General features: G+C 35.9%; 1 protein-coding gene and 1 non-coding gene across 3 annotated transcripts; both read right to left on the bottom strand.

Moving 5' to 3' along the window:
* Positions 1-37,346: 37,346 nt before the first annotated feature.
* On the bottom strand, positions 37,347-127,684 carry LOC149076766 (glutamate receptor ionotropic, kainate 3-like). 2 transcript variants are annotated; one of them, XM_089244427.1, is made up of 16 exons: positions 127,308-127,684; positions 97,397-97,555; positions 91,861-92,130; positions 91,090-91,274; positions 88,759-88,812; positions 88,491-88,655; positions 81,562-81,708; positions 77,477-77,581; positions 76,228-76,341; positions 64,512-64,727; positions 61,815-62,176; positions 59,669-59,867; positions 52,317-52,542; positions 49,308-49,564; positions 45,610-45,656; positions 37,347-44,839 (listed from the first exon to the last, which is right to left on the bottom strand). In XM_089244427.1, the coding sequence occupies exons 1-15, from the start codon at positions 127,408-127,410 to the stop codon at positions 45,639-45,641; spliced, it is 2,580 nt and encodes an 859-aa protein (XP_089100553.1). In that variant the 5' UTR covers positions 127,411-127,684; the 3' UTR covers positions 37,347-44,839; positions 45,610-45,638. The 2 variants fall into 2 exon arrangements, with proteins under 2 accessions (XP_089100553.1, XP_089100554.1); XM_089244428.1 differs by having other exon boundaries at positions 64,533-64,727.
* A 15,375-nt stretch (positions 127,685-143,059) lies between these two features.
* On the bottom strand, positions 143,060-143,131 carry TRNAT-GGU (transfer RNA threonine (anticodon GGU)). The gene has a single exon. It is a non-coding gene; the product is annotated as a tRNA-Thr (tRNA).
* Between the last annotated feature and the right edge of the window lie 1,048 nt (positions 143,132-144,179).

Here is a 144,179-nt window from a genome sequence, read left to right as displayed (position 1 = left end):
TCTAATGATATTTAAATTGTTTCTTTATTATTGTGTACACTTTTTTAGGTAAAATTATTGAATGAGATTAGGGCTTTTTTTAATATTAGAGACTCAGGCAGAAATCCATATTGGGGGGGGGGGGGGTTTCGAGAAGAAATTTATCGCATTTAGGTGTATAAGTAATTTGCCTTTTTAAAACACTCTGAAAAACTTTAGAAAGTACAGGTTGGATAGGATAGTTGGGATATGTACTTATAAAAATATATGATAAGGATAGTTGGTAAATTATCCTATAACCAACTATCTAATTACAGACCCCTTTCAGTACTACCTGTACTTTCTAAAGTTTTTCAGAGTGTTTTGAAATACAAATTACTTATGTACCTAAATGCGATAAATTTCTTCTCCAACCCCCCCCCCCCCGCCCAATATTGATTTCTGCCTGAGTCTATAACACTAAACAAAAGCCCTAATCTCATTCACTAATTTTACCTATAAAATTGTACACAATAATAAAGAAACAATTGAAATATCATTAGACATTTCCAAGGCCTTTGATACAGTTAAAAACAAAATTTTATTGTATAAACTCTATTCCATTGGCCAGAGACAATATATATTCTTTACAATTGTAGAGGAACAGAAATCCAGATGTAAATTTTTAAAAATTTAATCGTGAGATTTTAAAACCTTCGCACACTTTTCGTTAAAAATACAGTGGAGTCTCGGTAATCCGAGGTGAATGGGATCGAGACTACTTCGGATGACTGAAAACTCGGATTATCTGAAGAATAATAGAAAACAACTTTCTATGGGAAGGGGTTCCTATCCCTACCTATTTGGCCCTTAATTAAACATTTAACATTTAAACGTTTAATTCATTACACAACTACCTACCTTATACCAAATGAATCTAGTTAACTCCTTCACATCTCAGAGAGCTATCGAAGCGCTCCCAAAAAGGATGGGTACATCAGTAAATTTATTAACTTACGTGAAAATACAATGTATCGACAATTATTTCTGGGAATTCCGTGATAATTTTTCTTCTAAAAATCGACAACTCAAAAGTTTAAAAGTTTTCTTATTGGCAAAGTAGCTAAAAAAATATTCACCAACGCGTCATAGAAGACATCAGATATAATCACTGTCTTCAATAACAAGTTCATTTACAGTGAATTTTTGTTGTGTTTTCAGTACCAAGCTGAGATTAAATGCTATTAGTAATAATTTCTAAAGAGTTTTAATGTGGAAAGGCTTTCGCGCGAAGAAAAAACAAAAAAACAAAAAAAACTCCTGAAAAAAAATTGTTTGTGATGGAGAATCTCTATAACAATACATTAAATACACACTACGCAAACCTCAGCCTTTAAATGTTTCTTGCAATGGACGAATACCTCGGTGAAACTATATAAGAAAAAAGAGTGAAATGTCTTTAGAGTTCTAGTTTACTCAGATTCTTCTTCTAGTGATGGATTCGGCAAAGTTTTAGTCAATTCTATTTTGCAGTTTGAAGAAACTTATAATTAACTTTTTCTCAACTGATTTCTTCTGATTAAAAGGATACAAAAAAAGTTCCCCTTCTTTGCGTGTGGGTGGGGGGGAATGTATTAAACAGATTCTATCCAATTTCAGGAAATCTATTTTTCAGATAGTCTTTAAATTTTAATTAAAACTGCAGCGTGGAAGGGAGAAAACTTTTCTATCTCAACACTGCGTGAAAAATTTCTATCTAAAACTCATCTAGAATGGAATTGTAACGAACGGAGTTCACGTTGCATTCAAAGTCTCCTATTTGGTTTTTATTTTAATCCAATTTTTTCTCTCCTTTAATATATTTTAGACATGTTAAATTACATTTATGCGAAGTCCTAGATTTCACCGATGTCGTCGCTATACGATCGACATCACTATTTGTTCGGAATTCAAAGAAAAACGATGGGAAACTCACATATGATTCAAATCTCGCAAAAACAGTTATTTCAGAAATGAGTTTAAGTGTGTTAAAAAAAAATTATACAATACTAGCTTACCCGTCACGCGTTGATGCGATCTCAGAGGAAAGGAAATTCAAGGAAATGAAGAAAGGGGGAAAAAATTCAAAAAAAAGAAAAAAAGTGTACTCAGCAACTTCATGAAGTTTCGTGGCGATCGGATGAATGGTGTAGTAATGCATAAAGGACAAACAGACAGACATACATTCGTTTTTACAGATAATCATGAGGAAAAAAAAACACAGATTGTGGTAACTATAGTCGGCCCTGCTTAATCACATATTCCAGCACATAATATCCGAGCAAGCGGAATATCCGATTATTCGAGAACAATTCAATTGCCAATTTACAACGTCAGTGTAGTTTTATACTGATAACTGATAAAGAATCAATATATTAATAAAGCTTCTCGAATAAATCAGACATCAAACATGCAATGAAAAGTATATTTAATTGCAATGATCACACAATACTGTTTTTAATTTTCATTAAGAAAGTTAGCACCCTCTATTGGCTTAACAAAGAACAAAAATAAAATAATTAAATGTACGTATAGGAAACAACCTGAATACTTGGCAGCCAGTAGCTACTCTCAAATGTATTTACTTCAACCTAGTAACATATGCCATTGATTCCAAATGTTTGTGTATAGTGATTGATGTGTATTAATAGTTGGCATGTGAAGCGCAATATTCGATTACGCCAGCATAAGTTGTGTTGCAATTATCATATTAAGCAGGGGATTTCAACATTGTCTCCTTGGGAGAAATTTTGGTGCTAGAGGATTTTATCCGATTAAGCGGGGCTGACTGTATGTCACGTTGTATTGCCACAGCGATTGTATGTATATTGCCACAATGATTGTATGTATATTGTCACAATGATTGTATGTATAACGATTTATACGTTGTATAATGGTTAATGTATCCTACGAAAGGTGCCCCCCCCCCCCAATCCCATCCTTGTCTTTCAGAATTTTCTCCGGCACGATCGCGCCCTCCGGGACAATGGCTAAAATCGCGCAAGCAACAGAGCCTGATCGTACTCGGTCTGTTCTGTATGCCGTGTTCCTGTCGCATATGTTTAATGTCGCGAAATTTAAATTTTCTCAAAGTGATCAGGTTTACAATTCATTTAAAATGAATTCAGATACCAAGGAATTTTTTAATACAGTAGATGCTAAGTCCCGTGTTTTCTCATTTATATCATGTAATTTTCTTATCCCGTATAACGACCTACAAGTATTTCAAAATCCATTACAACATCCGAACTCAGCTGTGCCCCACCTCATTTTTTGCAAAGTAATTAACGAAATCAGTCCAAAGTGTGTTTGACCTTTACATTTTTGACATTGAAGAATCCGATATTCTTGGAAGGGACACAGAAACATAATTATAAACCTGTGTATACAGTTCTTACATGACTGAACCCTCCATTTCTAGAGGTCGGGGCTTCTCGGAATCCGAATCGAGCATGGAGGTGTAGAAGGTGACCGTGATTTAAGGCATGCCGTTCAATGGGCACTCATAATGAATAGCATTTCGTCAGTCAGGTAAGGGATACACAAGCAAGTGGACAGTTTTTCATACTGAAAAGCAACATTTTTCCGTTTTACATTCATCACTGTCTGAAATAAGCAGAACGCGATATCCTTGGAACTTATATTGCATGTTCATTAGTGTGCTTGTGGGGTCACTGTGCGATCGTGTGGGCGTCGCGCTGGACTTTGATCGTGAGGATCCGAGTTCGAACCCCTTTGACAGATTAGTGGTGGTCTGTTGAACTTTGTTTTCCAGTTTCAAGGCGTGAATGCGAGGTGATCTTTCCATTTAAAAAGTCTCTCCACAGAGAGCACACAGTCCAACGAAACGGTATTTACATACCATGAAAATTCAAGTATTTGCCATCTTCGCTTCAAAATGTAGAAGACAGATGGCAGCGCCAGCATAACATGAAGACATGCGTAAATCTGACAACATGAATACATTAGGGGGTTTTCACATACACTCGGAACACACATTCCGGAATGCGCCGAATCGCTGGAAATTTTCGCAGAGGAATGTGTATGGTTAGTTGTGTGTGCGTGTTCATGCAATTAATTTAGGAAGTTGGTGCCCGCAAATTTCCCAAAAAACACATTTTCGAATACTATGGAATTTTCTACATCTAATTTTTGTTCTACCCTGCACTAGAAATGTATTTTTTAATATTTTAATATAAACTGCTGCAGGCATTATATATGCTAATGTTTTCCACTAAAAGTTTTTTGTTAGATAAGAAACATTTTTTCAGACAAACCACTCATTGAAATGTCTCTGGAAGTTTGTGTGTTTTTCAACAATATGGTGTTACATACTTTAGCACGAGGAATTTTTATTAAAATCATTTTTTTAAAAAATATTGCACAAAATATGGGTAAATTTTGTTGATGACTTTTGGAAAAGTTGCATGTTGTTGAAGTTAAAATTCGACAAAAAAAAACCAACAATTAAAATCCTAAATGCTCGCGCTAAAATGTATAAAAATATCCATAGTATTTGAGAAAAAAAAATTGCCCAAAGTGAATAGAATATTTTGAAATGTTCCTTATAAAGAAAAGGAGAATTTTCCCACAGGAAAGCATGGGAAGCCAAAATGCGCAAAGCCCATTAATTATTACAATTGTATTATTATTTTCTAGCTGTGTGGATACATTTTTATTACACCTATTTGCATTATAACAAAAAAGAAAAATAATATATATTTCGCCCAAATAATGGAAGAAGTGTATTTTTGTTTTCCGAACATTCGATATTACGGCTTACCATTATAGCGTGTATTTTAAGTGAAACGATGGGGTCATTATAGCGAGCGTCGACTGTGTTATGGAAAGCACTTTCACTGGAATTGGATTTCTGAATATTCAGATTATTTTGATTCCACATCTAAAATTCAGTGTACCGCAAATGTAGTTAACTCTGCATTTTCTCTTGAGTATCCAAGCTCACAGAACCTCACTCTTATCTCATTACGGCCCATGATACCTACACATGCCACTTTCGAGCATATGCAACCAATGATCTTTGCATATGCTAAAAACGGGTATACTTTCGTGTTACTTAGTAGCATGTGCATCATGGACCTACCTCTCGATATTTTGAATGGAATGAGAAGTCTGAATCATGCGCTATTTCCCTTATTTCCATAACCACAAACTCCCAATCAATTTTATCAACAACACAACTACACAACCGAAAAAACAAAATACGTTTTTTTGTATGCTAGAAACATTTAATTTCAGAGAAAAACTGCCCTTTTATCTGCACGTACAATTCAAGAAACGAACATTTCTGTGACACACGATATCGAGTGGGAAGCCATTCGAGAGCGCAATTCAGAAGTTGTAAGGTATCTATTGAAAATGTTTACTTGATGTATAGAAATCTTAAATTCTACACCAGTTCTTACGAAAACGGTCCAACATTTTACGATACTCGCGGTTCTTTGAATAAACCGCTCGTCCCGCTTCCGTAAGTGCTTTGCAATTCTTCAATATGCAGGGATAAGTGGTACAGTAGAGCAGCAATTTTCGAATTGCATATGTATATTTATGAGCCATTCCGGGACTGACATTTAGACTAATAGCCAAGAAGACGACATTCGTTTGATGGCGAAATAGTAATATTTCTTTTTTTTTATACATTGTAGTTATTTCATATTAAATCCTCATATATATGTTCCCTTCATTTTTTGTTACATTTCAAATAACCCAGTATAGGTCGGTGTCTGAAGGATATAAAACATAATATTTGTATTTCTCTCTATATCACAGATAGAGATCAACGTTTCCTGGATTTTTCCTCACTCCCGCTATATTGGGATTTTAAGTGTTTCATTTTCTTTGGTGAACCAACGAATTTCTTGGAGTTTAGTTCTTTCAAACATAGTAGATAATTATTCAATAAAATAATTATAATATTGTTATGGTAATCATATTTATTGCAATTAAAATATTATCGAACATTATTTAATGTACTACTTACTGCTTTTACTATTTAATCATACATGCACCTGGTACACATCACTTTATGGAATCGCCAATGAGTCAGTACATGCCGAAATATGTGATCTGAGAGTATGCGCAGCCCTATCGTATTTATGTTGTCAGCTGTTTCTGTGTTATGCAGAAAATAGATGCTGCCATCTATTTTTCATATTTATAAGCGAAGAGAGTAAATGCTTTAATTTTCATAGGTCTGCCTGCTCTCTGCAGAGAGAAGTTTTTTCAAAAAGGGGAAGCCGGCTCGCCTTCGCACCTCTACGTTAGAACGTCTATGTGTGCGTCTATGTATGTGTATGAGTGTTTCCAACGTATTTATGCTGTCAGAGTTATGAGTGTTTCGTGTGCTTTTAGTGGTGCTATCTGTCTTTTATATTTTGGACTGAAAACTACACAATGTCTCGAGATCGAGCTGGGGAGCTGAGAGATATTTGAAATTCTACTTCCATTCCGCTTCTAACAACTCATTATTTCTTCAGCTTTTGGCAATGTAAATCATATTATTCACAGTGTTAAATCAAAATACCATAAATTAAATATACAAAAATTGGGGGTTTGGCACTTAAAATTTTTAAATCATATCTCACTACCAGAATTCAAAGTGTCAAAGTAAATTCCGTTTTGTGTTCTAAAAGACAAATTACATCTGTTGTACCTCTAGGATCGGTACTTGGATCGATTTCATTCCTAATATACATAAATGACTTGTGTTACTTTAATTTGAAAGGAAAAATCACTGCTTTTGCTGATGATTTAGCTTTTTGTTACTTCAGAACAATTTTAATTCAATAAATATCTGGTTGAAAAATAATGAATTCAAATTATACATAAATGTAGATAAAACCAAATTCATATTATTTGGTTCTGGTACTTTCAATGAATTTGCTGTCCTGAAATACGACAGATGGTTGTATCCTGGATTGTACGTACACATAGTTGTCAATAGAATAGACACATTTAGTTATTTGGGGACATTATCTAATAACTCATATTAATTATTTGAGTGCAGAATTAAATCACAAAATCAGCAAATTTTATATTATCAGGAATAAGTGTTCCCGCTCCATTTCAAAAGTACTTTATTTCACTACTTTATTATTTATTTTCTACTTTATTTCTAGTTTAAGTAGAATCATGACATTACATATAGGAGGAGAGAAGGCATGCTGTGTCTAAACTTTTCGTTACACGAAAGTCCTTTATTCATGTTATTCTGAGTTAAAATAGACTCGCGCATAAATTTATACTTTTCAATCGATTGAAATACAAATTCACGGCTAATTTCCCTCGGAACAGACAATAGGCTCCATAGTCATAATACAAAAATCACCCCCATTCCGCGGCCACCTCTGTATGCGGTCAGTGGCCAACCTGTCCATGACTACTTCCTTGTAGATAAGAGTTTAAAATAAAACAAAAAAAAAAGTTTTTGTGCCGTTTTTTTTCCTTCATAGTGCATTCACACACAGAGCCGGTAGTTCTTTTTGTATAACCTCGTGACCTTTATTCATCAGCGCAAATACCTTTTCGGATCAATAGGATTTCCTGTTCACGTATGATACTATCAGGATGGAAACATTTGTAAATAGGATGACAAAGAGGCTAATGCTATACAAAGCCGCTTGTAAGTTAACTCTTAATACAGCTTTGATGCTATACGGTTGCTGCTAGCTGGTGAGACAGTTCACAAATTTGCTCCCTGGGCGACAGGGTGAACCAGACAAATATAGTCTATGGTCTTTCCTGAATCGGTAAAGGATGTGGAAGTTTCGGCTGTGAGAATACTTTCTTCAGAGATTCAGTAGAACAACAGTGAGGGAGTAAACGAAATGTGTTCATATTCATCATGAAGTTCAATATTAATGAAAAGTATGAAATTTTCAATACTTTTTTGAAGGATTATTCATTTTATTCATTTTGGATTTCAATAGGTAGGACATTATATTGCTTTGTGGTTAAGTAAATAAAGTTTTTAAGCGTAAAATATTTTTATTCGGTTTTGGATTAACTAAATTTTGATTTGGTCTTCTTAGATTAATAACATTGCGTCTATTGCACTTTTGCACGATTTTTGTGAATGACCAATGTTAGTAATTCTAATAACGTTAAGCTTTATGTAGTAGTAAATTCTTAGTACTTATTTCTTTAATTTATACATACTATATTGCCGCTGTGGTGGTCGAGTGGTTATAGTGCCGGACTCGTGATGCGAGGATCCGGGTTCGAACCCCACAGTGGTGGTCGGCTGAAGTTGGTTTTCTGTGGTTCCCAACTTCAAGGCGCAAATGCGAGCCGATCTCCCCGTTAAAAAGTCTCGCCACAGAGAGCAACAGTCCTACAACGGTAAATCATTCAACCATAACACTTCACTCAAAGTTAAAAAAACTGGGGGCAGATGACAGCACTACACATAACAAGCATTAAACATAAACAAACTTTACGTCAGGTTGCACTACACGTACACGCACATTCCCGCATGTACCGATTCGTTGGGGGGTTCCGCGCGGGGTGGGGGGGTTGCATGTGTGGTGTAGCAGTAGTAGGTAGGGCCTCCAAAAAATGGCTTGGGGATCCATGATGTTCTTAAGTCAGCCACCTCGTTGGGCAATTTGCCTGTTGTGGCGTCGTATTTGTATATGTGGATTTCTTTTTTCCACTCTCATTATTTTTTCTACTGACATACACACAATTAATATTTTTCGTGGCATACAACCTAGCTTAGCCCCGAAATGTTTTGTGTGCGTGTTTTGACAAAATAAATTATCTATCTATCATTCTTGAGGTATCACGAGTGTCAGAATGTTTGGAAAGCTCTGATCTATATCCTGGTAGTCCTGGTGGTAATTTCTAGTACTGTTGAAACTCAATGTCAGGCACTCCACCGATATCTTGACTGGACCAAGATGACTTTGGATTAATGGCATACTATTATTATTTTAAACATCTATAGTTTTAATTAAATTTATAAAACTGACTCTAGTAATGCTTACAATTACCTCAACATTTTTATCAAGCATATTATACATCATTTAGTTATATTTAAAACATCTGTCTTGTTTTTTTTTTTTGTTTTTTTGTTTTGCAGGACCCCGGGAAAAGTGGTAAAGTCTAGCAAGAAATTTCTTTGTGGAGAGAAGCACGCATCATAGATTTCGAAGAATATTTACTTTCTCAATAAAACTTGGTTGATGGCAATGATGGATAAAATTGTATTCTATGGCTTCTCTGAATACACTTTTTTTAAGTCCGTTCCCGTTCTAGATGGAAAGAATGTACGAAGGCATCCTCTCATTAGAACTGAAAAATCCATCTCTCACAAAACGCTTCACATATCTTTCAACAACATATTTATACAGATAATAAAAAACAAAATCGAAGATTAAGGAAAAAGAAAGATATAGGAAATAAATGGGAAAAGAGATGAGGTTTATTCTCTTCGCTGTCTCTCAATTTTATCTACTTTCTACAGAACTTCTTAAAGCAAATTCATTTTTTTCAAGGTTTTTTTAAACATCTTAAGCTGGTCTTTAGAAGAAAAAAATAAGTTCTCAAAATGGTATATATTTCGAATAAATAACAGTGGGGAAAGAATCCTAACACTGGATTCTGTTAATCTGTTAATTCTCTTGCAGCTTATATAAAAGAAAATCCGCTTTAAAAATTTCAATTCTTATTCCTTTTATTCAGAATTCTTATTATGTTTTAGATGCTCTCGGTCTTACCCTCACTTAGCGAAAAAATATGAAGCATCATTGTGCTTTGTTTTCATTGATTTCTCAAAGATGATTTTCCACCTGGAGAGAACGATAGTGTTTGAATTTATATATACTATATCCCTAAAAATAGACAATTTTGGAATTAAAAAAAAAGATATATAGTTTAAATTACAGCATTAATTGAAAAACTTTCTCGTGAGGGCAATTGAAATCCTTTTGTGGTGTGACGATATCAAATGATAACAGACTTAATTAATATAAGTCGATCCCGCTCATAGTGTTCCTGCTGTGTACGACTAATTTTTCTGAATTTAACTTTTTCCTCTATTGCTAAATGTTAATTTTTCCCGGATACAACGTTCAAAAAATTAACATCGGGCTCCCCGATGTTAAAAATAAAAGGTAGAAAAATAATGCTACGGCAAGCTGATAAAATGTATTTCACGGAAAAAATGAACTAGGTAAATAAGTGAGATGGTTATTTAATCATATTCATTACAATAAACTCTGTAAATTATGCAAAATTACCTCCATCCCCTAATTCTAGTAACGATTGTAAATAAAAGCAAGTTTAGTAGAAAAAAACGGGATATTTTATATTGAAAAAATATTCGGGAAGGGCAAAATGCGGAAACTGTTTCGTATAGTGGTCATTTCAATGAGCAAGTCGGAACGTCCGACATGCAATAAATATATTTTTTTCCACTTTAGATATAAATAGAACAACTGACGAACATTCCCTTGATGTAGTCAGCTCTAATCTTGAGATTTTTTTGCAAGAATATCCTTGAAACGGAAACAAAAGTGACGGAATATTTGTAGTTATAGGAGGTTGTTTTTCATCGATTCTATATGCAAGGCTCGTCAACATTATTCTCTATGAGATTCAGTCCGGACCTCCGAGTATTGACGTTATATCGGAAGTGTCGGAACAACCAAGGTCGTTATAATTGAATGAGACTATCTCGGACTTGTGGTGTCCAGAACGATATACTGATTCAAAGGTCTATTCGATAAAAAGAACTAACCTTCCTATCATTCAAAATTTCCAATTTCAGTTGGAAATTTGGAGCATTCCAAATTCATTTCCCGATCAAATAGTATTGTGAATCTCCTGTACAAACTATGTGTGTGAAAAATTGTGTTCCTATATCGATTACAGCAGCGATGTTCAACGCGTGATCTGCACATGTGGCTCTCTAGGATCTTTTTCCTTGAACTCCTCACCATTTTTTAAACATTGTTAGAAACATTGAAGGATGATTTTAAATTAAAAAAGAACATATTCAGTAAAGCGCAATACCAGATGTTTTTCTGAGGCCCTGGCAGTTTTTTTGAATGCCCTAGATATCAAATATATTTCAGGAAAGATATGTCGGCATTTAAAAAGGCAGGCATGATTTCAGAACATTCAGAATTTTTAAAAACGCCTTAATGAAAGAAATGATTTCAGAAAAAGAAAACCACGATCTTATAACTATTATGAATCGATAGAAATTCATAATTAATTAAGAAATGATTTCATAGTTGGAGGAAAGAAACGGTATTTTTCAGAATAAATGTGAAAATAATTCCAGATAGAAAAAAAATTTAAATCACTCAAAATAATTCCAGAGCAAAATAAAATAATTAATTGATCAAAAGCTTTTCCAGAAGTGGTGAAAGAAATATTTAGGGGCGCTGTACGTTACTTTTAGAATCTGAATTCTAGCTTAGAAATCTAAGTTAACCACTTTACGATCAAAGGCGTAATATTGCGTCGAAACGTCAGTAGAATAAATTCAAGCAAGTTGTCTTTGTATTGTTCCTCTCTCCTCATCGTCACGAAACTTTGTTGTAACCGTATGAAAAAAAATAGATATGATATATCCTTCTACTATATGCGTGTAAGAGCGAAAGAAAACAGGTAGGGTGAGAGGTGAAAAAAGAGGGAGAAATATATTTTGTGCGTACTCTCATATCTATAAGTATTATAGACATGGGAGAGTATATTTAATAGATCAAAGTATATTTATTATACTTATCTATAATACTGTTTTACTTTCATTTGTTGTTTTTTCCGTTTCTTCCATGTTCTTTTCCTTTTCCTTCTTTGCATTTTCTAACATGCGGTTAAGTTAGGACAACGTTACCAAATATATATATCGCCGATTCATCAAGTAGATATCATCCGAATTTATTGCAAATAGCTTGTAAGCTAAGGGGTTAATGGCCTTCGAGCTTCGTGAAAAGTTTCAATTTGGCCCCCAAGGTCTCTCTGAAAGGTTGAAGACCCCTAGGGTTATAATATCAAATGCATTGAGAGTTCGTCCCTATACGAATGATTTCTTCTAGAGTTTCGTATAGGAGGGAAAAAAAACCTGGAGAGAGAAAGAAGGATTAAGAAAAGAAATCGAAAGCATTTTAATAAAACCGAAAGGGGAGTTGACAGTCTTCTAGTTACTTGTTTTGAAGAAAATCAACTCCCTTCTTAGGGCTACTATCCCAATGGCATTTCATTGAGGAAAACACAGAACGTAAAGGTGAAGTGAAGGAAAACATGAAAAACGTATTAGTATCTCTAAATAGGAGAATCAAATCTATTTAAAACTGCGCTACATTTTGATGAGTTTTTTCACTGGCACCACTCACACAAGAGTAATTTTTTTACATATAGTCTCACAAAAAGAACTTTTTTTTTTCGCATAATAAAAAGTAAAGCCAAATTTGCATAGATAATGGCAAGAAACTTGAATATGTTTTCTTTCATTGCTTTCAGTACCTTTGAGGGTTGTTAAAAAATTATACAGAAATATTCACTTTTTTTTTACCACTAAGACCTCAAAAAAGTTTCGGAGGGGAAAAAGAAGTATAGGCAAATGAATTGCGCCGTATATATATAGTATACATACATACCTTTTCTTATTCTTTGTGACTCCATTAGAAATTCAAATTCGGTTCACTCAATCAGTTCCGTGAATAAATTTATGCGCAGGATGCACTTTGAAGCAAAATTACGTACATCGTTTAGATACCATCGTTGGAAAATATATATCTCCGTAATATGATATCAACTCGGTAAAATAACTCCTTATGCCAAGAATTTTTCATTCGTTCATTTTAGTAAGCAAAAAATATTATCGAAGAGTGTTATAATTTTAACCTGCTATGGCCCCGTGTATATTTGTATATGCATCGCAAATACATGATCAGAAAAATTCACTATATACCAATTTCATTTCTCAATTTTTTTTTTAGTATTTCGGAAAGTACCTCTTTTAGTGTCATTTCACAACAAAACACAGCTTTATAAATACAATACTTTTTCTTCTACACCGCTTGACAATTGCTAAGGAACAGTGTTATTTTTCGTCATGTATAATGGTAGGCATCCTTTAAAGAAATGAAACTTGGCACATGTTTGATAGCCATCCTGAAGTACCTTTATTATGCAAAATAGAACAGAGATATCACCACATGACAAAAAAATTAAAAAAAAAAGATGCTCCTTATAACGATTGTAAACAGTTACGAGAAGCACTCGTTCTGCTGGGAATAAGGACAGATATGGCTTCTTCAATGTAGATTATGACCTCCTCAGAGACAGACACTGATACACATTTGCAATCTATAGTGCATACTGTCTACTTGATTATTCTGGAGAGCTTCAGGAATTTTGTCAAATTTGTCCTTTAAGGCAGAGCTATGTAGTATGGGCTGTCTCATCCGTTTGAAGTTGCTCTTGCCGCCGTTGCTCGGTGTCGGGATCGCGGATCAGGTGGGTGATGTCACTGCTCTCATACATTTTAACTAAGGCGTCTTGATAAGGATCAGGGCGACCTATTCAAGAGGCTATAATTTTAACGACTTTAGAGGCTATAATTTTAACGACTTTAGAGGCTATAATTTTAACCGTGACCTTGAAATGCCAGGGTAGCCAATGTCAGTTAACTAGTTCTGTCAGAATGACGACGTCAGCTGGTGCCGACTCCGGTTCGTCATAAGACAGCTCTAATTATATTTATGGCCCTGCCTTCAACGCAGTTTCAGTTCCTATATATGGTTGAAGGAAGAAAAATGAAGGTGAAAGTGCTGCTCGAAAGGGACCATTTTCTGAAAATCCCCATATCTCAAGAGGATAGATATGTCAGCCTACTGGCGGAAGGAATCAGAAATACCACTCCTGCCCAGACAGCCAGGTAGCTACTGGCACTTGCGTGTGTGCGAGAACCATTTCTCGGTGATTAAATAATGTTTGCTTTTCAGCATGGAAGCCTGTAAAATGCATTCTGCTACGAGCATCATCGATGAGAAAGATTACGTTGGTATGATGAATGTATTTGTTGGGATCGGCAACAATGTTCAGAGACATCAGCATTGCTGCCTGGAGACCAGCTTCTGGGGGGGGGGAGCAACAAACTCGTTGCCATCAGCAGAATGTGTACGAAAGTGAACGCTATGGCCGAGTAGTAATGGTGTGGGCAGATATCATGCATAATAACAGATCACCGCTTTATATCTTTGATGGAAGTATCGTAAAATTACAGCAGTATTGCACCAATATATTCTTCTGGGTCATGTACGTCTTTTTCTGCGGTGCAGTTGGTGCTGATTTTTTGCTCATGGATGACAATTCCCGTCTTTATAGGTCAGATGAAGTACCCCACTCACTTGCAAGTGAAGATATTGATACCTGCCATGACTTGCATAATCGCCGGATATAAATCCCGTAGAACTCACTCGGGATGCACTCGGCAGACGAGACATAACCTTCGTCTAACCACACGGGAACTCAAAATCACCTTGAAGGACGAATGGGATAAAAATCTCTTAAGTTTTCCTCGACAATTTAGTGGAGAGCATGCGTAACAGATGCCAAATGTGCATCAGTGTTAGAGAAGTCTCCATACCTAGGGAAGTCATATCTGTCCTTTTTTCCAGCAGAATGATTACTTATTGTAACTGCTTACACTTGCTGTAAGAAACTTTTTCTTTTGCCTATCTTGTTTTTCCATATGGCGATATCTGTTCCGTTTTGCATAATAAAGGTACTCCAGGATGCCAATTAAACATGCGCCAAGTTTAATTTCTTTAAAAGATGTCTATGATTAGGTATGACAAAAAATGATACTATTCGTTAGCATTGGTCAACAAGTGTAACAAGAGATGATTCCACGTTGGTGTCATTTTTACAGTTGCCGAACTTTTACGCGTTCAGAGATTAATGAAATCGCACAAAATTGAGAAAATCGAAAATATTAACGTTAAGGTAACAACTATTCAACTTTGCTGAGCAAGATTTGTTCATAGAAAATATTGAAATCAAGGCAAACTGTATATTTTATCCTCATAATTAACCATTTTAGCTCATTAGAAAAATCCACTCCAACTAATTAAATTCCTGTGCTAATGAATTTTTTCAATTAAAAATATACTTAGCTTTTATATAATTTACATGGTTTACATTTTTGTGCTGGTGAACCATGTTAATGTTAATTGATAAAATACGCACCCTACGACACAGCACGTTTGTAATGTTTTATTCAAAGAATATTTAAGATATTAGAGTGATTAAAATTTTCCTATATTTCAAATAATAAATTGAAATTTCACACAATATTGTTATTTTATTGTTGTTATTTAATGCACTTTACACAATTTCCCAGTGAATTTTCAACTCTTTTTTCCCCCATTTTTACAAAACACCAAAACAAATATCAAAATATAGTTTAGAAGAACAAATGAAGCTGACGCGTAATTTAACCAAGATAAGCAAACTGAACTCAAATTGCAATTACGGAGGATTTCCGGAGATTACTTATCAAAATTATATATATATATATATATGAACAAGAAAATAAGTTCTGCTTCATTCTTTTTCCCGAGAAAAATAGCAATTTTAAGATAAGGATCAGGAATTGACTGCGAACTCGAGATCGGAAGTCATAAAAAACAAACCAAAAGAAGTTAAAGATAAAATTTAATGAATAGAATGTGCATTTATAGGAGAAAAACAAAAGATGAAAATAATAATAATGAACGGGGGAAATTATTTCTTGAAAACCTTTCCCGTTATAATGAAACTTTTTTGGGATGAAAATCATTATTTTTGTCCGTGGAAACAGAAACTCGTTGACATACAATACTGAGATATTTTTCTACATTTTTTCATACATACAGATTAAAAAAAAAGAGCGGGGCAGGGCTGAGTTCGGACGTTGTATTGGAGTGAATGTCCTTACCATGCCGTTATATTCGATGGAAAATAACACGGTATGAAATAACATAATTCCATGGTTGATCATGATTAAAATAATTTGGGACTTTTTCCTTTAACGTATTTATAACTTATTGTGTCGGCCGTTTTTATAGAAACGATCGCAATAACACGTGGTCGTTATACCGAGAGTTGACAGTAATAAGACAGAAATTATATAAACCTCTAACTTACAAAATTTCATTCGTACTCTAATATTATACGGTCATCTATCAAATAAAAACAGAATCAGTTATAATTATGGAAGTAAAATGAGTTTGTTGGTTCAACACAAGGAATGCGACATTAAAACGTACAATATATTTCATGATCCCGTAAATTATTCGTTTTTATGCTTCACACCGGTGTAAATTTTATACGCCATAATGACGGTTGATGTTTTTGTGTTTGCTGTAGAACTTCATTCATTATTTCATTATAATACAGTCGATGCTCGTTATTACGAACCTTTGGGAACGTTAAAAATAGTTCATAGAAACGTGAAGTTCGTAAATTGGAGGTTGCTAAAATTGAGAGTCGACTTTAGTATTAAAGGGTGCATAGAAAACAGGAGGGGGGGGGCGTATGTCATTTTACTGCCGAACCGTTTATTCTAGAGGTATACTTCCAATTGAAAAAAGTTTCTAAATGACGTGTAGTACTCAGATATGTCGTTCATGTTTCAAGGGCTTGTACAGTTATTAAAATAAAAAAATTAACTTTTTATACAGTCCCCGTGTACCCTAAAACCCAATCAAAGTTCTTACCCTGTTTCTTTTGATACTAACAAAAACACATTCCATGTTTCTAAGTGCAATATTCACTGAGATATTCGAATCTGAAAAACGAAGAAAATTTGGTGGGTGGGGGGGACACCGTTAAATGCTGGTAAAACGGTTTTCCCGCATTTGATGCCCCCCCAAACTTTCCTCCGTTTTTAGGAGGAAGGGCAACGAAGTTCTTATTGGGTTTTGGGCACACGGGACTGTATAAAAAGGTGGTTTTTTTTTATTTTAATATCTATACAACCACTTGAAACATGAATGGCATGAAACATGTTATTTGAAAACATTTTCTAACTGGAAGTGCTATACAATCAACGGTTCGCGGTAAAATGTCATACTTTTCCCTTTTCCTCTGCACCTTCTATATTATATTGTATATTATTAAATAAAAAAAATTTGGGTAGTTTTGCCGTGAATACGTTTCTTTGGGATTTGAACAGCGTGGTAGGTACTGACATGTCATTATCGTCGGCTTTGTCTTTGGAACATCTAACAAACGATGCCAGTGTCGTCTATTTGTGTTGTGAACTGCTCGAGATAAAGAGGAAAGCAATTTGTTACGAATCAGAGCGGTGGGCCTGGTCAACACCATCTTCTTTTTCTTCTTTTAACCGTACATGCACCTCGTACACATTTTCGTTAGAAATTCCACATTCCTCTGTGGAATTTCTAACGAATCGACGCATCACGGAATGTATGTTCTCAGTGTATGTCTGTCCCCGAACGTATTTATGTGTTGAGTTACGCTTGTTTAGTGTTCATGTTGCTATCCGTCTTCCATTTCTGAAGTAAAGATGGAAATGCTTGTATTTTCATGTTATATCAGTATCGTCTTGTAGGTCTGCCTGCCCTCTGTGGTGAGACTTTTTCAAATGGGAGACCGGCTTGCATTCGCACCTCGAAGTTGGAAATCCGCAGAAAACTAACTTCAGCCGTCCACAACTGTGCCGTCAACGGGGTTCGAACCTGGATCCTCGGAATCCAGGTCAACACCATCTATAGCACAATTCCTCCACGAGAAGCTCGTGATGTCACTGAAGAAGTCATTTCACCTATAGTCAATGGATATACTGCAAAAAAATGTAAAGATATCACGTGCGTCGCAACGCTATATGCAATGGCTGCAGGTGAAATAACTTCTTCAGCGACGTCACAAGCTTCGCACGGGGGCCTTCTGCTATAGATGGTGTTGGCCTAGTGCCCAGACGAGAAAAGATATTAAAACCGGTGTGTTATAATTGAATGCACCTTTGCGATGTGCATCTAACGATACCATTGCTTTTGGTTTGCGTTGCGCACTTCCTGAGATATGAGCGTTTAAGCTATTTCGTGACGATACTTTTTTTTGCGAACGCTCCCCGTAACGACAGATGATTTAAAAGATGTACACGTCAAAAAATATATATATTTATGTTTTTTGGATGCGTCGAATACAAATAAAGGTGAAACTAAAGGACGATAAGATATTCTGCAATAATTTTTTTTTTATTTCTTATAGATGGCAACAGTGATTCTAATGTAACAATAATATGCTCTATTATTATGTTCGAGTGAAAAGTGTTGTATTTCTACCGCCACCTACCAAACAGAAATAAAAACTATCTTAGATAATCCTTAAAGTAAAATTGGTTGCGCATTTAAAACCGATGTGAAGGATAAAACAATATATGCAAAAACGAGAATTGCCTTTTTACCATAAACAACATCGAAGGCCATTTTGGAAATCCTGGTATATAGATAACAAGTGTGTGTGTGCGTGTGTGTGTACATATATACGCATATACACACAATTTTTGAGAGATAGATGAAATACAATTAAGGTAATTGAAAAATTTATATTCCACCGGTCATTGCTTACATATAATAAAATGTTATTACTGTTATTATTGTTATTATTTCCGTTGAGAAATTCAGTTTTCTGGATGTTATGTCGAAACTAATATTTGGGAGGAAAAGTGATTTGTCTCCTCCGGGGAAAAAAAAATTATTAAACGTATATTCAGCGTTGTGTCTGACGTATAAAATTATGTATATCAACTTTCTTCTCTGTTTGGATTTTATTACGGACGCGGGGCTGATTATTTTTGCTAACATTAATATATATATATATATATATATTAATGTTAGAAAAAATAATCAGCCCCGTGTATATATACACTGAAGAGCCAAAAAAACTGGTACACCTGCCTAATATCGTGTAGGGCCCCCGCAAGCACGCAGAAGTGCCGCAACACGACGTGGCATGGACTCGACTAATATCTCTAGTAGTGCTGGAGGTAATTGACACCATGAATCCTGCAGGGCTGTCCATAAATCCGTAGGAGTAAGAGGGGGGTGGGGATCTCTTCTGAACAGCACGTTGCAAAGCATCCCTGATATGTTCAACAATGTTCATGTCTGGGGATTTTGCTGGCCAGCGGAAGTGTCAAAAGTCAGAAGAGTGTTCCTGGAGCCACTTTGTAGCAATTCTGGACGTGTGCGGTGTCGCTTGTCCTGCTGAAATTGTCCAAGTCCGTCGGAATGCACAATGGACATGAATGGACGCAGGTCATCAGACAGGAGGCTTACGTCCTGCCACCTGTCAGAGTCGTATCTAGACGGGGTCTTATCAGGGGTCCCATATCACGCCAACTGCACACGCCCCATACCATCACAGAGCCTCCACCAGCTTGAACAGTCCCCTGTTGACATGTAGGGTCCATGGATTCATGAGGTTGTCTCCATACCCGTACAAGTCCATCAGCTCGAAGCAATTGGAACCGAGACTCGTTGGACCAGGCAACGTGTTTCCAGTCCTCAACAGTCCAATGTCGGTGTTGTCGGGCCCAGGCGAGGCGTAAAGCTTTGTGTCGTGCAGTCATAAAGGGTACACGAGTGGGCCTTCGGCTCCGAAAGCCCATATCGATGATGTTTCGTTGAATGGTTCGCACGCTGACACTCGTTGATGGCCCAGCATTGAAATCTGCAGCAATTTGCGGAAGGGTTGCAAGTCTGTCAAGTTTAATGATTCTCGTCACTCGTCGTTGGTCCCGTTCTTGCATGATCTTTTTCCGGCCGCAGCGATGTCGTCGATTTAATTTTTTACCGGATTCCCGATATTCATGGTACACTCGTGAAATGGTCATACGTGAAAATTCAAATTTTCATCGCTACCTGGGAGATGTCATGTCCCATCTCTCGTGCGCCGACTATAACACCACGTTCGAACTCACTTAAATCTCGATAACCTGCGATCGTAGCAGCAGTAACCGATCTAACAACTATGCCAGACACTTGTTGTGTTATATAGGCGTTGCCGACCGCAGCGCCGTACTCTGATTGGTTCCATATCTCTGTATTTGCATACGCATGCCTAACCAGTTTTTTTTGGCTCTTCAGTATATATATATGTACCTCATTGTGATGGATTTCGCTTATAAAAGAAAGTTATAATAATAAAGGGTTTTTTTTCATCTCATGAGCTTAAATTCGTTTTAAGTATTCAAAAAAAGTCATGCTTTCCCGTTTTGCAGGAGGGCCTAGATTCGAGTCCTGGCATAGACCAGATGAATTTTCTTATTCACCCCGACAAAGCATATATAGAAAATATCTCTTTCCTTGATTTAAAAAAAAAAGTTTAAAAATTAGTAATATGTTGAAAAAGCATGTCCAAGCATGTGATTAAGCACCGATCTTGGTTTTTTTTTTTTTTTTTTTTTTTTTTTTTGCGTAAACATGGACGCACTGCATCACTCATGCCACTTGTCAGCCAATAATAATATAAAAAAAGATTAGTTGAGTGTATACGTATACATCTTATTTTTCTATTCAACCTGTCCTAATAATAAATACTTTTATAGGTAACTACTGTACTTTCATTACTATACATCCTGTTGCATTATACTCCTCGGTTACCATACTTAAACCACCTGTTAATTAACCTTCTCGGGTGGGAAGGATGCTTTTTGTGAAAGTCAGGTTTATAACAAATGATTCTTATAAACCTGACTTTCTATGAAATTACACCCCCTATTAATCCGTTGTAAAGGGGTATAAAGGGGGGTCTAATGTATTTTAAAAGCATCCTTCCTACCCAGCAACAATGCAGCTCCCCGAATGATGTAGTGGCTTTATTAAACTCGGCGGAATGTTTTTCGGACCGGCACCAGTCCACAGACCAGCAGCAGTTGAAAAGCGCTGTTCTACATTCTAAAACAAACGAGACGACAATAAATCCCGCAGTTATACCCAAATGTAATTTGAAGAGTTTAATGTTCGCAGGAAGAGGAAAATACGTCGCCATTCCATACCAAAAAGATGATGCTCTGAAACAAAGCCGTTCGTTTCGAAAGATTAGCGAGAGAAAAACGGAAGATTAAAACTCTATCTCGAAATCCAAACATTTTCGGACTCCTATTCCCTTGTCTCATTTTCTCTTTTTTTCCCCTCCAAATATTAACTGGATAAGCATATAACATTTCTTTATACCCAACACATTCGTGTTTTTTTTTCTTTCCATAGAATATCCCAAGTAATAACATGAATTACAGTTTTTTCTTATCGTCTAGGGATTTCAAAATGTTATAAATCTTAGAAACATTTTATTTTCATCTTAAAAAATGTGATTTTTTTTTCTTTTACACATCATATACCCAAGATCTCATTAATTGCGAGTCAGCTAATTGAAAAACCATAATTTTTTGTTCTTTACGTAGAAAAAAATACCGGATTTCTGAACCTGATATCATAAAAAGAGAAAATAAAAAAAGAATAAAATATAATGAATATAAATAAATAAAACTTGTTATGTAGTTTTTCCCTTATTCCTTTGCTGTTTAAAACTATATCTTATCCATATACAGTAACACCTCTCTTTTGCGGACATCGGCAAATTAAAAAAAAAAATCGTTCGTATAAAGAAGTGACCGTTAATCAGGGGTTTGAAATACATAAAATTTATTATACAACGGGAAATTATTATTTGGCGTAAAAGAAGGGTATCCGTTAACAGTGGTTTTGCTGTATAATTCCTACTTGGAGAAAGAGGAGACTCTTCTAGTTTTTAAACATGTGCCCTCGTAGAATGATAAATGAAACGATGGAAAATATTTGAATATTACGAGTAAGTAATGCTGATCGCTATAATTATGAAAAAAAACAGTTAAATTTTGATTCAACGCTATCAAGATTTTCACACAATTTTTGTGCACGCAGTTACATCCATAAATTATCTCAACATTTTATTCACGGAGCTTTCTTCGTACTATGCGTAAATACTATATTACAAGTTGTTCGAAATGTCGAGAAGTCGTTAGCGAAAGCATATTCAGTAAAAAAAAAATCAATGTTAACTTTTAGCAAGGGCAAGGAATAGTCCCTGTCATAGGCATTGGAACCTCGGAGCTGAGGCTGTTTGACCTCCCCTTCCCCGATAAATATTGGGAGGGGGCAGAGCCCTTTCTCCTCCAATAATTAGTACCAATAATACAACGCAACGCACCAATCTCTCCTGTGTATACGAGACGAGTAGCAACTTCCAGTCCCCCTTAATGTTTTCTTCATAGTCGGCACCTCCGATGCCTGTAAATATGAAGTGTCCTGAATTGTGAGTGCTTCAAGTTACGAGCCAAAAAAAAATATTTGCTAAAGCTGCTTTGACTTCTAAGCAAATAATAGATTGACGAGCACGAAACGTCCGAGCAAAAGCTCATTTGACACTTAAGCTCAGACGCTTTAAACAAAGTCAACACCTGATGGCTATATTACTAAATGTCAGTCACATGTTGCCGCTTTGAAGTAGCATGATTTTTGTTTTGTTAAAAGGGGGATTAGAGTGAGTAAGCTATCTCTCTAAAGAAAAAAATGGTAGTTGGAATATATGGAGTCCTTCCAGGAATATTGTGGATTTGTGTTTTGATAAAGTGAAATGAAGAGAAGTTAATGTTATTTTCTTTCTCGGATCTTGTGAAATAAATACAGTGCACGCACTTCACTCAATGACATCGCAATGGGACTTGGGGTTTTTAATAACAACCGATAATACGCTCTTTTTTTTTACTTCTTTTTATAAAAATGGACAGCTCATTTTTTTACACAAAACTGGTTGCGAGATGTTCAACATGCAACTGCATGCCACTGTCTCTTTTCGCCAACTTATCGTAGGAAGGCCAAGGCTAGTTGGCATAGTTCTCACTATGGGCGAAATGTGGACCAAATGTGTCCGCTCGGGCCATGCGTCGAAAACTTTTGGTCCAAACTCTCTTAATGTCCATGCTTCCGGAATTTAATACAAATGTAAATTCTCTCCAAAATACCTTCATTCTGGAAAAAATGGAATTATTTCCGAAATTTTTTCATCAAAACACTCTCAGAAAAATATTTCCCCACCCTCCCATCCTCTCGGGCTAAAGAGGCTATTTAGAACACGACGAAACGAAAAAGCTTTTTTTTTAATAAAAATGAATCCAGCAAACTAAATAGATTTTGTAAGCTTTTTTTGTGTGAGACAAGACCGCTATTTATCAACTGACTCACTTTTATTTTTAGATTTAAATTTTTTTGTGCCTGGTTTTCGTTGCTTCTTCCCCTACAGTCATGGCCGATTACTCGTACTATACATTTTTTTGTCTCTTCGCTTGTATGTCTAATGCGTGAACTGCTACAATTTCTAGTGACGTTTGATAAACGAGCTAAAGCAACGGAATGCGATTTTGACCCTGTCGACAGTGCGTTGCTGTTGTTGCTTATTTTGTTTTTTGGATAAAGTTTCTGTGAAAAAACTTGACTCCGGCGCGTTAAGAAATCCGGAATAAGACGGAAAACTTATTCCCGAGACCTGCGTATAATTTTATATGCATTCCATCCCCGTCGGTTGCTCTAAATTTTGCCTGGCTCAACGCCAACGAATTTTTCCTTGTTGATGGTTCACTCTCATATCGCCATCTATCCTAAGAGATTCTTAGAATCTGCTCTGTCTTTTTTCCCATAATTCGAAAATAACACTACAAATAGATCCACTTTCCAGAAGAAGCAGCCAACCAGAACCAGATACATAATGGGATTGATAATTTTCTGCGTGTACTGTAAAGTTTGGTGCCCCAGCAGAGGAGGATTTACTGTTTTGCGGCCTGTGGGCTACTCGAATTTTATCGCCCTTTTTCTATTCTAGTCTAATTTTCTTCAGCACTCGAATTCACCGCCCTGTGCTATAACCTATTTGACCCCCAAGTCTTCTAAATGAGCCCGTGTCTCCAACTAACTCTTTTGGTCATTCACATGGTTTCACAAGCTCTAGGTTACTCTTCTGTTCAGTCCCATGCTCACGCACTCTCTAGGTTCAGTCCCATGCTCACGCACGCTCTAGGTTCAGTCCCATGCTCACGCACTCTCTAGGTTCAGTCCCATGCTCACGCACTCTCTAGGTTCAGTCATTGACCTAGTCCCTCTCTTCATAGATCACTCTTTTGGTCATTCACATACTTGCACCCACACGCTCTAGGCCACACTTTTGATCATTCACTATCTTGGTTCCTCGCTCTCTAGGTCACTTGCTTGGTCATCCATACGCTTACAAACTCTCTAGTTACCTAGAGAGTTGGGCTCACCTTGTTTGGTGACTCACCAAGCTAGCCCCTCGATCTCAAGGCAGAGAGGGATCTGTGGGTGGACTGCATACATTTTGACGTCCTTCTCTCATTCTACTAATTTTCTCGGTCACTTACTCCTGAAATTTCCCTCAGTCCGAGCTAGCCGCCATGGACTGTTGCCCGCTAAGCCCCCCCCCCCCATAAATATATGGCACTGCGTGTTAGTATTTCCAGAAGTTCATAATCTGAATGCAATGTCTTAGATATCTTGTGAGCTAGCTATTCCAGAAATACCATGCTAATTCCTTCAAGATCGGCTCGAATTCGCGCCTCGAATTTGGAAAATCACGGAAAACTAACTAAACCGACCACCACTGTGCCGTCAACGGGGTTCGAACCTGGATTTTCAAGGTGAGAGTCCAGCACGATGGCCACACGAACTCTCGTTGTATACTGTAGATAGAGAGCTAGGGAACGAAAAAGTCTGACGAGAACGAAAAGTAGAACTTTCGTCAAAAAAAGAAGTCCACTCAGTTTGTGGAATAAAAGTCAGTATCGCAGCAGTATCTTCGATATGTGGTTACGTAGTTGTGCCATCTTCCGGCGTTATTTTTACATAAAAACCTAAAACATGGCACGATTGTGGAAAATAAAAGGTGGATACCGTGCATTTATTCTACGATCTACGTCTGAAGAAAATTCAACATCTCCCCACACCCACCTAATGGGTCGTTTAAATTCTGATTTATTCTGAATTTTCTGTTGATCATTAACGAGAGTTCTTTTAGGAAATTATATATACACGGGGAAACAGACTTTCTCGTAATTAGTCTTTGACTGTCCCGCGTGGCACAACGTTAATCATTCACGGAATTGAATTTAACGTTCAGCCAATATAGCGAACCAAATAGCAATTCACATTTGGTTTGTAATAAAGCTTGTAAAGCTCCGATACACATAAACTATATGTATGACGTAACTGCTTATGAACGTATTAAACTGTAAACTGACACCAAATAAGTAGATGCTGATAATAATGGTCTTTCTGTCTCTTGAGTGCAATCACTAATTTAGAGCCCAATTAGCTAGTGTTGTTGAAGCACACGCAGCTATATTGTATGAAATCGTTTATTAAAATATCCTTAGCACATATGAGCACACGGTCACATTTACATATATTTGATGTACTAGCATTTATACATATTCAATGTTTCTCGTATTTATGAAGGATGTATACAAGTATCCCTTGTTTAAACAGTTCTAGACTAATCTAATTCGTCGTTGATTGACGTTTCTTGAGATACTAATTCATTCAACGCTGTAGGCATACTATTCGAAATGATCAAATAATTTAATTTAAAACAATATACAATATTCTCTTTCACAATGTACTTCATATTTAATTTTCTTCCCCGCCCCCCCCCCCTTCCAAAAAAAGAAAAGAGAAACGACTTGAAATTTAAAAAAAATACTTAACATCATTATACGTAGGTAAATAAATCGAGTGACACCAAATCTCATTGTTTTACTAAATTATCGATTAGTACAGGTTAAACCCATTGATAAATCATTTATACATAAATTTGGTCGTTTTTTTGAGTAGAAAACAGATAATTTTCTTTCTCACATAATATATCAGCAAATAATTAATATGTATTGCAAAATCATTCTGCTATATTCTTGGTATATGCCATTCTTCAGTATATACCATTGAAAACAGCTTCGGAACGTATGAAATTTCTAGGGCAGATTCGTATGTATGGATCGACTCATTTTGCTTAGAAATTCTTCATACATTGGCGGAAAGGAGGATTGGCTTGTGGGATCCGGAAATTTCGCCCCTGACATTTTGCCTGCCCTGACATACTGACTGACTATGTGAGTGACTAAATGAATGGGTGAGTAAGAGAGTGACTGTATGTAGGCGAAATGTCGGGGCAAAGTTTCCGTAAACCAATCGAGAACTTACCGTGATGTATAGGTTGTTCTTTTTTAAGGAACAAATTTTGCAGGATGGATGGAATCCCTTTGTGTGCCGAATATGCTACACTGGCCAGAGATTTGGCACCCCCTGCTCTACGGGTGTAGGTAAAACACGGGATGAATATTTTCCCCCAAAAAACTCATCAGTATATAAGCTGAGGTTTACAGAAACTTCACCGCCGACATTTCGCCCCTTAGCACGTTTCATAAGGAAATTTGTTCCTTAAAAAAAGATCAATCCAAACATCACGGTAAGTTCGTCAGTTTGTGTTCCGTGAATGGTAAGGTAATCATCGCTTATATTCCATAAAATGTCCAAAGACAATAATAACGGCTCGCGTAGCAAGCGCCCAGCTACCATTTACTGATTCAATAAAAATGCTTCCATTTTTCGTTAATAAACTTTGAAATTCAGTTTCGCCCAAAACTTTGCCTCTCGTGACGTCTTGCTAGCTTTCTGGCTCGCAGTAACCAATCACCGGCGGCTAATGCTTCCTGTGTTACTAAGAAAGTAGATATTGTAATTACGCAACCCGTCCTGGTAGACATATTTCATTGAAAGCTTGGTAAATATGCTATATGGACCATGGGAAAATGTAAAATGCAATGAAAAAAAGCACCACTTTTTCACCTGGTGGTCGAAAATTGAACTTTTTAATTTCATAAATCTCTCCGCATGGTCTCATTAAGATATCCTGAAAATTTGGCTGTATTCGGATAAGCAGTTTTCGAGAGAAAACTATTCAGAGTACGGGAACTTTAACTATAATCACCCTGTATGTAAAAGTTTCAACACACTAAGTTCTATACTATAATTACATAAAATTATTATACGGATGGAAACTACCTTTGTTTTCGTTATGGTCTTATTTAAGACGATTCCCTTTCTTTCGTAAATTTTAATCAACACTACGCTGATTATATAATAGGAATTTTCCGGTATAACGGTATGAATCGAGGGTCTTCTGAGAAATGTTTTTTATTTTATTTTTTAAGTTTTATTACAACACGGAAGAAAAAATTACGTTAGTTTATTCTAGAAATTCACGCAATTGTAATTTCAAAGCAGAATTTTTTACTCCATACGAAAACTGAAAAAGAACTGTCTAGAACTAACTAATAATATAATGGTCTAGGAGCATGCAAGTATTACGTAAAGCAGTACCTTGTGTCACATACTGATTCGCAATCATCCCAAAAATGGAACAGATAATTAAAGTGGCATTTATAGCGGGTATGTGCCATGAGCATTAATGATCTGAAGAAGAAAAAATGCAATCAAAATGAACGAACCATCGTGAAATAAAAAAAAGAGGCGCATATAAACGAGTTCATATGTTTTATACCTGACAACTTCTAAGGCATGAATTTCTTTCTCGTGGAGAATTTTCGACGAAGGGGGAAAAAAAGGGAATTCAATTCTGAAGATGTCCGCACATTTTTTTCCCTGAGACAATAACGTGGAGGCGAGAAAAATTTACGAAGTTATATCTCTATTTTATTTCCCGAGTTAATACTAAAACCGTAATAAATGCCAGCAAAGGTAGTACTGATTCAAATATGTCAACTAAACAGAGGAAAAAGTGTCAGCATCATGCGAGGAGATTAAAAAAAAAGGGTAATATATGATACAATTTTCTGCATAAAAAAAAAGTATACAATTGAAATTCATTAGGCTTTCTTTTTGTGATATTTCTCTTGTGATATATCTGCCCACCAGTCTTGTAAAATGTCAGGAATGCGAATAAAACTATTCAAAATGTCACGAGATGTGAAAACAAATAGTATTAAATAATCCCACACAGGAATTCATTAGCAGAATGTTTCAGAACTTTTGCCATTTTATCCTCTTATTAAAATGTCTTGCATGCTAAGGTTTCTTTATATTAATATTAATGTACATAGTTACGAAAACATTTTTTTTTTTTTTTTTTTCGAATTTCTTACGTCTTAATCATTCCTGATGGAAATCATCGATAAGAAAACTCATTTAAGCAAATAATTGAATACATTACGTGCAGAGTTTAAATTTTTTTCCAGGTACTAACTACTGTAATATCAGTGTAATTTGTCACTTTATTGCAGATTTTATGAAATTATATTCTTTGTGGTATTAACTCAAGTAAGAACAGTATTTCAAAACACGATATGTGAAAAACATTGGAGAGATTGTTTTCGGTTATAAATTGACAAACTGCTCTTGGTTGAAGCTTGAAACTTTCAAATGCAGCTGCTGCGCACACCGACGCAATGTCAACCTCTTCAAGTTTGGAAAAAAAATTCTAATCATCTTTGGATATTTTTGTAATTTCTTTCCATCGAAGTGATTTCCATTAAATGGAAATGCAGCTCACAATCTCTCTCTTTCTCGTCGTTACCACCTGACTATATTTTGTATGTGTAAACACCATCTTCTTCCTCCAAATTTAATTTATTGACAAATTTGAAAAGCTTGTCGATGCTTTTGATGGCGATGATTAATCGTTGTCTGCACTCGGAGTTCTTCGAATTGATTAATAGCGGCAAAATGTTTAATAGCCCGCTTTTGTACATATAAATTGATGAAATTTTCTATTTTGTGTTTGAGATTTATTAACGTCAGTAATAGAATTTCTGGTCCAATCATAAAGAAGATTAATTGAGAAGCTCGGGGGTTCTTTCATGTATGGGACAAGATTTTGAAGATTATCTCGCGCTGAGCTTCAATATACGTATATGCCTTTAATTGCAATTCATCGTACTCGCTAAGGGAACTCTTATCCAAGATACAATATATGCTTTTATTTTAAAACGAGTTCAGCGTATACAACATTCAAAATATTATATTTTCTTTGTATTTCCCGCATTCCAGAAATTCTGGAAGCAATCGGTTTTTCTCATGATGCAATATAAAAACATACCGTAAAACGGGGTAACTTGGGTGAGATTTTGCACATTTTTTGTATATTTTTTACTTTACTAAAATGATTTACTTATGGTTTGCTTCGAAAAATGTTTATTAAATGTTGGACCACTAGAGCGAGAGAGAGAGAGAAGTTTTAGTTATTTGTTTATGCAAGGATAATTACTTTGTAACTAACTCTAATGGAGAAAAATGAATGCAAAGGCACGCTCAAGTCCCCCCACTTGAAGGGTAACTATTCTATTGCCTTGAAATTTTGTTTTTTGAAGTGTGTTTCAATCTCGCCCAACTAGAAATAATTAGGAACGAATGAAAAAGTATAAGTACGCATAAATTTTGTTTTTATCACACAAATAAATACGGAGAATTGCTCTATTATGTCTACATTGTAAATCTGCTTAGTCAAAAATGTCTGTTTCGGTAGTGTTCATTTTTAGATACGGTGGAAATCTTAAATTAATTTATAAGTTAATCTGATCCTTTGTTTTATTTATATAGCGCCTGGAGCCAAATATTTCCATATATATTTGTGATATAATATTCATATATTATATATATAATATAATTATATATATAATATATAATTTCTATAATTATATATATAGCTGTGATGAATATGTATAATCCTGTCCTCGAATCACCCCAAAACATTATATATATATATATATACATTCCACTATAATAAAACAACCAGTATATGTGCGCTTAATGTTATTAATTAATCAGACGTCAGCGATTTCCTGGTGTATAGAGGCATTTTTAAGCCTTTGAGACTAATCTTATGATTTACTTTAAAATCAAAAATAAGCATACTTACCAAAGCAAAGTTCAACAAGACTGTAAAATGTAACCACTGAGCATTGTAAACAGTTTCGCCATGTTATCATGATGAGTTATTTAGAAATTAAATTAAAACAACAGTTCACTCTTATGGCTAGAGTTGAAATCACTTTCATTTACGGTGGATATGGCGTCATTTAAAACAAGAAATTAGCGTATGTACCGAAGTCAACCCAGTCAAGGGTAATGGAAGAATTTGTGCTCAGATAACACTTTGGAGTGAAATTCCATTCACGTAGCTGTCGCGGCTACTCGTAAGTGAAGTCCAATCTCTGGTAAAAAACGTGAAAGATTACAAATTTCATTCCCTGTATCAGAAATCGTTATATGGTGCACCTTCACGGTACATCAGCGTTTCGTACTAGAAAATAATACTGTCAATTTTTTGCTCGTATCAATTTTTGACGTCATGAAATTTCAGCGATAAAGAATCAAAGATAGTGTTGCTTTGCTGACTCGCAAACGTTTTAGATGAAATACAATTGCGATGGATTGCAGTGATCATACTAATGTGGCATCAAATAAGGTAATAGCCTATAACTTTTTTTTTTAAGAAGAAAAAACAACTTTTGGAAAAAGCCGTCCAAAACATTATTATTTAACATTCGAATTTTTCAAGTAATTAAATTGTATTTTAGTCATTATTTATAATTTGTTCTTGGCATTCGACAACCATTTGCGAACAAATATATGTTTGTAGACTATGAGAGAGAATTGCAATTGTATACGACTTGAATTTTATCCTTGAAAAACACGACCAATGAAATGTTTTTCGATTCTTTTTTCAACTCCAGAGCATCATCGAAGAAATACGGCGATGTAAATTTTTAGAGGAAAAAATAAAAGTTCTCTACCCCAAAGCTCTCTTTTCAATCGAACCATGAGAAAGCTCGAAACGGACCGAATCTACGCACATCAAATGACATAAACGGAGACGGAATCCACTCTTACTTTGAAAAAAAATATTTCTAGCTCAAACTTTTGGCTTAGTTTCAGCTCATTAGCATCAAACTGTAAATGTTCTTCCATAAGCACGGGGGGAAAACAAATATTGAACGGAAAAATATTGCTCGAGGGAACGAAAAACAAAGTACATAACTCTCGAAATACATTTCTTTTAACAACGTTTATTTGTGTACGAAATCGAAATAAACGTAGAGTTGACGCAGAAAACATGTCGGCAGCAAACTGTTTTGTTTCCCGTTCTTTCTTTTTAAACGTATTTCGAATAAGGCTGAACATTACGTGTGACTATTGAATATTGATACCGTTCGTAGCATTGAGTCCAAATACTGCACAAGGAAAGGAAAACCCTTTGCAGCCGAATATTTTCTTCGTCTTCTTTCAAGAAGTCCTTAGGCAGAATTGTAGAGATAAGACAGGATAAGCCATTGCCGAGTCTTTTCGGCGTAACTCTTTATCTCAGCAAAGAGAATATAGGATTTTGTTGCTTGCTTTCTAACATCGAGGTCGTACAATAAGAGGAGATCTTTTGTTCTCAAAAATACGATAGTCTGGGCTTGAAGGCGGAAAACGCACTTTTTTTTTTCCTTTTTTCCCTCAAAGAAAAACCGATTTTCAATATGCGGTGATGTGAGCTCAGACTAACAATCCTTACTTTCTCACTACTCTCTTTCTTTTAAAATGAAAAAAAAAACCAACAAAATACTGTATATATGTACACACCTTACATCTTTCGATGTAAAAGAAAGGAAAAAGTAAAGAAAAATGAGGAAAATCATTTCTTTTCCATTTCCACCACGGGGTTTTTCTTTGAATGTGAATGAAGCCGAACGAACAAAGATGGGAATGAAATAGGAACCGATCTGCGTGATAAGCTTATCAGACTCGAGGACTCGCCTTCCTTTGGTTCGAGCTCTTTATTTATTTTGTTTTTACTCTCTTCTCTTTTCGAAGAGATCGTGCCCTTTGTTTGCATCAAAATTAAGATTCGCATTGTGACCAAGTTTGCTATTGTCAGACTTAGGAGTACTTTGAAATTCTTGAAGTTCTCTACGATCACCTCGTAGAGGCTGGAATACAGTGTATGTGTTACGTTGTATATGTTACGGTAAATGTGGTTATCCATAATACGCCGGTTATCATGCATAATCGCTAATCGTCTCGGTGTGATTGATAAATTTATCACCTTTAATGGTGATTATGCATAATGCTCAGGTGTCGGTGGTAAATTTGATGAATGCTAAAAAAATTATCACTTTTACCGGTCATTATTTGATCATGTGATCATTTTTGTCACACCACGTTAGTTTTCGGCTCACGAGCGCTAATTGCACCTAATTTATTGCTGATTCCAAACGGCAGCCTTTTTTTTTCTCATGCTCACTAATTTAGAGGTTGGTACGTTAACCCCTCAGTGTGGGAATTCCAACGGTAGCAATCCTTTCCCGTGGCAATGTTACCATTACTGTTACATCTCGGCGTCAGGAACATTTCTGAAAAAGAAGAACCGGGCATCGACACCTCAAAACATTCTTTGGTACTTTAGGCATCTTATCGACCTGGGCTGCCGCGCCCACTGGTGATTATACGTAATACCCAAGCAAGCTCACCTGATTAATTTTATAAATGAAATTCCTCGTTTTTACCGGTGATTACGCATAGTACCCAAGTATTATTGATGACGCCGAGTTACGTGGTGGAGCCGAGACGATGCTCGTCTACCACCGTCAAGATTGTCGTCAGTTCCCAGGTGGGTCCGGGAGAAATATATAGATAATAATATATTTTTCCCTAAGGAGCTTGAGGCAACCACCTTCATTTCCAACCCAATGTTGGCGGCAGTAAATTGCGTGTCGCGATGTGGCCGGAGTTGGTATGTGGCGAAATAGTGTAATTGAGGAATTTGATAATAAATATGAGAAAAATATTCCAAAACGAATCTGGGCAGTATGTTTAATGAATATAGACGGGACCCGATGTAACGAACTTTTATTTAATGATTTTCACGGGGTTCCCCCAGCACTGCCCCCCCCCCCCCCGACACCTGTCCGCGTGCGAATCTGTTGAATGAGACCTTGTAAAAAATCGTTAAATTGAAGAATTCATTAAATTAGAGTTCGTTATATTGAAATATCATTGTATAATTCGTCAAATTAGAGTTAATTATAACGGGGTCGGTTGTGGAGTCCGTTAAATATGAGTTTGTTATATTGGGGTCTGATTGTATACACATAAAAACTTTTAAAAATTCATCAAATCAAAGATTTTGTTAAATGAGAGTTCATTTTATCGGGTTCCAATAAAATCAGAATTCGTCAAACAGGAGTTAAATATAGGAGTTATTTCAGGGATGTTTGAAAAATTCGTTAATTCAGAGTGCACTATATTTGGCTAAGACTCTGGCTCCCAAGTACGGTCATCCTGAATAACTTATCCCGGGAATGGGACTGGCTTGTCATATTTACTTATACGGAATGGTCATAATGCGTAATGACCAACAAATACATTGAATTTAATACTATTTATCAAACTTACCAACTACGCTTGTGTGTTATACATGATCGTTGGAAAAAGTGATACGTTTACACGAATTTATCAAACTGAAAATTTATGAAATTTTCGGTCCCGATCAGAATCGCATTTACGGTTTTGCCGCCCGTGAGCTACTCGAATTTTGTCACACTTCTACCCTGTTTTTCTTGACTACTGTTTCCTCGATTTCGTCACCCTGTGTTATAACCCGCTTGCCCTCCTCCCTCCCCCACTCCTGCAAGTACACCCGTGTCTTTAAGTCAATCTTTTGGTCACTCCCATAACTCACACACTCTCTAAACTATTCTTTCAGTCATCTATATGCTTGCCCAATGTTTTGGTTATTCACATGCGTGAATACTGTTTTGATAACTCACATATTTACACACACTCTAAGTCACTCTTTTGGTCGATCAATGACTTGGTTTCTTGCTTTATAGGTCTTCATAATTTACAAGTTTGCACATGTTCTAGGTCATTCACATGTTTTCACATGCTCTAGGTCATTCACATGTTTTTACATGCTCTAGGTCACTCACTGGCCTGGTCCCTCACTCTGTAGGTCACTGTTTTGGTCATTCGCATGCTTGATACGCTCTACATGCTAACATAATTCTACATTCTTAAGTACAATATTCATTGAAATTTCCAAATTTGAAAAATGGAGTAAAAACCGCATTAAATGTGGAAAAACCGTTTTAACCGCATTTAATGCTGTTTTCCCCCTAATTTCCTCCATTTTTCTTATTCGGATACCTCAGTGAATATTGCACTTAGAAACGTAGAATATTTTCAGTTGGCATCAGGAAAGACAGAGCAACAACTTTCCAATTGAGTTTTGGGGCCCTCAAGGACTGTATAAAAAATACATTATTTTTTATTTTAATAACTATGAACCTCTTGAAACATAAATAGCATATCTGAGTACTTCTATACGGTTTTTGGAAATTTTTCTTCCTTGTTGAAAGTATACCTCTAGAATAAACGGTTCGTAAAATGTCATACCCCCTGTTTGCTATGCATCCTGTCTATACAGAACCAAGATATAAAGATCAGTCTGTGTAGTCCCGCACTTTATAAATTGAACTAGTATTCCCCTTATCGGAAATGCGTTAATGATTTCGTGGCTCTGATTCCATTAGATGCAAAGTGTCTTCATTCTTGCAGGTTTAATGAAAATGAAAACTACGGCGATAGGATATCCATGATATTGTCTGTGTATGAAAACGTTGTACACCCGGAATTGTCAGATACGCCAACGTATAACGAGAATCCCAAATCACCGCTCCATTATTAAATATATTCCTTCAAATGTTAAATGAATATTTCATGACCCAAGAGCTTTGTTTTAGCCAACACTCGGGAAATGATGATTTGAGAAAATTGTTTAATATACCTGTGAATATACGTGTGTGTGTGTGTTGATGCATCCACACACAAGATGGAAAATCCCCTCCCCCTTCGATCTCTCTGTTCATAGAAACGACGTCCGTCCAAGGAGAACACAAGGCCCCGCTTCTCTCTCTCTCTCTCTCTATCTATCTATCTTTATGTTTTCATTGTATGCCAAACTAATCACGCTCAAAATGACCATTCATTTTGAGCTGATTGGAATTTCCAAACTCTGTCTAATTAGAGGAGAGAACTGCACTCGTTGTTCATTTCCGAACTGATAAATCATCTGAGATGCTGCACGGCGATGAGAGCAGAGAATTTGACGTGAAGCTCACCTTGTTGTGTGTACGCTTTTGACCGATCCCGGGAATTCACTAGGATCCCCTCGTTTCTTCTCCCAAACGGTTTAAACATGTCCATAGATATAAACTATGTATCCTCCAAATTCTCGATTACCACAAAATTCCAAAATTAAGACTTTTGCAATAACGTTTACGAGTTCATTCGATAAAAAACATCATTTATTTGTAATAAAAAAAGTTATTAAAACAATTATTTGCAAATTATTGAGCAATATATTATTTTTTTGAAAAAGATCTTTCACAAAACATGAAAAAAAAACTAACCAATAAGCCTGCGTATTGAATACATTCGCTCGAACGTAACCGATACACTTATTGGTTTAATTTTCAAGTTTTATAAAAGAACTTTTCTAAAACTTTTAAACTGCAATGCTTTCCTTAGTTTTAGCCTCTGGTTATCAAAGTTGAGGAATTTTTTTTCCGATCGTTCACATCTGGCAAGCTCAGTTTTTGTTTTAGTTTGACATTTCATAAATCTTTATGCCACCATATCTGCTTTGAAAGCTTCCTAGGAAACGTGGGTTCATTCACGGTGCGCAGATTTGACTGCAGATTTATTAGTACTAAATAATATTCCAAACAAAAAATCTGAGGCTGATGTGAAGTGCGTTGAAGTGCAATGTTCACCTGTCTTCTTTGGATGGTAAATCTTGTTGCTTTCTATATTTTCATATTCAAAGCTGGAGAGTGATTTTATAGCCACCCTGTATGCTTAAAAAAGATAAATTTCTTCAAAATTAACAAATTTATCATTTAAGATTTTAATGTTTGTTTTTTTTATTGTAAAAGTTTAGTGTGAGTCTAACAGTGGTTTGTCTGCTGCTTCTTTCAGTGCAAAGGTATTGAACTAAAAAGAAGCAGCAGTCAAAATGACTGCAAGCGGCCGTCCTAGCATAATGACCCTTCTAGTATTGAAATTATATAAGTTGAATATTTTTGCCCATAAAATGTGAAATGATACCAATCGGAATCGTTTAAGAATTCCAACCCTGAAAAGTATTTTTATCAGAAATGTTTGATATTTAAGTATTATTGGACCTAAAGAATTTTTCTATAGTCAAAAGATATTTCGGTCAGAACGTGTTAAAAGAAGCGAAGACAAAAAATATTGTATAACGTACAGAGAAACTTGGTTATAACGACATCGAAGATCCCATGGGGATGCGTGGTTGTAACCAAGGTTGATGTTTTCCAGACTATTTTTTTTCACTAGAAACATAATCAAATAGCGTTCAAATACTGCGCATGAATTTGTTGTATTATTATGATTCGGGTGAGCAAATTTGATCAATAAGTATGAGAAATTTGAATCATATATAAGGAGCATTGCTAATCCTCACCAAAAATGTTGCCAACTGTCAGCAAAATTGCCAAATATTGCTTATAAATAATTTTTGGCGGGAAATGCAGTGCTAAAGCAACTCTGCAGTGATTTAAAATAATATATTTCAAGAAAAAAAAATTGAACAGGGAAAATATTTGTAGTCATATTCATTATAACAAAAGTTATAAACTATACAAATTATCTTCATCTCCGATTCTACCGATGTTTATGAAATAAAGCAAGCTTCGTTGAAAAAAACGGGACGTTAAAGAAGAAAATGTCGGGAAGGAAAAAATAGAGAAATGTTTCTTATGCAGGGAATATCGATGAGCAAGTCAAAGTACTACACACGTAATAGATGTTCTTTTTCAACGTTAGTTATAAATACAACAACAGGCGAACATTTCCTGAATGTAATTAGCTCAGATCATAAAAATTGTTTTGCGAGAATACCATCAGAACAGAAACAAAAGCGACGGAAAAAAGTGTCGTTATATCCAAGGTCATTGTGTCTTCATAGACGTTATAAACAAGGTTCATTAACTTATTCTATGTGGGGAAATCAGCTCGGACCACCAGTTATTTACGTTATAGTTGAGGTGTCGAACCGAGTTTGACTGCATTTTTTCTTCTTTTTCAATCTCAAACTACATCAAAACAAATGATTCTTCACATCAAATTCAGCGAATCTCTTGATCTCAGATTATATGAAAAATATGCAGCGTGACAAACACAATAATAAACATTTATTCACGTAAACATATATTCACATAAAACATACATTACAAAATTTCCATAACACCATCAAATCCACCGAGGGAGGAATATAAAACTGCTTCTTTCTCGCGTAGCAGTAGAGTTTCAGGAAGAGAGTGACAGTTTGTTCTCTCGTTTTATTTTGAACAGTATATCGGTATTTAAATACAGCCGAGCATTCACCACCAAAAATAAATGTGGATATACATATATATTTATACTTCTTTTTTTTATCACAAGCAACAGTATCATGAACTTACATGAACGTATAATGAATGCGTATGCGATTTTTTTTTCTTTCAATCGGGGAGGGACTTGTCGGTAGTCATTAGCGTTAGCAGTTTCCAAAAAAATCCACATTTATTGATCACTATGATATCGTGATATTATATTGAACTGCGATTCCGACAAAAAAAAGGATATTTTCCCGCTCTCTACGTATTATACTTTACAAATCTGGAATGTTATCAACATTTACGTAGAACATTCATATAACTATAGATACAAAACATTTATATGAGGAATTTGTTCAATGTTACTGACATCAATCTTATGAAAAAAATTTTAGGGTCGTTAAAAAACTAGTTTCGTTCTTCAATTTAAATCCAATGATTTTTCTTGGTAAACTTGGAATATTTCTCATGCGCGGAGAGAAATGTTTGTGCTCATGACGATACACCAACCGTGTTCACAACGAGTACATAATTTTATATGTTCGCCTTAACAGTTCCAGACCCAATTCAACAGAATATGTATTTTCAGCAACTCTTTAAAATCTGACTTTTACTTCAGTAAACTCTCATGGAAGAAACCTAATATTTTTACCCTTTATTCCCACATCGTAATTCCCTGCTGTTTCTTCGCATCTGCGATTATGTATCATCTTACACGTGACAAATTCAAAAATTATAGGAATTAGAATCAATCAATCAATGTTAATTTTTGTTATTTTTAGCTACGTTTACGTAATGTCACTTTGAAAGCCATGCAGAAACAATCATGAATCGGAAACAAAAATTAGCATGGAAATACTCATTCAAGATTCTATTTGAATTTAGTCAGTAGCTTCACGCTCGTCCGACGTTACGAGAGCTTGAACAGTTCTAGAATATAAAAATTTCACTGAAGTGTTAAAAAAAACTGGTACAGATGAGCGTTTACAAATAAACAATAAATGCAACCAATTAACGTAACTCTATGCTGTCAGCAGTGCCTATACAGGTGATTCAGAAAAATATCGCCAAATTGAAAGGGCAATTCAGGTATACAATAAAAATTCATGCATATGTGCGCAAACCAGGGTTGGTAAAACAACCGGGTTTTTTTTTTAAAACAACTTGTTTTAAATCAATTTTATTAATGTAATTAATAAAAATTTCCATATTAATTAACCTATAAATATTTTTTCAAATTTTAACAGATACCAAATTTTGCATTTAAAAAATTTCTTTGGTTAACTCAAGGAATTATTTTGTATTTAAAAATTCAGTAAATTTGAATATGCTTAATTAGAAAGCTATTTTGTAAAATGTGATCAGAACTGGGTAAATAAAGTATTTAATGAAGCATAATTAATGCAGATTAATTAGCAATGCTTTACTATATACAACAGCGGTTCTCAACCGGTGCTCCGCGGAGCCCCAAGGGCTCCGTGTGCATCCCCCAGGGGCTCCGCGGCGGCTCGAGGAAAATAAAATGAATCAGTAAATTTGATAGATAAGTAAATAAGAGATGCCTACAAGGTTCTGCCATATAAATTAAGTACGAAAAAGGGCTTCTCGAGTAAAACAGGGCTCCGCCACAGAAATTATATACTGAAAAGGGCTCCGCGAGTAAAAAAAGGTTGAGAACCGCTGATATACAGGGTGATTATAATTGAGTTTCCATTTCAGAACACTGTAAATTAAGAACCAATGGCCAGAATTACTTGAAAATTTGCATGAACATTCCTGAAGCAATAGCATGGCAAAAAAATTCCTTTGTATGGCAAAAGGGGAAAAAATACTTAAAAATGTAAAATAGACAATGCTGTACTCATCCAACCTGCTCACAGAATGGAAACGATAGCCAGTCAGGGCGAAATGTTAGTATCTGGGCTTATTTAGCATCGCACAATTTCATAATTCATGAAAACATAGAAAAATGAAGTCACTTAACAAACAACTATAATTTACACAAGAAATGTTAAATATGTTGACACCGTATTCATGCTATGAGATGGAAGCGCAAAAATGTTTGTTCAACAACAAATCAGAGTATGCCATGGTAATGATGTGGATGTGCTTCCAATTCACCAAAGTTTGCCGACCACTGTGCATAACATTTTGAGGTGCACCCCCTCCCCCCTTAAAGCGGTTGCAAGTGTTAAGCTTAGGTGAACTAACAGCCGGTCAGGGGCCGTATCATGTTGTTTTCGTCAAATGGTTTTTCAGCAACTGCTTTGCTGGTGTTGCAATGTGCATTTTGATAAAAGTTGATTATTCACACACTGACAATAGATTATATAACTGGCTCAGTACAGCATCATCTACTTGTACATTTGTAAGTCTTTTTTTTCTTTCGTCAAAGAAAACTCCATTGCTTCAGGAGTATCCATGCAAATCTTTAAGTCATTCTGGCCAGTGGTTTCTTATTTTCATGTTCTAGAATCAGAACTTTAATTATAATCACCCTGCATATATAGCTGATTATTTTTCATAAATCACTTACTACTGTACCATCTTCTATCATTTAAAGATATGCCATAAGAATGTTCTTCAAGGATAGAAAATGTGGTAAGAATAAAACTTTTAAAACTAATAATGAACCAATATGATATTTTTCAAAATGAAAAAAATATATTTAGGCCATTTTTACGTGACTTTTTGAAAAAAACCAGACTGTTTCAAAAAAAAAAAGCGCTTGGTTAAAACCAACGTGGTTTAAACCAAGCCACCCTGGCACAAACGCCATCCGGAGCCGCTATAGGGAGTTATTGCATCGTACACTTTTAACGCAATCTCGAACTCAGTGAGATTTGCAATTGGAATTCTGACAACATAAATAGGTTAGGGGGCTACACATACACACAGAACACACATTCCGGCGTGTGCCGATTCGTTAGAAATTCCGCGTGGATTGCATGATTGCTACTACTAGTAACCGTACATACATCTCGCACGTATTCTTCATTTTTAAGGCATCGGTACGTCTCGGAATGTGGGTTCTGAGTGTATATGTGGCCCCTAACCTATTTATATTGTCAGCCGTAATTTTTTTGTAACACGTACACTCAGAACCCACATTGCAAGGTGTACCAATGCGTTAGAAATTCCGAAAGAAATGTGTGCGAGCTGCATGTACGGTTAAGTAGTAGTAGTAGTAGCAAGCATGAAATCCATGCGGAATTTCTAATGAATCGGTAAATACCGGAATGTGTGTTCTTAATGTATGTGTAGCCCCTAAGCTATTTAAGTTGTCAGAATTGGCACTTCATGCTTGCTGAGTTCGGGATTGCTGTAAAATAGTGTGATGCAACAACTTCCTGTAGCGCCTCCGGTCGGCGCTTGAGCCCCCTATGTTAATGTATGCTTTCGGATTGTTATTGTACGCCTGAATTGCCTTTTCAGTTGTGAGATTTTTTTCCGAACCACCCTGTATAAGAGAACAGGTAGCCGGGAAAGCTGTTACTTTGATTTCTGCTGCCAAAATGACAGGCTATCACGATCTAAGTGACTTTGAACATGGCTTAGTAGTCGGCACTACTGAGATAGGTCACAAGATTTCACAATGTTGGGACTTCAACAAGTGTCGCATGTGAACTGTACAACATTCCTTCCTTTATATGGGCTTTCACAGCCGAAGGCCCACTCGGGTTCCTTCGATGGCTACCAAAGCACAATATGTCTCACTCTGTACCAAAGAGGGATATAAGCGATTAACGAAGACCTTCGATGACTACAAGGCACAAACTATGCGCCTCGCCTGGGCTCGTCCTCACCGTCACTAGACTGTTGACGACTGGAAACACGTTGCCTGGTTTGATGAGTTTTCAGTTGTATTGGGCTGATGGACGTGTAAGGGTATGGAGAAAACCCCACAAAACCATGGATCCCGCATGTCGACAGGAGACTGTTTAAGATCATGGTAGAGGCTAGGACTACAGAGAACTATGAATGGTGACTCGATACGTAAACATCCTTGTCGATCACTTACATTGTAAGTGATGATAATATATCCATGTCCTGCATGCATTTCGATGGGTTTGGACAATTCCAACAGGGCATGTGACACAACACACGTCTCGGGAGTTGCTACCGAGTGGCTCAAGGAACACTCTTCTGATTTCAGCATCCTCCGTAGACCACCTAAATTCTCAGACATGAATATTATTGAGTATATGTGGTATACTTTGCAACGTGATGTACAAAATCATCCCACACCGTTATGAAATTGTGGACTTCCCTGAGAAAATCATGGTGTGAATTACCTTGAAGATACCTTCACACATTAGTGGAGTCCATACCACGCAGTGTTGCAGCAGTTCTGAGTGCTCGAGTGGGACCTACAGGGTATTAGGTGGGTGTGCCAGTTTTTCTGGCACTTCGCCAAAGTTCTTATGTCATTTGAAATTAGAATTTTACTCAATCAAGGGAAGAGGGAAAAATGCCTGCATTGACTAGGTGAATGTTCTGTGGTTATGTGGTACGTACCCGAGTTGGAAAATATAGAAAAAAATATTAATACATTTTATTATTCTCAACTATCAGAGATTATTAAAAAACATATTGGTACACTGTATAGCAGGGGTGCACAACCTCCGGCCCGCAAGTCAAATGCGGCCCGCCAAGGATGTTTCATACGGCCCGCGAAATGGAAGGTGTTGCGGTAGAAACCTCTAAAAAAACTCTGGTAAAAAAGTATCATCATAATAAAAAAGATCACCATATTTCCTTCATATAAAAACACGGGAAATCAGGATCCATAAAGGCCGTCAACAATTATCGTAAAAAGAAATCTGTCAAAGATAATTTAACTTGTCAATTACATCCAAAAAGAAAAAGAAAATTGTCAAAGGGAAGTAAAGTCGTTAATTACATCAAAATAAATAATTGTCAAAGTGAAGGGAAATTGCTAATCACCACAAAAATATTTTTCAAGAGGAAGAAAGTCTAAAATAGTTAACTATTTCCAAAGAAATTGTTGAAGGTAAGTTGCTAACATCGCTAAAAGAAAAATGTCAAAGGTGAGTGAAGTTCCCAACTATACTTGAAATTGTTAAAAAGTCACTAATGGTGGAAAATAGAGATTTACTAAAACTCACTTAAAATGTAATTCACCAAAAAAGAAAAAAAAAAACTTTAAGAGGTGATAGTACACACCAATACAAACAATTGTGATCAAAGAATGTATGGTGTAACATGAAACGCAAACACGCTATCGCGTTTCGGAACGGTCTCTTCCCAAACGTTAAAACGGCATTCCTGTTGAAATTTATCGGGAGAAAAAGAACACCACATGCATTCAAATGTAACTTGGGGAAAAAGACGTCCTTGTATGACCTGCATCAGACCGGGAAGCAAGAAAGGATCCCGTTTCGCACAGCTGCCGATGCAAGCGCGCAATTGTTTTCGGGTTGGGCAACCGCCTGTGGGGAAAACGCTCACCGTACATTCGTGCTATCTTTGTAATACTTCCGTTTAAAGCTCCATAAATGAATTGCGTGTCTGCTTAACGTGATCTTCACGCATTGCCAAGGGATCAGCATGATCCGTCCAGGGAATTTGTTAGTGTTAGTAAACATCCATGCCCGAACCGGGATTCGAACCCAGACCTGCACAGTGAGAAGCTAGTTCCCTAACCACTCGACTGCCAGGCGGCAAGTATTACTAAAGTGCGCCATTATCCCGTGCGTTAAAGCTGTTAGAACGGTGCACGTTAACTTCACAGGGCTGGCGTCCGTGCCTTTTATTCACAATGACGCAGATTTTGATACTGCTTCTTCTTCTTCCTCTGGTTACATTTGCATGCATTGTGTTCTTTTTCTCCCGATAAATTTCAACAGGAATGCCGTTTCAGCGTTAGAGGAGCAGTCATTTGCGTTCCGTGTTATACCATGCATTCGTCGATGGCAATTGTTTGTATTGGTGTGTACTATCACTAAGTTTTTCCCATCTTTTTGAATCACCATATATGTATAGAAATTGAGAAATCAAGTGGTTTAAGTCCAGATTTGGTTGATTTGCACATACTCACATAAAATACGTAAAACAACTAAGAATTTTTATACTCACTTAGAAATGAAGTGGCAAGTTGAAGCTGATGAAATAGCTTACAGATGGCAACAGTGTAGGTTTCCTGACTCGATAATTGCTAGCAATTTCAATTGCGAATTTCTTTGTCTTGAAAAAGTGACATGTATACACCACTTGGTTTCTCAACCCCCCCCCCCCATATATAAAGGTTTGACAAATATTTTAAACGAATATATTTATCTAACCGTAATTAATTGTGATAATTATAGTGATAATTACCATCATATAATCTCAATCCCCTTGATTTCAGTCAAAAATATAAATTCAAGTGAAATTCGTTGAAAATCGGGATATTTTATGAAACAGTTCGGACGGCCAAAATTGCAAGAATGTCCCATAAAGTAGGGTTATATATAGTCGCCGTATTTATTCTAGTTTCTGGCCAGTGAATCTGTCCCGTGGACTGAAAAGGTTGTGCACCTCCTGTTTGAAGAAATTATTTCTGCATGAAGTGAGTGAATCATTTTTTTTTCTCCCATTGTCAATCGTTCTCTTGTACATTTTAGCTTGCCATCTTCATCATATTTATGCAAAGAACATTTTTGAATAACTCCTCTGATTACAAGTGATTGATTCAAAACTGTTCTTATTTTTCATGGGTTTTTTTTTTTCATTTTTAGTACATTTTCATTGTTAGAAATTAGAACTTTTTCAATATTAGTTTGGATTTCTAGAATTCACATATAACGAATTATCAAAATATTCGAGAATGTACAGAAATGCCACGGTGAAATTCTTTCTCTTTCAAACAAACACAAAGCGAGTGAGTTCCCTCGATATCGTTTATTTGGATAAAAGATGGAAACAAATTCGGTTAAAATTATCATGTATGACGCACACATTCACAACATTGATGTTACTTTCATCGTCCTTTCATGTTGTACGTATTTTGATGCGTTTCAGTTTCTCATCTCCTGATCGTTCAAATGATCTTTTCTTTTCCTATTTCCGAATTGTCCTTCAGCCAAGCTCAAGATTCGTTAACCTTGATTGTGCACCAGGTTATGCTAAGTGAAATAAAGGCCTCCTCGTTCAGTTTACTTTCGTATAACGGAGTCATCGTTCTTGATCTAGCATGTTCACAATGAAACAGGCTTTGCCATTGCTTCGGCGAATCATGATCCCTTCTTTGATTCGGGTTTCATTCTGTGACACATATGACGTATAGGAATTCTGAAAGAAAGAAAAACAGGAAAAGAAACTGCTCAAAAAGTGATTCTATTAAATCTGTCTCACTGCAAACGCCTGAGAGATTGGATTTTAAAGTTTCCGTGATGCTACAGGTACATGTATGTTAACGAGTCATAAAAGTCATATGAATTGAAGTAAGAATTATTCAGAAAACTGAAAAAGATGCAAAGCCGTTTTTCGAAAATTTAAGAATGCTTGGTAGCCAAAGTCGATAAGATATTCTCCTGCAGTATCATTGTATGATTACAGGTGTCACGAGTTCTCAGCACCCAGTTCGTCATTTTCAAAATATTCCCTGGTTTTCCTGACGCTTAGGTTACTTCAGAAACGGTGGTAATATAACTGCACAAAACATTGCTACCGCAGGAAGTCATTCATTCAGTCAGTGATCACCACCATCAACCTGTCGGCAAAACGTATGGAAAAACATTACGGCAGATATCACTCTTTCGTGACACGTTGGGGTTGGGATCAGTTTTTCAAGTCAAATAAACTGTAGGTTCTGAAGAAAATAATAAATTATTCTCCTCCACCATTACAAAAAAAAAAAAAAAATTTTCATTAGAATTATTGACTTTCCCGACTCCATGTGTATCTATAGACTAGTATTTTTTCTTAGGATTAGGTGAAGTTCATATATTAAATATATAAAATATCATATATATTCATATATATAATAATTATGTACCAATAGCATTTACTGACAGAAATTTCATCTATTTATGCAAAAACAAGATCGTAATTTGCCGTACCTATTTTTTTTTACGAAGTTCTCGTTCAGCTACCTTCGTCTTCGTTTCTGAAACATCAAAAAATCATTGTGTCATTATAATTATGGTATATAAGCCCCCGGGTGGACAAAGTTTGTAGTGTTAGAATTATATTATATAAGCAAATGTACAAAGTTTGAGAAGATCAACTGAATAAATCTACTAAGCTCAAGTATAATTGAGCGAGCGTAATCTTTGTTACTCCTTGCGATGACCCCAATTCATCGGCTGGTGATAATTCGAATACGCTATTATTAAAAAACACTCAGAACTGCCATTACCATACGTGACGTTGCATATAAATACGAGGCTTCCCATTACATACGCTCTCAGAAACGAAAAGAAAAGAAAAATACTAGATAAATTTCGTTTTGTAATGAAACAAGGTGGCTACTTCTTCAGTTATGAGAAGTTTTATGAATATTAAATATAATGAAATTAATCTGGTGAAAATCATTCGTTCCCGCGGAAGGACCTCGCCAATGTTTTCGCATTGGGCCCTGCGTCTATTCAATTTTTGGTAACTTAATAATTTAAGTTTTGATCAAAACCGAAAATGCGGATGCCGAACTTTTATCGAGAAAGAAAATGTTTTTCTTTTTTTTTGCTTGAAATGGCAAATACATCGGTTGATTTTTTAGTAATGCCAACTATTTATTTCCTAGATGTATGGTATACACACGTACAAGGTTATAAATTTTACAGGTCTTCCATGCAACACCAGTGGTGAGTACAACGTGTTTCCACCAATGTGGAAGTCTGCATTCTGTTGGCACTGCCTAATCTCGGGATGGTTTGAAGAGAACAATTTTCCTGACACAATTTCACATCTTTCTCTGAAGGCTCTTACCCACCCCTTGCTACTCTGTGAGATAAAGGTGCGTATACGTTAGTGCACCATCTTGTATCGTATGACCCGGAGCGGTTCTAATCCGTTCGTGGGTACAAAAACTTCATTTGTGTCCCATTTCTTTGCGTTCTTTGAAAAACCGATTCAGGGTGAGACCAGTTCAAACAGCTTAAGAATCATTCACAACACCGTACACATTACTGAACAACCAATTGCTTGCATTGCATCATCTGCTTGCTGATGTATAAGCGCCTTAAGGAAATGCAGATGCTGCACCGCAAGCCTCTTGCAGTCCTCGGTGACAAGTTGTCTGTTTCAGAATTTGGAAGAGAATGACAGCACTAGTTTAACAAGCAACTAGCATTCCTGAGAAGCAAACTTCACGTTAGGTTCACGACAGGTACAGACATATTCCAACATGCACATAGAAGTTTCATAGAGGCATATGGACCAAGTGTCTGTGTGGTTTAATGGTTTAAATAGTCCTTGGTAACACAGTCATGCATTGCGACCTCTAGTACGTTCAATTTCAATCAGCCAAACTGCTCTTGCTTCGAAAACATTGTGACAGTCTTACGACCAGCTCGACGAACTGCCATGTTTCGGTTATCGCTGCGCACGCGCATGGAGAGGGCAGGGCGAGTTTATTTGTTCTGAGGGAGGTAGGCATTTAACTTCTGGTATAAACGACATGGTCTGGTTTAGTTTCACGGCCTCACTGGAGCGCTCTCTGTTGCCACTACTTAAATAAAAGTCAACCCATGTATTAATACAAAACAAATATTTTTCACATGCTCCCAGTTACCTTCGTATAAATCATTGCGGTCTCTATACAAATAAACGGTTACTTCTTAAGACAAAAGAAATGAATTAAAAAGATAACTTGTTGTTCGTTTGATGTTCGCTTTGGAAGCTAAAATAATCATTTGCATTATTTATCATTCGCTATGTTAATCGTTGTGGAAGTTAAAAACAAGTTTTAGTTCTGAAAGTACACCCAAGAAACCTGGTGTTCTTATTTGCATTCAAGTTTAAATGGAACTTAGTTCAGCAATATCTGCTTCACAGTTTTCCATAATTGGTGCTAAACAGAAATTCACGGCTGTTCACGAGTGCTGAGAGGAAGGAGATTCCTTTAATCATGCGTTACGGTGATATATTAATATAATTTATAGCGATGGCATATATCGATGATTCATAGCACTGTTTCCCAACTTTTTTGATGTCACGGACCCCCTGTAATGAAGGTTAAGGCAACGCAGTAGCGTTGTGCTGTTGCCCCCTGTAGTGAATTTCAATTTCAAAAACCACACACACACACAAATGTGTCCCCTTCCCCATTAAATTCAAAATGTATTTTTGTTAATTTTCATATCGTAAAAAATGGAGTAACAAATAACAATTTGACAGCATCAAATGTGTCATTCATGCAGTGGTAGTAAATGAAAACATGATATTTCGAGTCTTTTACAAAGTACACACGGACCCTCAGGGGTATGCGGATCGCAGGTTGTAAAATACTGATCTATAGCGATGGCCATAATTTCAAGTTAAGTTTTGAACTGAGAAACATCCGAAAAATAGTATTGAACAGGTACTAAAAGCATGCTGTGCTCATCATCCTCAAAGCTTAGGGTTCGTATATTGCTAGCTGATTAGATCAAAACACGTTGCATGAAAACTAATTAGCTCTTTTTCACTACGTTTATATAACTCTCATCGAGTAATACGGTAAATGCAAAAAATGTTCACTCGCTTCTTCTTAGTTGAAGTAAATAAAAGTACAAGTATTTGGTTTGGATACTGCTTCTCCCTTAATTGACTATTTTTTACGGAAACAAAACTGAAATTTCTCGCGAACAAAATTTCTCTCATAAGGTAAACTGAGTTAAGTGAAACCGCTTTTTTCATTAGTTCAACCTAGCACCTTTCTATGGAGAAGTCAACGAAACTTCTTGAAAATATGGAAGCAGGTTCTTTGAATCATTTTATTTTTAAGTTATACTGCTTTAACCACATTTTTTTTAATCCCCCCTTTCAAGATTAATTTTATTTTTCAGTGGAACCTTACGTTGATTGTGCTTTAAAGTCATTCGTAAAACAATGATTCATGCATGAAAGAAGTTTAAACAAAAGAAAAAAATTATTTTTAAACCATAAAAAGTTCGAGCATCTTGTTATTTTGGTATACAAAGCTAATTTAGAACTTTAGTATGCACAAAACTCACAATGTTGATTAATAACTTTAAGATGTGTACAACTGACAATGTAAAGATACCCCTCCCCGCTGTAAATATTAGCCGACATTATATGAAGTAAATGAGAAGGAAAATGCCGGGAGGGGGAGGGGGTAGGAAGGTTATGAGATTAGTATAAATGCTTTTGGTTCTACTTGCCACATCAGAGTGAAAACGTGAGGAAAATACAATCCTTTTAATCCCTACTTCACCAGAAGACATATCAAAATTATATTAAAATGACAGACAAATTAATTGGAAGAAAGAAATTGGCACCAAAGCGTCAATATTAGGCGAACTTGCACTTTCAGAATAATCGAAATGTAAAGTGCATAACAGGTAGTGCCTTGACCAAAAACCTAACTTTTCCATGTGAAAGCCCCTTGTAAGCTTGTATGAGCAACTACCGTACCAATTATATTTTTACTGAACAATAGAATAAGTATGAAAGAGAGAAAAATTCTCCAAGAAATTAGCAAATCCAGATAAAAATATTTGGTGATCAGGATTGCCAAGATAGCCTACTGGTCCCCACTTCACACACACGCACAATGTAAAGAACTTCAAATTGATAATTTTAACAACCTACTTACCCTGTGAAAGGCCATTTTAACAATGAATTCGACTACCACGATGACACAAGCACAGCCCATGCCAGCGAGTAGGACGACGAAAATGCCCCCGACGTTAACGAAAGTAAGCTCATTGGTAACTTTTCCTATCCTTTTCTCTTCCGGTGGACATGGCTCTCCTTCGTGGAGTTTCCACCATTTATCCTTCAAGGTGTGAAGCACTCCGGCCTCTTGCAAGCGAAGAATTACGCTGGAGAATGTCGTCCGGTAAGGTGATCCTACAGATCCACAACGTTGATAAATCATTATTTGCAGCAGGGGGGAAGATACGTTGTCATGTGTACATCACTTTTTAGCACTTTACTTGAATTAAAGATATGGTTTCAGCATAGTTACAATGAAATTGCCTTCGAGAATCGATCATTTACTGAAACATATATGCAGTCGAATCCCGTTATAACGAACTCCAAGAGATCGGAGAAATCACTTCGTTATGACAAAGTTTCGTTATAAAGGAATTCTAGGTTTTTGCGTTGTTCTTATGTAAGTTTATCTGAGGAGATTAGAAAAGTGTTCGTTAAAACGAGATTTTTTTCGCTGTAATGGTATTCGTTAAAACTTGATTCGACTGCATGTATATATATATATGTATAATAGGAACAAAAATTGTGGTGTGAAAAAATCAAGGGATACGAATATATAGAGAACGAAAAAATAGCTAAATAACCAAAGTGCAAGTGCTACTCACTTGTTCACTCAAAATATATATACGCAATTGGTTATTATTTCAAGAAAAAAACGAATACCCACAAGATGGAGTTTATGGAGTATGCTTCTGAATTCTGAAATAGAACCTATGCAGGGGTCGTCATCGTTGGAACTCCATGCATAGTTCAAAAAAAGTAGGCGTTAGTGAAGAGTGACTATGCCTGATTGTATTAAAGATGCCAACCCTTGTTCCCCGACGCTTACCTTATGTTTTACTCACTTTTCATTCTATTTTTCTTCGTCCAACATGTTTCTGAGAAGGCAGGCGACGGGCACCATGGGTCGGTTGTTAATGCAATCAGTCATAACCACCCTTCAGAAATGCCTGCTTTTTGCGAACCATGCATGGGGTTCCCCGATGATGGCCCACTCTGCATTGGTTCTATTTCACTCTTGCATAAACTCCATCTTGTATTATTTCTTCTCTTCACATAATCAACAATTGTGTGTGTGTGTGTGTGTTTATATCTTCTATATATATAAAATTGATTTTCTGTGTGTGTGTGTGTGTGTGTGTGTGTGTGTGTGTGTGTGTGTGTGTGTGTGTGTGTGTGTGTGTGTGTGTGTGTTCTCTATACAAATCTACAATTTTAGATCGATCGTCACCAAATTTTGCATATATACCAAATGGGACCCGACTTGAACGATAGGCTACTTTAAAATTTCGTCAGACCAGGGCAAATGCCCCAAATGGGCAAAAAACTGTCCGGCAACAATGGTTTTTGGGCCTCAACAATCACTTTCCGAACGTTTACTTTGGTTACCGTGGTTCCCTAGCAATGCGTTTCAGACGTGTATATGCCTTTACAACGGTTTGTCACTTCTTTAATCCTGTTAGTATATGTATAATAGTTTATGCCTTTATAATGGTTTGCCACATTTTCAATATACTCTCAGTAATGAGGCTTTTTGAATAGTCGTCATAATCATCATCAGCATCGCTTTGAAAGTCAGGAAAAGGGTGATCCTCATAGAAATCAGTGCTAAAATTGTCGATTTTACTGTAGAAATGCGGAAATTAGTGGGATTTTCCGCCCCATCAATAATTTTAAAAATTGTATTGAATTCTCAATTTTTGAAATATTGAGGTCGCTTAGACATATACGAAGCCCAGGAGATTAAATAGGAAGTAATTAGCCCCGGACCTACTTTTCAGTTAGACATTCATGCAATAACATTGATTTCAACCATTTATTTATGTCTTCTGAAGCATGAAAATTAATATCTCCGTATTGTCTATTAATATTCAACTGCATAAATTCATATAGTTTAGGATGTTTTAAAACTAATTATGGGCCCATAAAATACATCGAAGCAATTTCACAGCTTCAATTAAGCATTTTTGAAAGCTGAAATAGGCAGATGGATAAATTAAAGTTCAGGGGGGGGGGGGATCGAAATACCTAGCGCCCCTTAAAAAAAGGAAAAAAATATATATTCGTTTCTATGTTTCTTTAAATCTAGATTTGTTTATTTCATGAAGTCGCTCAGGAAGTCGTCATATTGGTTAACTTAGACACGGTTTGCATGTCCCTCAAAGAAAGAGGGAGATATCACGTGATCCAAACAGCCTCACTGAAGAAAACCCGGGCAACGCCGGGTATTATAGCTAGTATGTGTGTGTGTATATATATATATATATTTTTTTTTTTTCCGCCAACAAGTGAGTGCAGCACTAGTAGCACTAGGCGCTTTTGCCATTTAAAAATCTATTTTTTAGCTATTTCTTCGTTCTCTATTTTTTCACATCGCAATTTTTGTTCCTACTATATATACAGTATATATAATACTCCGAACGCATACTAAAAGAATTCTACTCGAGACTGTTTGAATATTCAACTTAGAGTTAAACATGGTCATTAGCTTCACGTGTTTTTAAGCAACACTCTCAGTTATGGTCGTGCTCTTAGATTTGCACAAATTATACAGTGATGGAAATGTAGAAACTATAGCACGAACAAGGTACCAAAGTTTGTCATTGAAGGCTTCACTAATTTTCATACATCAACACGGTCACGGATAACTTTCTGATGTTTGTTAGACTATCATATATGGGAATATATATAGATTATATACACGATGCATATCATCACCATATCAATCGTTGATGTCCCGAGAGAGAAGATCTCAGACAATTTTGTCCACTGCTCTGACACCAAGTAGTATTACACGAGTTACATATATGGTAGTATTACGAATCAATATTCCAACTAACTCGCAGAGAGCAATCGCTCTAGTCAATGGGAGTGTGATCCAATTTACCTTGCGGTGTAGCTATTCCATAGCCCTTAGAGTCGAGCAATCCTCCGATTTGAGTGAGCCGACAGTCCCGCTGAGTCAGGTATTCTATCGACGTCGATTCCATGAGGAAAGCGTAATTACCTTTGAGCACCCGCTCGACCCCTTCACCGTTGGACTTGGTGAAGACAGAAGGTCTCGCCGCTTCCATGTTATCCCACATTTTCTTGTACACGGGGATTTCGGAATTCTACGAGGTAATAAACATACAAAAACTCAATTATATTTCGCGACGAAACATTTATTTCCAAGAAGTTTATCCAGCATCTCATGGATATAAATTGATAGCAAAAAAAATTTTGCAGAAAATCAAAATGCTAATTACATTATTGATTAATTTTTTCGCTCTGTTCATCGCAATATAAGTACCGTATTTCTTATTCTTAAGCCTATAACTTATATTAAGAAAACAATTTTAGAAAATTGTTGCCCTTACCTATTATAATGAGTATAAGAAACCCTCGCGTGTAAGGACCCCCCCCCCCCAGATTTTTTTGGCTTAAAATATGGAAAAAATGTTTTCAAACATATTTTCCTCTTATACGTCAAAAAGTGCGAAGTATTCGGGTTTCCTTCGAAGTAACTGCCCTTATACATTTTTGCCATTGTTCATACAAAAATATAAATGGGGATTACAAGCCCTTTTTTTTCACATCGTCTAGTGCAGTGTTTCTCACCCTATGGTCCGCTGACCAGAGGTGGTCCGTGACGATGGCATAGATGGTTAGCAGGCATACTTTTGATAAGATTATTCACCAGCTATAATTCATATTGGTAATATCCACACGGGTTTAAATAAATGTTCTATGTTCATACTTAGGTTCAAAACACGTCATCGAGAAGAATGCAGGAAATTGCGATCCGAAACACGGGATATCATTAAACTTTTCCAAAAATTGAAATTTATTGCTTTAAATGCAATTTGCTAATTACTGCTAAAATTGCTGAAGGGTGTGGAAATACAGGCTACAAATCGCAGTTAACAAAAATGTACACGATATTTCACGATATAAAAATATTCTAGCGAACTGATGACCTTATATGTTAAATACGAATCCGTAAAATACGGGACATGTCCAATTGCCATCAAAACCATTGCCTCAAATGGGCACATTCACTAATCACAATTAAAATCGTTGAAAAAAAAGTTAAACCCGACAAATATGTTAGATGAATATTTATAATTTTTGCCATAATTGTCACAATAAATTTATATTATAAAAACGCTGTGTATTACGACTTTGGTATAATTATTACAAATTCGGTATCGTTGAAAAAACGGGACAAATGTATAAAAAAATCGAAACAAAGAAAATAACTAGTATGTCCCGTAATACGGGACACAAGTGGTTCGTCAAATTGTTCCATACATTTTACTGGTCCTTGTTTCCAGAAAGGTTGAGCAACACTGGTCAAGTACCTTCGTCGCTGCACTTCTTCAGAATCTGTAAATCGTTGCCTCCTAAGCAAATTCTTTATCTGGGGAAAAAGGGATAAAGTAACATGGGGAAGAGATCAGGGAAATAAGCTAGTTGTGGAAGTATCGGAATGTGATGTTTTGACAGGTAATCTGACATCTTGAGGGACCTGTGAGCCCTTAAATGTCTGCATGATTTAGTGACCGCAAGCATCCAGATCTTTGGAAGGCTGAGGGTGGACTCACATCTACAGGCACTCACAGTGTCGTTCAGACACGGCAACCATTCTTTTACATAAAAATGCCTGTATGCACCTGCGCATCTGCAAAGCGATAGATATGAATATGTTTATTGGTTTTATTTTAAAGAATGTTTGCGTCATCTGACACGACACAGTAAGTGCCTGTAGATGTGAATCCACCTTAAGTCGTGGGTGCTCCATAACGATAATGCGTCGGCTCACAGGTCAGATTATCTCTCATAACATCACGATATTCCTACAACCAGCTTATTCCGCGGATCTTGCTCCGTTTGACTTTTTCCTCGGATAAAGTATTTTCGTAAGCGGTAACGATTCTCATGTTCCGAAGAAGTGCAGCGACAAAGACACTAGAGGATGTGACAAAAAAAAAAAATCGCAATCCACATTTACATCTTTGTATGAACAATGGCAAAAATTCATAATTACAAATGATAGTCACTTCGAAGGAAACACCAAATAAACAGGTTGTCTCTCTATTCATTCCTCCGAAATAAAATAAGTTTCGGAACATTTTGAACGTACTAATATTTTAAAATAGAAAAAAAAAAACATATTTTTTTTATTCATCCTAGAAACCAATAACCATAAATCACTCTCATCTGATACATAACAATCAGCTACATCGAACCTTGTTCGTTATCAATCATGTTCGTAAACAATTTAAAAAATCATGAAAAAAAATTGAAGGATTTGATACATATATATATATTTTTTTTTAAATGAGGTTTGCGAAAAAAAAATATTCCCACGAAGGGATTTTTTTTAAAATTTATCCAAACTTTTGTCTATAGTCGGCGTTACACGAAAGCAAATCACTGGTAACATGCAGAATAGAAACCTATGAAATGAAGCGAGTAAGATTATATTTCTGAATTTTCCTACTACTGGCACTTACATAAAGGTTCCATTCTGATATTAGCCACAGGTGGATAAAGCACTATAGGTAAAGTTATTTTACCTCAGTAGAGCGAGTCCCAAACTGAATCTTTATGATCGTGTCGGACACAGAAGAGATTGAAGAAATGTCCATGTCAAATCATTTCGTGTCGGAATGGTTTCCAGTGCCTTCTACCGATGAAAATTTGAGACAGTTTGATTTTTTACAAAAAAAATCTCCTTTGTGAGAATAGTATTTTTGCAAACCTCATTCTACGTATCAATTCTTTCCATTTTCAATTTATTTACGAATTTATGGGACACACTGTACATACATACGATAATTAGTATACGAAATTCGAATTTTGTATTAGAAGGATATAGCGGATGCGCCGAGCCGCTGTGGTGGTCGAGTGGTTATAGTGACGGACTCGCGATTCGAGGATCCGGGTTCGAACCCCACAGTGGTGGTCGGCTGAAGTTGGTTTTCTGTGGTTACCAACTTCAAGGCGCGAATGCGAGCCGATCTCCCCGTTAAAAAGTCTCGCCACAGAGAGCAACAGGCCTACAACGTTACAAGTATTCAATCATTACACTTCACTTACAATTTGAAGTATAGATGGCAGCACTGAAATATAATACACAACACTACCTACACACTCAGACTGTTAGGTGTACACACTCACTTTGTTCCAGACTCTGCCACGAAGCTGGGCTGGAAGAGATCTCGTCAACGGGGTAAGTCCGGTGGCAGAGACCCTGGCGTTCATTCATTCAGCGGATGCGCCGATGTGGTACATACGATACCCTCACAAATATTCTTTGATGTTTTTCCTCAATACGGCGCGTACGTTCATGCGACGCTTATTCCGAGAAATAATGTACTTAAATCAAAAATAATTTATTTTATGTCGGTGATCGAAATTTCTAGCATCGATTAAATCATTTTTGCATTTTTGACACTGTTTTGCTTTTCGGTGATAGCCGTATTGAAAACTCAAAATCACTCGCATTCGATTTTGAAGCGCAGTTATAGATTATCTTCTCAAAAGTGTCCCTTTCCGTACGTATCGCATCAACAAACGATAAACCACGAAGACAAATACGCGGAAAGCATGTCCCTTCTTCAACCACAAAAGTCATCGCCACTACTTAATGTGGATCAGCAAAGCAATCGATTCCGGACTCAGATATTAATGGGCAGAACGAACCCGATAACCGGGCAATAAACGCATCCTACAGCTAATGAGTTAGGAAGCAGTTCGGAGAAGAGAATAAAAGATAGGCGGGGGATAAAACCTGGCACTTTATGATCTTCAACCAATAAAAGCGGCAATTCATCTGCCGCAGGAGATATCTTCCTGTCAGAAATCGACCGAAATCTCATTTCAAATACAGAACAGGAAAAAAATAATCAACTTTTGGGAGTTTCGCGAGACCACAGGGGGAATCGGCATCATCTAAACTCGTGCATCCCCCTGGAGAATAGAACAACACCAGTAACTCAAATTAAAAATAATTCGCTTTCTGTATATACAGTATGTTACGGTAAATGTGATAAATCGGTTTACATAATAACCGGTTATTATGCATACTTTCAATGGACTTAGTAAGTTTTATGAAAAAATTACTTCTTTTGCGTCGGGTTGGTAAATTTGATAAATGATGAAAACATTATCACTTTTACTGGCGATTATGCATACGAAGCTGGGCTGGAAGAGATCTCGGCAACGGGATAAGTCCAGTGGCAATGTTCTGCCGTTCATTCATTCATTGGCGATTATGCATAAGAACCAAGTGTCGTTTGAAAATTTGATAAATACTTGAAATTATCAATTTTATCAGTGATTATGCATAATACACTAGTTTAATTAATGAATTTGATAAATATGGAAAAAAATTCCAAATCAGTCTAGTATGTACAATGATTGTTAGTCGGTCCCTGATATAATGATAACAAATTTTACGATCGTACCCCAATATAATGATACCATGCATGAATTGCCATGTATAGCATATCATACAGTACAATTTATCAAGTTTAGTAACGACGCTGGGTACTATGCATAATCACCGGTAAAAATGATAAACTTGGGAAAATTTCTCAAACTTACCAAAATGCTCGGTGCATGCATAATAGCCGGTTTACTGCCTGGATTTATCATTTACCGTAAAATATACATAACATTTAATCGGGGCCTTCATGATTTTTTCCTTCTTACCAGAAGAAGGAAAAAAACGAACATCACGAAGGCCCCGATTTAATTCACACCGTTTAACCGCGCAAATATCCTGACATATGTGTTACGATAAATATGATAAATCGGTTATTATGCATAAGTGCCGGTTGTTATGCATACTCACTTATCTTCTCAGTAAGTTTGATACATTTTTGCCACAGATTTAACACTTTTTACTAGATATTTCCCATATTGCCCGAATGAAATTAATAATTCATTGACGGTTATCATAACTACGTATACGAACCGGAGATTATACATAATCACCGGTAAATGGGATAAATTCAGATGATGGATTCGATTGGTTTGAAACTCTTTCCCACTTATTGCTCTAAATTTTGAATTGCTGTATTTAAGATATATTTAATATCCATAGATTTTTCAGCCACCTCTTTGGACATTTTGCCAGTTGTATGTAGCCTTGATTTTGTATTTATTTTAATTTAATTGAATCGTTATGCAAAATACGTGTATTGCATGCATCATGTACAGGCAAAATTCCTAAGTGGTTCAATTAGCGGTATTACATGTGATTCCTTCCATATTCCAAACTTACCAACTCCATTTGGAAATTAAGGAACATTTTTGGTAAACGCGATAAATATAATGAAAAATTATTAAACTTACCGAGACGATTAGTGGTTATCCATATTAACCACCAAACCAGAACATGGCTCCCACTCTGTCCCAAAGATTATCTATATTAACCGGCGATTGTGCATAATTTCCGATTTATCACATTTATCGTAACATGTTTCTTTCTGAGTGTGTACAAAAGAATTTTTCTTTTCCTCCTGCATCGTAAATCATCAGCGAGCGATTGGGATGCTATACTGCGGTCATTACAGGGTGATTCTAAATGCATGGGCAAACTTTAAGAGGTGATATAAGGCATTTTTACCGTAGATTGTATGGTCTCCATATCTGTAGAAGGTGATTTTAGAGAGAGCACAACACCATTTCCCCAAAAACAAATATCCTATTTTGCCACAATTAGTGTAATCAAAATTCTAGGGCATTGTAATGTGGTAGGCCTTGTCATGGTTCAACCTGGGTAACGCAAATTCTACCGCAAGTCACTATAACGATTGATCATTGTTCGGCACAGCACAACCTTGATGGTCCATTTGCAACAATACAAAAACAAACTTCAATTCCATCCGAAGGCGCATATGCTCTCTACCATGGAATGATTGATAGCACATATCGCAGCAAATCCGTCGACTGCATATTCAATGATCAAAAAATTTTCTTTTTTAGGTGTCTTATATCACCCCTTGAAGTTTGTCCCATGAATTTAGAATCACCCTGTATATATTTACGGTGCGAGAAATTTAATGGTTATTGGGAGAATAAAAATCCGTTTACAATTATTTGAAAGATGTTTCAAAAATCATTCGATGAGTTCGTAAATCAGACCCTCTAACTTTTGATATTTTTTTTCCAAAAACACTGTATCACACCTTCATAGAATTACTTTTCACAAAACTAGCTTATCACGGGAGATTTTATAATTTCAGACAGTTTTATTAAAGTATGCCAGTGTACAAGTTGTGCATCTTCTACTAGACCAGCGTTTCTCAATGTACGGCCCGCGGACGAATGTTGTCCGTGGGGATCGTATAGATGATGATATATTCATATATTGCGGGTTTGAATAAAAAAAGTCGACCTACATAACTGGCGCATTAAGTGAAGAACTAGGTGCACCTAGGTTCCCATCGCTTATGCTATTTCGAAGGACTACTTACTATAAATTAATGGTCTTTTCAAATTTTTCCGAAAATTTTTTGGTGGTCCTTCGAATGATTTCAGAAATTTTGCCGGTTCTCAGGTTCAGAAAGGTTAAGAAACGCTGCACTAGACGATAAAAATAAATGCTCGAGCGAATAAATCGCTATCAATAACGAAAGAAGAGGAGTAACATTTTGAATGCACATGGACTTTCTGTGTTACACACGCACATACAAAAGACTGGAACAGAAAAATAATTACGATATTTTTTGCTATTCTTACGGGTTGCGGTTTTTGTAATGAATTCCGTATGCAAATGCAAGAGGCAGAGAGATAAGATTGATCACCTATAGTAAATTATTTTTTTCACGAACCAAGTATCAATTTCGATTTTTCTTTGCTACGCGGTAAAATTTGTTATTCTACATCAAAAAATGAATAAATAAAACAAATATGCTATAAAGTATTTTTGGTATGCAAATTAAATTCACGCTACACCAAAATGCATCCATAAAAGTGCGAATAATATTTTCACTCCTTCTCATGAAAAAGTCCATTTTATTTATTTTTCTTTTCAATTTTTTCAGTTTCTTTCCCGAAGTGGAGCTCTTTTTCTGTTCTTACGTAAATGAATGTAAATGTAATCTTGAACTTTCTAGTTTACAAACTCTTAATTATTTTCTTTTTCATACATTAATAATTAGCTGCATTTATAAGCCTAGAAAAATATTGACACGAGGCTACTCAACGAGAAACAACTTGAAAAGAAAAAAAAAATTACCGCACCTTAAAAAAGGACATCGTAGATCCAGAACCAACACACCCGTATTCGATCTTGGTTTGTTTGGCAAGATCATCGGCGTTTTCAATAGGAGACTTCATCCTCTCGACTGTCAGAAAAGCCGCCAAGTTTGCTGTATACGAAGATATCATTATGAGAGCGAAAAACCACCACGTCGCAGCAACCACCCGAGTTGAAAGTGCTCTGGGATATAAATGGCAGTGTTGTAGTTTAGTTATTTGATTACACTGAACAACAATGAAAAATTGTGTGTGGCACTAAACTGTATCATTCTGAATGTTTTTACGCCTGCTAAACACAAATATCACCATGAAAAAAAAAAATATTTGTTCTTATTTTTAAGATATCACTATGTTACTCATTACAATAGTGCTGTAACACCGCACCATTTCACACATTTTTTTCTACTTGCGGATCGCTGAGATGAAGTTAAAACTTAGTGGACCATCAAAAACGGGGGGGGGGGGAGAATAATTTGCGAATCAATGGGAAAAAATATTAGGAGGCAAAACTTTATACCCTTCCAACTTATTATATTTTATCAGGCGATAAAATATAGTGCCGTCTATTAAATAAGAACTAAACTATTTGAATTATTCAAGTAAAATTAATAGTTCGTTTTAAACCGGTGTGCGGCATGAAAATCAGTTTTATATGGTATACCCTACACATATTTCTTATTTTTGTGCTACACGCTGGTGTAAATTTTACGCTCTATAAAACCAGTTACTATGTTTGACAATTTGACAAACCATGATAGAATAAATAGTTTTGCTTTTATTTAATACATAGCCACAGAAGACCTAACGCTAAACTTCTCTAATTCCGGCAACATTACACGCATGTTGTATTGTGATGACGTGTAAGGATTAAATTTTTGATTTCAGAAAAAAACCGCAGCTAATTCAGCTTTTTCATGGTCAAATTCGTGTTCAGTACAATAAATTACGTACGAAATGACTGTTTCGAACGCAAAAAATTGGACAAATTAGTTGTCTAGTGTTACTATATCAAAACTTTCAGCGTTTAATGTATCGTTGTGCTTGCCAAAAGCTTCAGTGAGTACGCGTGTGGACCTTTTCCCCGATGAATTTTATACTAAATTTGCTAATTGGTGATAAATTAACCGTGAGGGGGTTATAAAGGTAGAATGAATATATATATATATATATATATATATATATATATATATATATATATATATATATATATATATATATATATATATATATATATATATATATATGTATGTATGTATGTATGTAAAAATGAAATGCATTCCGCGTAAATCTCAATCTTTTAAGGATAACTTTTTGTAAGCATTGTATTATTTACTTGCTTGAGCAACAGTTGAAAATAATAAAATAATCCACTGAAAAACGGTTTTGAGACTTAAGCAAGCCATCATCAAATCTAATTTCATTATTATTGTTTTATTTATTTATTTATTTTTTTGCGGATTTCCCATTGTGTTGACAATGATGCATCATCCATCGATGGCGACATAAATTCGTCGATTTCGTTAATCCAAGGGTGGTAGCCCAGTAATGAACTGAGCACGAGGATTTTTCTGTCTCTTCTTCATTATTTGTTAGGAAAAAATGTGTGTGCTATTTTTTTAGAATAATTTCTCATAGATATCTTGAATGCTTAATACGTTAAACGCTGTTGTTAATCGGCGTTGAACAGGTTGTTATCAACAATACAATAGAACAGGGGTGCACAACTGCACACAACCTTTTAAACGTGTGGAATTTCACACAACTGCCACAACGTCCCCGGGCCAGGTAAGCGGTATTTCTGCCACTCGCGGGGCAGGAATTTTTGCATATGCGATATCAAGGTCATATACAATATGACCTATAATTTAAGGAGACGTTCCAGTAATTTTCGTTGACGCAACCTTTTCATAAAAGTTGCGACTTTTGAAAGCCTTTTTCAAGCTATAATCATCGACTTTACTTGCCTTTTCATGCAGGAAACTTAGTTAGCCTAGGCATGTATTACGTGTGTATATTGATATTTTTCCACCTGAACACTTTCCGCGGGCCGGACGGAACCTCTTTAGGGGCCACATTTTCCCGCAGACCTGAGGTTGTGCACCCCTGCAATAGAGTGTATGATTTTCACCTGGGCATAGGATCCGCATTTTGACGCATCAATGACCCAATGGTAAACCATAGGCTGTTGTGGAGAGTGAACTGTTTTCTCATGATTAGCGTTTCGGGTTCACAAGGGTTTTTCGGAGTCCATTCGTACGGACTGAATCTTGACACGAGGAACAGCAGGATGCTGACGCCGAGATAAGAGGTCACCATGTACATCCATACCTCCAGCGACAGAGGTCTTAAAAACCAGAACAACTTCGGTATTTTCTTTAGAGGTCTGTTGAAAAGTATGCTAATTCCAAGGTTCATAAATGGCATCGTGAAGTCAACGACTTCTTCTCTCTCGTACGTGATCGTAAAGTCTGCAACCGCTAAGTCTGCTTCCTGAATAACAAACAACAAAACAGAAAACATATCAATAACACAAAATTTTCTGTAAACTTCTTTAAGTGTTTAAAGTTACTTCTTAAGTTTTTTAAAAGCTTCAAGAAAATGAATAAATAAAGAAGTAGCTATGCGAAAGTTTTGTATTTACTATTGTGATTACAGTCAAACTCGCTGACAACGAGCTCGCTTGTTACGACACCTCGGCTATAACGACAAGTTCTTCGTAACTTTTGTTTCCGTTTAAATGACGTATTCCAATAAATTCCTAAAATTAGAGCTGATCACATCAAGGGAATGTTTGTCTTATATCTATACTCAACGTTTAAAAAAATTTTTGCACGTTTAACGTTCCGACTTGCTCATTGACATGATCACTATAAGGAACATTTCTGTATTTTGAACTTCCCGACTATTTTTTTATGTCCCGTTTCTTGTTTTTTTTCCAATCTGGCTACAATCTTCACTGGAATCAGGAGTGATGATAATTTGTAAATTGTGTTATAATGAATATGACTATAAATATCCATCTCACATATTTGACACGTTTCATTGTTTTTTTTCCGTGAAATACATTTCAATAGACATTCTGTGGATTCTCCCCGCCCCCAAGGGTTATTTATGAACAGTGTTTAGTGATTTCGTCGAAACACATTCGGCAACATGTTATTTGATCATTTTTGTCGCACCGCGGTCATTGCTTGCACACGAAGAATAATTAGAACGGGACCTTTATTAGCCATTCCGAACGGCAAACTTTTTTATACTCACCGAGAGGATAGTGTTCTAACCCCTCGGTGTGGGACTCCCTGCGGTAGCAATCATTTTCTGTGGCCATGTCACCATTTCTGTTGTAACCCTGTATCAGGAAAGTTTTTGACAAGGACGAAAAGGGTATCGAACTCGCAACATTTCTAAACATCCTTTGGTACTTTAGACGAGTATCTTATCGACCTGGGCTACCGCGCACCCACGCAACATGTTAGGAGAGAAGCAGTAATTTTCCGTATTAATTATTCCAATTTCACGTATTTTTCTCGAACAAATTGGTTAACCCACCTTAATCAGGGCCGTAACTAGGAAAGCATGGAGATTCAGCCGCCCGGGGAAAACATTATTTTGCTACCCCCACAACTTTAAAATTCGATAATTTTATAACGATGTTCTTTGTACCCACCTAAAGTTGCCATACCCTAAATTTTGCCACCCATGGCAGCCCCTCCCCCTCTACTTATGGTCCTGCTTTAATCACAAAGATATAGAAATTTCATGTAAAGTGTTTGAGTATTTGATTGCCTCGGATTATATTTCTCGTCCAAAGAACGTCTTGGAAACGTTAACTTCTGTTGTAACACCTTGGTCATAACGACAACATTTCGTGCAACATTCGATGTCGTTGTCGCACATCATTTTCCAAAATATTTCACAAAATTGAATTTTACTTATTAACATAATTTATTTATAGATAAAACATATACAGTCAAACACTCCATTATAACGAACCATCGTTATAACCGAGGCTGACGTTTTGAAGACCTTGAATAAAAATGTAATCTGATGCAATCAATTGTTTGCATAAAGTTTTTATTTCCTTATGATTTGTGTGAGTGGTGAACATATTTGATCGAGAAAAGTACGCTCTTTCTTGCCGAAAGTGTTGCTAATTGTAGGCGAAATCACCAAATATTGCTTTGTGGACATAGGTATGCAGTAAATTTTAGTTTAAATTTAAATTTTACATTTTACGGGGAAAAAATTGAAAACACGGAAAATATGTGAGATGGCTATTTATAGTCACATTTATTATGGTATAATTTAACAATTTTTCAAATTATGCAAATCACCTTCATTCCCGATTTTAGTAAAGATTAAAAATTAAAGTAATATTTCGTTGAAAAGAAATCGTGGGAAACGGAAAATGCTTACAAAAAGAGTCGCGAAGTGCAAAACTACGTTAAAATACGAAAATGTGTCCCTACAGGTCATGTCGATGAGCGTCAATAAATGTTATTTTTTCCAATACAAGGCAACAATATAGAACAATAGATAATTATTGCCTCAATGTGGAGAGCTCTAATTCTAAAATTCCTTGGGAAAACGCGTATACGCGGAAGCAAAAGCGATGTGTCGTTATATACGAATTCGTTGCGATTTCATGGACTGTATACCCAAGGTTTCTTAATATTATTCTCGTTTCAAAATGGATCACCAATGATAAACCTTATAGCCGACGTATCGTTACAACTGAAGTCGTTATAACAGAGTGCGACTATGCATACGATTTGAGCTTTTCTTGTATACGGTATAACAGAAAGGAGTATGTGCCAAAACTCACTCTATCCATGAGCTCTTTTACCATTCCATTCCATTGTCCCTTGTGGTCTCTCTTTCCGTAGGCACCATCGCGAACCAATCGTATTTCGTACTTGAAACCCAATATTTCGGCCATTCTTTCAAGCAGATCCACGCAATAGCCTTCGTAGATGTGGTTGTCAGTTCTGGTCACCGAACTAGAATCTTTTGTCTTCTTTATCATCATGTAAGGAGGGTTCTTTTTTATTTTGCGTTAAAAAAGAAAAGAAAATTTATTCTACACGTTGCGTTGTTACATTAAATCAGTTACAATATAACAATATTTATCCTTAGGTATTTTGAGATAACAGTTACAGAATTATGAGGAATTATTTTATGGCCACCCTATATATTATGAGTTATTCGAATTGAATACATTTTTAAAAATAACCGAGGATGATTATGTGTCCGGGTCAAAGTCCCTACGTTTTACGTGAACCGCGAATGTGTCTGTAAGGGTCGACAACAAAGGAAGAATCAATGGAGTCTAAATAGCAGTTGGGTAAATAAACGAGAAAATAATGTTGCCGTCATCTGTGAATTTCTTTTCATTGAATTCTGGCACTCACTTCATTCGTACACGCTCTGGTCTAGTAACAAATACTTAACCGTAACATGCAGCACGTAAACATTCCACTAAGGATTTTCTAACGAATAGATCCACACCGCAACGTGTGTTCTGAGCGCATGTGTGGTCCTGATATATTTACGTGAAAGTTGCTGTCAAAGTCCCAGGTTCAAATTCGAGGGAGGATAAAAAAAGATATTTTCCCTAACGAGCTTGAGGTGACCACCGATAGACAGCGCCTTCATTTCCAACCCATCTCATTAATGGCAGTAAATTGCAATATAGCAATATGGCCAGAGTGAAGTAGTTATGTGGATAGCCATGACCATTTTGTGTAGTACAGGTGATGCCATCTGTTTTCCATATTTGAAGTTAAAATATTAAATCCTCAGTATATACAAAGGCAATAAAAAACAAAGTGTCAGACGCCGATAAATGAACTTTTTGTGCTGTAATGCATTTGCGTTTATATTTATTATTTTTGCGTTTCTATGTATTTGTGCTGCGTTTTTATGTGTATTAGTGTTGTGCTTCTGTATATTGTGAAGATTCTATATATTTGTGTACATTTTGCTCTATATGCACTTATGTTTTGTTTCATTATATTGTACTGTGATATTATTTGTGTATTAAATATGCGATTTCAGAGAAAATCGCAGTCAATTCAGCTTTTTTTTATTGTCAAATTCGTGTTCAGCACACCGAATTGCATAAGAAATGACCATTTTCGTTTTCGAACGTACAAATTTTTTCCAAATTTCTTTCTTCAGTGTTATTCGTCTCTTATAAACTGAATATTTAATTAGGATATGATGAAGTAAATATACATTTTGACCCCCAAGTCTTTAACACATCTGCAGAGTTTTTCGGATATATTTCAATATTTCAAGCATTTTCTTGTATTAGCCACTATACGGGGTGTTCTGTTAATGAACCGACATACTCGGAAAGTTATTAGTAGGCATCAAGAGGAACAAAAATTGCAATGTAACATGGTGTCGCAAACTACGTTAAGAGGATGAAAATCGCGAAAAACGCATGCAGGCTCTGGGTCCAGAGCAGACGAAAGGTGGATGTCAGTTGATCGCTGAATGCGTTCGTGGGTTCGCTCACCATATCTGACGTAAGCAGCTTCGCGAAACGCATCAGCTGGGGTAGTATCACACACACTGTGAACGACGCAAATTAGCACTATTGTGGTAGTAAGCACGCGTAGCAGTTAGTTGTCTGTTTCAATGAGTATCCTTCACGTTCGCTGGATCTCAATCCGTGTGACTTTTTCCCATCGGGTGACCTTAAATCACTAGTTTATGCCACGCCTGTGGACACACCGGAGGATCTCATAGCGCGGATTGTCGTCGCTGCGGCACACATCAAAAGAATACCTGGTAGCTTCGAGAGCATCCGGGAATCGTTTTCACGTCGTTGTAGACTTTGACGTTGTAGACAATCACGTCAACGGCCGCCACTTCCAACAACTCTTGTAATAATTAATCAAATAAATCTTTTTGTAGTTATTATTGTACTTTTTGTCGGGACGTCGAAACCTGCATGCGTTTTTCACGATCTTCACCCTCTCAACGGGATTTGCGACACCATGTACCATTGCAATTTTTGTTTTTCTTGATGCCTACTAACAACCCTCTGAGTTTGTCAGTCCCTTAACAGAACACCCTGTATATTGACGCAAAAATGGTTTCTATGATAATACTTTTAATTTATTTGTTCGTACTTAATAAAAACAGACCGACTTTAGCATCTCATGGTTCGTCTCTTTCGGACGGATTTTGTGCAACATCTGGAGTCCCTCAGGGGTCTGCCTTTGAACCTATGTTGTTCGTCATGTTTATTAATCATCTTGAGCTGTTTTTCATATTTGCTTATTATTTGCTGATGATATTAAAATACTTGACTTTGTTGTAAATTTTGAATATTTCGCTATCATTCAAGATAAGTTAACCTATATTCATCACTGGTGTATCGAGAATCATCTACACTTGGATATAAATAAATGCTTTGTTACGTCTTTCACCCGCATGAAACAACTTATCACGTACTCTTATTATATTAGTACTGAGATTTTACAGAGTAGATATTCTGCTACTGAAATTGGTGTAATTTATACTTCTGATTTTATCTTTCGTGTTCATAATAATAACATTTGTATAAATTCATATTGCAAACTTGAATAACTAAAGATTTCAACAATTTTGATTTGATACAATGATTGTTCTTTTCAATTCTATTATACGATTCAAACTTGGAATATGCATCTGTTGTTTGGAATCCTCATTACAATAATGCTGTTAATGATATTGAAATTAGACAAAATGCATGCGGTACTTGTATTTTAAGAAATTTGACAAATAATTTCGGCAACTTTCCAACGACAAACTTTTTTTCAATCACCAGTCTCCAAAAGAGAAGAGATTTCATTCTTTTGAAATTTTTCTGGAGATTAACTAATGGTAATATCGATTGTTTTGAAATCAGATTCTGGGTCACACGGTACAACATCAGGTCAAATAAATTATTTCACATAACTCACTTTAGGACCTCAATTAGTCTCTCTTGTGAGTTGTGCAGACTATGTGTATTTTATATAATAGTTTACCAGAGGAATTCGATACATTCATAGCATTTTTAATTAAAAGAGCTTGTTCTCTCGGATTGATGAATGATTTTTCTCCTGTAAAAGATTTGTATGTGATTGATAAATTATTTTGTTTTTTTATTTTATTTGAATGGTCGTGTGCTTTATTTATTTGTTTTCCTTTCTAATTGATCCAGTAATTTTACACATAGAAGCATTTATTTTACTTATTTTGTATTGACTTATGTTTTCTTCTATTTTTATATTCATGTATTTCATTTTATCCGGTTTGATTTTATTGTATTTCCATTTCTGTGCCTTACCTTCCTATAAATGGATTGTTTTCTATAGCATTTCTCGGTGCATTTAAATAAATAAATATATATTAGTATGATGTTTGCTGTTCTGTTGAATTTATTTGGCTATTGGTCGAATAGTCGAGTCAAGTAATTAACGAAACACATTTGAAGGGTCGGGTGGGGGGGGAGGAGTCCATAAAACAAAATTTTTCTGGAGACGAAAAATAAAGTTTTTCTTTAAAAATATAATTTAATTAAACTGTTAGAAATTTTATTTTAATTTCATATCGCGATACATGTTATGTAAGACTCAAACCAAACTATTTTTAGGATGAAAATAAAAAAAATGGTTGCAAATAAAATAAAATTTCTTAGCTTCACCCCCCCCCCCCCTTCAAGGAACATGTAACTTGAGCACGATTCTGAAACCGAACGCAAAGATTGCATAAAATTCGAATAATTGTCATATATGATCATGGTAGGATGAATTAAGTTAAAAGTAGATAAAAATATCATTGGTGGTTAGTGCAGAAAAATATTCAGTAAAAAGATATTTATCAACTTCAGTCATCATTTTCGGTTATATACTACAAGTATAGGTCACCATGCTGCTCATTCCTCTCACGTTCATCCCACGTCAAGTTGTTGTAAAAACTCTTAGCTTCAGGATTGATTAGAAACCTTGTTAAATGTATCAGGTCAATGTACTTAGCACGAGAGATTGGGATTGAGGCCTTGTACAAACTTCCAATTTCCAATTCTTCGATAGGTCTGTTCTTCTCTTGTTGGTGGGCCATGTCTCCAATGTTGCTTGTTTTTAACAGTAACTTCATGGCTAGTGTTCATGGACCAAAGAAACTGGAATGGTGGTACACTAAACGGTGAGTAGAACTATCTACATGAAGACATCTGATTGGCTTTGTCGGCAGTGAGCATTTTCTCTGGTACATAGGCATTAAAAATCTGTCCAAGCTTTAAACATTTCTTGTTTACAAGCAATCACTATGGAAGGAGATGGTTTTACACTACCGTTTCTTATAATTTGCATCCATTCCTCTCGAATCCCGACATAGGACGTTTGTTTAGGACACAACATAAATCTATACCCAGTGATACTTTTATATCCGAACTAACCTCAGATTCATATGCACAAAGCACGAACACATCAGTAAAGCAAAACAAATACACACACTCAAATACGGCTTTCTGCGCATGTGCTGAGCGTTTTTCAATCCGCGCAATGTGACTGAAATCATTGTTCTTCCTTATGCCGTATCTTTCTTCCTTTATTATAGCAGACTGAACGTGTTTTTGCCTTTGGTTTCTTATGTGGTTGAAAGAGACGGTACTGAGCTGTACAAAATCGCAAAAACATTAATTTCGATTTTTTCGGTCTGAAAGCGAAGTTTTTTTTTCGCCACGATACTTCATTTGCTTATTCATTTGAAAGAAAACTATTCGAAGAAGACCGCCAGTATCCGTTTTCTACAAGCTTAATTAATATGGTAAAGATTAAGAACTATGACAAATGTCCATTCTTCTCCGCTGTTTGCGTGTACAGAGCACGATCCTTATCTTCGCTGCTTTAAAGTATAGCGATAGCCGGAATTCTATTCAATGAAAAGAAAAAGTAATGTGGAGAATTATAACTTGCTTGCAAGAACGATTAATTTAACGATGGAAACCATTTTATTCACATTAATCTTGCATTACTGGTTTGAGGGAAGTTCCGAAAGTCCACAAATTAAAGATTATTAAACTTTTCTTGTAGTTGTATAAGTTTGATTCATTTCTTTCATGATCTAAAATTGTAATCCAATGAGCTTTTCTTATTTCAGTTTCTACGACAAACACAAACCAAGGTAATTTGATTTTATTAAAATTTCAACCTTTGCGATAAGGGAAAAGTATAAAACTCATTTTTCCACAAAAGAAACTCAATAAGTAATTATCCATTGAAAGAATATAACAAAGAATATGAAGAAATGTTTTCCGCTAGTAAAAAAAACAGAGAGAGTTCATACCCATCCAAGAACTGGGCATATTACCTTTCCAGTTGATTTTAGACAATTTCTTTGTCGGATCAATTTCAATTTCATCTTTGCATGTCACTTGAAGCATGAAAAATTCCAAACATTGTATGGTAATCAGCGATTGATATTTTTACTTTAAAAAGTAAAAATAAATATAAAGATGCAATACTTTTTGTTCCCAGGTTATTCCCACAATGAACGATCAAAAACAGATGAAAAAAAAAAAAGGAACAGAATTGTATTATCCCCCTTGCAAATGATGCTTTTCCAGTAATAGCTCCTTCAGTGGAGCGTGTTTTTTCATTTCAATATTTGATTTTCCGTAAGCAAGAAACCACTAATGTGCCAGATATTCGATTTTATTCCTTTTTATCTTCGAGTATCCGGGGAATATAAATTGCGTTCTTTTTCATGACATCAAAAGATTAAAAGTTATCTTGGTTTTCTTTTTCCTCTCCTTTTTCTCAAGGCGATTTCTCTCAATCGAATATCAAAGTCAGTAAATGAATTTTTTTTATATTGTATCCCTGTGGCTTCTTTATTCGAAAGGTAAATTTTGTTTGTGGTACCATTTCAAACATACAACAACAGCCTGTTTCAATTTAGCATCATGAAAACTTCCTTTCAATCTTTTATTCTTCTTTCTCTCCGCATATATTCCATTCCGAAAACATCTTATAGGTGCTGTTGAATGGCGGACCGTGCGGAAGGCTTAATGGATTTTCATCACGATATAAAGGAATTCCTCTCCGCTGCTCTTCATCAAGTAAGGTTTTTCGCTCCGGTTGGAACATTGAATACTTTACTTTCGATGATTTTCTTTTCAAACGAAAATAAATACATTTTCAATGATTCCACCCAACAACACTTCACGATATGATACATATTCGGTCTAAAAATTAAATCCAATTCTGAGTTTTCGCCATAAACAAGCGGTAAAATGAGCAGTTCATGTTACCCGATTTTAATTATTGCAAAATAGAAAATCAAATAATTTTTTTTACTTTGATTGTCACCAGAGCACTATCACTTGCACGGTACTCGGTATTTTAAGCGCTTCTGGCTTACGCGAAAAGAAACGTATTTATTTGACGGCTGCTGCTGCTGCCACTACTTAACAGTGCATTCACCTCGTAAACATTCCTCCGCAGAATGTCTTACAAATTGACACATCCCCTTAATGTGTGCGACCTTAACGTACTTATGTTGCCAGAGTTATGCACGTATCGTGCTCTAGTGGTGCTACCATGTCTTCTGTATTCTGAAGTTAAAATTGTGGAGGCTTGAATTTTCGTGTTGAATGTTTGCCTGCTCTTTGCGGAGAGATATTGATTTGACTATACGATATCCTAATTTTGGGGATAGAAAAAATACCTTGTCTTACATGCGTGTAAAATACGGTAAATTATAATGGTTTGTATGAGTAATTTGGAAATTGTGATTAAATTCTTCATCCCATTTAGAATTTTTCTTTGAAAAAAAGGAAAGGAAACTCTTGGGAAGGACTGAGTATTAAGCATAATTATTAAGCATAATAAACTTCAAAGTAAGACTTTTCAAATGTATAACATTCCAACTATGTTTTTCTTTTCAAATGTCATTTATTTCTTTGAAAAATAGTGTAATTAGTACTCTGATGCTTCATGTGAATTCATCCTTATGTTACCTCATAATGAATGCAATAGACGTAAGTTCTATCTTGCATTTAGTTGTTTGAAGGAGTCTCATACTTTCACATTTTCGAAAACCCTGAAAAACTATGTTCTCTGGTAGAAACATCGTCATAAACATCCCTCAATGGTTTTCTTCACGAATTATTTCATTTGTTTCATGATTTACAGTGGAACTTTGGTTGACGAGCAATTCGCATAACGAGCAAAAGTTTTGAACAAATTTTGACTCGGTTAGCGAGCGATTGTTAAAGTAAATTTGTATAACGAGCAATTATAAATTGGTAACGAGCATTAGGAGCTGCACGTTTTTTATTTATTTTCACGTTATCACAACAATGCTGATGGTTTTTTTGCTTTTGTCCACACACGTGTTATGGAATTTATGGTAGTATTCTCCCCTACGGTCTCCGGTAAGCGCGCCTCAGTCGAAAAATTAACACACGTGCGAGTGTGAATATTTACGATACGAAACTAGATGTAGCAAGCATAGCAGCGATGTATGTGACACCTGCTCATAGGTTCTTTTTGAAAGTCACGCAAAAAGAATAAGTTTGAAAACAACAGTGAGTCTGTAAATCATCCTAAAAACGATACAGTCCTTCTCTCTCTTTCTCGTCGTTTAGAGTAAGTTAATTTGTAAACATTATCCTATTGTACGTTTATTTACGGTGTTGTTTGTATTACGTATATTTTATCGCATTATGTGTAATTATTAATGTGTTTAATTATTGATTGAATGCCGTTTTTGATAGTCATTTTTATGTGAGTAACTAATATATTGTGGAACGAATTATTTGAGTTTCCATTATTTCCTATAGGGGAATTTCATTCGCATAACGAGCTTGACGGAACGAATTAAGCTCATTTTTTTTAAATCGAAGTTCCACTGTATTTCCTTTATTTCACGATTTGTTTCACGATTTCTGCCTGATTTATTTCATGATTTATTTCATTTATTTCATGATTTATTTCATTTATTTCATGATTTATTTCATTTATTTCATGATTTATTTCATTTATTTCATTTATTTCATTTATTTCATGATTTATTTCATTTATTTCATGATTTATTTCATTTATTTCATGATTTATTTCATTTATTTCATGATTTATTGAATTTATTATTACTCAGTTGATTTATTTCAAATTTGCTACACATATTCTCGATTGTATATTGTATATACTATGCTGTGTGTGTGTTCATACATCATACATCGAGGAAAAAAAAAGTATTATAAAGATCACACACAAGGGTAGGGCTGGAGAACTGGAGAAACCACGAGACACCCAGGCTCTGTCGCAAGAAGAAACGGTAAGGCTGACAGAGCTCCAGCTCGGGGAGGGGGGAGAATCCTAGACGCTTTTGCGAACACCGACGGGACAAAACGTTCGTCCGTAAAAGGGGGGGGGGGTTGACCGTCAATCAGAGGTTTGAATTGCACACTTTTATTGTGCAAGTGTTTGACCGTGTCAAACGTCATCATTGTTTGACCGTGAGGCTTTTTGAACATGCTAAAAGGTATGGGAACCCTTAATGAACAATGCGTGATTTTTGGGACAGCGATGCATTGAAGAATGCTTTGACCTTTGAAAACCAAACACACCTCGCTTCCCATCTCATTGAGATATCGAAGCGTTCCTGGAGGATGGGTGTGTCTGGAAATTTTATTAAATATCTTCAGAATAATTAATAAAAATATTACACACAGATTGCACATATAAATTCGCATATAATCAATGTTCGTCAATGGATGTATCATAATATACGGAGGAAGAAATTAAATTAAAGAATGCTGCAAGATGCAACTGTTCTGGTGACAAACTAAAGAAAAACGATGCCGTTTTCTGAGTGAATATAATTCATCTTTGTATTTAAATACTTGAGCTCTTAATGAAAAACCGAAGATTTGTGTGAAGATTGATATTCATCAATTGCACAATAAATTTAGAAACATCGATCATATCGCCCTTCAAATCTTCGTACGAAAACAAAAGTCCTTTCAAAAATATAAAATAAATCTTTTTACGTAGTTTGCTTAGAGTAAATGTCGCAAAAATATTTCAAAATGCATTGTATGGTAAAATTTGCTTTAAACTTCGGAACACAGTTGAAAAATAACGTTTCGTCGGTTTAATGGGGAAGAAAACTTCCTCTTTTCAACGTTGTTGCGGAAAATGGCATCAGTTTCAAAAAATCTCCGGAGATTTTGTTTTGAAAGGAAACAATTTTAAAATGCATTTTCGTTAAACTTGCGATATTGTAGGTGGTTTTTTTTTTGTTTATAGTAAATCCTCTGCCCGTGTATATGTGCTCACGAGCGAGCGAAAGAAAAAAGTGAGCAGGAACCACTAAGAAAAAAATGTGAGCAAGGGAAATGGTGTATTACTACTTTATTCCTTATCTTCTCGGGATTGTTGGAGTAAACAACATTTTTTTACCCTGTTGTGTGAATTTTTTTTTTACTCCTGTTTTGCTTGATATTTTTGTTCTGTATAAAAAAAATTGTTCTTTCTTCCATTCGAGTTTTAAACAATTTTTTTTCTTTTCACAAACATCCCAATTTCTAAGAGAAAAAAGTAGCGCAAAGATCGAACGCTTATTTTGAGTTCAACTCTTAAAAAAATTTTGTCTCCACTATCGGTGCAAATTTTTTTTTACTACTATAAACGCCTGTATCCAATTTCGATAGAAAAACAAAAAAATTCATTAGCATTTTCTGAAAGAGAAATTTCACTTATCCGCTGTATAAGAAAGAACACTGCATATAAAAAGCCTCATGTAGAAAAAGTGTGAGTTTTCAAAGTGATGTGGTCTTAAAACTTTGAACCATCTCTTTCAGATCCAGTCCTAACACAAACGTGTTTTTTTTTTCTCATGGTAGATAATTATAACCTCAGGGGTTCAGCCGTGACTTCAACAAAGAAACAGATATAATCCTTGAACTCCCTGAGGTACAAAAAAGAGCATCTACAGCGACAAAAAAAGAATCCGCACGCTTGTGCGTATAGGGTCTGATAGGGCTACAATGACTCGAGAATTAAAATGGAGAAAAACATAATTTCTCACCCTGTCTCTAAGTACTTTCTTCTACTTTATTTAACTAAACGGAAACGTACTTCTCTGCACGAATTTTTGAGCTGAACGCGAATTTTCCCCCTCAATTATCGAATGAAAATATACTTATATATCAAGTATTTGTAAAAAAAAACCGTATCCAATAAAAATGTTTGGACGACGCTTGTTTCCATGAATTCAAGTAACGTGATAGTCAACGTGATTATCCAAGCCACTTGCATACAACCCCCAACGGCTTGGAAGGTAGTTACTATATGTATCTGTGCTGATTTCCCCGTTAAAAAGTCTCCCGCTAAGAAGAACAGACCTACAACGGTATAAATATTTAATTATTCACCTTCACTCACAATTTCAAATATATAGATGGCAGCACTGAAAAATCAAACAAAACACCAGATATGCACTCAGAGTGTTTGATAAACACGCACACTTCCGGCACCACTCATTCTATAGGTATACGCTACAAATGGTAGTCAATACTATCCACACCACTGGCGTATGGCACGTTTCCCATTCCAATAATAAAACTTCTCGTACATGAATTAATTCCTTGAACATCTATTCGACCCGTGCGGTCCCACGGTTTGCCAAATTAGGAGCAAGCGATAAAAATAATTGCAGAAAAATTAAAAAAAAAATGTTTCGTCTGTAAAATTCAAGCTGTGAATGTAATTAAAGGGACAAATTTGAAAAAAAAAGAACTAGTAACTTTTGATGGATTGCATCTACTTGATAGGAACCGGAAAAACAATGGATATGTATCAGCTTGTGAAGTGGAGCCAAAGGAAAAATTTTAATGACTAAATTGCCCGTTTTTGACCTTGTTACTTACAGTGGAGACAAGTCTGCGAGTTTTCTGGGTCATTTTGCAGGTGCGGCTTAAATACCGGAATGCTGTCACTAGTGCATGTCGCGACACTGCAGCTGACCATTATCTTGGTCTTACCAGTGAGAAGTTGGCCACCCTTACTGTATACGAAATAATGCACTTCGTAGGTATTGTCTTGTCTGAAGATAGGATTTTCGTCCATTTACACAGTACCGTAATATTCTGCGCATAATCCGCGTACGAAATTTGAAGAAGGAAAAAAAACTATGTATATATAATCCGCTGCGGCGTATTGTCCGAAGAATTTAATGAATAATAATAATAACTTAGCGTGTGTGTGTATTTCAATACTCAATCCGTTGGTACGCTAATTAATGAAATTTATTTACGAAATAATAGCATTATTTGCACACAAAACAAAATTTACAGTTAATCAAAAATTTTCATTGAGGATGAGTATTCTGATAACATCATTTTCTGTAGATTGTCTCCACAGCAGTATTTAATCCGCATTTTTTAATGTCTAACCACATTTTTAACAGATAATCCGCGAATTATATGGAGGAAAATACGATAATTGTTAGAATGCATTGTGAATAAAAGTTTTTTTTTACTCATAGATACTCACCAGTATAGTAGTAACCCGGAGGGTTCTATTTTTGAGTGATTGAATAACTTCTTCGTAAGCCAACGTATAGTCCCATGTAAATCTCAGACCATTTTCGGTATCCCACTCACCAACCTGGAAGTATATGTTAGCCAGTTATAACGAGTACCACTTATAACCAGTGATTTTCAAAGTGCTGATATTAAAGATACAAAAGATATAGGTCACAACGACATAGACGTAAAAATTAATATCTGAACTGAAAAAAAAACTGAATGAGCAGGAGTTTCATAATTTATCAGTATCTTCATAACATAATTCAGGGATAAGTTTCTACAAATAAATCGGAAAAGGGATGTCGATGACGACGAAGCAGCGATAGTGTCCTGTTCCAAAAAATCGAAGAACTTTCATTGATTTCGGGAGGAATACTTACAGCCAACCGGACCAAACTTAAACAAAAGGCTACTTTAAATGTTCATCAGAGATAGATAAATGCCCGATATGGTCAAGTTTATGAAATAAGAACATTTCTAAATTTTAAAATAGTCATGAGGAGAAAAATCACTGGGGGGGGGGGGGTCCTCGTCCCGTCGGCGAACATTGCCGGAGAGGCTTGGTCCCAAGGTTGACATGTATAATATGGGGCATATGAGAATTCTATTAGATTTTTGTCTTTCTCAGTGACTAAGACATCACGGTCACCACCAGGCCTTACTTCACCGGAATTGCAATTTTAAATGGTTTCCAAACGGGCGAACAAATCGTGCTGAAAAAACTTTCCAATTATCAGAAAGATGTCAACGAGTCCATTCAGCTACAGCAGTGAGCAATGATAATTTCAGTTGTTCGGTTGGTCGATTTGAGAACTTCTGTCAGGAAATAGTTCATTCAACTCATTTCGTTCAAAAGATCAGTTTCAAGAATAGAGTTCCCATTCGATAATATTGGAACGAAATGATCTAAAAGAAGTTTTGATGCAAATAAAGCAGTGATTCCTTTAAAATTTATAACCTGACGAAGCAAAAAATAATTAAATTCACTTGTAACGAAAATTCCGGTGTAACGACAATATTCATTGTTATTGTGAGCTGTCATTATAAAATGAACATTTTCCCTTTATTTTTACATATTCAAAAATGTTCAAAAATTAACATCAACAAATACGTTCTTTCAAAGTAAGTTAATTCACACTTTTTGTTTGGCTGAAAAGATGAAGGTCATATTTCTTCTTTACAAAATAAAAAAATCATATTTCAGAGACTATTACCTTTGAAAGACCATGCTTCTTGAGTTCGATTACATCAAGTGAGAAATTTCTTCGAATGCCGTTCTCATCGAACACCAATGTGCCTGTTATGCCGACGATTGTCACCTGCCAAAATATAAGTTTAAGAGATAGAGCTTGAATAGCAAATGCAAATGTATAATCGACAGACTAAATCCCTTTACGTAGGCCGAGATATCTCATCCTCGTCCGGAAAGAGGTTAAAGAAGTTGATCGAGAATTCTATGAACTCTTTTTTTTTTTTTTTTTAAACATCTTTTGCCTTTTATTTAAAAAAAAAAAAAACAGATACAGGGTGGTTATAATTAAACTGACACTACTCACGCTTATGTAGCGCCCGTACTGATGGACATATCTGGTTCAAACTTCGTAGATACGTTATATGGACATGGGGGAAAAGAAAAATGCAATATAAGAATAGTTAAACTTTTGATTACCAGGTGAAAAAGTGGCTCTTTTATTTTTGCAGTTTTCTTTTCCCCCATGGTTCATATCTATATATATAAAATTGATTTTCTGTCAGACTGTGTGTGTGTCTGTGTATGTTCTCTATACAAATCTGCAATTTCAGATCGATCGTCACCAAATTCTGCATATATACCAAATCGAACCCGACTTGAATTTTACGCTAGCCGGACGCTAGTAGGAATTAGCCGGACCTACTTTTGAGTTGGATATCCATGCAATAACATTGATTTCAACTTTTTATTTACATTTTCTCAAGCACGAAAATGAAAATGTGTCTGTATTGTCTTCTAATATTCAACTGCATAAATTCATATAGTTCAGGTTGTTTTAAAATTAATTATGGGCCAGTAAAAAGTACATCGGAGAAATTCCACAGCTTTAACTAAGCATTTTTGGAAGCTGAAAGGATGGATAAAGGATGGATAAGCAAGATGGATAACTTGAAGTTTGGGGGGGGGATGGAAATACTCAGCGCGCGCGCACGCCCCTTGAAAAAAGGAAAAAATATTTCCATTTCTATACGGTTCTTTCAATCTAGTTTTGTTTATTTCATAACTCGCGCAGGAAGTCGCCATATTGGTTAACTTGACACAGTTTGTATGTCCCTCAAAAAAGAGGGAGATATCACTTGATCCAAAAAGCCTCATTAAAGAAAACCCGGACAGCGCCGGTTATTACAACTAGTAACACATATAGCAAGTTTCAACAAAATACGTCAACCAGAGCAGCCGCAACGTAGGTCGGAGTAGCGTCGGTTTAATTATGACCATCCTGTTTTTCGGTCAAGTGAAAATAAGCACTACATATATATATATATATATATATATAAATCTAGAACGAGCGTATTTTTTCCACTGAACTCATAACAATAATTACGTGATTTCAAGTACAATTTCAGGTGATATCCTAAGATCGTTCCCGAGAAAATATCATTAGAAAGGAAGAAGAAGCAACTTGAAAACCCGCAAGATAGGATCATTGAATTAACGTCGGGCGGCGACTATTTATGATGAACCCACCGAGAGAGAGCAGACAAAAAAAAAAAAAAAGTGGGACATAAATATACCCGATTAGGTACATCTTTATCAGAGTTTTATCCAGCGTCGTTAAGGCGAGCCCCGGAGAAATTACCGAACGACTTCCGGAAGGAGGTATCCCGCTAATGACAACCTCCACAATTATCCCGCATGATCGCTACAAATCTCTCTTTGTGATGCAGTGTGGCTGGCATACACGTGAGTTTCCGATGTTAGCCGAGACGGTACCCGTACTCGGGTTATTCCCGGACATCAAAGCCAATCATGGACACACCGTAATCGTCTTCGATCACAAAACTTTATCCGATTACACTCTCTCTGCACCTGCTTGTTATAGCTATATTTTTATTTTTTCGCCTCACCGAACCATGGGAATATTATAGAGTTGGAATTATACAATCGAACTCGGTTATAACGACATCAAAGATTCTGTGGAAATTTTGTCCTTATTAATCAATCGTTATAAACTGAAGAGCCAAAAAAACTGGTACAGGCATGCGTATGCAAATAAAGAGATATGGAAGCAATCAGAGTACGGCGCTGCGGTCGGCAACGCCTATATAACACAACAAGTGTCTGGCATACTTGTTAGATCGGTTACTGCTGCTACAATGGCAGGTTATCGAGATTTAAGTGAGTTTGAACGTGGTGTTATAGTCGGCGCACGAGAGATGGGACATGCCATCTCCCAGGTAGCGATGAAATTTGGATGTCCACGTACGATCATTTCACGAGTGTACCGTGAATATCGGGAATCCGGTAAAAAATTAAATCTACGACATCGCTGCGGCCGGAAAAAGATCATGCAAGAACGGGACCAACGACGACTCACGAGAAACATTAAACGTGACAGACGTGCAACCCTTCCGCAAATTGCAGCAGATTTCAATGCTGGGCCATCAACAAGTGTCAGCGTGCGAACCATTCAACGAAACATCATCGATATGGGCTTTCGGAGCCGAAGGCCCACTCGTGTACCCTTGATGACTGCACGACACAAAGCTTTACGCCTCGCCTGGGCCCGACAACACCGACATTGGACTGTTGAGGACTGGAAACACGTTGCCTGGTCCGACGAGTCTCGGTTCCAATTGCTTCGAGCTGATGGACGTGTACGGGTATGGAGACAACCTCACAACCACAACCCATGGACCCTACATGTCAACAGGGGACTGTTCAAGCTGGTGGAGGTTCTGTAATGGTATGGGGCGTGTGCAGTTGGCGTGATATGGGACCCCTGATACGTCTAGATACGACTCTGACAGGTGACAGGACGTAAGTCTCCTGTCTGATCACCTGCGCCCATTCATGTCCGTTGTGCATTCCGACGGACTGGGACAATTTCAGCAGGACAAGCGACACCGCGCACGTCCAGAATTGCTACAAAGTGGCTCCAGGAACACTCTTCTGACTTTAGACACTTCCGCTGGCCACCAAAATCCCCAGACATGAACATTATTGAACATATCTGGGATGCCTTGCAACGTGCTGTTCAGAAGAGATCTCCACCCCCTCTTAGTCCTACGGATTTATGAACAGCCCTGCAGGATTCATGGTGTCAATTACCTCCAGCACTACTTCAGACATTAGTCGAGTCCATGCCACGTCGTGTTGCGGTAATTCTGCGTGCTCGCGGGGGTCCTACACGATATTAGGCAGGTGAACCAGTTTTTTTTACTCTTCAGTGTATAACCGAGATTGTGAGTTTTCGAGGTTTTTCAAGTAAGAAAAGTATAATCAGATGCAATTAAATACTATACAGGTTGCACAGCTAACTTCTGGCGCCGCAAATTAATGGCGAACCATTGATCCTAGAGGCATACTTCCAATTACAAACGTATCCAAATAACGTGTAAGCTTATATTTAAACGTGTAATATTGACACATTGTTGCGTTGACCCGTTTACGGCTCATACCCGTGAGCAAGCATCGAAAATAAGTCAAAGCTTCGAAAATGTAATAAATATTTTTTTCCCATCGCTAGATATCAATGGAATAACATACAAACATTCTTTCAATGCTATCAGATTTACTTTCCGGAATTTCTTTTTAAAAAATGCCGTAGAAATGGAAGCAAAAGTGATAAAAAAAACTATATCGTTATATCGAAGGTCGTTGCATTTCCATCGACGTTATACGTAGGATTCTTCGCTATTATTGTTATGAGAATCAGCCACGACTCCCAATCATTGACGTTTAAGTCGAGTTATCGTTACAACCGAGTTCATTATAACTGACTTTGACTATATGTCACACAATTTCACTTTTTATACTGAGATAAAAAGTGTACGAATTAAATAGAATAATAAAATCACCTTAGTTTCTTTGTGCATTTGGCTGAATTCTAGTCGGATTTATTGGCTTACAAAAGCATTTAAATATGGAAAAAAACTGTTCAACATAAATTCCAATGTTTAACGTGAATTCTAGAAATGGAAGCCGAAGTTGACGTGGTGTTTAATCAAAATGCAAGCATTTTCAATTCAGAAAAAAGAAATATTAACTATTTCGCATTAACTTATCAAGAAAAAGAAAAAAAAAGGTCAAGAATGAGTGTCTTACGGTTTTGAGGTAGTTGAGCAAATTTTTTCCTTGGTTCCAAGGCTGTAGTCTCGAACAGGAGAGTGTATCTAATCGCGCTGGTCTATTCATTCGAACGAGTGCCTGAGTCACAAGGTTCACAGCATCGTGCAGCAAAGCAACTTGGGTCTGGAAAAACCGAATCATACACAAAAAAGAAACACTCAATAACTTTTTCTGGAGAGCCGGTCATTTGAAAATGTTTCTCATAAGAGAGTAGGTAGACGAGGAAAAAAATATATTCAGATATATGCCACTTTCAATTCAGATGCTAGACGGCAGCACTTCGAAGACATGACACGCGCACCTCAGACCCTTTTAAAAACGTTAGAGGATGCACGCATACATTGCATATAATACTTTCCGTCCAAAAATACGTTAGAAACGCTTCCAAACCCAGAAAAAAAGCAATCCAATCACTATTTAGTGATTACTCATCTCTGTCATTCCAGGAGCTTATTTTCAAAAGGTAAAATCCCAATTTTTTGTTTTTGGAAATCCATTTTTCAATGATTTCTGAATCTTCGGGGTGAACTCTATCGGATTATGGAAAAGATTCTATTCCAATGGCAATATTTTTGGTAAGAATTACAATGTAAAGTTAGTCGTTTCTACCAAAACGGAACCTATCCACCTCGTTCATTCACTTCGGTATGTTTTGGTCGAACCTCTCGATAATGACAACCCATGGGACCTAAAATTTTGTCCGCTAACGAGGCGTGTCTGTTAATGGATAGTAAAATGCATCGAATTCTATATCGAATGAATTCAGAAAGTGTTCGTCAGTGGAGGGGAAGTGCCCGCTGACGGAAGCGTCCGTTATGGGAGGTTCCACTGTAGAATAATCGTATTTCTTATGTTAATGATGAGAGGGTAGTCAAGATACCTTCCTAGACTGGTAAAAACTTTCTGGAATCAAAATGTGACGTAGAAATTTCCAATTTTTTATATTTTACAAGTTCAATTTTTGATCAAAATTTAACATTTCAATTAATTTTATTTTAAAATGGAACATTTCCAATAATCAAATGTGTAGATGATTCTCTTAAATGTTGATTTAAATGAGAGAGTATTTAAATATTCTTCTACCATTTTTATATGATACTATTGGGCTAGTTTATGTTTTCATGAAGCACAAATATTCCGGAAGAATACGTTTATTTTCTTCTACCGTAAATATGGCACAAGTCAAATGTTCCTTTTTTGACAATAACAGCCTCATTTGTGTGAACTTTTTTACCGGTAACTAAACATACTCTCATTGCGGTATCAATACTTCAAATAAATTGATTCTCCTACTTACTAAACAACATTCAGTCTCTTCCCTTTAATTTATCAAGGACATCAAATAGATCAATAGCATTCTGAATATTCCCTTAATACATACAAAACAGTGAAGAAAAAACCATTTCACTCATCTTACTCTGAATTTTTATAACTGCCACATAATATTATTTGATCTCCTTTCATACCGATACTGAAAATACGATTGAAAAATGATCTTTTCTCAATAGCTAACATCAACGAACATTTTTGAAAAAAGAAAACAGAGCTCTATCAGTCATAGCCCTATATTTCAGCGGGAAGTGTCCTTTCTGCAGTTTGCCTGCAACTCTCTCTGTCCAAGTCACCAACCAATTCTCGCACCACAAACGCTGCCATTTTGTATTCTTCACTCATTTCTATGCATGTGAGCACGTATGCGAAATGCTATTTAGTATTTGTACTATTATTATTAAAGATTTCATCGAACATTTTTTCATTGTATGGATGATGAATTAATTTCATGTCTTTGTTTGCCTCCATTCACAGCTTTTTTGTTCTGTCATTTTGTAATTGTATAGCAGTTATTCACTGAATACTCCGTGTTCATCAATATAGATTCCCAATGACCTCTTGATGAATTTGTTTTTTCGTCATCATGAACATATCATCATGATTAATATAATTTTACTTTAAAAAAATCCTCAGAAAGGAATGTTTACTAACTCTTTGTGCGATTTGGTAGCAACAGCCTATTAAAAGTTTCCACAAATGAATGACACGATTTCAAAAATTTATATTTTGAAAACTATTACGCATAATATAGATATGTGATACATAAAAATAAAGAAAAATGTTCTAAGTTTTTCTTTTCAAAATTGCTCAGTAGATGACAGCACTTCAGCGTAGAACGCAATAACTGAAGTAGACTGAACCATTCTTTTGTTTGTTTCAGTAACAAATTTCTAACTGCACGCTGCACGGAAGTAGCCGAAACAACCCTTGCATATTCTAATAAACAAAAAACTTCTTTTCTCTCATTGCCGCTATTTCTAATTTCACACACTGAGTTCTACAGAAATGCTGTCATCTATTGAGCGAGTGCGAAAAAGCTTTGAATGTTTTTTCTTTATTTCTATGTATCATAGATTATATTATGTGCAATAACTTCGAAAATTTTTAAAATCGTGTCGTTTATTTGTGCTAACCCCGTATATTCTTCTGATTTTCTCGTATTCTAACTTTCGGTTTGATAGTAGATGTAGGTTGTACGAAAACAAAACAATTCCGTCTCAGCTCACCTTTTTCGTAACTAAAATTGCATATATACTCACTCGATGCGGCCACTCACTAGTTTTTTCGCTACCTCATTCACTTACTCATTCAGCCGCTCAATAGCTCATATATTTACGCCCTTGCTCAATCACTCGATCACTGGTGACGAACTGTTGTCGATGAATTTTCCTATCGGTAAATTGCGTGGCGAGGAATTGTTGACGGTCTATTTTTTGTACATCGATAAAAGTCCCATAAGGAAATCGTGTGACAAACTTTCACTAACTTGAGACGAAGTAGGAAAGATCAAAAACGATATCTTTGTCGAAAAGTGGACATGCATCTAATCAAATGTTCCGAACATTGAGTCAACAGCTGGTGGAGATACTTTGTTCGATGCATTAAATCTTCCTCCACATTTTTTGCCCCCCCCCCCCCGTTCTGTAGCAGTGATGAGGATCGCGCTGGAAATCGATTAGGCTACTTTTAAAGCTCGATCTTTCTCCAACGGAGAAAAATTACTTCTTTTATTTTCTTTTACTCCTTTTTTTTCTATTTGACGATCGATAGCTTTGATTTCGAAAGATTAATTCGGCGGCAGCGCAAAGAATTTGCTAAATCTCTTCGGACGGTCGTTACCATCTCATTAACATAGTTCGCACACTGTTATGTGGGAATAGTTGAGGGATTACTTTTGAGCTTTTTACGATCAAATAGACGCCAAAGAATCAGAAGGAAAGAAATAAAGAAAGAACCATCCTTAAAGTAAAGGAAAAATCGAAGAAAAGGCGATTAGGACATGCCCACCTTTTTTTTTCAAAGTTTTTATGTCGTTTGTTTTACTTCCAAATGAATGTTTCAGCTACACTTTGAAATACAGGAAGACTCCGTTTTTGTTCTTCCAAATACATCCGTACATATTCCAGACATGCAACACGGATTCCAATAGCATCGAACTTAACTCTTACCTGTGTCTCTTTTCCATTACGTATTAAATTTTTAAACTAGGACAAAATGCAATTCAATTTAATAGAAAGAAATTTATTTTTTGTTTAAAAGTAAATTCATTGGAAAAGGGGCCATTCAAGTATTACGTAAGCAGATTTTCAGCCATTTTTGACCCCCCCCCCCTCCCCCCGTCAGCAAAATTTCGTCAGCAGCTTAGAATATTTCATATCTTCAAAAAGGGGTGGTTGATGACGTAAGCAACCTTCAAACCCCGTCCCTCCTTGTCACCAAAAGTCAGCAAATCTGAAACCCCCTCCGATGCTGACGTAATACTTGAACGACCCCAAAAATATAGTTTTTGATTTTCTAAAATAAATGCCACAGAGAAGGGGCTAGAACAGGGGTTCTTACACTGAGCGCCCAGGAAAAACCAGACACACTCGCACTAGGTGCTGCAGAGTGGCGACCCAACAAAGGTTTTCGGTAGAAATTGTTTGTTGAGCTGTTTTGGGGAGCCGCGGATAAACGTTGATTAGGGTAAGAAGCACCACGAGTGGAAAATGTTTGAGAACCCTTGGACTAGACAACAAGTTTTTATGAAGTTTCTATATTCAACATAAAAACAAACAAATATTTTTAAGTAATTTGTGTACTTAACCTAAAGCTCAATTTATTACTGTTTTGTTTCCGTAATTTCACATAATAAACATTTTTGAAGATTTCCCTAATCTGTCATCAGCTCACGCTTCAATTACTATAGTCAAGTTGCATGCACTTATTTTTTAACCACTATGTTTCACCACCATTTAAAACAAAATGGTGGACAAAAACGTAGGAAGACAACATTATTACATATCGAGTCCGATAAATTCGTAAATGGTTTAAAAATTGGAGGGATCGGTAAAATTGATTGCGGTTCGCGAAAACTTACCTGTTAAGTTACCCTTTCCTTTAACGAAAAATTATTCTCAGGAAGAGGGTTGTATTTTTTTTCATAAAAAAGTAGTTCACATTGTTGGCGATAGAGAGCACTGCGCGAAAGCAAATCACTGGAAATATGCAAATAAGAATCCTACCAAATGTAGGGTGTATAACTAACAGCTCATTTCTGAATTTTCCTTTTACTGGCGATTCAATAAGTTTTTATTTTTGATATTGATGGAACTGTGTTACTTGAACCACGGATCCCTGGCTGAAGTTTACAAACGTTTCGGACAGGATGCCGCTGTGGTGGTCGAGTGGTTATAGTGCCGGACTCGTGATGCGAGGATCCGGGTTCGAACCCCACAGTGGTGGTCGGCTGAAGTTGGTTTTCTGTGGTTCCAAACTTCAAGGCGCAAATGCGAGCCGATCTCCCCGTTAAAAAGTCTCGCCACAGAGAGCAACAGTCCTACAACGGTAAATAATTCAACCATAACACTTCACTCATAGTTAGTAAAACTGGGGGCAGATGACAGCACTACACATAACAAACATTACACAGAAAACAAAAAATTTTACGTCAGGTTGCACTACACGTACACGCACATTCCCGCATGTAACGATTCGTTGGGGGGTTCCGCAGGGGGGGGTGTGGTGTAGCAGTAGTAGGTAGGGGCTCGGGGATCCATGATGCAGCCACCTCGTTGGGCAATTTGCCTGTTGTGGCGTTGTATTTGTATTTGAAAGAGATTAAATAAAGGTTCGGGTCAAATTCCTTCTGATTCGTTTTGCAGCACCCTCTCTCTCTCGAAAAAAATGATTTTTTTTTATGCTAAAAAAATCCTTGTTTACGAGATATAACTTTTCCGCAAATCACAATCAAATAAGGCAATTCCTTGAATCAATTTTTATGAATTTTTAAAAACATTACGAATTTATGGGACACCTTGTACATAAAAATGGACTATATATAGAAAAAAAGATCAGTATACACAAATACAACTCAAATATGTGTGCATAGAAATTGTAATTAACAAAACAATGGAACAAGATTATTATTAATTTAACATAAACTCAATTTTTTCGCCATACCACAGCCATACCTATAAATTTTAAAATTGTTCAAAAAGTATTTACCAGCCTTATTGATAAACATGTGTTCCATCTCAAATGACAGGGCAAAAAACGATCGCGAAGTAAACGATTACGCACTGAACCTTCCCTCAAAAAATTTGACTTGACTGTAAGGAAGAGTAAATTACCACAAGTTGGCAAAAACGTGTTGATTTTGAGAAAACATTGCTTTCAAATAGCATTACGAATCTGGTGATAAATTTGGCAATATAGCGGGCGAAATTAACACTTAATAACAAGATTGTAACATCACTCAACAGTACACGAATAGAAAAGAGAGCACCAATCGTGAAAGAAGGCGAACGATTGGCTTCTAACGGAATTGAATATTTCAGTTCATTTGCAAAAAAGTTTAAAATAAATTTACTTTCCTTGGGTGTTTCGCACGTAAACTGACCGTTCAAAAGTGATACGTCACAATACTTCAAAACGCTGTAACTCACGAAATATTCGTCCGATTCTAAAAGAGAAAACTATTGTTTCTTAGTTTTCACAAGGAACCACGCGTGTAAAATTATTGGGTGGTCGATAGCATCCACTCTGTATAAATTTTCTAACATAGATATGGTTTTTGAAAGTCGTTTCTTACTTTGAACTATTTTCTATGTTTGACATTTTGATTTTCATTATTTTTATTGTTCCTGCCTTTTTGGAAATTTTCAAGACGATTAATACGTTCCTCTTTTTCTCCGTTCCCTTCCCTTTGTTTAGGTCACCCATAGTCATTTCCAATAATGGAATGCGTATGGAATTGATGGAGCACCAAAAAAGGCCATTTATAAATTCTCAACCAATATCTAAATGGATGAATAAAGAAAGAAAAAAGTCATCCATCATAGCACAATCATCGAGTTGATCTCTCTTTTTTAATTTTAGGTTTAAAAAACAGAATTCGAAAATTTCAATTTATGAATGTCTGCACATACCTATTTTACTTAAATATTCAAGCATTCAATCCAAATTCAAAGGGGGAATAAAGAAGAAACAAAAGCACTTCACCGATTTCATTTTTTTCTTTTTTTTTGTCAGTGATATTCGGCGAAATATGTTCCACGTGTACCGAAGAGGAAAAATGTAAAAATTCTCTTACTGAAAATACTTGGTCTAAAAGCGCGGTACGAGTCGAAGCCAGATTACGTTTGTAAGTATAAACATGAAAAAGAAAACGAGTTTTTGTTCGGAAAATTCAATCCGCCAGTGAATATAGATGCTCCTTTTCTTTCTCGGGGATGTTTTCATGAATTCTAATATCACTATCGGACATTTTTCGAGAGGGAAAAATGTAGCGGAGATATAAGTTGCTCATAAGTTTTATGTTACGACATGAGAAATTCGCTGTATACAGTAAAAATAGCTTACATTTTCCCTACCTTGACGGGGGGTAACCTTTTGTCAATCCGTCCGTAATGCAAGTCCCCCAGATACCAGTCCCTAGGTACGTAAACACCTGACGTACGAGATGGTTTTACCAATGTAAAGCCGGTGATGTTAGACAATCCATGCTGGAAATCTTGTAGGTCCACTGTATGCAGATCCTGAAACGATAGCCATTATATTCCTGCTTATTATTTATCATTTGCCTTTGTCACTCGATATCTTTCTAAGATGCGGGGAAAAGTAAAGTCGTAATAAACTCACCAATGATGTTATGAAATAATTGTGATATTCTGTCATCATACCGACGCTGTGAGCCTGAAAATGCAAACATACTAAATTTATTACCAATCGCACATGTTTCTGATGAATGATAAACAATTTCTTTTGCATACAGTATATCAAGCCTTTTCACTAGTATTGCCGAGAAATTTCGTCCACCCTGATGCGTTGTAACTTATTGCAATCCAACTTGATAAATTCAAATTTTAATCTCACTGTGGAAACGTTGTAATCACCCAAAAGTTTCCATTCTCCAATACCGGATCCGTAAATCGATTAATGAAGTAGTAATAAATTGCCACTTAATTTTCAACATTCATATCCACTGTCCGGTTAGAAAGACAATTCGGGAAAAACTGCATTTTCGAGTTATGCACGCCATAAGAACGATGTAAAACGCCCCTACGTGTTGCAAAACAGCAACAACTTCACCCCCAACTGCTTATACACTCCCTACTACGTAATACCCGAGTTGATTCCTATTCAGTTCCATACAAAGTGAATCTTTAAAAATGCAGATATCTTAAAGCATAGAATTCTGAGTTTTCTTTTCAAACTGGGACCGCCGATATAGGATAACATTATAATTGTACGATATTCACACATTAGTGATGTTAGCATTTACATCGGTTCTCTAGTGTTCTGGAATGCTCATCGATGTAGAATTTCTTTCTCCAAGCTTCAAGTCTGATTCACGAAACGTTCCGCGATCATTCTGTTCCAAAAACTGGTTCCAAATCTTTGCCCATTATTCATATGGTATCATGAAAATCTAAATTTATGCCTCCCGATATTTTTTTCCACACACTTAAATGTCAATAAAAATATTTCGGATTTTAAATGGTGTATCTTGATCCGTTGGTTTAATGTTTAATGACATAAGCCATAACGGGTGGTAAAGCCGTAGCAGTGAGGTTCACAACCTCAGTGTGCATTCAAGTTGAACAATCTTGAAATGAGACTATGAAAATTTCTGAAAGTACATCTTTTAGTGCGATTTCAGTACAAAATACGGCCACAAAAGAACAAAACTTTTTTATGTAGAAAGAGTTGATTCCTTGCCGGTATCTTTTTTTTCTTTTTTTTGAGAGCTGAATTCAGAGATTTATTAAATTTCACCAAATTGAGAGAAATGTAATTCCACGTTACAACCATGTTTTGTTTGAACTATTCAACTTTGCTGAGCATGATTTTATATAGAGGGATTTAGATGGCTTTTTTCTCAGCCAGAGATATCAAGGAAACAGTTATTTTCCGGATATTATGCTGAGGTGATCTCGGAAAGAAAAATCATCACGTCTCCGCCGGGACTCGAACCCAGGCCCTCTTGCATACCGGGCAAGCATGCTACCATCTACACCACTGGAGACACGTGAATCTGCCTTCCTAATTTCACGCACTGTGTCCCACCCGGGGGCCATTTCCCGAAGTTAAGAGAGGCTACTAATGCCTCTACTTCAGCGCCTCACGACACAGTGCGTGAAATTAGGAAGGCAGACTCACGTGTCTCCAGTGGTGTAGATGGTAGCATGCTTGCCCGGTATGCAAGAGGGCCTGGGTTCGAGTCCCGGCGGAGACGTGATGACTTTTCTTTCCGAGCTTACCTCAGCATAATATCCGGAAAATAACTGTTTCCTTGATGATTTTATATGTTTAAAGATAACATTAAATCAAGGCGAACTCCGTATTTTACCTTTAATCGACATTTTAGCTAATTAAACAAATTTCACTAAAATTAATTAAATTGGTTTGTTATACTGCTGTGTGTAGTACTTGTGCAAATTGTCAATGGCTCCCTAAAACCGAATTAAAGATTGCTACCAGCACCAGTCCACATACACGGTTTACAATGGTGAACTGATTGTGGATCAGGAGCGCAAGTTCTTATAACCGTCTCATTTGCATATTTCCATCGAAGTCGCTCGACTAGGGCTACCTATCGGCCAATTCTTGAATTATTTTTTTTCCGGCAAAAAAATTCCCGTGACCTAGCGATGCTAACCCTGCGAACCGTTTTTTATTTCGGTTATTTTCCGGTTTTTATGAATTTTTAAAGTTTCTATGGACTTTTTGCCCACCCTGTACTATGATGCTAGTATAATTTTAATGTGAACTGTGTAGTGAAAGGGAAGTGATCTCCCGAAAAAAGTTTAAGAGTTCGAGAGTGTGGGTAATAAAGTCAGTGTCAAAACATAATCGTATAATTTGAATTTTTTTTTCATTGTATCATTTTTCGTGTTGTGTATTTATAATTAGAGTTATAAACACATATACAAGCATGGATAAGCTCTCGTGGTCACTGTAAACATATACCTGCTTTAATATTGTGACGATCATGTTCGTCGGTACATCCAGCACAATGTTGGTCCCTCCCCTCTGTCCGACGTCTTTCAACAGTTTTCTGTAGTGAGTGTGTTTCTGCTCTTCTATTGGACGCAATGACAATTCGACATCTTCTTCATTAGCCATCATTATCAGATGTTGCAAACGAGGAAGAGCTGCGTTGAAAATAATAATTGCATAGAGAAAAAATAGAATTGCCGACACAGAAATTTCTCCACAACAACAATTATTTCTCGACAAAAAAAAAAAAAAAACATAATCCTCTTTTCTTTCTCTGCTGGAATTTATTTCTTAAACTGTTATTTCTGTTAATTTCTGTATAATCGAAAGATAACAGTTTGGACATTGCTTATTCGTATAAAAGTACTGGCCCGCAATTCGTATAAATGAAGTACTCAATTCATAAATGGCGTATGATGGCATTCGTAAATCAAGTACGCGATTCGTTAATGAAGAACACGATCGATTTTTAATAACATTATGCTAGGAAATCAAGTCGGAAATGCATTCACCAATTCGTCATAAATCTCATGATGATCCATTTCGGGTAACGCTAAGCTTACAGAGACTAGCCGCGGGGCGCACATTGGGTGAAGCTGTGTCCGTGAGGGAGCCGGGCCCACCGAACGAGCGTTTAATCTCACCGGATCTCATCAAAATGTTTGGTATGTTTACCTAAAGGCTTTTGACTTCACAAATTTTGTAATACACATTTAATCACAATATGATAGAAATGCTTACATTTTTCGTCGTAGTAGATGACTGTGAAGGACTTCCATCCTCTCGATCTGATCACGTCAGCGTAGGCTTTGCTCAAGGCACTTACTGGTGGGTGCAGGTGGATTCCGAATCCGCCTCTGTGCTTCTGACCCGACTCGGAGGCCGCCCAGGTTGGTAAAATATCTAAATGGGGAACATTCAAGAATCTACAAGTGGATTGGACCATAGATACGATGGACGGAGAAAGGGGCCCCACAACGGCTGCGGCACCGTCATCTAGTTCTGTACATACTGGAATGAAAAATTTAACAGTCGGTAATGCATAACATTTATAGTTACATATTGGAATTTCTTTTACGCTATAAAAGCTTAATAAAAAGTGAAAAATAAATTATAATTAATAGTGTGTAGTAGTAGTAGTATATCTTGTATATGCATTGTATGTTTTTGAAAACACGATATTGGATCATGCTCTTGATGCGTTTCTGAATGCCTGAGATGACTCTCCGTGAAACCATTAAATGCGCAGCTTTGTATATGTGCAAAGGGTCCTTTAAACTTTCACTACTGCAGCCAGTTTGAAAATAATATTCAGAATTTCCATTTTACATTTTAAATTTGCTGGTAGTTGACGCAATTAACGACAACTTTCTGTTTGTTGCCGATCATGTGTGACTGTGGTTTCGCTAATTTGTTAAAATTTTTTGTTTGCATTTGTTTTGTTTTTTTACCTTGAAGTTTGTAATCCAATTTTTTTAAACTGTAGTTTGAATCAAAAAGAAGGTGGTTATTTATTTGGAAAGTGATGTAACTTCAGTACATTTATTTTATGTGCGATTTTTGAGTCTTTGCCACTCTGCAATAAGACCCTGTATAAACAGTACAGGTCAAAATAAATTTTTTAAAATTCTTTTTTTTCCGGCTTTCAATAAGTGTCATTAACTATGAAAAAATAATCAGCTCCGGAGGGAAGGGCAGGCATTTAAAGAGTTAACTCTTTGACCGACATGGCAGATGTCACCTTCAAAATGCCATATATTTTTTAATAACGTAGCCTTTCTTCCGATTGCAGAGGGGGGGGGGTTATAGAGAAAAGCGTTCCACATTGAGAAATCAATATAAAATGACAGCCTTTTAAAAAAAGGCGAGATATATCGTCAATGGCACTTAAGGCCGGTCAACCACTGCCAGTGGCAACAGCCGACATTAAGACCGACTACAAAGAGTATCTGACGTCGTCCACTGAAAAAGCGGTCTTTATACGCTACTAAGTTCACGACTGCACTCAATGCAGGGGAGTGCGTTCGTTAAATAATCTTAAGAAAATATTCAAAAATTAATTTTTTTGAGAAAATTTATTAAATCTTCGTACTTAATGAGACATCTGCTACAAACTGTTAGAATGCATTCTTGTTGTAAATAAGTAAATAAATAATTAAGCACTTTATATATTTAATTGATTACTACTTACCATCACATCCCATGAGCGACAATTATTAAAAATTTCCAGCATCCATGTTAACATTGGAAAGGAGGGGGAGAGAGTAAAAAAAACAAAACAGAGTGAGTGGCGCGAAAAAAAAGTAAACAACTGGACTGCGCAGATTCGGCAAGACACGTGAGATCATATTCAAATCGGGAAATTTTGTCGTCTTCTGTTGCTGCGGGAAACCATTAACGGAAGATCGGTGTTAATTGACGTTCTCATATAGTGCAATGGGATCAATCTTGCGAATACAGGCATCTGCATGGGATTTGTTTATTGCTTCCAGTCACTTCAAGACATCGACCGGCCTATAAAGGGGCAATTATATTCGCTCGAATTGGTTTTATTTGATCAACCCTAATACCTCAATGTACATTACTCAGACAAACAAATAGAAAATATTCGTAGATACAGTCTATGATGTGAAAGATAAACGTTACTGTTTAAAGGTCACACTTAGCACATAAATATTTTCGATTTTGTTCCTCACTGCAGTACTTGGTCGCAAAAATGCAGCGTATGCGTAGTTTCTACTTTTTCTACTTTTCCAATGCTTTTTAAAACACAATTTTTATGTACTTTTCTAGTAGGAAGCAACTTCGTTGTTTTTTTAATGGTATCTTTTAAAACCAGATTCATACTTTTTTAAGCATTAACATATTGTAGCAGATGCCACTACAATGAAGGGACTCTCATGCCAACTTTGCAGATTTATATTCCTCACATTTTCGTCTCAAGTGTCCCATAAGTGTCTCTAAACAGTGTTGCACTTATGAGACACGAGTCGGCTAAAGAGTTTGCCTCCGAAAACACGATTCCATTCCTAAACACGCAAATGTGAATCAGAAGATACTCTTAAGAAAATCTCGACTCGTCACTAAAAATCTTGGACAATAATGTTTCGTGAATATTTTAACATTTACGTAGCAAACCCCCGTATATACTTTCACTGTCAAAAATAAATGACAGTGAACTTAATATAAGTCTCTAAAGCCAGGATTGCACTATAAATGTTTCATAAAATATATTTTACAAAACTTGAAAAAAGTAACCAATTGACGTATTGTTTACGTTCGCTCGACTGTAACCGGTATGCTTATTCATTTCAATTTTCAAGTTTGATAAAAAAAACTTTTCTAAAACTTTTGTAGTTTAACCCTGGCCTAAGAAAACATTCCTCGAAGTCTGACGATGACTAAAACCTGACCATTAAAGAAAAAAGTATGTGCGATCACGATATCGATTATAAGAGTTCCAAACGAAACACCATACATAATTCTTTTGAATTGCGAAACTTTTTTTTTTCAAACATATCATTCTTATACATAATCGTTTGGGCATTTTTGATATGTATAAGAAAAGAGAGTCTACCCTTTCTCCTACCCAATAATTGCTCGTCGTTTTCATGCGAAAGAAATGCATTCAAGCAGTGAAATGTTTGTGAAAAAGATCCGTCGGATGCGGATTGCGTGCATACCAAGGGCTCTTGAATATGAAATGACTTCTATTTTGAGCGATTCATCGATTGGTGGAATGGATTTCCAATTAATAGCACGCAAAAATGCCAAAGCGGTGGAATACGCGATAATCGACGCCACGCTTTAATCAGAAGGCATTTAAGATGCATAAAAGGACTTAAAAATAGCAATCGAAAAAAAAATTAATGTAATTTGAGCCCTACTGGAACTTTGATTCAGTAAATGATATAAATTAATAAAATTATGTTTTGGAAGAATGTAGACTTTCACAACAGCCTTAGATAAGATTTCGGGAGGCTACGCCGTGATATAGAGCAGTTTCCTCAAAGTCGGCAGTATCGCCTCCTGGGGATGATTTAGGGGGCAGTAGAAGTTACCGATATAGTATCCTATGTACCGATAGAAGTATCCTATGAGTTGGCTTCAGTGGGGGAAGGGGGGGGGCCATAAGAAAAAGTTGTGAAGAAGGGCTTAGTGGAACGAAAAACATTTGGGAAACTCTCGTCTAGAGCTCTGTTCTTTCAATTTTTCACAACAGCTCTGATCGGTGAAAATACAATAAAACCTCCTCTAACGGCCACATGTTGTTGAAACCGAACGCATCCCATAGACTTAACATGACAACGACGATTTCTCAACAAAAGCCACTTTCGACATGGAGTCGGAAAAAAAATACGCATATCGCTTTACGAACAATAATTTTTAAAGCTGATTTTCAAGGGAGTCCCCCCCCCCAATCTCTATGGGGGGAAAATATTATGTATGCTTTCTTTTGGTGAGTACAAATGCTAGATGGGTTTATTGGTGGCAGTGGAGAGGGAAAAAGGGCACTTAAGTGATCTATAGTTGTGCCGCGGACCACTCAAGTGATCTCTAAATGCACCGCGAGACCCTTAAGTGACCTGTAAATGTGCCACAAGCCACCGAAGTGATCTGCAATTGTGCTGCGATGCTAGGAGTCACCGAAGTGATCTCTGTGTGTGAGAATGTGGCTGTTGGTTATTTCTTACAAAATTGTTGTTGAGATCACAGACCATATCACATAAATCCGAGGGCCACATCTGGCCCTTGCGTTAAGGGTCGAGCATGTCTCTAGTTGATCGCGGGTGAGAACTATTTGGGGTTGCTGGTACACCGTATTGGTCCATATCAGTTTTTTTTTCGCCGAGTTGTTTCTGCTGTGTACATCCCAGTATTGCGAGCCTAAATTTTAGGATGCTAAGACAGTGCTGTATGGATCGATTATAATTATAAAATTATTAATAAATTAATGTAATATTATGAGCATAATCATTATTCTAATGTAATTAATTGTATAGTTATTGTAATCAGTTGCAGAACGGATTACCATTTTACATGGTATGTACATCGCCAATTTAATAATTCCCCCCCCCCAAGAATAAAAACGGTTATTCCCAATAATGGCCACTTTCCGATAGCGGCCACATTTTCACGGTCCCGTTAGTAGCCATTCTTGGGATGTTCTACTAAACCACATGAACAGAAAAAATGATTCTCGACCGGAAAAAATGCATAAACGGGAAAGCCGGTCATGGAAAAAAATGAGGACCGGACAAAAATAGGAGGAATAATTTGTGGTACATGTGGGGTATATAAGGAATGCTTTCAGAAACGTTCTGTGTTACGCGCCAATGTCAGGGTTCCCCCCCCCCCCCCGATGAGAGCTCTAGAAATTGGTAGGTACGACTTTTTTCATTTTTGAATTCTTCGGTTAATTTATTTTTGAAATATTCATCGTACATATATTTTTCTTTCTCTCTTTCCAGTTTATATAATTAATTTGTTTTCTGTAAAGTAAAATTTTGTTTTTTTCCGAAACCAGAGTATGGCACCCAAGACAGCTGTATGCGCATAACTTGAAATTATACAAATAAAGATTCGTATAATTATAGAAATAAAGGTCGTTCTCTCAAGGGGGAACCTCCGACATTGCTCCAGACAAGCAAAAATGTTTCTGATGATGGCAAGCCATAAAATGGCTAAAACTACCATCCATTCCTCCGACATTTTTGGCAAAAACAAGCTTTGGAAGTCCAATACATGAGGAAGGAAAGCAAATTTGAGAAAATACAAAAACCAAAATTAAAAATCACTAGACATACACGAAAAAAGCATGTATGTCTAGTGATTTTCAATTTTGATTTTTGTGTTTTTCAAATTTGCTTTTCAACCCATTGACTTTTGGCACTTCAGTGTACAACTTCATCAAACATCAACTCGAGTCATATGGCTATATTGTAATTTACTACCATTAAGTGATGAAAATAAAGGCACCATCTATCGGTGGTCCTTCAAGCTCATTAGGAAAAATATGTTATCTATATTATTCTCGGGTTTGAACCCCTGGGACCGTGACCTTCACGGTGGTAGACAAGCATCTTATTCCCACGCCACTGGGGCGTTAGTTGGTCATACAGGTACTCGCACCAACAAAAGTGGCATTCATTCATCTTCGTATCAAATATATTGTCACGTACAACTGGTTTTTTCTTTTCCTTGTGATTGATCGACGAACCTGTGTTGAATCTAGAAAATAAAAAACGAGTCACTTTCAAAAAAGAGCGTAACTTACATTTCTTTCTTGTATGAAAAACGTCTTGTGGCACTAAACGGACGATGCTGGCTGACAGCCTCAACCGCTGTATAAGAGTTCTGTTCCCGTTTACTTTATCTACTGCGTGGCGGAGATTGATTTCTTGCTCGTCTTGACCACTTTCCTCAAAGAGACCAACTGCAAAAAACACAATCGTAGCATAAAAAACCCAAACGTATAAAGTAAAAACTTGGCCAAAACTTTTCATATGAATTTTTTTTAGGTCATTTAATATTTCTGAGCCCTTAATTTCAGCCTCACCAATAGGAGTCATTTGATTTATTTTTCTTCAACGCAATACATACGCTCTCGACCGGATATAGGTCGGCACTTGGCAGTTGATTGTGCAAGGTCCAGGCTCCACTCTACTAAATTTTTTACAGTAGAAGCGAATATATTTTGTCACCGCTTTGAACAAATAAAATGTCCATTGATGTCTAAAGTAAAGATGCCTAAATAAAATAATAATGTCTATCTAACGGTCGCTGTGCGGTAGTGTTTAGGGTTAGCAGACGCCCTCCTTTTTGATGTCATTTCGAGTTTCGCCCTAAGTTTTACAAAATTCGCCATTTTGTCCTCCTTTTCAGGATTCCGTAATTAATATATATTTTTTTGGGAGGAATTTTTTTCCACTGTGAAACATATTATATCTTTTTATTAACAGGGGTAGGTATGTGTGTGTTCCCCCCCCCCTCCCACACACATGTTAAACAAGCTTTGAACAATTGCCGTCGAAACTCTCAGAATACAAGAACCCAAGTTACAAGCAGGACAGCCGATACTATTTTAACTACAGTGCCACTTGCTCCAGGACAGGGCCACAACTAAATGCTTAATCAGCTAGGAGAAGTACTCATTTTGGCGCCCATTGTAATGTTGGCACCCGGGGCACCAGACCCACCTGCCACCCCCCCCCCCCCCCCCCCAGTTGACTCCCGTCTTCAGGATATGAAAAATACAGCGCGGAAAACCACTCTGAATTAAGAAAACCAAAACATCAATTTAAGAATACCATTCTTTGCAACATCAATGCCGTGTACTGAGGGTGGGGGAAGAAAGAGGGATAGTGTTACCACTCACATAGAGAAAAACAAAGAAAACAGGAATTAGTTACCGAAGTATTATCAGAATTACTGAAAGAAATAATTCCGGAATTACTGAAAAGAATAAAATGAGAATTGTTTTAAGTAATTTTAGAATTAGTGAAGGAAATAATTGATCAAAAATGAATTTCAGAATTTGTAAAATAAAATATTTCAGAACAAATGACAATTCTCAATTATTCGGTGGCCCTTTGTTTGTAATCTGGCAAATCTGTTTAGGAACCACTGCACATCCCATTCAGTTCTTATGAATGGATTCCATCTTATAAAATTATGAATACCGCCGTATGACTTAGTGTGGTAGCCCACGGACTTCATGGGAAGTTAGAATTTGGTCCGCAATGTGTGAGTGGTTAAAGACCCCTGATTCGCACAATTTATCTCCCGGATATTGCTGTTTCGTTGACATGATACATTGAACCGTCGTGATTTCAAAACTGAAACAAAATTTCAAAAAAAGGAAATTCGCCGAAGAGACATAATATGTTTCTTCGCTATGATCCATCTTTTATATATATATAAACTATATCTGTACGAGTATTCCGATTTATTTTGAGATGGGAGTGGAGGGAGTCTGCCCAATCAATTCGAACAGTATCGAGAGAGAAATAAAACTAGTTCATTTGTCCAAGGGATACACTTTCGAGGACAGCGGGGATGAATTTTTACTCTCGAGGGTTTTCATTCCCATTTCAGTTTCGTCTTTCCAATACCTCAAGCTTTTAATTTTCATCGGGAGAATCCTCCTGTCAAGGAATGTCTTCTTCTTTGTCGAAAGTTGAAACATTAAGAGAAATCCTTTTTCCGAAATAGCAAAATGTCTTCTCCACATCGCTTTTTTTCTCCCCCACCCCCTTTCTTTTCAATTTGTGTTTTGCGGATGAATTTCGTGAAATCATACGCTATGAGTTAAACTTCAATACTAAAAGCCAGATGTGGAGAACGTGTCTTTTGATGTCCTCCTTTTCATTTGTGCGCCCTTCCAAAAATGCCTTTTATTTCTCGTGAACCTTTAAGAAAATTATTTTATGTTCGTATTTTTATAAAATGCATTTCTATTTTTAAGTGATAAGCAAAATGAGGATTGAATATTGACACAGTCCACGCCACTTAATGTGATCACACCGGGGCTCGGGGTTTCTGAAAACAATTAATAACTATATCCAAAACCATCCCGTTTGCAAGTACCATACATCCTACTTCGTTGAACGGAACGTATGGTAAACTGATGTAACTAAAACTGGCAACTGGTTTTCTTTCCCCACGGATTGTGAAAACTTTCAATTGTTTAATTTTTTTCAAACCGATTCTAAAACTTTACTTTCTTTCCTTTGGGTTAAAATCCAACATTTTTGTTATTTAACCATTGTGAAGCAGCTTTGAAATATATATATATATATATATATATATATATATATACATATCACAAATTGCAAATTTTTTTAATGTGCAATATGTTTCATACATCTCTCGGAAAAGTATCTCGGAAAAAGAAATCTTATCTGAACAACTGAAAGAAACTGATCAAGAACTGAAGGGAAGCGGGGTTTACATTTCCCTTCAATATGGGAAGACCATTTCAAAAACAGCTCCGTACGTTCATGGGGGGCCACAGCAAATACTACGGACCCATTACGACATGGAACGGATTAAGTACGGAAATACGTGTCAACAAAGGAGGGAGCAGGGCAGATCCCCTTCTAGCCTCCTACATACTCTTGTAGCCTGATAATAATAACTTACGGTGAATATAAGTAAGTTTGATTAAAATATTCGCGAAATAAACTCCATGGAAAAAAATATTATAACATCCTAAGTCCCGATAACTACAAACGTGATTATCGTGATATCGTGATATTCGTGATTCTAATGAGCGGCACCGACTGTATTTAAGAATATTGAAATTTGCAAATGAACTTACGAATATAAGGTTTGTAATAAGTAGTGATATTCGTATTCGTTGTTCAATCAGATTCAGACCTCATGTTACAGACTTCTTAATTTATTTTATGCCAATAATTTACTGAATCCAAGAATCGATATAATGCTACAAAAGATTTTTAGCGTATAATACGTCTTAGACTTTGAAACAGGGTGCCATGTTCAATTTGTGGGTGTCACTAAACAGTGTTTATCACGAAAACATTGAAAGCTATAAATGATACAGAAATTAATAATAACCGCGTTCGAAAGAAATCATGTAAGAAATATTTATTGTGATATCATCGTCAGTTGATGTAATAGGGCTGCCAATCTGATACACCAAAGTCGAGGTGCCTTATATTGCTAAAAATTAGTGTAGCTCTGGACGCAGACTCGACATCACATCGTGTGAGGTGTCGTTGGATTCGATTTAGTGCATTCTACAAGTGTACGAAAACGATAAGTAACATATTATGATCAAAATTGTAGAACGAAGAGCATTGAAAATCCTCTTTCTTACGCAAAATTTCACTATATAAGGGCAATAAATTCCTTCAAGTTATTCAAAATGAATTCGGACTACATATCAGCTGCTGTGGTGGTCGAGTGGCCATAGCGACGGACTCGCATCGCGAGATCCCTGGTTCGAAACCGACCAGTGCCACTGTGGTAGTCCAGCTGAAGTTATTTTTCTGTGATTTCCAACTTCGAGGTACGAATGTGAGCTGATCTCCCCGTCAACCCGCCCAATGTTTTTGATGTAATATTACGTCGGACGTTCTATGGAAGAAATACAAACACCATTCTTTAGCCTGCCAAGGTGCGTGCGTGGAATTGAGGAAAGAAGGTAAAGTACACACAGACAATTTACTAGTGAGTGAGTTGTGACAGAAGTGTGAGTGTGTGTGTACCTAACAGTCTGAGTGCGTATCTAATGTTGTGTCTCTGATTTTTCAGCCTTTTTTATACTTACGTGCGCTAACCTCTCGATGTGGGACTCCCTGTGGTAGTAATCTTTTTCTGTGGTTATGTCGCCGTTCCTGTTGCACACCTGTGCCAGGAAAGTTTCCGACCAGGATGAACCAAGTATCGAACTCGCGACACCTCTAAACATCCTCTGGTGCTTTAGGCGAGCATCTTATCGACTTAGGCTACCACGCCCATGAGCTTTAAGGGGGTTAGTGGAAATATAAAAAACACTGAGGAAATCTTTCTATAATGACGTGAGTATGATTAATATGATAATATCTTTGTATAGTATAAAAACAAGACATTTTATCTTTCAAATTGGAAGAAATTGACATATGAGCAGATATGTCAGGATAAAAGTTTTTGTACTGTAACTCTGCTGTGACGAGACTTTTTGTGTAAGGAAAGCCATCTTGCATTCACGATTCGAGGTTGGAAAATCGTAGAATACCACTTAAGCGGTTTTTAAAACTTTCCTGATCCGCATTTTATAACTGCCACGGTAGAAATCACTCAAACCTTTTAGAAATTGCCACCTATTCTCATGAAATTTTTTTCGATCGGGTGAGAGCTTATGGCCCCTCCCCAAAACCAAGGAAAAAAAACAAGGGAAAGGGGGAAAACTATATTTTTCTGTTACTTTTTTGCTATACGCATTAATCCTATACTACCTTGAAGACAAAAGGAAAACATCAACTCTCTTCCTTTCCGTTACCAGACCTTGAACAAAGTCTGACTTCGCCCATTGACAGTTAATTGAGAGTGAGAGGGTGGGGGGGGGAGAGAAAAGATGTTATCATGACAAGGAAACTTGACTTAAGAAAACAACTCGGGATTTCCCTCATAAAGGTTAAGTCGTGCTGATCCAAATTGGGCTTTCGCGATATGTAACCGTCGCGATACTCAACAGGATCACACAGCAGATGCTGAAGTACAGTTGAATATAGAGTATGTGCACGTACAGAGTTGGAGTCATATTAATCCTGAACACACTTGAAACACATAATGGCCAAATTAAGCTAAGAAGCGAATCGATCTAGAGATTCGAATCAAATCTCTCTTTCAAACTAATGCCTCTGGGTTTATCCGCCCACTCAGATGAAACCCACGGCAAGCATGTTTGTTGGGATTTCCGAGTCATCATCTTACCATGAGATTACACCCACGTGATTATTACTACAATATCAATTAGAGGTGAGCCACAGTTATTCTCGTCCGTTATGGAACATTAATAGATCGATTCAAGTACGTATCAGTACGCGGTATAATAGTTGAGACTTGAACTCAGTTCAGTGCCAGTTCATTTCAGATTCAGAAACGTATGCAGATGGAGAGGAAGGCATGCTCGCCCCTCCACGAAAAATTCTGAAAAAAAAGTTAAAAAGTTTATATTTCAGTAAAAAAATTATTATACTGAAAAAATACCTTTCATGTGCTATTTTAAACTATTTCAGTTAATTTTGAATGTTTGTGGATTCACTTTCGCATAATATCCAGAAAAGGTCTATTCCCAAATATCAAACTCTTTCGTACTTGTTTTTTATTTTGCATCACTTTCTTTCACATGATTTTGAATGCACCATGAAGGGTCACCGCATCGCAGAATTAGTCAAAAAGTCACAACATAGAAAAATGAGAAAAAAAGGCATTCAAACGAAATGTCGAATTTCTAGAAAGACTCTCTCACGATTTTATATATATATATATATATATATATATATATAAGAGTTAAGGCATTACCATCAGATGTTCCGATGGAATCTACCATTTTCTGCAGAATTTTGCTTTCTTCTTAAAAAAACCGTTATTAACGAGAGAAATTCAAACTTTCAAATTGAATAACGTTAGACCAAGAATGATAAAAATTACTCTTGCGCGGAGCTACATCATCATTCGGTCATTTTTCATCCGGCGACCAAAATCCTCTGGCAAATCGCCACGCCAACAAATAACAAAGGAACCTGAACACAATTTTTTTTATATAAATTGGTTATTTTTTTTCTTTGCATGCATCTTTCTCCCCCAACTGTAACCACATCTTCTGGAATCTAAAATTCGGATTGAAATTGTTGCTTTTGTTTACAAACTTAATAAGTATTCACTTTTTTTTCTATTTCGTCTTTGGATTTTTTCTAGCCCGAACAGTTTGATTCGTCTTCTGTAGTTTTGCGTAGAAGAAATAATCATTCAGTTCTTATCTGATATTTGTAAGCTTACTTCAAATGAAACATGTATACAGTATATAGACACCGTTTAAACCCCATTTTAACTTCTTTTTCTCGTCTTAGAAAACTTATTTCTAGAGCTCTAATTTTTTTTATATATCACATCAAAAATTTTCTCGTTCCAGAACCTTTTCCTACTTTTTCATTGTATGGTTCCGACGACGACGAGTTTAGCGTAATTCATTTTGCATTACAGAGCGTCGCATAAAAACCCCATAAAATTATGTGAACATAGAATTCTTCCTCGCTTCCGATTTAATATAGTTTCGAAAAAACAATACATATACGACACATATTTTTGGTATAGAATGCGAAACAAAATCCGATCACATTAATCGTACGGAATTGGAGCCAGTGTCCTCACCTATAGATAATACCTGCTTTTGCCCAACGTCACTCTGCCAAGAGCACAGGGAACCTGCTCCAACGCGGATGTGACATCATGGATTTTCTATGCATTACTCGGCAAGCATTTCTCGAAACTTAGGGTGATAGAGTTATTTGACACCCTCCTTTTTTTACTACTAACATGAAAAGAAAAATTTTGCTCTACAGAGAGAATTATTTTCCTTTCACGCAAAACAGTGAAACATCAATCATGGTCACTTGATATCACCACATCAGTGATCTAGTTTGTAAAACAGATTCCTCTTTGTTTGATGAATTACAGATTTAAATATTTTGCTGTTTGATTTGCGAACGACCCCTGAATGCTCTCTCAATACACCTGAGCAAAAACGGACAAATCAGAAAACATTTCTTTTTTGATTGATTTGTGTTTATTGAATGTCAAAAAAATGCCGTTTAAAGGGAAATAAAGTTTCAGTTAATTAATTTGGGTCGATATTTTTACTCGGACCATTTGAGTCAGGTGCACATACCAGTATGTACTGTGTATGTACCTCAGGTTCTGAAGAAATAACACACTGCTCAACAACAAAAACATTTTTGCATGTCCCTAAGGAAATTTTATTGGTTTTAGGGTAAATTGCGCTGCTGATTTCGAAACTGGTGTTGTTTTTGCAGAATTGGCTCTAGTTTTTGATACAATGCATACTCCCAACATTTCAATATAGTCTGCAGCCATTCTAATATTCGCGTCGAATTTTAACTTTGAATTTTTTTATTTATTTTTCTTTTTATTCAACATATTATCACATTTATATCGCTATCAGGGTCTTTACGCATTAATATTTAGTTTATTAATGATTTACATTTTGCACACCGTTTCAATGTGGTTTGTACGCTGCTTATGTATTACTATTGAAATGCAATTTACCATTTATCCTGAAAATATAATTGTTGGGAAGAAAATGATCTGTGTAAAGATTTTCTGGACATACTGCATACAAATAAAGAATTTGAAAATACCGAATTACCCAGCAATTTTTTTTTTAATAGGCATGCCGTGAGAATCGGGAACCCAGCTTTTTTAGTATGCCGCTGTGGTGGTCGAGTGTTCATAGTGACGGACTTGCAGCGCAAGGAATCGGGATCAAACCCCACTGACACCAAGTTGGTTTTCTGTGGCTTCCAACTTTGAAGCACAAATGCGAGCAGATCTCTCTGTTAAAAATACTCGTCAAAGAGAGCAACAGGCGTACAACGGTACAAATATTCAATCCTAACACTTCACTCGCAATTTCAAATATAGATGACAGTGCTAAGAAATACACACAACACTAGATACGCGCTCGGGCTGTTAGGTGCACACTTTTTATTCTAGACTCTGCCACGTACGTGAGCTGGATGACATCTCAGAAACGGGATAGGTTTGGTGGCAGAGCCCCGGCGGTCATTCATACATCTTTTCCAATGTTGGAGTCTGATCTTTTCCCGGTCCGAGAAAAGCGAGGCAAAAAAGGATCATACTGGTGCATTTTGCGAAGACCGATATCAATCTGTTAAATTCTGAATAAATACGGGAATCGACCGGTATACAATATTAGTTTGCACTGTAGCAAACGTGCTTTGTTTGTCCAGGAATTTAATAACGGTAATGAAAATTAAACATTTACTTATCACTCTAATTTAATTACAGCCAACCTAATACGAAATACAGATGCCGTATTTTACACGGTTTCTTTTTTTTTTTTTTTTGCATGTTCAGAGAAAAAAGATGCTGTCACGTCTGTATTACACTACTACATATGTTTTACAGTGCAATTATTTAACCCTTAAATGCGTAGCTTAACATATATGCAAGGGGCATCGTTACTGCAACCAGTTTGGAGTTAAAAATTCGCAATCGCCTTCACTCATAAGGTGAGTTCATACCTATATTCTTTACCTTTTATGTTTTGAATTTTCTGGTAGATGTTCTAATTTAACAACTTTTTGTATGTTTCAGACCATGTGTGGCTGCGATATATTTCACTAATTTGTTAACATTTTTTTTTTTTTTGCATTTCTTTTCTTTTACCTTGAAGTTTGCAACCTGAATTTTTTTTTCCTCGTGTTTTTCCTCCTTTAGTTTGAATCACAAAGAAGGTAGTTATATATATGGAACGTAATATATATAATACTTCAATACTTTTATTTTATGAGAGTATTTTTGAGGGCCTCTTTTGCCCCGTTCACGTATGCAAATATTGTGGTAGCATTGGGAGTTCAAGCACCCGCTTGACGACTTTTTTTCCTAAGGAAAGAAACGGGGAGCAGTCATTGGTGAAAATTCTTTCTATTCTTACTATTCTTTTTCTATTTCCCATGTGAACGAGGCTATAGAGGTCCTGTATAAGCAGTGCAGATTGGGATATGTATTTTTAATGAATTTTCAGGCTTTCTATGCATGCCATTAACTTTGAAATTATCAACTCGAAAAAAAAATTGAGCATTTAAGGGTTAATTTCTTTTTCTCTGCAATTTCGAATCTTCAACACATGATGGAAGAATACAAAAATACTTCGCAGTCTCTATTAATCTCACCGAATATACGAGAACGAATATACTTACTAAACCTAGATTTATCAAACGTGAAATTCGAACTACTTCTAAAGAATATCGTAAAAGACGAAGGATCCTATAATGCAGAGAACAGGTGAGGTTTAAATCAGCCAGTTCAATCAATTCTTTGGTTCTAGATAATATGAATTTTCCAGAATCTGTGACTAGAATGTCTCGGCATGACGAAAAATGCTGGTATTCCCAGCATTCTGTTTCTACCTCGCTGTTTCCCCGGCACGCCGGTTAATGCGGGGGAATATGGTAATAATTTTTTAAAAAAACTTCAAGCTTTATATCTCACGAGACATATTTTAAATTGTTGGTTCAATGCATTTTGATTTGCTTCAGGTTCATTGAAAATCATGATTTAGCTAACCGACCACCAAAATATGTATAACGGCGTTCTGTAACAAAAATCTGAAAATACTTTATTATAAACGGTTTATTCTGTTCTTTTTTCATGGATGCTATTCATTACTGTTCATTCCTTATTTATTTTTGATATTTTTTCATCGCACAAAGACTGTCATTATTATTATTTTTTTCATTCATATACCATAAACATGAAAATGAATGAATTTCCCATCGTTCTTTTCCATCTCTCTTTTTGGTATAACCAAATCCAATCCATTTCATTTTTTTTCCATTTGAATGAAAGACGTGATGTGAAAGGTAAGTGAATGTGTAAAAAAGTTCTTAGATGGAGATAAATATTTAAAAGAAATGAAAAGAAGTTGTGCTTACTGCTCTTCAGAGAGAGAGAGAGAAGAGTGGGAAAGAAAAAACATTGTTCTTCGAAAGCTTTTCAACCCATTACCCAAGGGGTATTAATGTCTCAGTCTCGCAATTTACTCCTTTGTTAGCGATGGTACAAAGAAAAAGGGTCCATTAAACTTTATTTTTTTCCCTTATCAGAATACCGAGCTTTAGCTCATTTTTTTGTTATATTAAGTGAAATGCGCAGCTCAACAAAATTAGTGATATAGCAGCCAATAATTTATCCTACGTTATACTTATATAAGCATTCTCAAAACAATGCGCGTGGTAAATGGAGATCCAGTTGTTTTAACGTAGAATAGGTTTTACATTTCGTGTCCGTCGGCAAAAATTCGTGGAAAAAACTGTTAAATAAACTCCATGTGTATTTCCAAAGTAATAAACTGATCAAAAAAGATTATCACTGATTTCAAGAGAACAAAAATGGAAGAGTAACAAGTAAAAACTGAAGTCCACATACGTACTACCTTTATGTTACTAAAAAGTTTACATATCTCTACTTAATTTGTTTTACAAATTTTCAAAATAATTTTCAAATAATCAAAATGAAAAAAACTTGCGCTCGAAACTTCATAGACTCAATCTTATTCAAAATTAAATTTTAAATTTAGTTCTTTTTTCTTCAAAATTTAAAATTTGTAATTCTATTTTAATAAATCCCAATCTTTTTTGCTTTATGTCACGAAATGAACCGTTACCTTTATTTTCAACTAGCTGTAATACCCGGTGCTGCCCGGGATTTCTTCAATGAGGCCTTTTTGGATCACGTGATATCTCCCTCTTTCTTTGAGGGACATGCAAACCGTGTCTAAGTTAACCAATATGACAACTTCCTGCGTGACTTCATGAAATAAACAAATCTAGATTTAAAGAAACATAGAAACGAATAATTTTTTTTTCCTTTTTTTTAAGGGGCGCTAGGTATTTCGATCCCCCTCCCGAACTTCAAGTTATCTATTTCCGCCTGTTTCTGTTTCCAAAAATGCTTAAAGCTGTGGAATTTCTTCGATGAACTATACGGACCCATAATTGATTTTAAAACAACCTAAACTATATCAATTTATGCAGTTGAATATAAAAAGGCAATACGGAGAACTTAATTTTCATGCTTGAGAGGATATAAATAAAAAGTGGAAATTAATGTTATTACCTGGATATCCAACTCAAAAGTATATATATATATGTCCGGAAAATTATTTCATATTTATTCTCCTGGGCCGTAAATCTCTAAGCGAACTCAATATTTCAAAAAAAATTGGGAATTCAATGCAATTTTTAAAATTATTGATATGACAGAAAACATCACCAAATTTTCGCATTTCTACAGTAAAATCGGCAATTTTAACACTGATTTCAATGAGGATCCACTCTTTTCCTGACCCTCAAACCCATGCTGATGCTGATTATGACGTCATTCAAAAAACCTCATTACTGGGAGTATTGAAAATGTGGCAAACCATTATGAAGACATAAATTATTATTCATATAGTAACAGGATTAGAGAAGTAACAAACCATTGTAAAGGCATATACATGCCTGAAACGCATTGCTAGGGAACCACGGAAACCAAAGTAAACGTTCCGAAAGTGATTGTTGACACCCAAAAACCATTGTTGTCCGACAGTTTTTTGCCCGTTTGGGGCATTTGCCCTTCACTTACGAAATTTTAAAGTAGCTTATCGTTCAAGTCGGGTTCCATTTGGTATATATGCAAAATTTGGCGACGATTGATCTAAAATTGTAGATTTGTATAGAGAACACACACATACACAGACACACACACAGACAGACAAACAGACAGACAGAAAATCAATTTTATATATATAGAAGATAGATTGATTTTTATTCAATTGCACTGATGTAATGACATTTTATCATGCGCGCAAGCTGTTTTTAATGCATTCGTTATTTTGAAAATTTGTAAAAAATCAAGTATTGTAGATACCGTAATTTCGCACAACTATGTTCCAAACGCCCGTGCTCACTAAAACATCGATAATCGAAATGGCAACAATATCTAATGGACCATTTAATTACTAAAGCAAAGAACATAGGTAGAGTAATATGGAGATGTGGTTATATGAGACGCCCTCTCTCCGATACTTTCCCGCGAATCAGCTGTTAGTTGGGAGTTATGTTTTTAACGTTATCTTGTCAGCTGCAAACTTTCTCAGCTACAAGTTACTACAACAAGCTGTTCTGCGCTATTGATGTTCTGTATTACAGGTAATTTAGTATTTACATATGTTTAATAAACATTTTTGCTGTTGCGTGCGTATAAAAATATTTATAGGGAAAGTAACAGAAAATTGTACTTTGCTCTCAACGGTGGTCCAACCATTTTTATGAACCACAAGCTGTTACCCGCAGCTTCTCTCACGGGGATTTGGTAATCTGAAAATTGCTCGTCGATGTATTCCCCCCATGTCACATTTGAACATCTCATGACCCAATTTGGGGGATGGATTTTCAGAAATCCTGTCTTAGTGGGTATCTACTTTATAAAATATAATACTAACTAAATTTCATATTTATGGGTTCAGTGATGATTGCTCCACATAACCTTTGACCCCCTCTCTTAAGGGGTTGAATTTTGGTTTCAACAGTTTCGGCTCCACTGATTTCTCCATGCGGCTCCTCCCACTATTGAACCCCTTCCTTATGACCCCCTTAGGGGTCGAATTTAGAAAAAAAAACACTTCTTCATCTTCTAGCAAAGAAGACAAAAGTGAATATATGATATAGTTGTAGTATATTCTCTAGCTATGGTTCGTAAGCAATTTATAACACGAAATATTTGATGGACATCGTAACACAACTATGGTCCAAAATTTAATTTTTTTTAAATCCATATTTGAGCTACATAAGAAATAAAAAAAAATGTTTAGCATTAATGCTTGATCTTTCTACAGTCAATATCAGCAAAAAAAAAATTGAATAGCTTGAATACAGAAGTTATGATGTAGAAAATGGTGTTATTTTGGACCATAGTTGTGTGAAAAATTTCGGTACGTAAAACTTTACAGTGGCATAAGATAGTACATATAATCAAAAATGTGCATACAAAATTGGAAATAAATCAATTACATATATATATATATTTCCACTAGAAACTAGAGTATATTTTTTACCATCTTAAACGTAAGAGACCCGGCGCACATTTTGAGAGGCACTGATCTAGACATTCTAGAAGAATACCGTTTCCATCTGCATGTATGAGACACGGAAATTAGCTGAGCAGATCCCATAAGAGGACACCTACGAATCAGGCCTGGTCCGATGAATCGATTAATTGGGTCGGTTAATTCATCAATTTTGAATCACATTTAAAAGGTTTTAGTTAAGTTAATCGACTCGATGAATTCGATTAAAATCCAATTGACATTGGTAATTTGACTGATTTATTTGACGAAAGCGATTAGATGTCTTAAAACATGTGCCTAGAAATAATAGTTTGGATAAGGGACCATATTTAAAAATTTTTGAATCAATACTTTGATCAAAGTTTTTAGCACAAGTCAATTCAACGGAAACTGATGATTTCAAATTGAGTTTGATGAGAGTTTTGGAAGCGAGACCAAAATTTAATGTTTTCACCATATAAACAGTAGTTTTTCCTATTCTTGGAAGCATCAGCTGTTCTCATTCCAAGTACCATTTAGGATGAGTTTCTAGGAAAATAAAAAGCACATTATATGATCAAGAGTAAATTGGAAATCAGTGCTTTCTAAAAAAATAACTGATTTAAAAGAACACGACAAGATCCAAATGAATAAATTCCAGGTTTTGACAAAATATGTTCAGCACATCAACATGCTTCTAGCGAGCATCCTTAATTTCTTGACTACGTATTCCTATGTTTGCTTATAATTGGCTAATAGGTGCGTGAAATGAATAAATATATTTTTATATAGCCATATAAAGGTAACGAAAAACATTCGATCAATCAATCGATTAATCAATTAAAAATTTTTGATTAACAAGTTGAAAATTTCAATTGATTCTAGCCCTACAACGAATCCGACTGGATTTTGAATATGGTGCAAAATAAAATGATTTTTAGTTTCTCATCTTCTTTCGAATTCCCATTTTTTTCCCATTGCTAAGCTGTTCATTTCGCCCGTTGGTCAGTTTCTTTTGCTTTTTCTAGTGCTTCTTGGTATTTTGTTGAAACTTATCATCAAATTTCGGGCCGTACTAGGAACAAATAGAGCGATTCAAGAATGAAACGTCTTTTTCCAGCATAGAAAAGGACTTTGACTACCTGCTTATATCTCTTCGTTGAGACAGAGCGGCGGACAATGTTCTGGTTAGGAGAAGTAATGAATTGTCTTCGTTCGCAAAGGTTTGACCGTGTTCACGCTATCAAACTTCATTACCTTATGAGATAACAATCAAACATTTTATAATTTTTAATTTTCATTTCAACGGAAAGGAAAATGAAGAAAATAACGTTAATAAAAAGTCTATATCACACGAATAACGGATATTGGCAACGTATTTTGATTTGTTTATCATGATAGAGGCGCGAGCGCGTAAAAACATGACGGCATCGATGTTTAGAGATTATGAAACGTACCCTGTAGTTGTATTCAAATAACCTCTGTCATAAAGAAAAGAGCTAGTTAACTCTTTCGCGCAAAATCTCCCCGAAAGAAAATGGAGATGAAAAAACTAATCTCACTTTGCAGAAATCGCCATTATCTTCGTTGTTAAAGAGGCGAAAGCGATCTGTTTTGGAATCTAATAGGCATCACTTAATTATCGGAAACGGATGAATTCCAAGTATAGGGATAATGGCACCCAGTTACAGTAATGTGGTTAGTGTGCAGTGCGGTCGCGCACTTTCTCGTAACTTATTAGATATTAATGATGGGGTTTCTTGAGAATAATCTTTTTCGATTGCCGAAATTAAGGAACTTGAGTTTTCGCTCGCGTGATATAGAAGGGAAAATAAATTATTTATAGCTCAAAACGGCATCTCTTAACACAAGCTGTATTCAAATAGATGGAAAAAGATGGAACTAAATAAATAAACTAAAATCGAAGTAGGAGTTGCGATAAGTAAAACACGCAATGTGTGTGCACCCACTCACGCAGTGACCAAAACTATACCGTAGTTGAATTTATTTTGTCTTATAAAAATGTTCACTCAAACGTATGAGAATAAACTTAAAAAATACTTTGTGTGGAATTCAAAATGCTACAGGTTGCTCTAACTGTTTTAGTAAAAACCACTTGGCTTTAACTTAGGCAACTAATTCAAAATCACTAGGGGACTTACATAATCAAAATTTTTCAAAAAAACAATGCAAGCTGCTCAATATGATCACATTGCAAACTTTTCTGATAAAAATAACATATTGATAACTATATCCGAAAATTCCCGATTATAAGTACGATGTCCATATGTACAGTCTAGTTGAACAAGGCATGTGGAAATGGGACAACGCTGTTTTTCTTTTCCACATGACAGGTTTCAAAATGTTAAATCGTGACATTTTTTTCCGTAATTTTTTCCTATTCAAACTAAAATCCTTTTTTTAAATACATAAAATGCGGGGAGTTAGAATGGAATTGTCTAATGTGTAATACGAATTACGATTGTTTTTATAAAATGTAGGGTAAATTCCATAAATTCCCTCATGAAATTCTTCCTTTCGGCCAAAAAGTGTGATCAGTTGAAAGAAAGTGACCATGACCATTAACTGAAGAAAGGGACCCCTGAAGAAGGCATACTTTCCGCATGCCTTCATTAATGGGGGGGGGGGGAATTCAAAAGAAACGCTACACGTACGATGATCATGGTGCATATAATACACGTATGATCATAGTGTATAAACCGTCATATTAACGGCTCGATTATGATATTGTGAACAGAGTACGGAAATTTTTGTAAACACATGAGCCTTCTTATCTCCTACGTAGTCTTGCAGGTTGATAACGCTAACTTATAGGGATCAACTGAGTCTGGTTCAACCCTAGCGTCAAAATATGTAAAAAGAAAACAACTTTTGACGGAAAGAAATTGATAGCATGATCCGAAGTCTTGATAACTACATACGAATCCCCTTCCCGTATAATGATATTGATCCAAATCAATGTGTGGGTCCCAGTTTCAAACCACCGATATCGTTAAGATGCCTCTGCAATCAGTAGTGCAGCAATAAATAGATAAAATGATTGCACGTAGATTTGTACGACCCATCTATAAAAAGTCACTGTGACCAAAGTTTGAATTGTGCCCCATAAGTAAAGAATCCGTGATTTCAGCAGTTTGTCTATATTTATAGTTTTTTTTCTTTTGATATTTTTTTTTTCAAAAGTATTTCTAGACTTCTGATAAAACTAAACCAAAAGAAAATTAACCATGTTTTAAAACAACGTCTGGGAATGTCTGGTAGCTTTCTCTTATTCCTGGATGCGAAACACTGGACGCTTCTCGCTACATGACTGTATTTCGTGTTGGAACCCGACACGAATGGCTTAATATTCATTCGACTCGGGAGTTCTACGTGATGGCATCTGATTACGTTCTCGGCACTTAATGTTTTTAATCACAGGATGTTTGAGCAGTCTGATTATGTATACCCTCTCTATAGCATAGTTTCCCACAACCTTTATTTTCAGAAATTTTTTCTCCCATCGCCCCCCAACGCAATCTAACCCATAGGATCCCACATTATACCAGTAGCTTCTACCGCTCCCCTGGAACATTCCATCGCCCCACAGGGGGTGGTAACGCCCACGTTGAGAATCACTGATCTATAGGTTTTTCCACTCTCTCTCTGCTCTGATGATCTGTGTGAGAAACGACACTCTCAGAACAGGGGCATTTAATTTGATTTTGTTCTTCATCTTATGTCCTAATTCCATAACTTTACCGCACACTGCGTGGATTGATGGATGTCAAATTACCCCTGGTTGAGGATAGATTCACTCTGTAAACTTTTTTCTAACTCATTAAATATCAGCTACTATGTAGTTCCCGCATATTTCCACGTCAAATTCAGAGACTAGTTCATGCGTATATAAATACAAGACATCGAATTACCTTTACGAGGGCGAAAATTTGTTACGATACCATCAGCCTCGTTGGAATGGGCTTGTCAATTGCAGTAGAAGCATCTTTCTACCGCTTTAAGCTATTTTAATTACGCGTTTTATCGAGTTTTTCTCCCAATCGAAATTTTCTCAGAACTAGCGCACATAATTGTTTCTTGACTAACCACAATAGGTTAAAATCCAATATACCCTACCCTGTCATCTACTGTCAATGACGTACAGATCAGCGCTTGGGAAACTAAAAAGTAAAATGTTAATAAAATATTAACACTTCCACGGTTCATACTTTCAATCTAATGTATGTTACGAAATGATATGCATTGTGATGTCCAAAATGTCCAAAAGTAATCTTGTCGGATTTTTCGGTAGTAGCCCTAAACAATGTTCCTCTTCCCCAAATTATTTGGCACATGTGCTGTACGTCATGTTTGGTAATGCATTATTCTCCATAAATGTTTTTTCCCCCCATTGATTTCATAACCCAACCGAATACTGCCAAAGAGCTTATTTCACTGAATAGAAAACAGATTCAACAGGTTTAACAAATCATCACTGGTCATGCTAACCTAGCGAAACATCAACACAACTGTGGATACACAGATTCGTCTATCTGCCCTATATGCGAAAAAAAGACGAAACTTCACTTCACTATATAGGACGTTGCCCTGCAATTTCTATCCCGAGAAGGAACTACTTTGTGATCATCAGGTGATGCTAAGTGAAGTAGTAAATGTAACCAGCATTTAAAACGTGGTAAATTTTCTTAATTATACTAAACACATGAACTCATGGTGAGTGTCAATTCTCTATTCTGATTCAAATTCTTATGCGCTATTTTTCAATAAATTCATGTTCAGTTTCCGACCATATCCATAGATTTCCTCTGCTTCTTTTTACCCTTAAAACGGTATAGCAGGTAGGAGCAGCCTCCTCATTTATTTAGATATGGCCTATATATAGATATATATCAATCATTTGCAAGTGTGTGTCCCACTTAAATTAATATTCAACAAAATGGTAGCAGTTGCAGTTGCAAAACACCTGGAAATCTCTCCAGAATAATACTTCCTCACATTACGTGAAATTATCTACGTGATCCATAATTTCTGTTACACTGCTTGGTATCAGAGCAATGGACATAATTGCCTAAGCTCTTCCCTTTTGGGACACCAACGATTGATGAAATGTTTCTTTCATTCATTTCATGCATTTTTCAGCAGTTGCTGTTTGGTCGTATGGGCATCGTTCTGAACGCTCAACGTGAAGATCCAGGCTCGAACCCCGTTGATTCACAGTGTTGTTTTTCTGCCGTTTTCCAACTTCGGGGCACGAATGCGGGCCCCGATCTCCAATTTGAAAAACCCTCTCTCCGCAGAGAATAGGCAGACGCTCAACATGATATACTTGCACATTTATCATCTTTACTTCCAAATATGTAACACGGATGACAGCACCATGAAGAACACGAAACAAGCACAACTCTGACAACACAAATACTTTAGGGCCATGCATATGCATACATACACTGACAAAACACGTTCCTGCATTTACCAATTCGTTAGAAATTCTGCTGAGGAAAGTGTACGAGGTGAATGTACCGTTGAGTAGTAGCACTAGTGGTTTTCATGTCATTGGATAATTAATTAATTTCATTTAGTGTAAAATTACGTGAATACATTTAATGTGCATTTTCATTCATTTTATTTAGATGGAACCTCGCTATAGTGGACCCGTTACATGACAAATTTCTGGGTTTCTTGAAATTTTTCGTAAAGAAGTTTGACTTTGTATATATGGGGAAAAAGATGGGAAAAACTTTAAGAGGTGGTAGTACACACTGAAACAAACAAAAAAAAAATTCTGACTCTGTGGTACTTATATTTGCAGCTCCGTAAGTGAAATGCATGTCTGCTTTTTTTTTAGTATTAATAAAGTGAGTCATTATCCCGTACGTTACAACTGTTGGAAAGAGGTTGCACACTGGAATAACTTCGCAGGGCTGCCGTCATTTATTCACTGTGACGCAGATTTGCATACGGTTTCTTCTTCTTCCCCAGGTTACATTTGCATGCATGGTGTTCTCTTTCTGCCGATAAATTTCAACGGTAATGCCATTTTAACATTTGTGGAGCAGCTGTTTCGAAACGGGCTAGTGCGTTTGCGTTTTTCATGCATTCTTTGATGACGATTGTTTGTAATGGTGTGTACTATGACGTCTTAAAGTTTTTCCCATCTTTTCTGAACAACCCTGTATAGAGTTTTATTTATAATTTACTGTGTGCGTGCGTGCGTGCGTGCGTGCGTGACATTTCTCTGGTACATTGACATTGCTCATATTGGCGATATATACCAGGGAAGTGATTCGTAATGCAGTTTGTTGCCGATAAAAGTTAGAGAATGAAAAATAATTTTGAAAAAAATAGTTAGATCATGTTTTGTACAAATAAAATAACATCGAAATGAAAAATATGCATTCGCGTGGTAAATTATTTTCAAAATAACTGCATATGTTGTGCATTTTTGAGACAATAAATCCTTTTTGAAGACCTGAAAAATTGAAGGCAGAATTATATCGTGGAGGAGCGAGTGAGTGGGTGTATGAAGTCACACTTGATGGTAAGGATGGCTCTATTTCCTCAGAAGGATGGCTTTACACATTTTTCTGCTGGCAAGATGCCCATATAACAGTAGAACCTCTCATCCTTTTTAGTTCACGTGAGGCGGCACCATGTTGGCGTTTTCTTTGTGACATTTATTTTACAATATCTCCAATAGGTGCCTGTAGATCACTGCCTACTTTCTTCAGTGTTTTTACTCGAGAAGATGTCTATTATTTCCCTTTTTTTACTCTACATCATTCTCACACGAACACATACTCTAGGATTAGATGGGAGTTCTCTTCTTACTTCCTCGCGACTCCAATTTCCAAGATATCAACACAGCTGCTGCTTTTATTTAGAAAGCGATAGAAGTTTCGTCCAGGACTAATCCAAATACATTGCTGTGTTTTTATTTTAAATCAATTTTTTATGCCACGAGTTGAGATTCTCTGTTTGTCTATGATTATTAAATATTTATCTTGTGCTATATCGCATAATATTTACATAGTGTGATTTATTAATTGTAAATATTATATACACAATGCAGCACAATATGCATGTATTTATTACTTTTATAACATTATACTTATATGCAAATTTATTTTATTATTCCATGGAATTTCGTTCGTCACTTAAATATACATTCATCATGGTAAAATTGCTCCAGGGACCCTACATTTTCGTGTCAGATCCTTTGGCCAAGGTCTTTTGTTGCCCCCCGCCTCCTCCAATCTAGTATTTTTCATAAGCTAAGTTTCAAACTTTCCACAAGTCCAATCATTAGTAAAATAGAACACCTCGAAGAAAAAATCGTAATCTTCTTCAGGAGGAGCATTTATACCGCATTTTAATAGGTTTTTTATAGCGTTTTTTTAAAGCGTTTACTATTTTATTTTTCTCAATGAATGCTCAACTATCACTTCCAGTTTTTGAAGACAATAGGCAGGTGACAACACATCGAACGCCTAACACGCACACTACGAACAACCGTAAATACTACTACCACACAACCGTACATATACCTCGGAAATATTACTCTGGGGAACTTCTAACGATTCGGTGCATGGCAAAACGCGTTGTGTGTGTTGCATATGTGTGGCCCTAATGTATCCATGTTGTCAAACGTATGCGTATATCCTGTTCCAGGGCTGCCATCTGACTTTCATATTTTGAACTAAGAATGACAGATGGTTGAATTTTCTTGTCATGTGAGTATTCTGTTGGCGATTTGTCTCCTATCCGTGGAGAGGCTTTTATCAAATGATCGCAAATACTATTTAACTGTTTGAAATACACTATGCTAGTTCATCAGTCAGCAAAAGTGTGACATCAGTATTAACTCTCTAGCCAATCGCTGTTCCTTGTCCTGTTTTTTAACTATTTCTGAGCTATCACTTGGAACGGCAAACGTGTTCTGTGCACACAAACGTGATCGACGAAGACGAGTCTGCTCTTTCTTATGGGCACGTATGTGGATACGTTACAAATGATATATGCGTCTGATGAACTCTTTTTGGCCTGCACCAAATCTTTACATTCTTTATAGGAACATCTACGATATATATATCTATGGTTTAAGCCAGAGCCATATAACAAGAGCCGTTTCATAAGGCTATATCGGTATGACGTCATGCATGACGTCATTCCCTGCAGAGTGCGCCCGCTCTGCTGCTACCTTGTTAATTACGGTAGCATTGTCCGTGTTACTGAATTGTGTTTCCAACATTATCTTTTCGATTATTTTGACCAGTATATATTTATTTATTGACTTGCTTCCTTCAGCCATTTAAACATTTCACATAAGAGGTTCTTCATTTGTCTTAGGAGGTAATTTCCACTAAGAATATTTCTCTCAGATCCATTTCAGTTGAATCACACACGTCCACTATTAATTCTATTATTGAGTTGATTGAAAGCCAACTCGAGACAGATAATTTCAATTAACTTCTGAAGTTTCTAATGATTTTTAATTATCTTTCATTTCTTCCATATCATGTTTTCATTTGCATTAGGTGCAGCTTTTAAATGCCCCCCTTGGACTTCGTTATCATCAATACAACTGCAACATGGGAGACAAATATAAGCGTTCTTACAGTTCACTCGATCGAGCCTCTTACATTTGGATATCCATATTTTGCAAGTCTCTAGGTCTTTAAAAAGGTATGTTAAATGACTTGAATTCTAAGTCTCTTTGGCTTCCGAGAATTGTTCTTGCACGTTGCAATCGCATAAGAACTCATATTTGTTTATAGCTCATTTACACTGGATTCACAAAAAATAATATAAAAATATCACCCTTGCATACCTGTGAGTCTAAGACAACACTAGAAACGATAGATCACTCACTCAAAAAAGATAAAATAATCTACAAAAACTTAAAATAATCTTCTTCAATACAGTAAGATTTGTTAGCTGATGGTTTCGTCTGCGGGAAAAAATCTGCAATGCCGTCACTTCACACAGCTCCTCCGAGGCCACACCAACTTAGCCTAGGCGGCAAGCGTAGCATCAAAGAGATGATATAGCCCTTACTATATAGCCTTGGATTTAAGCAGTGTTTTTCAAAGGCGAACCGGAGTCGGTCCGCAAAGCATTTCGAACAGTCAGTATGATCGTTATACATATAATCAGATTTATTCCAATATTATACCATCTTTACATTGATTTTTATTTCTGTCAGCCGTTAGGTTGTGAGAGAATTATATTTATTTATTTCTGTGTCCGCAAATTATTATTTTTCGCTTATTTATTTTTTTTATGGGCTGCAAATTCAAATTCAAATCAAATTTATTCATTTAATGTACACAGAAAACTTTTTTTCCTATTTATTATTATTTTCTCCCGTTAATCAAATTATTTTTTACATTCCCTGTATGTATATTTGGCAAATTATTTCTCGCATTTCAGCTGGTCCATGGAATTGTTCAACTATTTTCACTGGTCTGTAACTGTTAAACTAAAGATTGAAGAGCACTCATTAAATATGCATGTTTTGCTTTATATAGTCGAACTTTTCATTTGAACTAATTAAAATAATGCCAAACCATGAAGGTAGAAAGGATGATAATCAAGATCACATTGATTATCCTTAATGTATTCCATGGCTAGGAAATTTCTGAAAATACAAATCTTAATGAATTGATGTAAAAGAAGTTTGTGTGAGAATAAACTCTCGAAAAACAATCAAAATTTAATTAAACTCTTTATATCCGGTCATATAGAGACGGGGCGGGGGGTTATTTTCCGCCACGAACTTGAAAATTGAAGAAAATTCGAATTCTCAAAGATTCTTTCCATGAAATTAATACCTTCTAATGTGAAACAAGAAAACATGGAAGAGAAGAAACAAGAATTTATTTCCTTCATCTACGAATTCTCGCTTCTTATGTCTTGGACATTAACTTTTTAAAGTACGGATCGCGAGAGCATAATGCACTGATTACGGACAAATGCGTATCCATTTATTCGCTTGGCACGCATTGAACTTTATTTATTATTATTTTTTAGCTATTATTTCAAGTTCTTGGCCTGCCTATGTTGGAGAAATACGCCCGAAACTCTCTAAATGATTTTCACCGGATCAGCGAAAGGAAGAACCCATAAATTGCGTGTACTGCTGACACTTGGATCCTCTTCTTATCCCTCCGTCCCATTCTGCATTTTCCGAAGGTAAATCTCGAAGGATTTTCTCTCGGCTCACTCCGAGATCGAACATTTGCAGTCTCGCAATTTCTTACAACGAAGATCGCTTTAGAAATATTCAAATGGTATATTAAAAATTATAATGTATACTATAGTATTTATTTTATGCTGTATTTGCGAGAAACAAGAAAAGCCATTCTTCCGCTCTCACTTCGAGAGAGCTTTCGAAAGAAGGGCTGGAAAAAACAATCACATTAATATTCAGTATCAAAAAGCAAATGCAGCGTACACCGGTAATGTGATCACACACGTTAGGACTAACAGTTTCCATTAAATGATTGGTAACAGCCGTATTCCCTCGTATTAGCAGTTATTGTTATCCCGGCATGCTAGGTAATTTGGATTGCAGATCCTGGAAAGTTTTAAATATATGAATAAATAACGCGATCCTCACGTATTCCCAAGGGATCAGCACGATCCGTCCAGGGAATTTGTTAGTAGACATCCATGTCCGAACCGGGATTCGAACCCAGACCTGCACAGTGGGAGGCTAGTTCCCTAACCATTCGACTGCCAGGTAGCAAATATTTATTATAATAATCAATCGAATTGGCTGAATGTGATTCTTATTAAACCTCTCTTTTTCCCGGAATGCCGTTAACGGAGCAGACCCCAAAATTCAAAAATCTGGTGTCTTTCGAGTTTGGTTGCATGCCGGGAATACGGTATATGCCAAAAAAAAAAAAATACCGCCTTAAAAGTGTTATGACCATATGTCCCGTTTGGTTGGATGGGAGGTATAGAAAAGAGGAACAACTTCAGTTTTCTTTTCCACAAATCAAGTTTTAGAATGTTAAATCGTGCATTTTTTTCTTCATTCGATCTAAAACAGAATTTTTTTCCTATTCAAATTAAAATCCTTTTTTATTCTAAAATTGTCGGAATATTAATGTCTATTGTGCTGCGAATTACTATGCTTTGTATGATGTACGGTATGTTCCATAGATTCCTTTATGAGAGTCTTCTGGCTGAGAGCCTATGAGTGTGATCAGTTGACAGAAACTGACCATGAACTGAAGAAATATACTTTTATTTTGAAGAAAAGGGTTTCTTTTTACCTTACAAATGCTTTCACTATGGGATAGTGAATGTACGCTACATGTGCATAGATCATAGCGGCTATTACGAACCCATTAGGAAAATGTCGATTCTATACAAAGATATGCACGCACAGAAAGATTAAAAGATGAATAATATCATTAATCTGAATGATAGTGCATCATTGTTTATTGTATTGTATTTTTAAAATGTGTATCATTAAATTAATGAGAGGCATATATAATTCAAGAGTAAATGAAAAATAATCGAAAATGAACGAAAAATGATTGGAAATTAGTGAGAAAAATTATCCCAGAGAATTTATAAAAATAACCGAAAATTAATGACAGAAATAATTCCAGAATTAATGAACACAGCATAAGTGAAGGAAACGATTTCAGAATTAGAGAAAAATTTCAGTAATATATGTCCCGCTGTCCGAGGGGATCCTTGGCTGTGTTGGAAAACCTGTTTAGAAGCCACGAATAGATATCACCAATTTCAGAAGTTAAAAATTTCGTTATAATTAGGAATATCTAATAACAATTTTAAAATGAAAATTGATTGATAAGTTCATCAAGTCAACGAGGGAAGACGTGGTCCAGGACCTGGCACCTGGCCACAGAAAACAACAAAGGGCTCACTAAAGCTAGAAAAATATTATAAGGGCTCATCGATATAAATTTTGTACCATAGAAATTTTTAAATTTGTATATACCTTTTCTTCCTTTTTTCATAATAATGTGTTTATATTCATGTACTGTATTTCATATGCATAATAAAGCATCCGGCACCGCCCAGCCCCACATCCGGGGCAATAGCTAAAATTGACAATGGTCGATAGAGCCTGGGCGGTGCACGGTATGGAATGAAATGAAATAAGTTCATCGTGTCGTTGATTTTGTGTCGCTGCTGAAAAAAAGGGTTAACAACCCCCTGGTTTAACATTTCAACCACGTGTTTTAATCATTTAATTCTAAACAACCCTAACTTCTGAGATGTTTCTATAAATCACGAAATAGTAAGCAAGAAAAACAAGTGAAAAAAATAATATCCTGAAATTTATATTGACATTATTTTAAAAAAAATGTCAATCTTTGTTTACATATTGATTGAGAAAAGACCAAAATTTATTGTGAATTTTATGACTTAGCTATATTTAGATTTTCGAATGTGCTTTTATTACCTTCCTTTCCTTTGTTTATGGTTCGTCAATATCCTCAAATAAGTATGAATATTTTATATTTTACAGATATATAAGAGTATGCGCCCATTCCTATTCCAGGGCTCTTCAACGCATAGCCCGTGGAACACATTTAGCCCTCGGAGCATTTTTGTCGTGGCTCATCGGTCACTTTCGAGAAAATGGTTAAAAACATTGAAAAACAATTACTTATAGAATTGAAGAAAGAAATAATTCCAGAACAAATTATTGAAAATTGTTCCAAAACTGAAATAATTTTTGAGAAAAATAATTTCAGAATCAGTGAGAAAAATAACTTATAGAAATCAAATAGAGAAATAATTTCGTGTTTTTTTTAATAGAAATTATTTCACAATCAATAAAATAATAACTACATAATTGTTGAAAAATTGATATCAAGGCAAATCGAGATGAGGATTTTAATTTCAGAATTACCAAAATAAAGTACAGAATTATTTAAAGTGATTTCAGATTAAAATTAATCAAAATTAACTAAGTTAACGAGTCAGATCAATCAAAAGCTTTCTCAGAATTAGTGTTAAAAAATGTTTTCAGAACTATTCATAATTGATAATTGATAAAATAAATAGTTTCAAAAGAAATAAAAGTCTTCAACTATTTTGTTCCTGTTTAACGTGGTGCCCAATTAACCCCAATCTATCTATTACTGTGTCATTAAATTACATAAGTTGGTGGCCAACGGGATTCGTTGGAAGTTTCAATTTGGCCCGCGTGCCTTAAAGGTTCAAGACCCTTGTCAATTCTATATAAGTCAAATAAAATGCAAGTTGGAAAAAGGGGAATACATATTTATACCGCATAAAACCATCCTCGTGAAGTGCCAGCAGTTGTTCCTCGAAACAAATTATTCGCCGAAAATATCTCATTTTCCAATTTTTACTAGTTTTTCTAAGATAGCTGCGCGTTGAGAAAGATCAAATGATAATAATAATGTGCTGCTCTGGCGTATGAGTGAAACCTAGTGAACGGCTGCTAAAAATTGCTCATAAACTTCAAACCACAAATTTCTTGCTTACTTTTGGTTTAATTCGAAATAACCAGCGATTGGAAGAGTTTTGTACAAGTTAAAACGAGTAAAAACATATATCCCATCATTTTTAGGAGCACGAGAAGATAGTATTAAATTCAAATGTTTTTCCATTCCCATGATGAAAAATAAATTCATTATGATAGATACTAAAAAACCAAGGTTTAAATCTTGAATATGTTTTTTATTCACGCTAAATGGACTTTTGAAAACATTTGAAATTTTAGAGAAATCATATCAAGAATTCACAAACCTTGTTTCTTTTGACAATCATTGAGCCATTCATTACAGATTCATTCCTATTGTCAGTACCTATTTTACTCGCTCATCGCCTTATGGAAAACAAGTTTAATCGATTTTGCCAGAAATTTCTTTAATAGTAATTAGTATTTTTGTTGATTGCATGTTGTTGTTTTTTTTAACTTTTGTGTTCCACTGACGTTTTGTGGTGGACGGAAAGAAGTGGAAAACTTTTTGAGGGTGACTACTTGGGAACATCGCGTGATGTCGGCAGCACTTTCGCGCCCTAGTGAAGCAGTGGTAAAATCCTCGTCTTTCACTATGAACGTTACCGTCAAGGTTCAAGGGTTCGAATCCGGTCAAAGAACATCAGAATCAAGTTCTTTACTTACCGATCCAGGGACGACCACCGATAAATGGCGCGTTCATTTCTCACCCAACTCCACGGGTTGGAAATTGCCGTATGACGTTAGTGTGCGATAAAGAAGTAAGGCGAATGCCAGGGAACCATTTTTCCAATATGACATGAAAGCCATCGATCTTTTCAATAGCACAGGGTGGTCCAGAAGTCCTGACATGATTTAAAAATATATATATTGAAGATAGAGACGAAGAGAGGGCTTGAAGCATTCGAAAGAAAAAGTTTCAGGAGTTGTTTTTTTCCAAGTAATACAAAATTTCTACATTCACACCTTTAGTGGAATGGAAGATGTGAAGCTTACGTGTCATTTCTTTTTATTGCCATGTTATTTGTAACATGGGTGTTACACAGAATGGAAGTAAAGATCAAAGTAAAATGAATGGAAGTACAAAAAAAATCTTTGAAACTTCTTTTTCAAATGCTATAAGAGTCTGCCTCTATCTTTAACAGCTTTTTCATATTTTGTTTTTAAACAAGTCAGTACTTCTGGACTAATTTATTGAATTCTGGACTCAATTTTATTCAGGATTCTGAATAAGATTTATATATATTATTATATTATAAAAATAATAAGTTGATTGCTTTCTTATCCTAGCTCAAGAACCCCCTCTCTCCCGTTATGAGCCACTGCACTAAACTATACGCTTAAGCAGAGACTTCTGAATTTATTTGTTAAAAGGCCCTGTATCTTAGGAGTTCGGCCGGATAATGGCTGATCTTCTGCAAGCCTAGACCAAGCTTCTAGGCTTGCAGGCCCCATTTCTTCTCTAAATAAAAGCAAAAGTGCATTCATTTAGAGTTATGCCACCCTTAAAGGAAACATATATATTCTCAATAAAGTTATATTTATTAGTTTTTTTGTTGTTCTTAACTTATAGGCGCCAATGCGAGGTGATCAAATCATGAAAAAGTTTCACGGCAAAAAGACCTACAACTGTACAAATATTTAATCATCACAGTTTAAAAATAGATGGCAGCACTAAAACGAATTCACGCACAATACTAGATACGCACTCAAACTGTTGGGTTAACATGCACACTTCTTGAACAACTCATTCGAAAGTAAATTCATCATGGCGATAGATCAGAGTTGTGCTGGGTTCGAAAGAAACAAAGCCAAAGTAGGAAGAAATGTGTGTTATCTGGGTCCACTCACGATGGAGATGAGAACTAATCACCAAATAAATAGGTGATTATCTTGGATGAAATTTGGTATGAATGTGCAATGAAAACTATGTAAACACTCGAATGAAAAAATCCCGTTCGAATAAGCAGAAAATGCCAGAGCTTTAGAATTTATGAATAAGTAGAACTTGATCATCTTTAAAAAAAGAAGAAAAAAACAATTGATACATGATCTAAAAAAACGAAGGTGTTTTTCTGATATAATGAACTGCGAAACAAATTTTCACCATGAGTCTGTTAAGCAATTTCCGAGAATAGTAATAAAAAAAGTAAATACTTCGATGTTTCAGGACAATATCAACAAAAATGCAAAAAACGCTAAAAATAAAGTAATAAAAAAACCCTTTTTTTCATCGTAGAAAATTAAGCAAACAACGAGCAAATAAAAAAATTGTCGGTTGTATAGTTCAAGTTGATAATCTTTTCTCTCTTTTCACAAAGCTTTCGAAATGCTCGAATGATTTTCCTTGAAGAAATTGTCCTTTTAATGACGGATTTTTTTTTAATTCAACGTGAATTTGTATTTGATCAAGTGCGAATGAGTAAAAAAAAAGCAAATTACAATTACTATTTTTCACAATTAATATTACAACAAAATACCGTGTTTTTTTACACATTTCTAAATTGTGTTTCGAATAAACAAGTGGCTTCCGATCAGTTATACGCTTAATAAAACGTTCTTAAAACATACAGCACTCCTCGACGTATCAGCATTTCGAAATGGCATATAAGTGAGTTTTACGGGAAACAAAAAGTAATTTCATTGTGAAAGGAATACATAATTTTATACAAACTTTTGAAGAAAACAGGATTTTGATGAATTATGTAAATAAGAAGTTAAAATTAACGACTCATCACTTCACGTATGGATTTCAATGTTTACGATGTATCACGAAAGAAATAACTCGGAACAGAAATCAAGTTTTTTTATGTTTCTTTGAGAGTAGGCACAACTTTAACTTCAAACCTGAGCCAAAACTAACCATAAAAATATTTTTTTTCAATTGATTTGTATTTTTTTTTGTGTTTCAAAATGTCCTTTAAAAAAGAAAGTTGCGAAAAAATTAATTAATTAATTAATTTAATTAATTTGGGTCGTTATCTTTACTTACACCATTTGAGATAGGTACTCTTACACATACCTTAAGTCTTAATTAAAATAAACGGAATCATTATATATAATACAATTTAAAACCGTTAAAGTGAAGGTACACATATGTGTACCTCTGGAGTGAAAAGGTAAAAAAAACATAAAATTTTATTTTCGTACTAAACGAATTTTCCCTTAGTTTAGAAAGTAATGTTATAGTAGGTTTATAATCACCATACATAACGGAAAAGTTTACCAACATAATGCCATTTTTGAAGAGAAATAAATTAACTTTACGCGACTGAAAAATGAACAAGATTATGAATAGAATCCATTATATGACGCAATTATTACCTATTTTGACGTTGTCTGGCCTTGCGTAGGCGATTGTCAGCAATCCAAACGAAACAACGGCTGTCCATAAAGAGTATATCCACTTGGATTTTAATGGTCCCATGACAGAAAAAAATTTCTGGCACTCTTAAGGTACTCGAGCCCTGCCCCATCTGGAACCCATCTCATCCACATTGAGTGACCACAGAGACTTCATCTCCGTCTTCCACCTCGAGAGAAAGAAAGAGAAGTACTTTTTGTTCTTCGCCGTATGATATTTCTCTTTTCACGGTTTTATTCCCGGCTCTGAAAAGTTCCGGAATTTATCCGCTGCATTCCAGCGACACGACACGAGCGAATGAGAGCCGAGACTCTCTGTGGAAATGGCTGTGCGCCTTCTTCGCAAGAATAGCCCGGCCGGAATGCTGCTACTGCTGATGAGAAAAATGCGATCGTTGCAAGCAGTGGAAGCCACGTATTCGTGGAGATCGCCAAATCTTCTCCCGGCGAGATCTGCACTCAGCTTATCCCCTGTTTTCCCCATTTGGCCTCGGCATTACTTTATGCAGGAAGGGACAATACACGTAATCTCGGGGCAAAAGTAAATTATTCATTTCTGTAACATATTCCGAAGAGAGAATAACTTTCCCTCGAAGATGTCATACATCTCATGATCAATTGGTGCACAATTCATCGATATTCCTGCTGTTTGAAAGGAGAAATCTTTTTTATGTATGCCTCGATAAGATTTCACCATGAAACGTTTCCAAACCTCACGGTTATCTATACCAATAAACAGTACAATAAAAAACTGTTATAATGGGTACGGCTTATAACGCGAATCCCGCTATAACGAGTAATTTGCAAGTGATTTTCAAACAGATAATGTTAAAGATACAAACAATATATATATTCGGTTATAGCAAGTTTTGCGTTTTTGTATTTTAGTTTAATGTAGTTTTAGCTTAATTTAGTTTAATTTAGTTTTAGTTTGATTCAGTTTAATTATTTTTAGTTTTTAATTGGGTTGCTGTATTTTAATAATATATGACATCCATACTTGTTATGGTCATATTTTTTTCTCATCCACCTCATTGGGCATTTTGCCTGTTGTGGTGGTTGTATTTGTATTTCAAAATTAAGAAGCATCCACTATTACGGTAATATACAATAATCCACTATAACAGTCTGAGTGCGTATCTAGTGTTGTGTATGATTTTTCAGTGCTGCCATCTATATCTCAGAAATGAAGTGAGTGATGTGTAGTGACTGAATATTTGTACTGTTTGTATGTCTGTTGCTCTCTGTGGCGAGACTTTTTAACGGGGAGATCGGCTCGCATTTGCGCCTCGAAGTTGGGAACCACAGAAAACCAACTTCAGCCGACCACCACTGTGGTGACGGTGGGGCTCGAACCCGGGTCCCCGCGATACGAGTCCGTCACTATGACCACTCGACCACCACAGCGGCCATTAATAATACTGCCGTCTATCATCAGCCTCTTTATGTCTAAACAAACACACATTGGAATCCGCATTTGGAAACGAAAAAAAAACAAAAAAAAAACAATGGCTTCTTGATTTTAAACTGGGAATCTTTGTTTCCTCCGCAAAAGCGTTCATTTTTTCAACTCAAAAATTCAGCTTGCTGTTTAGAAAGATTTGAAAGGAAAAGTAAAATCCCGAAATCATTTCAGGTCCTTTTGTTCTATGAAGTGAGGTGATGTGTCAAAATTAGGTCTGCCCTCTTCTGATTCACTCTCCTCTGACATTTGTGATCCAGTGCTTTCCAAATTAGACTGACTGTGTAGTATGTGTTGCAAATAAAGTTTAGGATAGTCACAGATTTAATTTTGAAAATGTATTTAGTCACGAAATCTTTGCAAACTTTTATACCACCCAAAACCTTTAAAAAGTGTTTACAAATCTAAATTACATAAAAACCTTATGTGTTGGTGCATTCGTAATAGCAGATTCAATTCTATCTCTCTCTCATCCAAAAATCCAAAATAATCGATGAACCAGATACAAAAGGGCTGTTGCTAGTTTAATTAAAAATATATAATACATTGCCCATAAAAAAGATTATGACTGTTTTGTCTAAGTATTAATAACGATGTTCTTGATTTCTCCATTCATTTCTTGAAAAAGTCTGTTCAACGAATTGCAGCGTAAACTAACGGACAGTACTTTCTTCCCTCATTTATACTGTTCTTTCTCAACTTTTCTTCGATTTTTGAAGGCAACAACTTTCATCTAACTGGAAGTTTGAGGGCAAGGGAACCGCAAAAAAATTTCGATTTTTTTTTAATTTTATAACACACTGTATTTTCAATCTCGAAACTGGTATAGAGTGATTCTTTTTTAAATTAGAACCATACTTCTACTACGAACGGTTGTTGAGATAAAGCACGAATTATCACTTACAGGACAACCTGTATAGAGTAAAAGACTCGGAAATATAGAGCTGATTAAGGAATCGATACTCTGCTTAAATTACTCGCTCAACTGACTCAGCAAAAATCAAATATACCGTTGAGAAAAATCTACGACAAACTGAAAGAGAACTGGAGAAATACAAAGCTACTCTCGAAAAAGGAGAAACATGGAAAAAAAATGCTACACATCTTATAAAAAAATTACCAGGGAGGGTTGATGGGAGCTGGAAATCGTATATGTACACGGATGACCACAAGCCCAAAATGAAAGAAAGAATTCCAGATGCTACAGAAGTGTGTATTGAGGTGTCTCTCACAGAAAAAAAAAAGAAGTCATCGGAAAATCCATGGATATTTTCTTTTTCCTTCCTCTTTATTAATGAAAGTTTCAATACCGTACCTCTTAATGAAAAAAAAAATTGCAGAACGTTATACTGTGATGAGGATTGAAAGCTAAAACATAATCGAGTCTTTTCGAAATCAATCGTGACATTTTATCAGCTGTGAAACATTATTTGGAGAAGAGCACTTCTGTGCGCCTCGAGTAGCTTTTTTCCGAAAAGAACTTACTTTGCAATTTTTTTTGTTCTTTCCATACAAATGTTTTTTCTTTGAAAGTGTAGAATTTTCATGTTTTGAAAAATAGTCACGTTTTTGGCGTCGATTTTTTGAATTTCGTTTGATAAACGTGTGTCTAACATTTCTCTTCATCGAGGCAAATCAGAAAAGTATGTTAAAAGTTACCACTAATCACATGGAGAGACAGAAAGAGAAGTAAAATCTCTTCAGTTTAATTATTTCTTTGCTTCTGTGTATTTTTTATCATTCCACTTTTTTTTTTACTTTAATGTAACTTCCTCAAGTCACTGTGAAAGATTTAGAGAGAGAGATTGGGTTTTTAGCTTAGAAAATCCTTTGATCATTATTATCGCCCCACGGTCATTTTCTGCACACTAGGACAGACCGGCGTCTAAATTCATCACCGATTCCGAACGGAAACTTTTTTTATAGTCACAGAGAGGTTGGCGCGCTAACTATTCCGTGTGGGACCCCTCGCGGTAGCAATCTTTTCTGTGGACATGCTGTCACCGTATCTGTTGCACTTCTACGTCAGGAAAGTTGTTGACAAGGATGAGCCGGGTATTGAATTCTTGACACCTCTAAACATGCTTTGATACTTACATTAGGCGAATATCTTATTGACCTATACATCAAGATATAACATCTTATCGCCAATCTTTGAAAACTGTTGGGTAACTCATGGAAGTACAAATGTTTCAAGCAATTGAGGCGAACAATATAATGTTCTTTATAGCATTCGATATGAAGGTAATAAAAGTCTATGCCCATATCCCAAACCGTTGCCACAATGGATTTTCCATTTTTTTTCAATCTTGTACCATGTTATTACACGTTTACCTTGAAAGTTCTTGAATGGAAAAAAGATTTTGGCTGTAAAACAGCTTTAGGAATCTTATATTCGGCAAAATACCACAATTTCAGAATCTTTAAAAATTTATTGCTCGCTTCTTTTATATTTTCATAACCTAATAAAAATAAAATCAGAAGCCACAATAGGTAATTTGCCCAACGAGGTGGCTGGAAAAAAAAATTAAGAGAGAAAAAAAGCTTGAAAAATTAAGATAGATATAATAAAAACGTTAATACCTGCATACATAAGCTGGGGAGAGAGTGATACATTGGAAAATTATTTTCCAAATTAATTTTTTTCTCACAGTCCGTTTTTACTGCAAATTTTCACTAAATTAATTTTTAGTATCTGTATACTGTGTGAAACATCGCATGAAATTTAAATTATCTCCCTTTCTCACTGCAAGCATGAAATATAGATTTTTAGCAAAGGCAAAAATGTGTTCCCGGGTACACAAAAGTCTTGTATCTTTAAACCTGTAGTGTTATATATTGAAAAAGAATGAAATTACAACGAAACAAATCTACTAATATCGCTAAAAGAAAATATAATGAGTATTTTTTGATTTAAATCATATTATTTAAATGGAAAATATATCAATAATTGCGCACAAATATGATTATTAATATATACGCACAAAAGTAACAATAATGGAGCTAGGAGTGCATTTATGTAGATGAAATGCATAACTGTTCTTCTGCATCATACTTGTAGGAAAGATAAAATATTTCTAAATCTTTTGTTACCTGTCAGTTCCTTTTATGCTACGTTGTAATTGCATTAGGATACAACAACAAAACATTTGCTACATCTGGCGCTGGTGGATGATAAAATATTTTCTCCCCTCTCCTCCTAACGAAGTTTACTTGGTCAAAGTTTTTGTTAGACGCTTCACAAGCTGTATACTTTACATATTATCCAACAAATTTGACCAGGAGAAAATCAAATATGAAGGGAAGAGAAGAAAAGTTGTGTAGCTGAAGTTTTTGTGAAAGAGAATTGTAGAACTGCAATTTAAAATAATGTACAATATACATTCGAAAAGAACAAAAAAGTGCAAAAAAAGAAATGTTAAAAATTAGTAAAAGTTGAGTAGACAAGCCAAATTATAAAAACTTCAAGCCTTACACCGTTTCAAAGTACACGACGTTCCACCATTTCAGAAAAATATTAATAACATTATTCGCATAGCTTGGAATTAATGAGAACTTTGTATTATTTATCAGGTGACTCCATAGGGTATAATTACTGAACATTAAGCTTCTAATGTTGGGAAGAAATACAGCAAAAACAACAACACAATTTTATAACATGCAAAAGCTCTGTAAAGGTCACAAACAAAGAGCCGAAATAACATTCAGTTGTGAGATTATGTGTATTTCTCATCTCTTACACTCCAAAAACATCAGCTAGAACGCAATATTCTTAAAACTATACCAAGTTTTACTCTCTCGCGCGGTACAACAATTTCCCCTATAGACAACGTCCTGTAACTCCTAACGCGGCCTTTACTTCACCTACCATTCGTCGTGGAGATCTGGTTCCAATTTAATAACTCCCCAAATCACCCTGTACCGGTTTTGATTTAAAAATATAGAGTACCATAAAATAAACAATCTAAATTTTTATACGGTTTCCCTGCCCTCTAACTTTCAATTAGAAAGTCGTTGCCCTGCCTCCCTTGACGCAATCAAAATGGAAACTTCCATGTTTCTAAGTACAATATTCGCTGAGATATTTGAAATCAAAAATCGAAGCAAATGCGAGAAAGAACAGCATAAATGAGGGAAAGGGTCGTTCTCCGTTAGTTTATGATGTTTTTCTGAACTTTTCTTCGATATTTTAATTCTATAATATCTCAGCGAATATTGCACTTAAAAACATGTAATTTCTTTTGATGGCCTCAGAGTAACAATTTTCTAATTGAAAGTTAAAGGATTCGGGAGGGGAGCGTATAAAAATGTAGATTTTTTCTATTTTATGACTCGGTATATTTATACTTCAAAACTAGTACAGGTTGGTTTTTGAACACATTTTGGGCATTTTTTTCAATTGGGACCATATCTCTACGACGAACGGTTGATGACATATAAAGGCCGCATTGCATTTTGACTTACAGGACATTCTTTATACATAAACAAATAAGGAAATAAATAATAAAATAATATGTATGCATAATAAAGAACGAAAATAAGTCCATAAAAATATTGTTGTCATAGGCCTAAATACAGCAAACCAAAGCTAATAACAATTAAGAAAAATAAAATAAATTAACTAAATGTAAATATGGTTTTGTTTGAATCATAAGTTTCTTTTTTTAAGTCAAACAGTAATATATATGATAAAGAAACAATTGAATTTGGATTACAAGAAAGCAAATATCGAGTTTCCTAGGAAATAGATAAAATACACAACTTCACTTCGTATACGTATCTCTGAGAATTGAGCAAACTGTGGCGAAGATGGTGGCACAGTTATGAGACAGATTGGAAGGAAGAGGAAATATGGGGTTGAAAGGAATTGAATACCGAGAAAGCCATGCCATCGTCTGTGACTAACGACAGATTGGTTTTATCGATCTCGGCCCGAACCATATCTTAGAAACCTACCATCAGTTGCAGTCTCTTCTCCGAAATAAGTTGTTATCCACTCTATGCTTTCCATCTTTCGGGAACAGAAGATAATGAAGGTATCTTCTCTCTTACATCCAATACCCTTTTGACCGGAGTTCATTGGGAAACAGATACAGGTGCGTCCAACAGAGAGCAAAAGAAAAGTTCTATACCTGATGAATCAGCCAAGCCGTCGCAATGAGATGGATAAATTTTCGTCGCTTACACTTCCATAGGAAAGTTTCAAAATATCAGCTCATTTGAGACTAATACTTAATATTAATATCCCTGTCTCGATTCAAATAAAACATATGTTAATAAATGTTTCTACTCTACAAAATTAATATAGACGAACACGTGTATATTTCTCGCAATATCGCAAGTCGTATTTCATCCCAATAGAAATAATAAATTTTGTGATCTATATACGAAAATGTGCGTACATACATGTATTCAAATTGATTAATTCAGTTTCGAAATACCGTAACTATATTCGCAGTAAACATCGATATTGCAACATGGATCGTGGATAATACTTTTAGAATGGAAATAGTTTTTCGTAACCTTCATATTTCTTGATAGAGAGAGAGTCGTCAATATTGAAGGCAAATAAGCTGAAATACAACAACAGCGATTGCATATTTGAAACTGATTCTATTTAATGTCTATATGTATAGTTCGTGACTAAAAGTATTAAAATCCTTTTATGGTTCGTCTAAGTAGATAAATAAGTACAGTGCAAGCCGCTTAACGTGATTACATCGATACTTGAGGTTTCTGATAACAGGAAGCAAATAATAACTATAGCCAAAAAGTCATCTTCGCAAGTACGGTGCCCATACATCCCGTTTGGCCAAACAAGACGTATGGTAACCAGGTGTTGGTAAACCCGGACAACTCTTTTTCTTTCCCACATAATTAAATGCAAAATGGTCAATCGTTCTATTTTTATTTTATTTTATTATTCTCTCCTGAAACGGGAATTTTTTTCCTTTGAGGTTAAATCCTGATTTTTGTCACTCAGCCATTGTGTGACGTTAGAATAGAACTGCCTAATGTATATCTCGAATTACAATAATTTTTATAATGTGCCTTAGATACCTTGAGAAAGTCTCTCGGGATAAAGAAATTTGAATCTATTCAACTGTGTGTGAAAGAAACTGATCAAGAACTGAAGGAAATGGATTTTTTTTTCATCATACATTTGCCTTCACTATAAAAAAAGGCCATTGAAAAAACATCTCCACATGCACATGGGTCACAGCGAATACCACGAACTCATCACGACATTAAGTAAGGAAATAGTTGTTGACAAGTGGGTGGGGGTGAGACCGAGAATACCGTCTATCCTCCTACATAGTCTTGCAGTCCGTTATCATAACGATTACTTTACAGGTTATAAAATAAATAAGTTTGGTTAAACCTTAGCCTCAGGATGGGGAAAAAAACTTCCGACGTAAAAAAAATGATAACGTTACCCGAAGTCTCGATAACAAAAACCATTTTTTTCTTATGTTATTTATATTGGTCTGTTCCGTTCTTTCCAAAAGTGATAACAATACCCAATCATAACATTATCAATGATTCTAATAAGCAGCATCAACTGTATTGCATCAATTGTACCCCATTTTAAACAAAAAAATTCTATCACACTGGAAATATTCAACCCTCTATTGTTCATCCCATAAAAACGTATTTAATTTATATTTATATATTTTTTTACAAACAACAGAGGTAAATTGGTGTCGGTTAGCATATTTTTAATTGAAATAGTACATCAACGCAGCGATTTAATTAATTATAGTGGAGTTTTTAATGAGCTAAAATTGTTAATTAAATGTAAAATATGCAGTTCGCCTTGATTTCAATGTTATCTAAAAACAGATAAAATCTTTTTCAGCAAAATTAAAAATTTGCTTTCTTGAATTTTATTTCCGATTCCATCAAATTGTTACAATTGTATAAAATTTACATGCATTCTAAACACATGAAGTTTCAGCAGCTCTCAAAAAACGACACCGGCAAGTAATGAACTCTTTCTAATAAAATACATTTGTACCTTAAATAAAACATTTTGTACCTTATTTTGTAGTGAAATGACAACAAAAGATGCACTTTCTAAAATACTGAAAACATTGGTATAATAGGTTTTTTTTAGCATTTATTTGCCACGCATATTCAAATATACAGGGAACCATAGAACATAGAGGGTTATGAAAATTTCTTCGAAAATCGGCAAGATTACTTAAACCTCCAGTTGATCCGGTGGTATCTTTACAATAGGGATTTTTATTCTCACTAGATTTCCTCTTTCATCGTAAATCGAACGTGGTAAGAGTAATCCTAAGGATTTTAGTTGGAATCGGAAAAAATCTGCTTCATATTCAGGTGAAAAACTATGACTGTGGTAGTTTTTGATCGGTTGGATTCAGCGGGAGCGTGAAATCCGATGTTTTTGTTGTTGTTTTTTTTAGAGAGGCTTTAAAAAAAAAAGTGAGTTTTATTTATATTCAAAACTTATTTTCCACCTAATGGATGCGAATTTTCTTTCGGAAATAATGAAGATCGGATTCCAAAATATTTCGATCCTTTTGAGAGGTGTGTCTCAACCTCTAAAGTCAATTCTTCCTCAAAATGTCAAATAGTTCTCAAAAATAACTGAAAAATACTTCGTTTTGATTTCAAACCAAATGCAAAAAATTTATTTTCAATATGACATTTTCCTCTTCTAAAGTCGAAGAGAAAATGAAGTATAGTGTAAATGCTTTTAAGAAAAGAACACTTCAAAAGCGATTTTCTCAGACTGAAGTTTTTCAGTTTGTCCGTAAGATTGAATATAAACAAAAAAACAACGGCACACAAATTTATAAAATTTTTCAGAAGATGTTTAGTCGACATGTGTCAGTAAACGCAACCTCTGATTTAGAATTTTACCAATGGGAAGTATTTAAAAAATATTTTTTTGAATTCACAGTGAGAAAAAGCGAGTTTTGATTTTTTTTTCCCCCAAACATTAAAAATTCATAAATTCCAACGAATGATCAGTTATCTAAATTCCAGGTTAATTGTAATAACACGCGTCGTAGACATATTTATGAAAGTTTTCAAAGATTTTGAGAGATGCAGTTGCTTTTTTTTTCAATCTTACGGACAAAATAAAACACTGCAATTTGGAAAATCGAGTTCAATTTTTATTTCTTCTATTCTCTCTCTCTCTGTCTCTCTCTCTTTCATTTTCACTATATATTTCATTTCAATTCTTTTCTCTTGAATTTTAGAAGAAAAAGTTGAATTTCTTCGCATTTGATTTGGGTAAAAACAGAGTGTTTTTCAGTCATTTTTGAAGAATTGACTTTAGAGGTGATGACACCCTTTGAAGATGCCTTGAGAGAATGCAGGCCTGCAACTAGGATTTCTGCCACCCGGGTAAACATGATTTTGCCACACCTTAACTTTTAAATTCGACAATTTTATGATGGTTTCCTTGCCTCCATCTAAAATTGCCACCCTCTAAATTTTGCCGCCCGGGACAGCTGCCCTCCTACCCCCCCACCCCCCCCCCCCCAGTTACGGTCCTGCTTGAATGTTACATAATTTGATCAATCAATTGATTAAAAATTCTTTTTTCTTGTTTCTTTCTAAAATTATCTCCACTTTTCTTCATAAAACTATTTTAATGAGTAAAGAAGAAACGTTTCTCGGTTAATTTTATAACTTTAACTAGAATCTATCAATATCAAATATCTTTTTACGAAAAGAATACTAATCACTCCCTTTCGAAGAAAGAGTGATCATTTTTTCAGCACGGACAAATACAGACAAAAAATAAGGTAGTTAATGAAATGGCTTCTGAGTGTTCCATCGTGTCCTAACTAAAAAAAAATATAAAAACACTTAATGTAAAAAAAATCCTTTGTCCACACACATGATTACCTTTTTTTTTTGACAAAAAAGACCAATGAACTTTCTACAGTTGTGTATCAGAAGTGATTTTTTTTGATAATTTTCACATAGCGAAGGAATAAGATCTAAAAGAAATTAAAGTTGCAAGTTCTATTGTTTTCAGAGTAAAACAAAACGAAAAGAAACGCGAATGTTTGAATTAAAAGAAAATATTGATGGGAAAAAATAAAATGATGGTAAATAAAAGAGTTTGTGTAAATGGGATGAAACGATATATATTTTTTGAAAGTAAAGAAGTAATTTTCTTTAAATCAAGTTTAGGTTTCAAGGAAAAGCACTTCAGAATCTTTATAAAATAAAGAATAAGAAAATAAATATATACTGTATACATACAGGGCAAAAGGGGAAAAAAACAGTTTTATTTCGAGATGGGAGAGTGAGAATCAACAAATACATAGTCTTCTTGTTTGGTTGCTTATACACTACTCCGCGAGTTATAGAAGAGTCCGCTCCTGCTAATGGTGGGTGAAATGGGAAGAGTCCGTCCGTTGTTTATCTTCCCAGAGTTTCACAGATCAAATTAAATCAGTAGCCAACCATGGTTGTTTCGAAAGCTTTGCACTTCTAGAAGATAACACACTAGATTCCGTTTCCTATCCAGCCCGTCCTTATTTTCTCACAAAACACCAGGAACTCCTATTGAAGTTCTGAAACAGGCTTAGACAAAGGGTTTGAGTTACAAAAAAAAATTACAATTGAAATGAATTGTAATTTTTAGCTACAGTAGTGTAATATACCCATTTTGAAAAATATTGTAGAATCGTATTAAGCAAGGTTGCACCACAACGGCCTCGGGCTCTCCAAGAGATTACAACTCGGCCCGCGAAAGGTATTCTGATATAAAAGTATCAATGTGCATGCAAAACGATATAATTCTACCTAGGCTGACCTACCGTTTTCTTCATAAAAACACGGTAAATCCTGCTCCATACAAGCTATCACTCCATACAAGATATCACCAATTATTACCATAAAAAGATGTATAAAACAATTAAAGTTGCTAATTATGCCAAAAATAGTCTAAAAATAGTTAAGTGGCCAACTATTGCTAAAATTACTGAAAAATTGTTAATTTTAGGAATAGGGAGCTACTTCAAGTTTCAATGGATTAAAATGTAACTTATGAGAAAAAAAGTGTGTGTGTAACAAATAAGACAAACATATTTATATGACTATGATATAAATATGCTTAATTATAGGAAGAGTCATAATTATCATAATATGTTTGATACATTATGAAAATAATCTCAGACTTTTTCAGTAAAGAATGAAGTTTAATTAAGCATTGTCGAAAATATTGGGGAAAACGGGACATTTTATTAAAAAGCCGGGATCACACCAAAATTACGGGAATGCCTCGTAAAATACGTATCATATGGTCATGCTGCGTATTCCAGTTTCTGGCCCGTAGCCATGCCCATTGCTAGAGGGAACATTAGTCCCGGACGAGTTCGAGCAAAAAACTATAGACTGGCCCTCCCATCCTGCAGAATCTCTACAGGTCAATCAAGTGCCTCGAGTACTTCGGAGGATGATACACCTGATGAAAAACCGTCGTATACTATACCGATGGCTATAAACTCTAATCAGGTACAGGAGCTGCCTGTATAAAAACAGTGGGAACCGAGATCGTGGATAAATGGGCTACTAAACTAAAATAAAATAATTCAGTTTATCAAACTGAGATGCTCGCTATATTTACAGCAGCTCTGAACGCAGCTACAAAAAAGACGCAGACTTTAATAAGATTGGATAGCCATTCGAGTATCCAGGTCATTCTAAACCTGCTCTCTGAAAACACAATGGTCAAAAGGATTAGGAGTACTTGTATCTCACCCATCAATACGCATCCCCTGGGTAAAAGCCCATAACGGTCAGTGGGGAAACGAGCTAGCGGATGCGGCAGCTAAAGAAGCTACCCATACCGGAATCTTTTTGCGACAAGCTCTTATATCCAGCTTCTTACGCCAAGTCACTCTTCTGGAGGGACATGCTAGCAAATTGACAACTGGATTGGGATATGCCGGAGGCGTCAGAAAGATCAACTCATGAAATAAGAAAGTAGATACTAGGAGCAGGGGACTGGTCACGCGAGCTCATCTTATTTGTCACCGGTCATGGGCCTTTCCCGGCAACCATACATCGATTTAAAACGATTGCCAGCGATAAATGCTCTTGTCTTGAGCCCGACATGCGCCTGCGCTACGCCACATGGGGTCCAGAAATGGCGCCCTTTCACTTCCGTTTGCCGGCTGCCGATCTACACAGACCATGAGTGCTTGGCATGCTACGTCGAGGGGAATCAAAAGAAAAGATAAGAAAAATGATGAAATTCGTTGAGCAACATCCCGAGAAGATAAGGGGATCCGACTCCTCCAGCTGTAACTCCGGCACCAGCTCCTCCGTTAAGAAGATCGCAGCGTCATCACCCTGAAAGCGCGCTGGTGGCATCGTTTGCAAGCGAGGATCAGGATGAATCCCTAATCTAATGAAGTCCCGTTACGCACTGTATTTTCGTTACACACTGTATTTTCACTCTCAAAACTGGTATAGGGTAATTTTTGAACGCCTGTTGAGCATTTTTCGAACATATGAATCGTACGTCTACGACAGACGGTTGATGAGATATAGGTAGTGCTACCACTTACAGGACACCCAGTATAACTGTCCTTGTATTGTGAGCTGTACGTTAGAGTATCATCATTAATTGCTAATAGAGCAGCTGTTGAAAGTGGGTGCCTTCTTCTTGAAGGGACGCAGCCACTCGACGTTTCATATTCTCCGTGACTGTTGCAGTGTTCCATCGCTGATTGTCCTGATTCACACATCTGGAAAAGTGGAACCATGCGAATGCACATTTTTACGTATCCATCCATGAACTGAGCACCATATGTGCCATTTGTTTGCACCATCCACAAATTATTCTCTTATTTGGCCCCACAAAATCCCCAGATTAATATGTCCAAATGTAATTTTACATGCATCAGGTTATCAGGTCATTAGGTTACATGCATCAACTACAAAATTATTGGAAAATTCATTCGGCCGATTACATAAGAATCACCCAATATAAAAATTCTACTGAATAGTCATTGACGGTTGTTTTACTATAATTTACAATTCAGAATAAAAACACAGTGTTTGACTGAAGTTAGTTTTCTATGGTTCTTAACTTCGAGGCGTCAATGCGAGCCGATCTCCCCGTTGAAAAGTCTCGCCACGAAGAGCATCAGTCACACAGCAATACAAATATTCAATCATCACACCCCTTTACGTGCAATTCGAAAAATAGATGGCAGTACTAAAAAAATTCACGCAAAACATTAGATACGCATTCAGCTTGTTAGGTACACGTGCACACTTCCGACACAACTCATTCGGTAGTATTACCCACATGACGATAGACCGGAATTGCGCTCAGTGTGAAAGAAAGAATAAAAACGGAATTATAACATGAATTGTACTGAATGTATTTTAGTTATTACATTGAATGTGTGATCGAAATATGCTAATTTCACAGCATTAGCTAGAGGATGGGCAAGATTCGTGTTTACCTATTTATAGCTAAATTCCATTCTATGCTATTCATAACTAGTAGAATGGTGAGTAATTCATCGCTCTGTGTACGTTGAGTTTTGAATGACCCTGTATATGTGTATGTGTATATATATATATATATATATACAGTCAAACCTCGTTAATGAGTCACTCTTGGGAGAACAAAAATATGACTTGATAAGCGGAGTGACTCGTTAAACGGAGTAAGCCATAGCTGTGCCAATTCCTGCCTGAAGATAATTGGGACTTCCAAAAAGTGATCCGGTAAGCGGAGTGACGTGTTAACCGGGTAACGCATTAACGAGGTTTGACTGTATATATATATACAGGGTGATTATAAAAAAACTATCCCGAGATATGGGGCCCCTAACTATCATACCATTCACAGAAACTGTGGAAAACAACAGTGTCACTCTAACAGTTACGGTTACAGTGAGAAAATTTCGAAAATATCAAACGGCAACACCAAGTTTTTTGTATTGGAACGTGATCTCCATTGTGAAAAACCCTAAATAGCGTTCGAACGGCAACTGTAGCATGAAAATCACCGGCGGTAGTTAGGCTAAAAGTGAGGACAACCAATAAGGACAGAGAAGCAGCATAAAATAAAGCATTTTATTGTGTTTCACAAATTTTCCACATGACCTTGTGGAGGACTAATCAGGCCTCAGCCGAAGAAACGGTGTGACGAATGAAACGAACATTAATGCTCTGGTGCACGGCAAAGTCCTTTTTACTTTTTCCTTGCCTAGCTCCGGGGATTTTCGTGCTACAGGTGCCATTCCAACGCTATTTAGCGTTTTTCAGTATGGAGATCGCATTCCAAAACTTGGTGTTGCCATTTGATATTTTCGAAATTTTCTCACTGTAACCGTAACTGTTAGAGTGACACTGTTGTTTTACATATCATTCTTGAGCGCATACCTCAAAATACCTTATGCCAAAATTTCATTCAGTTTCTGTGAATAGTATGATAGTTAGGAGCCCATATGTCGGGATAGTTTTTTTTATAATCACCCCGTATATATATATATATATATATTGATGATATATGCTTTTATATTCGGTTGCTATATTTGTTTATATTCGACATCCATATTTTTTATAGGCATAATTCTTTCAGCTAACTTGTTGGGCAATTCGTCTGTTGTGGCCTTTGTATTTGTATCTTAAAAAACGGGAAGCTAATTTAGAGTATATTTTTTTAACTAATGTACATTTTCAGTTAATCAAATTTTTAATTAATACGAATTACTTAACGCTGTTAAATTAAAATAGAAGTGATTAGTACTTACGGGAAACCTCGTGTACCACGTGACATTAAGAGGAAAAAATGTTCTATCTATTTATTAAAAAACGAAGATTTCTGTTTATCATCAGGACAAAACAAAATTATTTCGAATATCCCAATAAAATTTTTTAAAAACTGATCTTCGAAAAATCATAAAAAATTTAATTTCTTTTGTTAACAAATTCTTAAATACTAGGACTTTTTCTCTCTTTCTTCTTAGACCTTTTAATATGAAAAAAAAAATTATTGTTTCTTACAAAAATTTAAAATCACTTGAAAAACTTTTTCAACAAAGCGTTGCGCAAACGCACCGTCAGTTAAAATTAGAGAACGATTCATTGTAGTAAGCAGGTCTTTGAGAGCTTGACATGGCTTTTATATTCATGCATATAGAAATGTCCTCTCCACTTGCAAATACAAGATTCATCGAAAGACTGGTTATTTGTGGAGATGAAGATTACAAGGAAGAAAATTCATCACTGCCCCCACGGGGACTCGAACCCCGGTCTCTCGCTTACCGGACGAGTGCTCTACCATCTAAGCTATGGAAGCAGATAGAATATTTCAACCTTGGAATGTATATATGTTGAAAGGCACCGTACATGGACGGCTTCAACAATCAACTAATAGCTCGTGAATGACATAGGTCAACCAGATGGCCACATGCATATAGAAACATACGGCAAGCGAGAGACCGGGGTTTGAGTCCCCGTGGGGGCAGTGATGAATTTTCTTCCTTATAATCTTCATCTCCACAAATAACGAGTCTTTCGATGAATCTTGTATTTTATGTTTATGTTTTGCCGGACGTATAGTCTAATAGTAAAACAACATGAAAGAATATCAATGCCTGACAGTGAAACTAAAGATATAATCGATAACAAGCCAATGGATTAACATCAATGATTCCTTTGTGTTTCACCGTGAGTCATATTGAACTTCCGCAGTAAAAACACCTCATATTGGTACAAATGTTCTAAAAAATGAGGTTTCAACTTTTACTTTGTGAAACAAAATACATTGATTGACATCTCTGCATAAAAATTAAAATAACTCAGTAAATACCGTCATCTAGGTTCTTCAAACGCTTTATAGTTCATCTCGAAGCAAAAATCCAATACACATATTCGTTACTGCCAAAAACTAATTCGAAGTACAAAGCAAAATCCTCCGTAAAGTTGGTAGAGCTGTCAGAAATGATGGATGATGTATACTGTGTGAGCCTTATCATCCTTTCTAAAAAGAATGAGGTTTTATAATGCACCTGGAAAAACAGCTTATTATACCCGTAACTGGTGTATTTCGTTTTAAGAGCCTTGTTCTAGGATGATAAGGTAAAATAAAAGTTATAGTTCTTTGTGTATAAATTATTATTTAAGTATCAGTTATATTCGATTTGACTGTTTTTTTAGTTCCAACAACCATCGGAGAATCCTCCTATTTCGCAAGCAATTATTTTTATGAATTATGACAGATTTTTCCTATTACATGGAATTTATTTTATTTGGTTAGCAAAAACACAACTGGCTGTTTTCGTGAATGTTTCTTCACCCCATTTATCAGCAATGGAAATGATGTGTAAAACTCTCACATACTAATA

The sequence above is a fragment of the Pholcus phalangioides genome, unplaced genomic scaffold (genome assembly GCF_987345545.1).
Source record: "Pholcus phalangioides strain wild (caught in Gottingen) unplaced genomic scaffold, Ppha-v1.0 ptg000015l_1, whole genome shotgun sequence".
Taxonomy (NCBI): domain Eukaryota; kingdom Metazoa; phylum Arthropoda; class Arachnida; order Araneae; family Pholcidae; genus Pholcus; species Pholcus phalangioides.
The sequence above is the reverse complement of the archived record's forward strand: the minus strand, read 5'-3'. Positions and strand labels throughout refer to the sequence as shown.

What these genes read in the sequence shown, in the direction of transcription:
- LOC149076766 (XM_089244427.1), bottom strand. Translation starts at nt 127,410, where the DNA reads ATGGGACCATTAAAATCCAAGTGGATATACTCTTTATGGACAGCCGTT. An exon ending in TAAAAGAGCTCATGGATAGA is followed by an intron (nt 62,177 to 64,511) that starts GTGAGTTTTGGC and finishes TTTGTTATTCAG; the next exon opens with GAAGCAGACTTAGCGGTTGC. An exon ending in TGGAATAGCTACACCGCAAG is followed by an intron (nt 49,565 to 52,316) that starts GTAAATTGGATC and finishes GTGGATCTGTAG; the next exon opens with GATCACCTTACCGGACGACA.